Source organism: Antechinus flavipes, chromosome 2 (genome assembly GCF_016432865.1).
Source record: "Antechinus flavipes isolate AdamAnt ecotype Samford, QLD, Australia chromosome 2, AdamAnt_v2, whole genome shotgun sequence".
NCBI lineage: Eukaryota > Metazoa > Chordata > Mammalia > Dasyuromorphia > Dasyuridae > Antechinus > Antechinus flavipes.
Genome location: NC_067399.1, coordinates 343502341 through 343646519, shown reverse-complemented (window position 1 = coordinate 343646519; position 144179 = coordinate 343502341). Strand labels below are relative to the sequence as shown.

The window sequence follows — 144179 nt, the reverse complement described above, 5'->3', positions numbered from 1 at the left end:
TGTTTTCTTTTGGAAAATTAGGTTGCTTTATTGAAACAAGATCTGTTTCATTGATTTAACTACATCTTATTTACCTAAATATACATAACAAAAACTAAAGTGGTTAAGATTTTTACTAATATTAATATAGCATAATTAAATTACTGTGGTTTTCCTTAATCACCAACACCTACTTCATTAGTTTTAATCTTTTTTCAAATAAAATTTTTCTCAATTTCTCATCTATAAAATAAGGAGGTTGCACTAAATGATATCTAAGGTCCTTTCCAATTCTAAATCTATGCCCTTTGCCCCCTTTTAATAATTTGTTTCTATTCCAAAACTGATATTATTCCTAACTTAAAATTAAATTTTACTTTTAAAATTGACCCAGTGTTTTATTTATTACCTTTTCAAAGAACTTGGGCCATTCACTATTGTGAATGTTTCTTAAATTTCCTCTGTCTTCGATCTTGTAGTGTCTAATCTTTTGATCTTCAAGCCAAACAATAAAGTTTCTAAATTCTGTTTCATCTGTAGCAAAAATTTTAGAAAAATCAGAATACAAGATTTTAGTTAAGTCAAAATAAAGGATGATAGCAAAATGTTCATATTCTTAAATGTAATTTTCTTCACACTTTAGTACAGACTCCTTTATTATGCAAACTTATTATTTCTAAGTTTATATATTTTTCCTGGATATCAAAAATAAACATGTATTACAAAACAATGAAAGGAAGAAAACATCTTAAAAATTAAATAAAACAAAAACTACTATAAAATTATCCAAAAAAAGGAAATAAAAGTATTACGAAGACATCAAAGGAATAAAAAAATAAATAAAATTAAATTTTAAAAGAGAATAAAAAAAGAGAAGAATAAAAATAAGAGAAGAGATTACTAGTAAGTCCCAATCAGTGTATTTTGCTTTGGGGAGAAAGATCCAGTTTATAAGAAGATCAGATAATATAAACTACAATAACATAATAGGGAATTAAATAAAGCAAATCCAAGAGTACCAAAAGAAATAATTAAATGATAAATAAAAACTTTCAAACAAAAGAATAAGACAGTATGAAGGTACGAAGACAGTAAGAAAAGTTCCTAATTAAAATTTATAAGGTTTCTGAAATATTCAAAGTATTTTACCACATATATAGGCCACTATAACAAACTTATTTAAAATATCACAAGTTTCAGTATATCAAAACACTGCTGATTATTTTAGAATAGCTAAAAAGTATGTAGCAACTCAAGATCATCAAAGAACTTTATGTCATTTCATAGTCACAACAACCCTGTAAGTATTATTATCTTCGTTTTACAGATGAAAGAAACTGAGACTCAAAAACATTGTTACAGGGAATGTTATATTAGGATTCTATTTCTTTATTAATCTACAATAAGTCAAAGAATATGTCTAGGTACTAGAATTTTTTCCTTTAATCTTTTATGCATTCTCCCTTCAACTTTGTGTATTTTAGGCACTCTGTAATCTGATTATAATGTACACTTTATTAAATGCTGCTTTGTTTTCTAGTTCTGTTCAAACTACAACAGTAAGGTGCCTTTGGCCTGCAATGCTAATCACTATCTCCCACAGCACTTACACCGGAACATCACAAGTTTACCTGGCATTCAATTAATAACAAATGATCGGTTTTTACACATAAAGACTTCCTTCGGCCATAATTAGGTGGCTTCCCCTCCTCCCCCTTTTCTTTAATATTAGAGGGAATAATAAGTGGACCCTCTTTGGTGATACTGAAAAAAAGAAATGACGGCGAACAGAATAGTATAGGGAAAGTGCTCGGCAGGGAGTTTGAGGGAACTAATGAAGAGCTCCAGAAATCAAATAGTAAAGGGATCGCACTAATAGGAAGGCAAAAACGTATAGAGAAAATGAGAAGGAAAGGCTAGTAAGAAGAAAGGTAGTAGCCGAAAGGATAGGGCCTAATTTCAGCAAGGCCTGAACCGAGCATCGCTCACCTCCCTCACCTTTGCAATTGAAACCGCAAGGATTATGATAGTCCAGGGCCGTCAGTTTGCGGCGAAACATGATACTGGCTCCTAGCTCGGTCGCCGTGGCACTTGAGAAGCAAGGAGCTTAAGCGGCAGCAAAAAAAGCAGCAACAGCAAGAAGGAAAAGGCAAAGCTAACTCCAGAAAGTCTTCCAAGTGACAAGCTCAAGAGCGAATCCCCAACTCAGAAACTCCCAGCATCCTACAGGAGGTCACCAATCACGGCGCAGCTTGAGAAGGTGGGGCTAGAAACGAGTTACATCACACTTACGTCACATTTAATAAACTTTATTGACAATGATTGAAATGAACAATAAACAAAGATGCAGAATTGGGGTAATTCTAATGTAGCTTTCCCCAAAAAATAATTAAACAGAGAAGTGGGCCGGAAAACTAAAAGAAAATTAGAAAAACAATACATTTAAAAACTCCAATTGTACATAAAAAATAGAAATTTGAAAAGAAGAGATTCTGTTCAATCATTTTTCAGTCATGTCCAACTTTTTGTGACCCCATTCAGAGTTTTCTTGGCACAAATACTAGATGGTTTGCCATTTCTTTATCAGACCGTTTTACAGAAGAAGAACTGCGGTGAGCAGGATTAAGTGCCCAGGGTTACCCATTTTGTAAGTGTCAGAAACCAGTTTTGAAATCAGGAAGAAGAGATTCAAAGCCTAGTGTTCAATTTTCTGTGCCAAGAAATTGCTCAAGAAAAAATTAACAAAATCAAAAGCACAAAAATGAATTAATAAAATAAAAATAAAAGTTGGACTCCTTGAAAAGTCTAATAAAATAGCATTAGCTAATTTTGAAGAAAGTTTTATGGATTTTTTATTAAAGCATACAAATTACCAATATAAAAAAATGAAAATTGAAAATTCACCTCAAATGAATGACATGAAGAAAATTACGAGAAACTATTTCGCAAAACTATATATCAAGAAAACTGATAACTTAAATGAAATAGATACAAAAATACACGATATCAATATTGACAAAACAAAAATAGAGAATTATAATCTAATGTCAGAAAAATAAATTGAATAAACAATAAACTATAATAATAATAAATCTACAATCAGAATTTTTGCAAGAAAATTCTATCACACATTTAAAAAACATTTCTAATATGACATAAGCTGTTTGCAAAAATAGAAAAAGAAAAGATTGTACCATATTCATTCTGAGATGAAAATATTTACTTGATTCTCAAACAAGAAAGATTCAAAAGTAAAGAAAGAAAACTATATACCAACATTCCTAATGAATATTGCCACAAAAATTTTTAGCAAAATATTAAGGAGATTACAATAATTTATTAAAAAGATTATATACTATGACCAGATTGGCTTTAAGCCAGGAATGAAGGATTACTTCAATATTAAACAAAATATCAATATAATAGATTACATTAATAACTAGAAAAAAATTAAATTATTTGAATAGATATACAGAAGGCATCTCACAAGATAAAACATCCATTTCTTTTAAAAACAGAAAACAAATGAACTTTCTTTTAAAATATTTTACTTTTTATTTAATTTTTGTTTTCAATTCCAAAATTTCTCTCCATGCTTTCCCCATCCCTTGAGAAGGTAAAATGACATTCATTATACATAAGAAGTCATGACGAACATATTTCCATATTAACATTAGAAAAAAACAATAAAAATTAAGTGAAAAAAAATCTTTGCACTCAAGAGTTCATCAGTTTTTTCTCTTCAACTCTTTCTTAATATGATAAGAAATATATATGTAAAACCAGGATTACACATCATAAGTAATGGAGATAAATAAGACTTTACAAGAAGATCAAGTATAAAGAAAGGTTGTGCAATATCACTTCTATTATTTCATATAATGCACAAAATGTTAATGAGACATGAAAAAGAAATCAAAGGGAACTTCATGGAGGGAAAAAAGAAATAAAATTATCATGTTTTACTAATAATGGGATCAATTACTAAGCAAAGTTGAGAGAATTAATTAAAAATTAATTGAAATAACTTCACCAGATTTTCATCAAATAAAATAAATCCATATAAATCATCATGATTTCAATATAATACAACAAAACCCAGCAGGAAAAGATAGAAATAACTTCAAAATACCTAAATACATGAGAATACTATCAAGACACATACAAAAACTATTGAAACACATCTACAAAACACCGTTTATGGAAATAAAGACAGACCCAATTGGGAAAATATTAGTTGCCCATGGATAGAATAAGCCAATATAAAAAAGAATGAAATGCCTAAATTGATTTCCTTATTCAGTGCCAAATCAATCAAACAATAAAAATATTATTTTATAAAGCTAGGGAAAAAATAAAATTAATCTGGAGGAACAAAAAGTCAAGTATCTCTAGAGGGAAAATGAAAAAAAAAAAATGGTGAAGGAAGAAGATTTAGCAGCATCAAAATCTTATACCACAATACAGGAATTCATCAAGTGATTTGTACTGGTTTTTAAAAAGTCAATGCAGCATATCAGGTACAACATTTAGGAGCAAATGAACCTAGAAATCAAAGATTCCAATTACTAGAGTAAAGATCCACTATTCAACAAAAACTGCTGAAAAGTGAAAATGAAATCTGGCAGAAATTAGGTACAGACCATATATCAAGATAAACTCTAAGTGGTACTATAAATTTATGCACTGAAATTGACTGATACCAGGTTTGCAACAGTTAATTTTCAGTGAAATTTTATGCATCAGATACTGACTAACACTATAAATCAGAATTTGATTTATTGTTTTGTTGATTGTCTAGACTCATGAAAGTGACGTTGAAAATGTTAACAATGGGGACAGCTAGATGGTGCAATGGATAGAGCACCAGCCCTGATCAGGAGATCCTAAGTTCAAATCTGATCTCAGACACTTAATGCTTCCTAGCTGTGTGACCCTGGGCAAGTCACTTAACTCCAATTGCCTCCCAAAAAAATGAAGAAAAGAAAATGTTGACAATGAAAACTGAAAAGCAGTACAGAAACTAGATAGAACAACATCTCACATCTTATACCAAGATAAGGTCAAAATGGGTACATGATTAAGAAATAAAGGATGATACTATGTGATTTAAACAAAAGGTGATATCATAAGCAAATTAGGAGAGCAAGGAATAATTTATCAGTCATATACTTTGACTAAGTGATATCACTACTAGGTCTAAACCTCAAAGAAAGAAGACAAGAAATTATATGTATAAGAATATTCAAATTCTTTTATAGTGTCAAAGAATTGGGATCTAAGGGAGAATGTCCATATATTGAAGAATAGATGAATAAATTATATCATATGAATTTAATGGAACATTGTTTTGTGCAAGAAATATAGAAGAAACCCAAGAAGGCCTGTAAAACTGGTGCAAAATGATGCAAGCAGAACCAGGAGAATAAATTATACATTAAAATTTGAAAAACTTACAAAAATATAATTTATATAATGATCAAACCGAATTTGAGGACTATGCTACACACTTCCTGTCAGAGAGATGATAGATTCAAGATGCAGAATAAGACACATTTTTGGACATAGCCAATATAAGAATTTGTTTTGTTTGGCTATCTATATTTGTTATAAGATTATTTTTTAATTATGTGATTACATTTAAAATATTACTTATATTGTTATCTTATTGTATCATAGTAAAATATAAGCAAATTCCATAAGAGCAAAAATTGTTTTTTGTTTTTGAATTTCAGATGCCTTGCATGTAGTAAGTGCACATAAATATTTATTGAGCCCAAATTAATTTGATAATGCCAAATAAATGTATCATTTAATCAAGAATTATAGTATGAGAAATAATGCATGATAAAATTCTTCCCTTTTTTTAAAAAAAAGGCTTTTCTCATGCTTTAAAAACCAGGCATGGTTTTCATTTATTCACCAAGCAAATACAATTCAATAATTAGTGGACTCCAGAAGTCATCATGAGATTATCCAAAAAAAGAAAAAAATATATGGTTCTCATCCCTGGAGACAGAGAGAAGAGATCCATGTAATCCATGCTATATATCTCCATTCCAATTGGGAATTCAATTTTCTTCATTCTAAGAGTATCTCCAAGGGATTGAAGTTTATCTGAAGCTCACTGATAGAAATTAGCCTTAATTAAATTTTAGAAAAATTCTCTGTACTTGCCAACGCAGTATGGTAAGAACAGTTGACATAAAAATATCACATTCCTTTTTCTCCCAAATTCTCTCTCTCTCTCTCATGGATGTATAGAGAGGAGAACAACTAGATGATACAGTGGATAGAGCAGCAGCCTTGGAATCAGGAGGACTCAAATTCAAATTTGATCTTAGACACTTAATATTTTCTGGATGTGTGATCTTGAGCAAGTCACTTAAGCCCAATAGCCACATTTAAAAAAAAAAAAAAAAAAGCACATAGAGAGAGCTCAAGCTTGGGGACAATCTACAGGCCCCGATTCCTAGAAGCCCTTCTCTTCCCTACACAATGTTCCTCCTAGACATAGTATGGTTTATTTGTTTGTTTGTTTGTTTGTTTGTTTGTTTTCCTGTCTTTGGGCTTCCTGTAGAATCTTGGTGTGCTGAGTGTACCTAGTCAGTCCTTGAATTTTGTTGCTATGACTATTAGTAACCACTGATGTTCTGGGAATATTGCCAGGAGGCACGGAGAGAGACACGAAGAGAGACTAGTTATGATGAGCTTTGAACACCAAATAGAGAATTTCATATTTGACCCTGAAAGTGAAAAGGAGCCACTGTCATATAATCAGTAAGGTGGACACAAAGTCAGAAATACAGCTTAGAAAAATCGTTTGAACATTAACTAGAGGATAGATGGGAGTGGGGAGAGACTTATGGTAGGGAGACCAACAGCAGGCTGTAATCTATATCAGACTGGTGGCAGTGTCAGAGAAAAGAAAAGGTATATTCAAGAAATGTTATGAAGATAAAACTGACAGGCCCTGGCAATAGATTGTAGGTCAGTGATGAGAGATAATGAAGAGATGAGGATAACTAGCTTGCAAATCTCGGGGACTAGAAGGATGGTGCTATACTTGACAGTAATTGTGTTTTCTCTTTTTGCTTCGGATCAGTAGTTTTTCTTATGAGAAGTCTCCCATTCTCTTTTTTTATTATTTATATATATTTTTTATTATTTCTTGATTTCATAACTTTGCTGGTTTCCCCTTGTCCAGTTCTAGTTTTCAAGGAGTAAATTTCTGCCTTAAGATTCTGGATCTCCTTTCATAATTATTTATTTATTTTTCTTATTTTTAAAAAGTTTTTCTTCAATTTTTCTCATTAAATTTTTAAAGCCTTTTTAAAATTCTTCTTTGAATTCTTTTTAGGCAAGTAGCCATTTAAACATTATTTTTTGGAGTAGGAAAAGCTTTTTTTTGCTTCACTATTCTCCTCTGAAGATGAACCCTAGTCTTTCCTATTTCCTTGGCAACTTTCCTTGGGTTTTTTTCCTTTACCTGCTCATTTTTAAAAATTTTATAACAGATTGTTAATGTAATCACCTCTCATCCTGGGGTATGGGAGATAATGCCTCTGGTCTCAGATCCTCATTCCATTCTCTCCTCTGACCTGGAACTTGAAACCAAGAACTCTGCTTTCTGTAAGTGCCCACAGCCAGCAACATCCCTTCCCCACTGCTTTTGCATTCATCCAATATGTGCTGGTTCCTCCTTATTCAGGACTGTTTCTCAGCAGTACAGCTGGGCCTGATGTCCATTATCATCAGAGGTTCTCTCAATCTTCTTCCACTCAGATGCCTGCTGGACCTCACTCATTGTCTAAGGGGTGAAAATGGCTGTTACTGGGATTGAAACTGCCTTCCAATCTAGCTAGTCCTAGGGCTTCTATGCCTTCCAACCCAGCTAGCTCTGGGCTTTCTGTTTCAGTGGATCTAGCCTGGTGGTGTTTACATTTCACACAGACTGAAACTCAGTCCTGGTATCTTTCTTCTGATCTCTGGTTAACTCAGGATGACTACTGTTCTGATCCAACTCTTATTTATTTTTCCTGCTCTATGTTGACTTGAGGCTTTATTTTTTGTGGGGAAAATCTCGAACACTTGTAATTTTCTGACCTAATCCATCTTTCTGGAATCCTCTCCCAAGATTTTTTTTTTCAAACAGTAGCTAATGTTAGTAAAAATAATGTGTAAAAATGATATTTTTTAGGAAAATTCCTTGAAGAATGAAATAGGGGGGGTACTCCTTAATGAGTCACAGATGATTAAAAACCAAGCAATTAGATTTTGTGATATCTAGTTTAAAGCAGAAAAAGAAAAAATAACAATAGGAAAAAAAGAGAAGGAGCAAGCTATCATTTTTCCAAGTGAAAGCAGTTTTGCTTTCTTATAGACCATTTCAGAGGACCCCACACCGGAATTGTCATGGGACAATTTTAAAACATGTAAGTATTTTTACTATAAGAGGAAGGGCCATAGAGTGCAAAAAGAGACAAAGGAATCCTAGAAATAAAACAAGAAATAGTAATGGAGATTCCCAGGGAAACCGTTTCATGAACGTGTTGGGAAGGAGTAGGAGTTTGGATTTTGACAACTTTTTGTTTCCCCAGATCCTGATAGTCTAGCCTCAGTCATCCCAATTCATTCCTCTAACCAAAACAGTGAACCCCATAATATCTTTATGGTTAGGCTTACTGGAATCTCTAAATTAGTTCTAATAAAAAAGGCCCTCCCATCTATACCTCTATTAATATCTTTATATATTACTGGTGTTCTTAAAATGTCCCCTTGCATGCTTTCCCATTAGGGTACCTCTCTGTGGAACTTTTCATCCTGCTTAAAACCCTTGTAAAACTATTGAGACAAACTTAGAGAAGAAAAAAAAAAACAACTTCCTAATTCAAGAAAAAAAAAAAGACTATTACAGAAAAACAATATTAAAAATAACCTTACTCTCCTAATTTTTAATATGTACAGATAAGTATTGTTATATTCATTATATTGGCATGAACCACCCAACAGCACAAAATATTTGTTGTTTAAATTGTTTTTTGTTTCTTTAAGGAGTACTTAATTGGTTCTATGTAAATCTTTTGAAGATATTTTTGTAGGTACATCCCTAAATATTTTACGCAATTCATGCATTCCATTCAGAATGGGATTTCTTACCTATTATAGCCTCTTCTGTGTTATAAGTATTATATAGAAAAACTCTCTCACCTATTTCCTTAACAGGATCTTATTTACCTCTTTGTCAGGATTTCTCTGCTTGAGGATTTCTCTGCTAATATCTTTACTTCTCTGTCGGGACCTCGCCACTAAGGAAGTCAGCTAGCAAAAGCTGACTTTTCAGTTCTAATAATAAACTTCTTTTGCCAGTTTAACTTTTTGAGTTCATGAATTTATGAAGGACCTGCACCTACCAGAAGAGGGTTTCCACAACTCCTTGCCCTGCTCTGAAACTCATCACTAAGACAATTGAAATGGAAGGAATTAAGTTTCCAGCATGGTTCTGGTTTACTGTCCAGGTTTCACAGGCATACAACAAAAAGGTCAACACAATGACTCGTGGACCTTCAGTTTGGTAATTAGTCTAATATGTCTCCTCTCCCATACTTTCCCTTGGAGCCTCCCAAACAATGAGCACATTGTTTTTTTGTACACTTTTATGTACACATAAGTATTTACACACAGATATATAAACATTTCCCCACATTTTTCCTTCATATTCTTCATTACTTATCTTCTTTCCATGCTTTTATTATTTTATTCATGGCCCATAGTCCTTTTTTATTTTCTGTGTTTTCCATTGAATTAAAATTTTTTAAGTGCCTATTTTATAGGCACTCTTGTGAATAGTATTCTGTTGTCTGGAGGTACTTCATTCTTAGATTTATAAATCTGTGGGTTGATAGAGGAGATATTACTCTCCATGTTCAGTTCATTATAGACAGTACCCCCTCTCCTTGGTCATTTCCAATTTATCTCAAAATCCTTTCCCTTATTTTTGTTATTGTTCAGTTATTTCAATCATGTCCAACTTTTTTTTGCATCCCATTTGGGGTTTTCAGGGTTTCCTGACTTGCCAATTCTTTCTCTAGTCTCTGCAATGTTTACATTATATAAAGTTTGGACAAGGACATAAAGATATTTATCTGATTAACCTCACATAGGCCAGATGTAGTCTCCAAAGAAGGGTATTTTGAGATGTATCACAGCAGGTAAGGCAATCTAATTTGGGGAACTCAAAACAAGACCACAAAATAACAGTGGGTGAGATTTAAGCATTCCATATAGGCACCTGGCTTCCCTGGAATGTCTCTGAGATCATCCTGACCTCTACAGTAAGTTTTGGGGTTAGGCAATTTTCTAGCCACAGAAAGCTAGAATTCCAATCTAGACAATTTCTAGACAATAGACAATTTCTGAATTGTCTGCAGTGATATTTTTTTCTATAATGTCCAATTGCAAGGTCCCCATCTACCTTTATAGACTCTCTTTTTCCAATGGAGCAATCATCAAGGCTGAGATAAGATTTTAAAGCAGCAGTCAAAAATATCTGGCTGTAATAAAATTGAAAGAAAGATGAATGAAACAGACAAGACAAAGGTGATTCCGAAACAATAGAATTCAATAACCCATTATTTGACAAAGTAAAATATTCAAGTAACATAGGGAAAAACTCATCATTTGATTAGGAAAAAAAAACCCTGCTAGGAAAATTGGAAAGCACTCTGGACTCCACAATACATTCTAAAAAGATATATTAATATTGAATATCATAGTACTAAAAATACTATACTATTCTACAAAAAAAATTAGATAAACCAATTGCATATACCTCACAGCTATTGGTAGAGATGTATTCATAATTAAACAGTTCAATTGTTGTCCTTTGTTCTCAAAAAGGACTAAAATGACATCACTATGTTAGAGTCAAATTAGAGTGTCTGACTGGCACTGATTAGACCAACATGAGTTCAGAATGATTTGCCACATGTTGGGCACAAATAGTCTCTATGAAAATTTAAGGTGGATTCTCTAACTTTACATATTTCAACTTTCTTCTGGGCTAATTCAGTTCTGCTTTGCTCATGCAGCACAGCCCCTTATTTGATGAGAGCACACCATCCTGGGCAGTCTTTGCCATTGTCTCACATATCATGCAATTAATTTTGAAGTTCTTAAGAGAGACCTTGATATGTCTCTGTATCACTTTTTCTGACTACCAAGTGAGTGCTTTCCTGGTGTGAGTTCTCCATAAAACAGCCTTTCTGGTAAATGTACATTTGGCATTCAAACAATGGGCTGTCCAATGGAGTTATGCTCTCTGAAGTAGATGTTGAATGCTTCACAGTTCAAAAAAAGACCTCAGGGTCTTATTCTGCTTTTTAGCATGATGTTTTCAGCCATGATGTCAAACACCTTCAATGAGGACAAACATGGCATCAAAATCAGCTACAATATGGATGGTAAATTTCTCAACTTGAAAAAGCTGCAAACCAAAACTAAAATGGAAAGAGTGTTGGCACATAATTTTTGAGATGCCACAAAGTATGAATTGATTCTCTGCTGCTTATGCTAATTTTGGCCCAACAGTTAACACCAAGATAATACAGGTGCTCCATCAACTAGCAGCACACCATCCATATGTGGAACCACTGATTACAGCAAATGGAGAAATTTTGGATAAATTCACTTACTTTGGTAGGATAATAATGAGGTCGACACACACATTGTCAGAGCTAGCTCAGTGTTTAGGAGGCTCCAAGGAAAAGTGAGAGGTATTAAGGAGGAGAGGTATTAAGATTGACTACCAAACCGAAGGTCTACATAAGGTCATTGTCCTGACCTTATTCTCATATGCCTATGAAACTTGAATAGTGTATTAGCAACAAGACAGGAAACCAAATTGCATACATATCAAATAAGAGATAAGAGGCAATACAAAAGATAAAATAGATAACTTTAATTGAAATTAAAAACCTCTGCACAAAACACATTAGTGCATCTAGGATAAAAAGGGAAGTGGCTAACAGGAAAAATAAAACTTTACATTTCTCTCATAAGGGTTTGTCATCCAAACCCATTTATAAAAAATGTAAAATATTTTTTAAGAGACATTCGCAATAGATACATGGTCAAAAGATGTGGAAAAAAATAGTTCTCAAGAGAACTGCAAAGTATTCACATTTACATGAAACCATGTTCCAAATTATTAATTATAAGAGATACAAATCAAAACAACTCAGAAATTTCACCTCACATCTTATAAATCACAAAAAATTGCAACAGGCAATGTTGGAGGTAGGTAAGCACACTTACAAACTATTATGGAACTTTGAAATGGTACAACTATTTTTGGAAGGAATATGGAATAATGCAAACAAAGGTACTAAAATGATTCTCTGAATCAGAGATTTTATTACTGAGCTTATACCTGCCATAGATAAGAAAAAGGTCCTATAGCAGCACTTTTTGTGATAGCTAAAAATTGGAAGCAAAGTAGATGCCCTTCTATTGGAGAATAGTTATACAAATTGTGGATTAATGGAATATTATTCTGTTAGAAGAGATATTTCAGAGATGTGAACGATGAATACAGAGAAGAATGTTTTTCAGTCTCTTCATGACCCTATTTGGGGTTTTCTTTGCAAAGATACTGGAGTAGTTTGACATTTCCTTCTCCAATTCATTTTACAGATGAGGAAACTGAGGCAAATAGGGTGAAGTGACTTGCCCAAGATCACACAGCTAGTCTGTGTCCAAGGCCAGATGTGAAGTAAGGAAGATGAATTTTCTTGACTCCAGATCTGGAGCTATTTCCACTGAGCCAACTGGCTGCCCCCAGTAGAAATCTTCTTAAATTATGGCATCATTCATTCAAGTCCATGAATCAATCCTTTACCAATGAAAACAAAGCACACCTGGTTGATTATTATATCAGGTGTCTTAAATTGAAGTTAGCTTTTAAAACTAGAAAATTGCAGGCATGTCATGCATTTTTAAAACAATTTGTTATTAGCAAAAATTAGAAAGCCTTTATCTTTCATAAAGGATTTTTGTAGAGTTCTCCAGCTATGGAAATCCTCTCTTGGTCTAAATTCCATGGTATTATGAAAATCTGCATGGGCAAATCATAATGTTTCTCTCACTTTCGTTTCCGCAGCTCGGTGTTAATATAGTTAGTGTTCCATAAAGTTAATTGACTCAGTGGTTCTTCTCAGTAGCAACAGGTGTATCAATCCATCTTTTTGTCACTTGTTAGTTTTCTAGAACAGGGGATAGAAAGCTCCAAGCAGTAGCAAGTGTGTTGGTGGGTGATCCTGTCTGTGAATAATATTGTGCATCAAGCCCTAGAACATTAAATAGTTGTATAATTGAGGTCCAGAATCCATAATAATAATAATAATATTCAACCTAACTATCCACACAAGAAAAATTAAGCAGATAGAGAATGCAGACTCATCAAAAGAAGTGTTATTTCAAAACTTTTGTACAAACAAAATCAATGCAGACAAGATTAGAAGGGAAGCAATAAACTGGGAAAACATTTTTATAGCCAAGGTTCTGATAAAGGCCTCATTTCCAAAATATATAGAGAATTGACTCTATAAGAAATCAAACTGTTCTCCAATTGATAAATGGTCAAAGGATATGAACAGACAATTCTCAGATGAAGAAATTGAAACTATTTCCTAGCCATATGAAAAGATGCTCCAAGTCATTATTAATCAGAGAAATGCAAATTAAGACAACTCTGAGATACCACTATATACCTGTCAGACTGGCTAGAATGACAGGGAAAAATAATGCGGAATGTTGGAGGGGATGTGGGAAAACAGGGACACTAATACATTGTTGGTGGAATTGTGAATACATTCAACCATTCTGGAGCACAATTTGAAACTATGCTCAAAAAGTTATCAAGCTGGGCATACCCTTGATCCAGCAGTGTTTCTATTGGTTTATATCCCAAAGAGATCTTAAAGAAGGGAAAGGGACCTGTATGTGCACGAATGTTTGTGGCAGCCCTCTTTGTAGTGGCCAGAAACTGGAAACTGAGTAAATGCCCATCAATTGGAGAATGGCTGAATAAATTGTGGTATATGAATATTATGGAATATTATTGTTCTGTAAGAAATGACCAACAGGATGATTTCAGAAAGGCCTGGAGACACTTACACGAACTGATGCTGAGTGAAATGAGCAGGACCAGGAGATCATTATATACTTCCATGATGATCAATTCTGATGGACCTGGCCATCTTTGGCAATGAGATGAACCAAATCAGTTCTAATGGAGCAGTAATGAACTGAACTAGCTACACCCAGTGAAAGAACTCTGGGAGATGACTAAGAACCATTACATTGAATTCCCAATCTCTATATTTTTGTCCGCCAGCATTTTTTGATTTCCTTGGACATGTATACTTATCTTGTATTTCATTTATACTTTAATATATTTAACATGTATTGGTCATCCTGCCATCCAGGGGAGGAGGTGGGGGGAAGGAGGGGAAAAATTGGAACAAAAGGTTGGCAATTGTCAATGCTGTAAAATTGCCCATGCATATAAGTAGTAAATAAAAAGCTATTAATTTTTTAAGTGTTATTTCAGTACAGAATACAGTACATTGTTATATAGGAAAGGCCCTATAATTTCTTTAAAATGGCCCTATATTTCTCACTGGCAAAAGATCAATTTTCTAAATAGCAATATTTTTATGGTAATCAAATTACTACATAACTAGCAGAAAATGGTAAAAGGAGAAATTCCATTTAAAATAACAGCAGATAGCATAAAATACTTAGAAGTCTACCTTTACCTACCAACACACAGGAACTATATGAATATAATTACAAAGCATTCTTCATATAGACAGCGATGGAAATATACAATGTGGGAAATATTAATTATTCATGGATTGGCCAAGCTAAGTATAATAAAAAAAGTTATGACACTCAATTATTCAGTGCCATACCAAACTGCCCCAAAATTACTTTTGTTGTTGTTGTTGCTATTGTTCAATTGTTTCAGTCATGTCTGATTCTTCATGATTCCATTTGAGATCTTCTTGGCAATGACACTGGAGTGGTTTGCCATATCCTTCTCCAACTCATTTTACAGATGAAGAAACTGAAGGGAACAAGGTTAAGTGATTTGCCCAAGGACATCAGGGAGTATCTGAGGCCACTCAAGAAGACTAATTCTTTGTACCATCAAGCTGCTCCAAAGAATTACTTTAGAGCTAGGAAAAAACATATCAAAATTCATCTAGAAAAAGAAAAGGTCAAGAAAATCAAAGTAATCATTGGGGGAGGGGAGATATGCTAAGGAAATAGTACCAGATCTCAAACTATATTACAAAACTTTAGTCACCAAAATAATTTGGTCCTGGATAAGAAGTAGAGGATTGATCAATGGAACAGATTAGAAATACAATATACAGAAGCACAATGACTTAGTGCCCAGCTATTGGAATAAGAATTCATTATTTGACAAAAAACTGCTTGAAAAATTGGAAAGTACATTCCAATGTACTAGCATTGGAAACTGGCAGAAACTGAGCACAGACAAACATTTTATACTGAATACCAAGAGAAACTCAAAAGAAAATATCATAAGTAAAGGGAGAAATTACCTGTTAGATTTATGGAGATTTATAGAAGAGCTCATGAACTGGGACATGTAACCTGAGGACAATAAACATTCTACCTGTGTGACTCACTTTATTGTTAAACTAGTACTGTATGTGAAGGTGGCCTAGCTGTAACAGATCTAAAACTATATTATAAAGCAGCAGTTACCAAAACCATTTGGTATTGGCTAAGAAATAGATTAGTTGATCAGTGGAATAGGTTAGGTTCACAGGACAAAATAGTCAATAACTATAGCAATCTAGTGTTTGACAAGCCCAAAGATTCCAACTTTGGGGATAAGAATTTATTTTTTGACAAAAACTGCTGGGGAAACTGGAAATTAGTATGGCAGAAATTGGGCATGGACCCACACTTAACACTATATACCAAGATAAGGTCAAAATGGGTCCGTGGTTTAGGCATAAAGAACGAGATTATAAATAAATTAGAGGAACATAGGATAGTTTACCTCTCAGACTTGTGGAGGAGGAAGGAATTTGTGATCAAAGAAGAACTAGAGATCATTATTGATCCCAAAATGGAAAATTTTGATTATATCAAATTAAAAAGCCTTTGTACAAACAAAATTAATGCAAACAAGATTAGAAGGGAAGCAACGAATAGGGAAAACATTTTTACAGTTAAAGGTTTTGATAAAGGCCTCATTTCCAAAATATATAGAGAATTGACTCTAATTTATAAGAAATCAAGCCATTCTCCAATTGATAAATGGTCAAAGGATATGAACAGACAATTCTCAGAGGGTAAAATTGAAACTATTTCTACCCATATGAAAGAGTGTTCCAAATCTCTTTTGATCAGAGAAATGCAAATTAAGACAACTCTGAGATACCACTACACCCCTGTCAGATTGGCTAAGATGACAGGAAAAAATAATGATGAATGTTGGAGGGGATGGGGGAAAACTGGGACACTGATTCATTGTTGGTGTAGTTGTGAACGAATCCAACCATTCTAGCAAGCAATCTGGAATTATGTCCTTTGATCCAACAGTGTTACTACTGGGCTTATATCCCAAAGAGATATTAAAGAAGGGAAAGGGACCCAAAATGTTTGTGGCAGCCCTTTTTGTAGTGACTGCAAACTGGGAAATGAATGGATGCCCATTAATTGGAGAATGGTTGGGTAAATTGTGGTATATGAATGTTATGGAATATTATTGTTCTGTAAGAAATGACCAGCAGGATAAATACAGAGAGGCTTGGAGAGACTTACACAAACTGATGCTAAGTGAAATGAGCAGAACCAGGAGATCATTATACACTTCAACAATTTTTTTATGAGGATGTATTCTGATGGAAGTGGATCTCTTTGAGAAAAAGAAGATCTAATTCAATTCCAATTGATCTATGATGGACAGAATCAGCTACACTAGGAAATGAATGTGAATTGTTTGCATTTTTGTTTTTCTTCCCGGTTATTTTTACCTTCTGAATCCAATTCTTCTTGTGCAACAAGAGAATGTATGGTTCTGCACACATACATTGTATCTAGGATATACTATAACATGTTTAATGTTATAATATTTAATATAAGACTGCCTGCCATCTAGGGGAGGGGTTGGAGGGAGGGAAGGGAAAAGTTGTAACAGAAGTGAATGCAAGGGATAATATTGTAAAAAATTACCCCTGCATATGTTCTGTCAATAAAAAGTTATAATAATAAATAAAAAAACTAGTTTTGTATGACATTGCTTTTTTTTTTAATTAGTTTTCCTTTAGCTGACATTAACACTTTTAAAATTGTTCCTGGTGCCAAAATCAAAAAAAATTAAGTTATATATTTCATAAAGTACATTACGGAATAAATTAAAGGGATTCATGTAAACATTTCAATCATTTATCTACAGGTGCATTTCTTATTTTATTCTTAATTTTGCAGTCATTTTCCCTATGAAATACATTTTTAAAAATCAAGTCCATGTGTGAAAAGATCATGGCAAAGGTACCAATATAATAAATCTAAGTAACTGTCAAACTAAAAGAATATAAGATTGTGGGAGATAAAATGGATAATTTTGATTATATAAAATTTAAGTTTCTACCTAAACAAAACCAATGTAGCCAGAATTAGAAGAAAAATAGGAAATGGAAGAAATCTTTGCAGTAAATTTTTCTATAAAGATCTCATTTGCCCAAAATATAGAGAACTAAACCAAATTTATTAAAAATAAGAGCAATTTCCTAATTGATAAATGGTCAAGGGATATGAATAGCTAGTTTTCAGAGGAAGAAATCAAAGTTATCAATAAACCAATAATAATTAGAGAAATGCAAATCAAAACAACTTAGAAAAGGAAAATGTCAAATATGAGAGGGAATGCAGGAAAATAAGTGTCTAATGCATTGTTGATGGATTTATAAACTACTTTATACATTTTGGGAAACAATTTGGAACTAGGTCCAAAGAGTTATCAAACTGCATGATCTTTGACTTAGCAATACCACTACCAGATCTATATTACCAAGAAATTAAAGGAAAAGGAAAAGAATCTCTATGAAAAATAATTAAAAACAGTTCTTTTTGTGATGGCAAAGAATTGGAAACTGAGGAAATGCCCATCAATTGGGGAAAGAATGAACAAGTTTTCTTTCATTCTTTGCCCTTTACTGGGGTAAAGTCCCCAGGAAAATCAATTAAAGCTTAGGTTTCTCCCTGCTTAATAAACTTTATTGGTTTCAGATTACCTCCAGAATCAAAATAAAGTCCTCTGGTATTCTATTATCCTCCATACATCCTACAGTTTAATCATACTGACCTACTTGCTGTTTCTCGCACAAAAACTTCTTCAGACTCCAAACCTTTTGCTTTGGCGATTTCCCTTGCTTAGAATCCCCAGGCCCCTAATTCTAATTCCCCAACCCTGACCTAAACTACATATTTTTCAGGAAAGTCTTTCTTGGTTCCCCCAGTACTCATGACATCCTTCCAAGGTTATCTTCAATCTACTCTGTATTTTTCTGTCTATGTGTTGTTTTCCAACCTCAGAATTAAGTTCCTAGAGAATGGGGATTTTTTTCTTTCCTATCAACAGTGCCACTGTAGTTCCTTAAGAAATAGAGCAATTGCTCTGAGGATTCTAGTAATATCTTATGTGTTGCTCTTGTTTATCAATTTCTTTCTTGTTTATATTTCTTTTAGGTGTTTCTAGGATCGATAGGGCACATGGAAGGCTCTAAGAATTATTGTTTTACTGTTTCTCCTTGTTCCAAGGTTAGCATAACTTGTGTGTGTGTGTGTGTGTGTGTGTGTACATATAATTTCTCATAATTATATCATTAATTTGTTTCTTACTGGGTTATTTTCTTAATTCATTCATTTACCCTCCTCCATTTCATGGGTTATTATACTTCCCCCCCCCCCCTTAGGCAACTGGGGTTAAGTGACTTGTCCAGAGTCCCACAGCTAGGAAGTGTTAAGTATTTGAGGCCAAATTTGAACTCAGGTCCTCCTGAATTCAGGGCTGTTGCTCTATCCACTGCACCACCTAGTTGCCCCTTATTATACTCATTTCACATTTACCGTTACAATTGTTAGATCAGATTTTCCACTCATCATTTCCTATGTTTCCTTTCTTAACTCTCTTCCTTCTTGATGGATTAAAAAAAAATGATGGTAAAAGAAAGGAGTGAAATTAAAATCAATAATTTAGTTGAAATAGCCTGTTCCAGTCTTCTCTCTTCTCCCTTTTCATCAAAATCAGACCTATATCACTCTTTTAAATTATAACATAAAGTACTGATGATCAAAAGTATCAGAGAAGGGAAAAGTACAGGATGTTTTTTTACTGCATGTGATTTATCAGTAAGGATATATCACTTTCAGCTATTCAAAGTACCATCTTGTTTGAGCTTAAAAACAATCCTGAGATAAATCAATTTCCAATTTATAGATGAAGAAACTTAAGTACATAGAAATTAGAATCATCTGTGATCACACAGCTAGTTAGTAGGAGAGTTGGGATTTTTCTGACTTATTTTCAGAAAATATTAGGCTAGCTTGTCTGCAAAATCTTACTCATAGATTTATAATCAACTCAGTCAATAAGCATTTAAGTACTTACTACATGCCAGATTGTGTTAACTCCTAGGGATACAAAAAAGTAAAAATAGTCCCTAGACAACACTTAAATGATTAAGTATAATACCGAGTAGATAAAAAGCAATCTAGGAGGAGAAATTAGCAACTTTGAGGCTGGAAAATGGAGAAAGCGGTATAGGAAAGACCTCCTGGAAAAGGTAATGATTTCAGGCCAGTTTTGAAGAAAGTAAAAATAAAACTAGGAGGCAGCAATGCAGGATAAAGCATCCCAGGCATAGTGGTAGGCAGAGGAAAGGCATGGATGGCAAAAAAGAGTAGTGTCTTTTGAGTAACTCCAAGTAGGTGAATGTACTGGAGTGTGGGATGTTTGGAAAAGAGTCAAGTATGGCAAACAATAGGAAGCCATTGGAAGTTTAAGGAAGAAGGTGCCATGATCAGACCTATGAGTAGAAAAACAACCTTAGATGAATTTGAAGTTGAATCCAAGAGACCAATTAGAATGCTATTTGTAATACTCCAGCGTTAAGAAGTGATAAAGGTGTAAAGGGCTGAAACTCTGAGTAGGTGCACTGGAATCAGACAACCGAGCACTTAAGGCTAATTATTTATTGGACAATACTCTATTAGCATATGCTTGGAAAATGGCCCTTCCCACTATTCTGTGCTAGTTCTATCTTTTGGTGTATACAGAGAATTGTAGGAGGGATTAGGGGGTGGAGTAAGACAAGCTAATGTCACTTTTGTGGTGGACGAGGAGAAGGGAGGTAGTAGAGAGTTTATGTCCATTCCCTTTCCTCCCTCCCCCTCGCCCCCTAAACACCAAGAATAAAGACCCAGGACTTTTGCTTATCCTGATTCCAGCTGATTCAAGGCATCCAGGGTGCTAACCTGGACTTCACATTTGGTACCCAACGTGTGAACCAAGGACCCTAATTTCACTGAAGAAGTCCCTGGTGACCAGGAAATAGGGTGAGTATTTTTATAGACAAACAGGGAACTTACTTTGTTAAGGGCTAAACTAGTAATGTTTTCTAGCTGAAATGGGGCAGATATTAGGAAAAGATTCTCTCCCATCCCCAATGCCACCCCGAGGGGGCGTTATAGAAAGCATACTCAAGTTGATCAAGGGACAAGGCTTACTTGTAACTTGGGAGCAGATTGCTAGACTCTTGGGTACATTAGAACGCACATTTCCTTGGTTTTTAAAGGAAGAAGATACAGGGGCAGATAATTGGAAATTAGTAGGAGATCAACTATGTGAATACTACAATGATAAAGGTTCTGATTCAGTTTCCAAGGAAACATTCTATATATACAACATAATACAATTGGCCTTAAAGAATCCTACAAGTTATAGAAAAAAGAAAAGTTTTAAGAAAAGCCAGATGAGGAAGTATGAGGAAAAAGAGGAAGACAAAGGACAAATTAATGGCAATATCACCAGGGGGCATGAGAACTGAAGTGATGTTGAAGGGTGTGGTGATTCTCCCTCTCACAAAGCAGCTTCAACTCCACCTAAACCAGAGCAAGTTCTTGACACGCCCCCATCAACTTCACCTTCTGGAATGGAGGAGGAGTAGTGGGAGGAACAGTGATACCACCAGCACCTCCTCCCCAGCAATCACCCCCTCCTATGACGAGATTGCAAAAGGCACTACTTAAAGACTTAAAGCCACAGAAGAAGGGCAGAATATAGCTGATTTGAAAATAGGAATGTATCCTGTGATTCAACAGTTTAACTCTTTGGGTCAAGAAAGTAGAAGATACACTCCTTTTGATTTAGAAATCCTCAAAGACCTGCACTCTTTATGGGGCTACATCAGCTTATGTTAAGATGTTATTACAGAATTTGGCTTATGAAGTCTTAACCCCTAGGGACTGTAAATCTATAGCAAGGACATGCTTAGAACCTGGATAAAACTTGTTGTGGCTTTCTGAATATAGTGAGCTCTGTAGGATACAAGCCCAACAAAACAGTCAAAGTGGAGTTAATACTCCAATCACCTGTGACCAACTAACAGGTGTAGGTTCTTATGTAGACATTTCAGTACAGATTAATTACCCCATAGGAGCATATCAGCTAATTGCTGCTGATGCTATCAAAGCATGGGGTTTTCTCCCCAGTAAACATGACAAGGGTGAAGCCTTCACAAAAATAGTACAAGGACCAAATGAACCCTTTGCTGATTTTGTGGGAGGTTTGCAGATAGCTGTCATACGAACTAATGGTGAAAATGCAATAAAAGATATTATAATAAGGCAACTTGCTAAAGAAAATGCTAATGAGGTTTGTAGAAGAATTATACCAGGACTACACAAGATGCTCCTTAAGAGGAGATCATAAGACGCTGTGCCACAGTGGGCACAAATACCTTTATAGCCAGGTTATGATGCAGACTTCCCAAGATCCAAACATGGGAAGACAGATTCCCTTTTGGCAAGGGACATCCAAAGAGACTCGTCAATGCTTTCAATGTGGTAAAGTAGAGCATCTGAAAGCTCAATGTTGGCATAGAGACAGAGTGAGAAAACAGAATGGGAGAACAAGACTCAATACCCCATGTACAAAATGCAATATAAAGACTTACATTGGGCATCAGAATGTAGACAGATTCAGGGAAACGGGATGAGGGGCCCAGCCCCAGGGCCCAAGGCAAAAAATACTTGGGGCATGATGGCAGCCAATGCTACACCCAGAGAGCCTTTAGAAGTTCAATACCCAGACATGACCAATCAGCCAGGAAGCAATCTGATGGGAGAAAGGGATTACATAATCACTCAGCCAGGAAGGAACCTGATGGGGAAAAGGGATTACAATTGGGGAGAATAGAGTTGTATGCAGCTGGGACAACTGAGCTATCCCCTGGAGAGGTGAAATCTGTTCCTCTCCAGCCTATGGATCCCTTGCCTTCAGGCACAATAGGCTTGGCTATTTTACCTCCTGAGAGTACTTACAAAACAGTGTTCATTTATACACTGATGTGGGAAACTGGGGAATGTGTAGATGATATCCCAGTCACTAAAACAGGTAGACAATGTATGACTTAACCAGGAGAAGCAGTAGCATCAGGTTTCTGCTATAGACTCCTAATAAGCTATCTGGTGATAGTCACCCATATTCTGACTCCAAGCAACAAAATCCAGGAATATACTAGACAGCAGCTGTGACAGCTGACCGACCTATGCTCACTATCTATATAAATAGCATACCACTAGAAGGATTGGTAGACACTGGTGCAGATTGTACAGTTATTAGAGGTGCCAATTAGTCCAGTCACTGGGCAAAGATTAAGGCAGATACCTACATGTCTGGCATCGGAGGATCAATAGCAGCTGAAGTTAGTGCTACCCCTTTGAGATGGATAATTGAAGATGAAACAGGAGTTTTTACTCCTTTTATAGTTGAAAAAATCCCCATCAATCTGTGGGGAAGAGACATTTTACAACAATTAGGATTACAAATGAGTACTTCAGTTTTTTAGGATAAAGCTGCTGTTGAAGGCCTGCCAATACTTTCACATGTTCCTGTCCATGGAAAACTGATACACTGGTGTGGATAGAACTGTGGCCCTTAGCCAAAGACAAAATTCAGGCCTTATTAAGTATAATACAGGAGGAACTTGACCATGGACACTTACATCCTTCTCTAAGTTCTTGGAATTCCCTAGTATTTGTTGTAAGAAAGAAATCTGGAAAATGGAGGATGTTGACTGATTTAAGAATGGTAAATGAACAGGTGGAAACTATGGGAACTCTTTAGCCTGGACTTCCATCTCCTACTCAATTGCCTAGAGAATGGCCCCTTTGAGTTATAGACATTAAGGATTGTTTCTATTCTATCCCTCTAGATAAGGAGGATATGAAAGATTTGCCTTTTCAGTGCCCAGCATTAACTTAACTGAGTCTTATAAAAGATATGAATGGACAATTTTGCCACAGGGAATGAAAAACAGCCCTACTCTGTGTCAAATGTATGTTGTTGCTGCTCTTTCTCCACTAAGAAATGCATTTCTAAAAGTTATGTTATTACATTACATGGATGATATATTGGGATGTGCACCTGAGGAACAAATGTTAGAAGCATGTCTACAAAAGAACATAGAAACACTCAGGAACTACAAATTGCACATACCTCCAGAAAAAATTCAAAGACATGCTCCTTTTCAATATTGAGGATAATGAAGTATATCCTTAGGTGCTTACAGTACAAAAACTTTCTTTAAGAACAGAGAAGCTAAACACCTTAAATGACTTTCAGCAATTGATAGGAGAAATCCAATGGATGCGTCCAGTGTTAGGCTTGACTACCTATCAATTTTATGACATTTTAAGGGGAGACAGTGCTTTAAACTCACCATGCCAGTTTACAAAAGAAGCTCAAGAGGCTTTGAGAGAAGTTGAACTGGTTTTATCTAATGTGGTTGAAAGAGTCACTCAGGCTTGGAGAGACTTACATGAACTGATGCTAAGTGAAATGAGCAGAACCAGGAGATCATTATATACTTCAACAACGATACTGTATGAAGATGTATTCTGATGGAAGTGGATTTCTTTGACAAAGAGACCTAACTCAGTTTCAATTGATCAATGATGGACAGAAGCAGCTACACCCAAAGAAAGAACACTGGGAAATGAATGTAAACTATTTGTATTTTTGTTTTTCTTCCTGGGTTATTTTTTACCTTCTGAATCCAATTCTCCCTGTGCAACAAGGGAACTGTTTGGTTCTGCATACATATATTGTATCTAGGATATATTGCAACATAGTTAACATATATAGGACTGCTTGCCATCTAGGAGAGGAGGTGGAGGGAGGAAGGAGAAAAATCGGCACAGAAGTGAGTGCAAGGGATAATGTTGTAAAAAATTACCCTGGCATAGTTTCTGTCAATAAAGTTATTGTAAAATAAATAAATAAAAAAAGACAGAAAGAGTGAGTCACTCAAAAACCCTTGGAAATATGTCTTTGGTACAGAAGAGACACCCACAGCAGTCCTTCATCAAGGAGATAGTGTGATAGAGTGGATGAACTCCCAGCACAACCAGACCAAAGCCTTATTCCTTACCCAGTGCTTGTGGATAAAGTTTTATTAAAGACCATTAAGTGAGTAGTACAATTATTTGGGATAAGACCTGACAAGATATATGCCTTTTATACTAATGCACAAATTAATGTAGGTTGTGAAACCATCCCAGAGCAGCAAATTTTATTAGCCATGGCTCCAAATTTTGTCATTAAAGATAACCAGACTATTACATAATTGGCGATGGATTCTTGAAGAAAATGTTTCTAAAGTTCTTCTTAAAGGACCAACTATCTTTACAGATGCATCCAAACATAATATTTATGCTGTGTACTCTAGTGACTTAACTATAAAGAGAGTAGTCAATCATTATAGCTCTTACTTACTATCCAGGAGATTTAAATATAATATCTGATTTGGCTACATAGAATTGCCACAGCCCAAATAAAATTTGTAGCTTCTAATATATATCAGCTCTTTAAGGAACTTCAAGAGCAAGTAAGAAAGCATCCAGGTAAGAGTTATATCTTGTACATCCACTCTCATAGTGGACTTCCAGGTCTCATTTTTGATGGTAATTCAAAGGCAGATAGGTTTCTAACTATGTTGGCCAATACTCCTTCATTTCAAGAAGCCTAGGCATCTCATTCTACATATCATCAGGCTGCTCGAGCTTTATGTTTGCTATTAGGAATAACAAGAGAGGAAGCAAGGAGCATAGTAAAATCCTGTACAGCTTGCCTTCCTTTCCATGCTCCTACACTCCCTCTAGGGAAGAACCCTCGTGGTTTGAGACCCAGTGAAATTTGGCAAATGGATGTGACCCATTATAAATCTTTTGGTCGTCTGTCTTTTATCCATGTTGTGGTAGACACCTTTTCAGGCTTCACTTTTGCAATACCAGTAGCAAAAGAGACAGTCCGAGTGGTCACTGACTTCCTTATACAAGCATTTGCAATTATGAGTGTGCCACAAGCCATAAAAACAGATAATGGGCCTGCATATACTTCTAAACATTTTGCACACTTTTATGCACAATATAAGATTTTACACACTACTGGCATACCCTTAAGTCCCCAAGGACAGGCAATAGTAGAGAGAGAAAAGAGACATTAAGATGCTCCTCCAAAAACAAAAGAGGGGCAGACACAGGTGACCATAGAGAACTTCTAAATCTAGCTCTTTGTAATGGGCTGAGGCTCAGATTGATGCACTGAGGTCCCAAGCACATGAGGCTAAATAGTAATTGGACCATACTCTATTAATATATAAGCTTGGAGAAAGAATAGCCCCCGCCCACTCTTTGTGCAAGTCCTGATGTATTGTATAGGAAATGATGATTTTGGTGGGTAGAGGCAGGGGAGTGGAAAAGGAAGGGGAAGGAGAGACTGCTGGCTGGCGTTTTGACTCAGCTGCTCTCATTGCGATTGCGACGGCCTTTCAGCTCAGGTCTCTCTCTGCTAGCTGGCTTCCTGTCGCAGCTGACCATATTGCTATCGCAATCCTTCTTGCCCATATTGCTATTGCAATCCTTTTTCACCTCTTCACTTGAATAAAGATTGAAGATTTTTCCCTTAACATGAATTCCTGACTCCGGCTGATTTTAAATACACGGTCATCACATTTGGCACCCAACGTGGGGCTGTTTTTCATTCCCTGTGGCAAAACTGTCCATTCATATCTTTTATAAGGCTCAGCTAAGTTAACACTGGGCACTGAAAAGGCAAGTCTTTTCATATCCTCCTTATCCAGAGGGATAGAATAGAAATAATCCTTAATATCTATGACCCAAAGAGGCCACTCTCTAGGCAACTGAGTAGGAGATGGAAGTCCAGGCTGAAGAGTTCCCAGTTTCCATCTGTTCATTCACTTTTCTTAAATCAGTGAGCATCCTTCATTTTCCCGATTTCTTTTTTACAATGAACACTGGGGAATTCCAAGGACTTAGAGAAGGTGGTAAATGCCCTTGTTCAAGCTGCTCCTGTACTATATCTAATAAGGCTTGAATTTTATCACTACTTAAGGGCCACTGTTCTATCCACACTGGTGTACCAGTTTTCCATTGGATAGGAACAGGTGAAAGTGTTGGCAGGCCTTCAAAAGCAGCCCTGCTTAAAAAACCGAAGTACTCATTTTTAACCCTAATTATTGTAAAACATCTCTTCCCCACAGATTGATGGGGATTTTTTCAACTATAAAAGGAGTAAAAACTCCTGTTTTGCCTTCAAAAGTCCATCTCATAGGGGCAGCACTAACTTCAGCTGCTATTGATCCTCCTACTCCAGACATATAGGTGTCTGCTTTAATCTTTGGCCAGTGACTGGGCCAATTGGCACCTCTAATAACTGTACAATCTGCACTACAGATTGTGTCTACAATCCTTCTAATGGTAGGCCATTTATATAGATCATGAGCCTAGGTCGGTCAGCTGTCACAGCTGCTGTCCAGAATATACTGGATTTTGTGGTCTGGAGTCAGAATCTGGGTGACTATCACCAGGTTGCTTATTAGGATTCTGTATGAGTAAACCTGATGCTACTACTTCTCCTGGGTGATAAGTCACACATTGTCTACCTGTATTAGTGACTGGGATATTAGCTACACATTCCCCAGTTTCCCACATCAGTGAATGGATGGACACTGTTTTGTACGTATAAAAAGGTGAAATGGTCAAGCCTACTGTTCCTGGAGATAAGGGATCCATAGGCTGGAGAGGAACAGATTTCACCTCTCCAGGGGGTATCTCAGTTGTCCCAGATGCATACAGCTCTATTCTCCCCAATTGTAATTCCTTTCTCCCATCAGGTTCCTTCCTGGCTGGTTGACTGTGTAATCGCCTTCTCCCATCATATGGCTTTCTGGCTGGTCATGTCTGGGTACTGAACTTGTAGGCACTCTCTGGGTGCACCATTGGTTGCCATCATGCCTCAAGTGTTTTTTGCCTTGGGCCCTGGGGCTGGGCCCCTCATCCCATTTCCTTGAATCTGTCTACATTCTGAGGCCCAATGGAAGCCTCTGTTGCATTTTGGACATGGGGTAGTGGGTCTTGTTCTCCCACTTTGTTTTCCCATTCTATCTCTATACCAACATTGAGCTTTCAGATGCCCTGATTTTCCATACTGAAAGCATCTACGAGTCTCTCTGGAAGTCCCTTGCCAGGAGGGACTTTGTCTTCCCATATTTGGATTTTGGGGAGTCTGCATCATAGCCTGGTTATAAAAGGCATCTGTGCCCACTGTGGCACAGCGTCTTATGAGCTCCTCTAAAGCATCCTTGCGCAGTCCTAGTATAATTCTTCTGCAAACCTCATTAGCATTTTCCTTAGCAAGCTGCCTTATCAAAATGTCTGTTATTGCATTTTCTCCATTTGTTCTTGTGATAGCTGTTTGCAAACATCCCACAAAGTCAGCAAAGGGTTCGTTTGGCCCTTGGTGTACAATTCATGTTTGTTACACCACATCAAGTCTGCACTGACCGTGGGGAGGGTCATCACTAATAGCCTCTGCGTTGTTGCTATATGCTTGTGTAATACTTCCCATGCTGATGGGTTTGTGCATAATAAGACCCTTCAGCCCAGAAACCCACTAGCAACCCCCACTTCCCTTTGGTGCTTTTCATCTCCCTTCCTGAGATGTCAGGGAGGGCATAATTATCTCCTTTTTAGTGCTTTCACCTCCCTTCCTGAGAAGTCAGGGGGGTCGTGATCATCTCCTTTTCGGTGCTTTCACCTCCTTTCCTGAGAAGTCAGGGGGGTCGTGATCTCCCCTTGGGGGCTCTGACCTCCCTGAGGAATCAGGGATGGCATGACCACCTGTGTTCTAAAACAAAAGAAAGTGGGAGAGGTAATGGGCTGAGGCTCAAGTTGATGCACTGAGGTCCCAAGCATGTGAGGCTAAATAGTAATTGGACCATACTCTATTAATATATATGCTTGGAGAAAGAATGGCCCCGACCCACTCTTTGTGCAAGTCCTGATGTGTTGTATAGGAAATGATTTTGGTGGGTGGAGGCAGGGGAGTGGAAAAGGAAGGGGAAGGAGAGACTGCTGGCTGGCATTTTGACTCAGCTGCTCTCATGGACATTGCGATGGCCTTTCAGCTCAGGTCTCTCTTTCTGCTAGCTGGCTTCCTGTCGCAGCTACCCATATTGCTATCGCAATCCTTTTTCACCTCTTCACTTCAATAAAGATTGAAGATTTTTCCTTTAACCTGAATTCCTGACTCCAGCTGATTTTAAATACACGGTCATCACAGGTCTTTATACTATTAACTTCTTGATTTTTGACAAAGATGCACTGGCTCCGGCAGTCAGGTTTTATAACCCACCGAAAGGGAAGGGCAGTGTCCAGTGCGAGCAGCTCCACTATCTTTAGATAATCACCAGGTGATGTGGAGAGATCCAGAAACTGGTGAATGGAATGGACCAAATGGGATAACTGCTTGTGGGAGAGGGTTTGCTTGTATCTCTACAGGTGGAAAAGGAATCAGATGGGTGCCAACAAGCCGTATTTGCCTTGTCCATCAGAGAGAGACAGAGCAGACCCTTCAATCAAAGGAGAAGACCCAAGAAACATTGGGTAGTTCTGTTGCTGACTGTACCCACCACTGAAAGAGCAAGGCAGTTATGACATTTGACACATGGACATCAAAAATTGTTGGACTTCAAAATCCTCAGGAATCATTGGAATCCCTGAGACATGAAATGATTGTTGTAGGACTTCAAAATCCTCAGGAATCACTGAATTGTCTGAGAAATGATAAGACTGTTGCAGGACTTCAAAATCTTCCAAGGATCACTGGATTCCCTGACATGTGAAGCAATGGACAATAGATTGGTTTTGAACCACCTCTTGGCTGCTGAAGGAGGTGTATGTGTGATTGTTGTTTACATACCCTCCTTCTAGGACTTCTGGAAATCTTTTACAATACCATGTTGATTCATATTGTTTGTTTTATACTTGCATGTATAATTTCTGTTTGTTATACCACATCGAGCCTGCACCGATTGTGGGGAGAGTCATCACTAATAGCCTCTGCATTATTGCTATGTGCTTGTGTAATACCTCCCATGCTGATGGGTTTGTGCATACCTGTTTCTAGTAAGACCCTTCAGCCCAGAAACCTGCTAGCAATATCTGGCTTGACTCCCCACTTCCCTTTGGTTTTTTTCATCTCTCTTCCTGAGAAGTCAGGGAGGGCGTGATCATCTCCTTTTTAGGGCTTTCACCTCCCTTCCTGAGAAGTTGGGGAGAGGGTGATCACCTCCTTTTTGGGGATGGCATGACCACCTGTGTTCTAAAACAAAAGAAAGCAGGAGATATAAACTAGGTGCACTGGAATCAGACAACCAAGCACTTAAGGCTAATTACTTATTGGACAATATTTCTATTAGCATATGCTTGGAAAATGGCCCTTCCCACTTTTCTGTGATGGCTTGATCTTTTGGTGTATACAGAGAATTGTAGGAGGGATTAGGGGGTGAAGAAGACAAGCCAGGGTCACTTTTGCAGTGGATGAGGAGAATGGAAGTAGGAGAGCTTGTGTCCATTCCCTTCACTCCCCTTTCCCCCCGCCCCAAAGACCAAGAATAAAGACCAAGGACTTTTGCTCATCCTGACTCTGGCTGATTCTAAGGCATCCAGGGTATTAATCCGGACTTCATATGAGGGTATGAAACTAATACAATGATTACATGAGTACAGAGAAGTAGTTATGTGAAAAGTAAAAATATGGGTGTGAAGAATAAAAAGACAAAATTTGGCAGTGAATTACCCATGTGAGGTGAGTGAAAGTGAGGCACTGAAGAAAACACTGAGATTGTGAACTTGTGATGAATAGGACAATTGTGCCACTGGTGCGAATGGGGAATATGTGGGAGAAAATATTTTGAGTTCTGCTTTGAACATGTTGAATTTGAGATGTATAGGACACTAAGTTCAGGATTTTTGTTTAGGTTGGAGTACCTACATGAATTCTCTGGATTTGCCCCATTAATGAAATCTTTGATTGGAATTATTGATTTCAGTAGTCTACTATTTTAATCAGAATAAAAACTAAAAAGATCACTCTTATGGTTTCTTTTACAAAGAATGGTCAAAATAATTGCATAGAGTATTTTGGAGGCTCCTTGTTTAATTGTACTCTAGGAGAAAGAAATTTTAAATGCAAACATAATTTTTATTGAATTTCTAATAATATCATGAAAGGCACACAACAAACTTTTTACAAAATAATTCAATTATGGTATCATCTTGGTAAGATGATCCTTTCACAGAAAGGATTATTTGCAACTTGATTAGGTATAAAGTTCATTGTTTTCAACATATGCTGTCCATACAAAAAGGCAATATAAATCTAATCTGTATACTGACTAATTATGAGTTTGAGAAAAAATCAGATGCAGTATAAATAACAGTTTTATACTTTATAAATCACAATTTTCAAATGTAAAAAATACAGAATATTCAAGTTGGATTTTCTATATGCCATCTTTCTTTGTAACAGTGGTGTTTGCCAACAATGAAGAAATAACAAACAAAAGTTATTCTTTGTGTCATGATTACCATAAGCATAAGAAAACCACTTGTAAAGTCAATTGGAAAGCAGTTGAGCCAAATAAACAATGAAGTTGGAAACATATTTAAATACTTGATTTCAATCAAAGGTTAGATAATGCAAAGCATAAGCTACTCTTTTTATCACTAGTTATATTTTTTCCTACATGTTTGAACAAATATCAGATGTAAACTCTGGCTTTGCCATGTTTATTTCATAAGCCTTTTTTATGGAAAAATAAATTGTTTAATGACATATGAAAATTCATATTGCACACTGCCACTTGAGAACAGAAGATCAGATACTTTTACACATTTAGATATCTGAAACCAAAGGGTTAATTAATGCATTTGAATAAGAGCAAATATTTTCATGACTACAGAGTATATTCCACTTTTAAGCTGTCAATTAAAATAATCTGACAAGTATGCAAACTATATATAAATTGGCCACCTCTGTAAAACCTCAGGATCACAAATACATGAAGTAAACAATGCTGGAGTACTTCCAGATAATGTTCTGTAATACTGCTTCCCATGCATATCAAGTAAGTTTTGCTATCTTCCAAGTCTACTTTTCATCTTACATCATTTATATAAAAATATCACACTTCTATATAAAATTATATATTTGAATATAGATAAATGCATTTTTTAAAGAAAATATGCTTGATAGAAAAAAATGGCATATAAAAATATGGTAAAACAGGGCTGCAGAATATTAAGCTATTAATTTAAAAATATCTTGATAAAAAGGCATTGTGCTGTGAATGTCTTTGCCATTGTTTTGGCAATATATTCAACTTACTTGAAAAAGACAAGTTCATAACTGTATTGACTTGCTTTTACTTTCTCATGATAAGGCTTAGTGATAAGTTTTGAAATTTGCTCTGGGCTAATATGATAAGAATAATTATAGGTTTTTTCCATGGTAAGTTATTTAAAAAAATACATGAAAATAGCTTTCTATATGAAAAAGAATAACAAAAAAATTGTGCTTGTGCAACCTCATCATCCCAAACTGCCTAAGTTAGAGCTTAGAAAACTTATTGTTTCTAAGTAATAATACAAAAAAAGGCAAATGCTGAGTATATGTGCTAAGTGAAAAAAATCTGTAAGCTCCATGCACACATAAACACACACAAACCTATATATTTATATATGTATAACATATGCATATTTTAAAAATAATTTGAACAAACATTATGGCATCAGAATGACCTGTCATTGTTCATTTAACAAATAAGAAACATATATTTTAGATTTCCCCCCCAATTTTTTAAAACAGAAATTTGATTTGTAAACATCATAAACATGTTAGGATTTGAGCAAAAGTCTTATTTTTTGAATAAGTTCTTAAATCAGTTCTGGAATATTTTTGGAGAGCTATCATTATATATCTAATGCAATTTGTTTCATAAGACATAACTATATATCCCAAAGGCCACTAAATATTATTTAATTTGTGTCTTTTGGATACAAATATCTGTAATATTTACAGATCTTTGTCTTCTTAGAATCACTCCTGTGTTTAATAAAAAAGGCAGAGTTTCTTTCTAGCTGAGCGGTGCAAACTGCAAGGATCTCATGCATACTGCACAATTTTGTGGCTGCCATGAACTGTTGAGTGGGAAGTACTTAAAGTGCAATCTTTACAAAGTTTGATATGCATTTATATTATTAGGAAGAAAATTATATACAGTGGGAAAGAGTGGGGATGGGAGGGAATGTATGAGAAAGTAAGCAGGAGAAATATGGCCTAACAACACTTAAAACAAGAAGAATCAATTTGAATAATCTCTTTTGAAGCAGCATTTTTGCTGTATTCCTGTTGTTTTAAACCACAAATTCTGGTATTTCATCATGGGTGAGATCCAAAGAGAAATATTTGCTTGTTCTTTTGACTGGGAAAGTGTCTTGGATGTTAATACATTGCTGAGCCAAACAGTTATTACAATAGAGGTTGTCTTCATCTAATTCATGACCACATCCGAAAGTGTAACTCTGAGCAGTGTCCTGACACAGACCTGCTATCTGCAAAAAGTCTTTTTGGTAAAGTCTGATATCATCCAGACTCAAGCTATGTCGATCAGTAGAAGTCTTTGGTTTTCGACAGATAGCCTGCAAAAAACCCCACAGATTATAACAATTAATCCTCTTTACTTCCTAAAGACAAAACATTTTAGAAATAAAATGGATTCTCACAAAATAATGCCAAGTGTTAACACCAATAAACAACAATGGGGTCATCTCTCAAAACCTGAGAAAACTGTAATTAGAATAAAGATTATATCTAGCATATACTGACTGAATGATCTTACAAATTCCATTAATTTAAATCACAGTATAAGCAAATAAATACAATAAAACAAAAAACAAATTTTAAATGTTTTAGATAAATCCAGGAAAAGTAGAACTATAATAGGATTTCTAGGGAAAAATAGTTGTTTAGAAGACATACCCAAGATTTGCTATTTGATATAAAAAAGGACAACAAATATCAGAATATAAGGCAGTCCTTTATGCTTTTTCCAAAAGCAGAATTGTGGCCTGAGTAGACCAACCATTTGAACCAACAGTAAATTATTACCTCAAGTGTTTTACCAGGCAATTATCATAAGAAACAGGAATGTCAGTGCAGTTGGCCTAAAAAAAAAAATTAACTGGGCAAAAAAATTTAAGCACTGCAGATACATTTTCAAACAAGCCCTTGGATTTATTAATAAATTTTGTAATAATATTTATGTTAATTATTAATTTGTGATATTTATGTTAATTATAACACAATGAAGACTGGGATAGCTAATGTCATGATTATTAATATTCCATATGAGGATATACCTTATAGGTCCAAAGGTAGGTTTCCCTTTCTAAAATGAAATCTCTTTGAAAGGGAAATAGATATACATACATGTGTATATGTATAGTATATGTATATGTATATGTATATGTATATGTATATGTATATGTATATGTATATGTATATGTCTGTCTTTCTCTGTAATACAAAATCATGCCTAGGTTTTTTGTACAAGCCAGATTTTGAAGGGGAATCTTAGATGTAGAAAGATTCTAAAATCCTGGTATGTAAAAAATCAGGAATAGTTAGCATTATTCTTCAAATCACCCATAAAATACAGAATAATATCCTTAATCAGTTGTAGCTGAAAAGAGAATAGGGTCTCTTTAAAGGAGGAGCACTTAACTTGGAATTTGTCAACTTCTTTTTAAAAATGCTTTAATATATATTTTAATACAATTAATTTTCATTGCAGGATTTAAATGCATTTAAAAACATTAGTATGAAAAGGAGGATTTCCCAAACTGCCAAAAGAGACTTCCATAACATAAATGAAGGTCAAGAAGGTATGCTATATTAGATAGCAGTTGAATTTGAAATCATAAGTAGTAGAATATAAATTTTAATTTTCATGGTAACTAGCTAAGTTATTGATATAGAGATTGGTAGGAATCAAAACTTCTAGGAAAAAACAAAACAAAACTAGGTAAAGTTTAATGTGCAAAACAGCTGGTGATTGGGGGAAAAATACTCTTAAAAATGTTTTTACACCTAGATATGATTACATTCATTCCAGAGTATAAATTCAAAGTGAAAAGATAGGCACTATTTAAACTGTTATTTTTTTTTTTCCCCACATAACATATATAGTTAAAGGTACCTATTTCATTGTATGATCACTAATAAATAAAAACACAAGAGGTAGAATGCAATAGTGTAAGATTGGTGAGTAGCCTGGGCCTGAATCATAGCTCTAACACATATTATTTGGGTAATTTTGAAGAAGCCACAATTTCCTGGAGTCTATTTCCTCTTCTATGAAATGAAGTATAGTATGAGGAAAGCATTCCACAAATCTCAAAGTCCTAGATAATCATAATTTAAAAGGAATAATAAATTTCTTTTAACTTACTCATCTCTTTGGTGCACTTCAGACAAGCCCCAGATATATTTCATTTTATTTCCTATTTCCATCTCCTTCATATCCCCCCATAATGCATCCACCTCCATCTTCTCACTAGGATTTGTACTCTTTCCACTTAGTTCTTGGCTCATGATCAAATAACTTAATTTCCCTTTATCCCTTCTTGTTATCCTCCAAAATCCTTAATGGATACTTTATTCATCCTTTAACACATTGCTCTAAAACAATATTGTTCTTCTATGTAAGATTTAGAGAACCTTCTTTTCTCTTGAGGGCCACTGACCCAAAGAAACAGTTCAATTATGAGTCATATTTAATAAACAAATTAATATAGGTGTTTTCCTGTAATATTAAGGGAAAATAAAACAATTCTACAAGGACTTCACTGAAAAGTACAAAAATAAATTTTTAAAATTACATAGTATTATCAGACTGGCCAAAGGGGAAATCAAAAAATGTTGGAGAGAATATAGAAAAATTGGAACACTAATTCATAGTTCATGGACTGATTCATTTTGGAAAGCAATCTGGAATTATGCACTAAGAGTTATTAAACTACCTATACCTTTTGATTCAGTGATACCACTTTTTTAAAGTCTATTTCCAAAGATGACTAGAGAAAAAGGAAAAGAACTGGCAAGTTCTAAAATGTTTATAGCAGCTCTCTTTGTGGTAGCAAAGAACTGGAAGCTGCCCATCAATTGAGGAATGGCTGAACAAGTTGTGATAAGTGATAGTAATGGAATACTACTATGTTATAAGAAATAATGAGCTCAATTATCTTAGAAAAACATCTAAAGATTTGCATGAAATAATAGAGTGAAATCAGCAGAAACAAAAGAACATCATACAGTAACAATAATCTTTTAAGAATGAATGAGTGAATAAGTTACTTTGACTATTATAAATACCCAAATTAAACATAAAACGACATATAAAGATATTATCTGTATCCAGAGAAAAAACTGATAAGTATGTATGTATAGAGTAGTTCCACATACCACACATCCCTAACTATTTGTGTCTAATGATAGCCATCTCTGCAGTGAGGTGTGGAGAGGACGGGGGAAAGAAATTTACATGGTAATTTTGTTGTATATTTAAAAGGAACTTTGTTATGGAAATGGTTGTTTTATTACATAAAAAATGTATTAATGTTAAAAAAAAAGGGGGGAGGGAAATTACATAGTATTGTCAATTAATGAATTATGAAGAAAAAGGGACAAAAGAGGAAAAAGAATTCTGGATTTTAGACTATTATTGTCTGTTGCCTTCTGAAATCTTGATTACCTCATAAGTTACTATTTATAGTTCAAAACTCCAGAATAGCTTTCAGGGGTAATTCTCTAGGATGTGTCATTATTAACAACCACAAATATTATTATGGTTATATATATATTTTTGGATATATATATATATATATGTGTGTGTGTGTGTGTGTGTGTGTATATATATATATGTATATAAAATATTGACAAAGGAACCAGATATAAGTTGAGGACCTCAGACCATAGATTTCTTTTCTCTGATATGGGCAATATAATAATCAATGAAAATAAATAGGCATTTCACAATTGGAGAATGGCTGGGTAAATTGTGGTATATGAATGTTATGGAATATTATTGTTCTATAAGAAATGACCAACAGGATGAATACAGAGAGGACTGGCGAGACTTACATGAACTGATGCTAAGTGAAATGAGCAGAACCAGGAGATCATTATACACTTCGACAATGATATTGTATGAGGATGTATTTTAATGGAAGTGGATCTCTTTGATAAAGAGACCTAACTCAGTTTCAATTGATCAATGATGGACAGAAGCAGCTACACCCAAAGAAAGAACACTGGGAAACGAATGTGAACTATCTGCATTTTCCCGGGTTATTTTTACCTTCTGAATCCAATTCTCCCTATGCAACAAGAGAACTGTTCAGTTCTGCAAACATACATTGTATCTAGGATATACTGTACCATATCTAACATATATAGGACTGCTTGCCATCTAGGGGAGGGGGTGGAGGGAGGGAGGGGAAAAATCGGAACAGAAATGAGTGCAAGGGATAATGTTGTAAAAAAATTACCCTGGCATGGATTCTGTCGATATAAAGTTATTATTAAATAAAATAAAATAAAATATTAAAAAAAAAAAGAAAATAAATAGGCATTTCAAGTAAATTTTAAAAAAAAATCTCAAAGGAAATAATAGGAAATGAAACCATTCCAAATAGTAAGTGGTCTGGGATTTTTATTGTTGCTTTTTTTTGTAATTTCCTTAGTTGCTATACTTGGAAGCTTTATAACTTCAGCTTTATAACTATTAATTGATCTCATACCTGTGGGAGAGAATCGGTGCTTTGGCCATGCAGTTTCACTACTGTTTCTGAAGAGCTAGATGTGGAAGAATTGATTTCCTTTACAATTAGTCCTAAAAGAGAAAATACAAAGAACAATGAAGTTTTTCAGCTTACTCAAGAGGTATCTTCTTTGACAGAAATTACTATCCAAGAAGGACAAACTTACAAAATAGGTGAAAATCCTTTAAATAAGACAAGAATTGAACAAATAGAAGTCAATAACTTTATGAGAAATAAAGAAAAAAAAAATAAAATCAAAAGAATGAAAAGCTAAAAGATAATATAGAATATTCCTTGGAAAAACAACCTGAAAAATACATCCAGGAGAAACAATATAAAAATTATTGAACTATTTGAAAGCCATGATCAAAAAAAGAGTCTAGACATCATCTTTCAAGAAATCATCAAGGGAAATTGCCCTGATATTCTAGAACTAGAAGTTAAAATAGAAATAAATGGAAAGAATACACCAATCATACACTGAATGAGATCCCGAAATGAAAATGCTTATGAATATGATAGCCGAATCATTTGATAGTTCTCAACTCAAGGAGAAAACACTGCAAGCAAATAAAAAAATTCAAATATTGTGTTAAAATAAGACAAGATTTAGCAGTTTCTACATTAAAGGATCAGAGGGCTTGGAATATGATATTTCAGAGAGCTGGAGCTAGAAGTCTCAGGTAAGAGAGCTCGATTACAACCAAGAATCACCTATGTAGCAATACTGAATATAATTCTTCAGGAAAAAAAAAGGATATTCAATAAAATAGAGGATCTTCAAGCATTTTTGATGAAAAGACCACAGCTGAATAGAAAATCTGACTTTCAAATACAAAATGCAAGAGAAGCATAAAAAGGTAAAGAGGAAAGGGAAATCATAAGGGGCTTACAAAGATTAAACTTTTTATATTTCGACATGGGAATATGCTACTTAAGGAGTATATATAGACAGAGAGCAATAGGTATGAATTGAATATGAAGTAATGGTATCTTTAATAAGATTAAGGGATAAGACAGGAATGTACTGGGAGAAAGGGAAAGTTAGAATGGGGTAAATTATCTCACATAAAAGAAGCAAGAAAAAGCTTTTATGCAGAGGGGAAGGGGGGGGAATGTGAAGGAAAATGAGTAAATTTTACTCTAATTAGAATTGATTCAAAAAGGGAATAACATACACATGTCTACCTCACCATACAACAAAGTAGGAGGGAAAAGCAATCAGGGAAAGGGGAGAAGGGAAGGCATACTGGGAGAGGGACAGTAAGAAGTAAAACACTTGAGCAAGGACAGGGTGAAAGGGGAGAAAGAAGGAAAGTGGGGGGGAGAGAGAGAGAGAATAAATGAACTAGGGGGAATAAACTGGAGGGAAATACAGTTAGCAGTGGTAAATATGAAAAAAAAATATTTTTGAAGCAAGATTCCCTGACAAAAGGCTCATTTCTCAAACATAAAACTCAGACAAATTTACAAGAGCCATTCCCTAAAATTGATAAATAGTCAAAAGATATAAACATTTCGGATGAAGTAATCAGAGCTAACACAGTCATGTGAAAAAATGCTCTAATTCAATATTAACTGGAGAAATGCAAATTAAAATAATTCTGAGGTATTAACTTATACCTATTAAAACTGGCTAATAGGAAAGAAAAGGAAAATGACAAATGTTTGAAGGTGATATGGGAAAAATGAGACATGAATGGTGGAGTTACAAACTGATTCCACCATTATGCAGAGCAATCCCATAATGGGAATTAAAGTCTTAGTCACTTCTGCATTTTCTGTGATCCAGTGATATTCCACATTCTCAACAGGTCCTTCTATCTCCTGATTCTATGCATTTTTACCGGCTGTATCATGCTTATTATTTCTTCTTTGTTTCTACCTAGTTTCCTTCAAGCCTCAACTAAAATCCCACCTTCTGCAATAAATCTTTCCCCGTTCCCCTTAATGCTAGAGCCTTCTTTCTAAAATTGTCTTCAATTTATCTGACTGAGATATAGATATAGATAGATACATATACACACACATATACACATACATCCAGTTTATACATTGTTTGCATATTGTCCCTATCATTAGATTGTAAATTCCCAAAAGGCTATTAAAATGTGTATACCCTTTGATCCAGTAGTGTCTCTACTGGGTCTATATCACAAAGAGATCATAAAAAAGGGAAAAGGACCCACATATGCAAAAATGTTTGTTGCAATTCTTTTTATAGTCAAGAACTCGGATACCTATTAATTGGAGAATGGCTGAATAAGTTATGATATATGATTATAGTGGAATATTATTGTTCTTTTAAGAAATGATGAACAGGGTGATTTCAGAAAAGTCTGGAAAGACTTACAAGAATTGATGCTAACTGAAGTGAGTAGAACAAGAGAACATTGTACACAGCAACAAGAAGATTATGTGATGATCAACTGTGATGGACTTGGCTCTTTTCAGCAGTGTGGTGATTCAAGGCAATTCCAATAGACTTGGGATAGGAAAAGCTACCTGCATCCAGAAAGTTAATTTATGAAGACTGAATCAAAACATAGTGTTTTCACCTTTTGTTTTTGTTGTTTGTTTATTCCCAGAGAAGGAATTGATGGGGTATAAATACAGACTAAAGCATACTTTTTTTTTTTTTTTTTAACCTTCTTTATTTTTCTTGAGGATTTTTTTTGGGGGGAGAGGGTAGCTATTTTTTTTTCATAGCATGACTACTATGGAAATGTTTTACATGACTATACATATATAATCTATACCAAATTCTTGTCTTTTCAATGGGTGGGATAGGGAGGGAGGAAAGGAGAGAACTTGGAACTAAAAGTTTTTTAAATGAATGTTAAAAATTGTTTTTACAGGGAGCAACTAGGTGGCGCATTGGATAGAGCATCAGCCCTGAAGTCAGGGGACTTGAGTTCAAATTTGGTCTCAGACACTTAACATTTCCTAGCTGTGTGACCCTGGGCAAATCACTTAACCCTATTGCCTCAGGGGAAAAAAAAAAAAGTTTTTACATGTAACTGGAAAAAACTAAATACTAAGTAAATTATGGTTAAAAAAAAAAAAAAGACATTCAGAACATGGAAACCTTGCACGATGAAATTTTTAAAAAGGCAGAACATTATGCAAATTGATAAAATAACAGACAAAAATTATAATAGAAAGAGCCTAATTCTAATGAATGACAAATCTTGGTCTTGGACCACATGTCACATACATTCTTCTTCTTGGGGAAGGACTATAGATATAGAATGAAATATATGTCCTAGCACACTAAGTCACTCCATTGATGAGTTTTACTTAATTTAAAGCAGTTAAGATAGTGCAGTAGATAAAGCAACAGTCCTGAAGTCAGGAGGACTTGAGTTTGATCTCAGACACTTAACACTTACTAGCTGTGTGACCCTGGACAATTGCTTCAAAAACAAAACAAAACTTCGCTTAACTCTTTTTCCTTATTAAAAGGAGAATTGAATAATGATAGCTATGGGGATGGGAGTGGAAGTGGGAATTAGAAATGATGGATGTAGAAATAAAAGATATCAATTTTTTTAAATCACAAGTACCTCCCACAAAAAACAAACAACCTCAAACCCCAAACCAGTTTGGGGTCTTTGATATGTTTCCAATACCTCATCTCATATTCTAATAGGAATGGTTGATACATTCTAGATCATAACCACCTCCGACATGTGGTTCTAACTCAGGACAGGGCCTTTACCCTGTTAAGGAATTAAGAATTTACAATCTAATGGGTAGGGACAACATGCAAAAAATGTATGAACTGGACGTATGTGTATGTGTGTATATATATGTATCTATCTATATATCTCAATCAGATAAATTGAAGACAATTTTAGAAAGAAGGTTCTAGCATTAAGGGGAACAGGGAAAGATTTCTTACAGAAGGTGGGACTTTAGCTGAGACTTGAAGGAACCCAGGTAGATACAATAAAGAAATAATAAGCATGGTACAGCCAGTAAAAATGCATAGAACCAGGAGATAGAGAATGATCTGTTGAGAATGGATCACAGAAAATGCAGACTTTAAAAAAAAAAAAAGGAGATAAGACAGAAAAGGGCTAGATTATAAAGAACTTAAAAGTCAAGTGGAAGAATTAATATGTGATTCTAGAGATAACAGACTAGGGTAACATGTCATACATATCTCTGCTTTAGGAAGACTACTTTGACAAATGAATGAAAAATGTACTAGAGTAAGAAGAAACTTGAGTTAGGGAAACTAAGCAGGAAATTATGTCCAGACATAAGACATAAGAGGATTTATGTAAAAGTTAAAGCAGAAAATTATTATTTCCTACCATATATAAAAAGAGATTAAAGCAATCTCAGAGGAAGAGAACTAAGCAACAGATTTGATATAGGATTTAAAAGAATGAAGAGCCTTGGTTGACATGTAGGTTGTGAACCTCACTCGCTGGGAGGATCTAGGTGACTTCACCATTAACAGGGAAATCAGGAAGAGATAAAGGTTTTTAAGTAAAATTAAGTTTAATTTTGGATACATTGAATTTAAAATGTTTAAGGGACAACCACAATAGGCATTTGAAGAAATCTTAATGGAAAATAAGAATGGAGAGGGGTTTAAACTAGATAAGGAGGTCTAAGAATTATCTGCACAGAAATCATAATTGAATCTTGGGATCATGAGATCACCAAGATAACTGGTATAGAAGGAGACTAAAAGATGGTCCAGGAGAGCCTGGAGATCAAAAAAGAACAATTGAACAAGTAGCAATAAAATGATGTTAGCAATAGCTGGAAAACTTAGAGAGAAATAGAGTATCAAGAAGTGGGTGATTCAGTGTCAAAGTCTGTTGTGATGAAGGATAAAGGCAGAGAAAAAGAGATGATTTGTCATTGATCAATGGTCATTTTGGAATGAACTATTTCAATTAAATGACAAGGTAAGCAACCACACTAGAGAGTGTTATATGGTCTTCTCAAAGAATTTAGCCAGTAGAAGTAGAAGATATAGGATGGTATCCAGTATGGATGAATGGATTAATGAATGAGGGTTTTTTGAGGACAGAAGAGACATGGACATATTTGTATAAGGAAAGAAGCCAAGACAGAGGGAGAGATTGAAGATAGGAAATGGATATGATTTGCTATTTGCTAGAAAAGATGGAATGGAAATTGATCACTTGTGCATATAGAAATATTTGTTTTTGCAAAAAGGGCCACTTTATTATGTGAGATGGGGAGAAGGAAGAGATAGTTACCAGAAGGTATCTGGGACATGTGAGTTGAGAAAGCAGGGAAAGGATTCTTTTGGCAAATGGCCTCAATTTTTTCTAAGCTGAGAGAAAAGGAGGAAGAAAAACTATGGGAAGTTTGAGGAGGAATTTAAAGGTTTGGAAAAATAACTGTGCTGAGTGGGACAATGAGTTAATTAGGGAGGATTCCTTGGCTGCAGTGAGGGGTCAGATGAAATTACGTAACAAATGTATAGTGGATCCAGGCACCATGAGTTACATTTTTTTTCTCTAGTATTTTTGAACCACATATGTATAAGTAGAAGGGAAGGCAGAGGATGGTGGGAATAATGCAGAGATGAGGTTTGGCAAAACCAAAACAAAACAAAACTCAGTAACAGAATAAGGAAGCATGAAATTCAAGAGAAGAGGGGAGTGTCTAAGTAAATGCAAAAAGATGGAAAGAAAAGGGAAGTTTTAAGATGAAAACAAGTTTCTTCCTATGAATTAAGCATTAAGGGAACATAGTGGAAGGGGTGTTAGCTGTGGGGGATAAGAGAAGAGTAGTTGGAATTCAGAACAATTGAAATCGATTAGGGACATGATGGGCTGAGAAAGTGTGAATCTTTGAGTGATGAATTCAGGTAGGTTATCTTTTTCCCTGGGGTTCAGTCTCAAGGTAGAATTCTTTTAGTGTTAGGCAGCAATGAGTAAGGACTAAGTAATGAAAAGTAAAAGGGAATGAGGAAATTATCTTTGAAGGGGAAGGCTCAGGTAAGATCAGTTCAATGAACTCAATAATTCAATTCCAAAATCTTTAATTAAACATCTATTATGGTTCTGAGCTGGAAATAACACAAAGGCAAAAAAACAGTCCTTCTGACCTGGAGAAACTTAGTATAATGGAGCAAGTAAGTTGTTTTCCATTTTCTTTGACAGGCAGGTTCAACTGACTGGTGGAGAGATTATAATGAAATCACAATTTCCCCTTCTCTCCTCCTCTTTGGACGCAATTTTGCTTTTTAAGGAGTTGTTTTCTTCACTTAATTGTTGTGCCTATTTTAGCCTCTTTTAGATTAATTTTGTTTTTTTAAGATTTTTTTTCAGTGTTTTTTGTGCCTCTCTAACCAAGCTATTTTTATTTGTTTGCCTTTTTGTTTTCATTTACTTAATATTTTACATTTCTCTGGTTACATATAAAAATGATTTTTAACATTCATTTTTAAAACTATGAATTCCAGATTCTCTCACTTTCGCTTTTCTCTCTCCCTCCACTGAGAAGACAAGTAATTCAATATAAGTTATATAAGTACAGTCATGCAAAACATTTCTATAATAGTCATGCTACAAAAGAAAACCGACAAAAAAAGGGAAAAAAACTCAAGAAAAATTAAGAAAGTTCAAAAAGTATGTTTCAATCAGTATTCAGATATCATCAGTGCTTTCTTAGAAGATCATTCACAGTTGATCATCTTAAAATATTGCTGTTACTTTGTACACAGTGCATTTCACTTTTCATCAGTTCATGGAAGTCATTCCAGTTGTTTTTTTTTTTTTTTTCTTTCCCTGAGAGCATCCTGCTCATCATTTCTTATAGCTTATAAGGACATATGAATATAGCATTCCATCATAATCACATACCACAATTTATTCAGCCATTTCCTAATTTGTGAACATCCTCTCAATTTCTAATTCTTTGAAACCAGAAAAGAACAGCTATAAATATTTTTGGAAATAGAGGTCCTTTTTTTGCTTTTTTGTTTTTTTAAATCTTTTTGGGGGATACTGACCTAGAAGTTGTATTGATAGGCCAAAGGGTATACATGGTTTTATAGTCCTTTAGGCACAGTTCAAAAATGTTCTGTATAATGAATGAATCAGTTCACGACTTAACCAACAATCCCTTCATGTCTCCTTTTCTCCACATCACCTTCAACATTTGTCATTTTCTTTTTATATATTAGCCAATCTAATAGGTGTATGGTAGTACTTCAGAATTGTTTTAATTTGTATTTCATAGAACATTTCTTCATATAGCTATAGATATTTATGATTACTTCATTTGAAAACTGTTTCTATCTTTTGATTGTTCATCAATTGAGGGAAAGTTCTTATTTGACTCAGTTCTCTTGTGTACTTGAGAAATGAAGGCTTTACAAGAGAAACTTGCTTTAATTTTTTTTTTCACAATTACTATTGCTAAGGCAATTTCAATAGACTTGTGATGGAAAGTGTCTAGAAAGAGAACTATGGAGACTGTGGATCAAAGCACATTTTCATAATTTTTGTGAATTAGAATTAGAAATTTTTCTAATTGTTGTTGCTTTTTTTCCTTTTCTCTTATCTTTTTGTCTTGCATTACAAATGTGGAAATATATTTAGAAGAATTGCACATGATTTAATTTATATCATATTGCCTACTATCTTCGGGAGGGAGAAAAATTTGGAACACAAGATTTTACAAAGATGAATACTGAAAACTATCTTTGCATGTATTTTGAAAAGTAAAATACTATTAAAATGTTTTAGAAAAAGAAAGAAATGGACTTAGATTCAGGAAAAAAAAAAACAACAAAAAAGCAATTACTATTGCTAACTTTATTACTCCCTCTCCCCTCCTTCCCACCGACATTGTTTTATTCTCTCCCTTCACCCTGTCTCACAACAGCATTTTGCTTTTGACTATCCCTTCCTGGATTCTGTCCTCCCTTCTATCACCCCTTTCCCTTCCCTGATACTCTTTTTCTCCTACCTTCCTGTAGGGTAAAATAAATTTCTATACCCACTGAGTATGCATGTTATTTTCTCTTTGAACCAATTCAGTGAGGATAAAGTTCACTACCTGTCCCTTATCTCCCTCCTCTTCCTCTCCACTATAAAAGCTTTTTCTTATATCTTATGTGAGATAATTTCACCCATTATAACTCTTGTTTTCCCTTTTCTCCCAGCACATTCCTCTCTCACCCCTTAGTTTAATTTTTTAAGGTATCATTCCTTCATATTCAACTCATACCTATCCACTCGCTTGCTCTGTTTCTGTCTCTCTCTACACACACACACACTCCTTCTAACTACTCTAAAAATGAGAAAGTTCTTTTGAGTTACAACTATCATCTTCCCATTCAGGAATATAAACAGTTTAACCTTATTATGTCTTTTATGAATTTCTTTTCCTCTTTGTCTTTTTTATGCTTCTTTCGAGCCTTATATTTGAAAATCAAATTTTCTATTTAGCTCAAGGAAGCTTGAAAGTTCTTAATTCCACTAAATATCTACTTTTTCCTCTGAAGGTTATAGTGTTTTGCTTGATAGGTTGATTCTTAGCTGTAATCTTAGCTTCTTTGCCCTCTGAAATATCATATTTCAGACTATCTAATCCTTTAATATAAAAACTACTAAATCTTTCATTTTGACTATGGCTCCATAATACTTTCTTTCTTGCTGCTTGCAATATATATTTTTTCTTTAGCTGGAAACTCTAGAATTTAGTTATAGTATTCCTGGGAATTTTCATTCTGTGATCTCTTTCGGGAGGTGATTGGTGGGATTCTTTCAATTTTTATTTTATCCCCTGGTTCTAGAATATCAGGACAGTTCTTCTATCTCAAAAAGTCATTATCTTCCATTTGTTCAAGTCTAATTTTTTAAGGAATTATTTTCATACTTCTTTTTCTACCTGGCCAATTTACTTTTTAAGCAGTTTTATTCTTCAATTTTCATTCCTCTTTCCATTTGGCCAATTCTCCTTTTTAAATGTGTGTACATGTTCTTTATCAAGCTTTTGACTCATTTTTCATGGTTTTTTTACATCATTCTCATTTCTCTTCCTAATTTTTCCTTTTTATCTCTCTTACTCTATTTTCAAAATTTTTTTTGAGCTCTTCCATGGCCTGAGACCAATTCATATTTTTCTTGGAAGCTTTAGATATATAAGTTTTAACTTAGTTTAACTTAGATATATAAGTTTTAACTGAGTGTGTGTTTTGATCTTCCTCATCACTATAGTAACTTTCTAGGGTGAGAATTTTTTTTCTTTTGCTTGCTCATTTTTCCAGCCAGTTACCTGACTTTTAACTCTCTTTTAAAGTTATCATAGTGCACTAGTGCATACTGCATACATAGTGCATACTGCACTGCCCCAAGCTTCAGGAGTTTTGTGCAGCTGTTTTAAAAGATGTTCCTAGAAACCTGTAAATTTTCAGTTCTTCCAAGGCAGCACGATCTAAGGCAACATGTGGTTACTATTCTTCTGGCCTGAGTTCTGATCCATGAGTGACTACAAGCACTCTTTACCGGCCAGAAACTGTAAGAAGGGTCCCTGATTCACTGTAGCTACAAGTTTTGGTATGCTAGTGTTCCTCCTTGCTCTGGAAGTGCCACATAGGACTGTGACTGAGATCTGCATATGGGCAAAGTAATATAACCTATAGTTATATATATAATCTTCTTCTGACCAACTGTTCACTTCATCCTTTGTCAGTTCTGCTATTCTAGAATTTGTTTAGAATCATTATTTATTTGAAGCAGAAGTTAAATGAATCTGCGCCCTTACTCCACTATCTAGGCCCCATTCTTCTAATTCTCTTTTCATAATTTTCTTACATCACTCTAGTTTCTTTTCTCAGTTTTTCTGCCACTAGTCTTATTTCTTTCCTTAAGGAATTCTTGCTAGTGTTGAGTCCAATTTAACATTTTTCTTTGAGGCTTTATTTGGAGCTGTTTCTACACTGTTTTCTTCTGAGTCCTTCCCCTGTCTTTATCTTCCCTGCCACTGTAATAACGTTTTATGGTCAAATTTTTTTTTTTTTGTTATTTGCTCATTTTTCTTTTTCTTAGTCTATTCCTTAGTATTGAACTTTGTTAAAGTTGATATCCACTCACCTGAGGGGAGGTACTGTCCAAAGATGCTGGTTTTATTGCGTACCTTCAGAGCTTGTTCTCTGGAGGTCTGCAAGATTTTGGAGCCAGGGAAAGGTATAATCATTACTCTCCTAGCCTTTGCTCTAGTCTTTACGCAGAAAGGGTCCATGACCATCCCCGATAGCCACAAGTGCCAGTATTCCTCTTTGACCTGGTGCTTTGACCCAGAACTATACATATATTTGTTGAATATCAGCACCAGCTGCATGCGTGTCAGCAAAGAGTCCTTTGTAATCTCTTTCTGAACATCTTTCAGTAGAGTTGGGAAAGTTTAGCTTGGTTGCCTTCTCTATTTTGCCATCTTAGCCATCAGTTTATTTTCAAAAATTATTGTCTATCATTAAAATTATTAAATTTAACCACTATGTATCTTGGAGTTTGAAGTACAGATGATTTTTGGTTTTTTCCTGGTGGTAATTTATGTATATTCTTTCTACGTATGCTTTGAGTGAAATTCAGAAATTCTAAAGAATTTTCTTATAATATATCCTGAATTATGTGATTAAAGATTTTTGATCTGTTCTTTGATCTGACCTTTTGGAAGACCTATGGCTCCTAATATTATCTCAGAACACTTCCTTCGAAGTCAATCGCTTTGGCTCATATATAGAATTCATGTGTTCTTTTAAAGTTTGTTTGTTTGTTTTTTGCCTCTGTTCAAGTTTTACTTCAGTATTTTGGGGTTTCAATTAAATTTTAAAATTCTACATTGAAAACTCTTAATTCTCACTTATATTCATTTCCAAAACCTTCTATCTCACACTCCAAGATTAGCCTACAAGCCCCTTTTAATTGGTTTAGGTCCCTATTCTAAGTAAATCCTGAGGACCGGGATGACTCTAAGATGAGTTTTAGACCCTCTGTCATCAGGCTGGATTCAGCTGGATAAGCTTTTCCTGATGTTCTCCTGTTTTCCTTTACTTTGTATGGCTAGAGAGAGTATTTGCTGTTCCTTGTGTATTGAGGGGAGGGTGGAAGATACCTTTCTGGAAGTTACTGCAGCAACAGAGAGTTCTTTTTTAAGACAGGTCCTGGCTCAAATTTGAAAGTTAGCTTGTATGCTTGCTATGGATGAACTGAGAATGGTAGAAAAAGAGCTGTGGATATTCTAAGTACTGGAGTTCTCCAGTGGTAATTAATAAAATAGTTTACCTGTCTTTTGCAGACTTCTGTGAATCTGGCTAGCTAAAATTATTCTAAATTTGCTGCATAATTACTTTCTGAAAAGGCTGAAAGTTAAAGAAACTTGGAGAAAGATATTAATTCCCTATCTCCCTAGTCACATGACCTCAAATGTAAGTTTTAAAGAAAGATACATTTTAATTCTGACTACAGAATCTTGTTAATATGGTCTTTATTCAAAGGAAATAATGTCTCTTTAGAAATGTTTTTCATTTCTCATTACCCAACACTTGTAAACGATTAACAAGTACAGAATGTTTAAGAAGCTTGTGTTCAGAAACAGAAATACCTAACTCCTGTATTTCTACAACAATTATTTTTACAGAGAGTGAAGCATAAGAAACCATGTCCAAACGTATACTTGCATTCTATAAGAAAGTAGAACTTTGATTATATCTTCATGGATTCACATGTGTGATTTACCACAGTCTCAGACTAGGGCTCTAGGAAATACATTAGTAACTGTTTGAAAAAAAAAAAAAAAAAACTAAGAAAAGTTACAATAAATTCAAATACAGGAGGGAAAAAAGTGCTACAAAAGTGCTACTGTTTCAGCAATAATTGCACTTTCAAAATATTCCTTTAAAAATTGAATGTAATATTAAGTTGAACTATAATTCTATAGTTTAGTACAAAAATTAAAATTGACTTAGATAAATAGTTCGATGTTTCTCCGTTAGTCAAATCTAGTGATTTCTAATAATAAATATTTCCTAATTGCTCTTTATAAACCATGATGACCCAGTTCTGTTTTGTTAGCCAAGTAAAAAAGCATCACGTCAAGGGTATCACTGTTACAGTCTTGCAAAATTCTGAAATATAGCTATGTAGACAATAAAAGAGGTTTTTTTGTCATTTTGGGAGATACGTATCATAACAACAAATTCCAGTTCAACAGAGCTTTTTCCAAACAAATATATCTTGAAATTCCAGAAAATTACTGTTGAGATTCAAATAATTTAATATTGCTTGTTAAGAAGAAAAATATATACCCATAATTTTTGGGTCTGAGAGCATGTTTGCAGAAAAGGAAGATAAAATGATTCTGTTCCAAAGCATATGTATGGCTAAAAATGACCCTTATTTCCACTATTTTCTTCTAAGTCACTTGCTTCTGTAACCAAAGTAAGTAGATGCTTCAGCTGAGAACAATATGAATTTTCCCAAATAGTTACCTGAATAACCATTAAGCTTCTGTGACATCAGCATGTCTTCAGTGATATAGATACACATATCTGGGTTGACATCTACAGCCTCTTCATTTATTTGTTCTAAGTCTCTGGGGTCATCAACTAGCATTTCTATTTCTGATAGAAAAGAGGAAAAATAACATTTACTTACATTTGACAGAAAAAAAATGAAAGTACAAAAATTTTAGATAACTCCTCTAATTGTAGCAAACTGCTAAACTAATAGTTGCTCAGTTCTTAAGTCTAATACCACTACTTACCTAAAAGTCCTCTTTCACTTTTTTCATTAATAGAAAGCAAGATTAATTAAGCAATTAATTAATTAAGCAAGATTTGCCCTAGCTAACATGGGGCTATTTGTAAGGATTATCTTTTTTAAAACACTTTCTGCATTCTAAGAGGTCATGTTAAAAAAAAGTCAGTGATGTCTAGGTATGATTAGCTGGATGTGTGAAAATGCTTTGTAAATTATAAAGCCCTATACAAATATAAAATTATCAATCATCATTTTTCCTCATATGTGGAATACTCCAAATATGCACAGTTATAGCTAGAAGGAAGTTGCAGCTATATGATGTAGGGAGGGTGAATCACTACATACGGAGTCTATTTGGTATGTCCACAAACATCTATCAGGTAGAACCAATTATAGAGCAAAATCAGGAAAAACAAAGTAGAAAGATAGTGAAAATAAAAGTAATGTTAGTTAACCGGTCCATTAAATTACCATCATCCTGTGAGTCTTCCTCCAGCCTGTCCTTCCCACCACTTTCCACCCCAGAGGTGTGGGAACTGTCATGACTGATCATGGAGCTGCAGGTTTTTAGTCTGTAATAGATAGCACTGCCTAAGAAGCTGTCTTCTGGCCCTGTGTCCCTAATTTTAGTGTCAGTCTCAATGCCCGATGTTTGGGAGCTGTTGTGGCTGGTGGCGGAATGGTGAGAGAAGCGCTTATGCTTCATGCTGCCAGTACTGCTCCCGCTTGCCTGGGATCTTTTCTCCAAGTGATCCATGTCGAGGTCTAAGTTGTCACTGATGTATGACTCTCGATACTGCTTCTTTTCTATAAGGTAAGTAACATATCTTTGTCATTATCCTTAATTAAAACATGAATGGAACTTGTCTATAAATATTACAAGAATTCAGTAATAGAATCTGTAATAACTTCAATACCAGGTTGGATCAGGGAAACAGGTGGAAGTCTGCAGACAGTGGGGATATTAGGTCTAGCTAGGAGGGTACCAATTGGAATCTTACAACAGAAAGACACTGAATGGGAGCCTGAGGTTGTGTACTAGGTAAAATAGAAGTTATAAATCTAGCACAGAGGTGCCTGACATAGTGAAGGGGACAGGAACAGGTACCAATAGGCAGCTCCCTTGTCTGAGAGAAAGGCTGCAGATCTAGGACAGATTTAAGAGAATTATGCCTAGCAGTGGTAGAACATGGCAAGAAACTTAGTAGTCTAACTTTGGAGAGGAGTCTCAAATCCAGGTCCTGGACTTGTCTGAAGGCTGTAGTTGAATAACCAAAGCAGGAAGCATAACTTTCCAACTAGCTAACAGTATTTGAGGCCTGCAGTAGTCTGCTGGAGCTCCAACCAAGGGCAAGCTCAGAATTGTGTTGCCAAGATTTAAAATTAAAACAAAGTTTGCAAAGATCAGATTAGGAGGACAGCAATCAGACCTTCACCCTGGAACAACCAATTCTGGCTGTATTGAAAGTTTCTAAGACCTTAGCCTGAGAAGCTTCTATCTTGAAGAACTCAAAAATCAATATCAAGAATGGAGAAGCAGTACCCTAGAGAATATAGAACATATCTAAGTAGGGACCTGATATTCTCTCAAGGAGATATCTCAATTTAAAAAGTAACATAAGAACAATGAGCAAAAACAAACCATACCACAAAGAGATATTATGGTGACAAGAATGCTCAAGACACAAACCCAGAAGAAGACAATGACTCCACAATGTCCACAAGACAAAGTCTCAAAGAAAAACACATTGTTGGGCACAAGTTCAAAATGATTTTCTAACTAAAAAGAAAGCACTGGAGGAAATATTTGTAAAATAAATGAGAACTATGGAAGCCATAGAATTAAGAGAAAAGAGAATTAAAAATTATAAAACCTTATCCAAATAACAAACTTTCTGAAAATTATAATATATCAATCAGAAGTAAATGACTCCATGCATCAAGAAATATTAAAGCAAAAATAAAAAAAGTGAAAAAAGAAATATAAATTTTATTTTATTATAAACCTAAGGATTCTAACTAGTTTACTCCAACTTCCAAAATGATATTGCATTTGCATATTCACTCACAAATTTACATGCTTATTTCCCTTTAGTACAAGGTAAATTCTTTGAGCCTAGAAGTTGTTTTCTTTGTATCTTCTTCAATACCTATTTATCTGGCACACAGTTGGCACTGAGTTGCATTACACTGAACAGAGTTTACAGTTTTACCTTTGTAATACCTACAAAGTAGAAAAAAGTTTATTTTGTAAATTGTAGAAACTAGATTTTAGGGAGAATGTTTAAAAGGAGCATTCACACTAAAGAAATTGAACTGATGTGCACATTCCTTACAGGAACAAACTTTTGAAACAGCCGTAAGTACCAGAGGAAAAAAACAGTTACACTAAATTAATATGCTTATTATCTAATATTATCATCTAATCAACATATTTAATATAAGATAAGGATCTGTATTTTCAAAGGTATATTTCTACCATTATACCAATGGTACAATTCTACCAATGCAGGAGATCATTTCCTCTGTAACTCTCAGTATAGAGTTACTTCTGTTCCTGAAAATGTAAATGACCTGCCCTGAGTCACATAGCCATGATATGTCAGAATCCACAATGGAATAGAGCTTTTCTTGATTTTGAGGTCAACTTTGTATCCACTACATTGGTAAGATTTTCTCTCTTCTGTTCACAGTGATTTATTTTCTTTTGAACCATGGGCTCATTTTTTAGCCTTGAGCTCGTTTCCCTGAATGTGGTGCTTCTCTGGGACCATTGTCAGCTAGTTACTGGTTGTTTTTTTGAGTTGTTGTGGTCTGGAAAGAAGTTTGCTTCTGGTTTTTTTTTTTTTTTAATTTTCATCATTTTTCAACTTGAATCCTTTTCAGAGATTTTCTAGAAATGCATGTGGTATAGCTAACAGATTTAGCATAGCTATTATCATCTTCATCAGAATTCTTCTCTCCAATTGATAATGGTCAAAGGATATGAACAGACAATTTTCAGATGATGAAATTGAAACTATTTCCATTCATATGAAAGAGTGTTCCAAATCATTATTGATCAGAGAAATGCAAATTAAGACAACTCTGAGATACCACTACCCACCTGTCAGATTGGCTAAGATGACAGGAAAAAATAATGATGAATGTTGGAGGGGATGCGGGAAAACTGCAACACTGATGCATTGTTGGTGGAGTTATGAATGAATCCAACATTCTGGAGAGCAATCGGGAATTATGCCCCAAAAGTTACCAAACTGTGCATACCCTTTGATCCAGCAGTGCTACTACTGGGCTTATATCCCAAAGAGATACTAAAGAAGAGAAAGGGACCTGTATGTGCTGTGTGGCAGCCCTATTTGTAGTGGCTAGAAGCTGGAAAATGAATGGATGTCCATCAATTGGAGAATGGTTGGGTAAACTGTGGTATATGAATGTTATGGAATATTATTGTTCTGTAAGAAATGACCAGCAGGATGAATACAGAGAGGACTGGCGAGACTTACACGAACTGATGCAAGTGAAATGAGCAGAACCAGGAGATCATTATATACCTAGTACCTCCTTTAGTGATCAAGGATGCTATTAAATTTTTAAAAAATGGGAAAGTATAAATTTTTTAAAAGTGGCAATTGCTGTCCTAGGTACAATTATAACCTTATATAATATATTTGTCATAGTCAGCTATTGAAAGATGGAAGTGATCTGAAAAGTCATCTTTCCAAGCACTATTATTTGAAAGCTGGAAAAACTAATACCTAGAGAGAAATAATTTGCCAATTTTTCAAAGACAATAAAAAGTTACAATTTTTTTTTTGGTTACACCAAATTCCCTTTCGATTTTCTGACTAGCTACCAAGCATATCCATGAATGTCTTCAAGAAACAGATAATGATCACTGTTATCATTTTAGTCATTCAATCCTAAGACTAGCATCAAAAGAATATTCTCTAGTCACTGAGTATGTAGATCTTCTAAACACTCAGGAGCTGAAGCCTCAAATTCTCTGATCTTTCACATATATAGATTTTGGAACTCAGATTATAGAAACCTTTGCTTTTAGAATCAGGCACATCAAATATTATAAATCTTTAAATACCTTCATTCTCTTCAAGCTTCCTAATATGACGGAGAACAGGTTGTAGGTTCATGTAGAGACGATGACTATTGCTGAGTAACTCTAAGAGGTGTCTGGAACGCATGGGGCATCCAGTATAGTATATGAGCTTTCTGGCTGATGGCAATCCATCTGGCAAAATCTCAAATTTCTTACCCTATGTTAAGCAAAAAACAAGAACAAAACCAGAAATTAAGCATATGAATGTATATGCACTTTAAATAATAAGTGAATTCCTGTTTACCCTCACCTTGCACCCAGTACTCTCATAGATAATATTCATATCCATAAGTATATATATATATATATATATATATATATATATACATACACACATATATATACATGTTACTATTTTTACATATAATTCTTGATTGTAAGTCTTTATTCTTTTATTTCTCGAATGTTATAAGATTTTTTCTTTATAATAGCTATAACAGTTCTATATGATCCTGATTCTAATTCCTTGATATTTTAATATCTTTTTTTCAGTATTTTTTAACTTGAAATCTCAAGATTTGACTTATGGTAGTAATGCCTCCTTAATATTAAATGAAAGCACACTAAGTTGGCCATTCTACCCAAGAATGGTTTTTTAATATAATTACCATATAAGATTAAACAATGTTAAGAAAAATTTACTTTGACATCATAAAATATTTACTGTAAAAATTGCTAGCAACTTTTGAAGCAAAATTAGATAGTAGTAACAATTTTAGCTATGAGTAGAGTTAGCATTTGGAACACATAATCTTTTCATTGTCTTACTACTTGTTCTATATACATGAAAATTATTCCATTAGAAGTAACAACTTCTTGTAAGGTTGTTTCACCTGATGTGCTTAAAGACACCGGGTAGGATAAGAAAATTTAACAACTGTGTCCTGGGATGGAATTACAGAAAATACAGACCTATCAATCTAATGATCTTGAACTTACAACAAATACTAGTTTTCCAACATTTGTCCAAGGGAAGTCATAAAGTAACTGTTTTTCCTCATTGATATTCTGTAGAAAGAATTATATAACAGAAGGTTAACTAGGAAAAACTAAAAACATTTTAAAATACCTTTCAAACTCACAAAACAAAACATAGCAATCAAAATTTGAAAGAGATAATTAAATGTCTTTGAAGAAATTCTTATTCAAATAATTCCTGATATAATTTACTTAGTTCAGATTGGAAATGACTTTAAAAATCTATTTATTTTAAACTTAAGTACAAAAGAAGAAAAGAAGAAAAAACATTGCCATGTGCACAGCACAGCATGTGAAAAGATCCAAATATAAGATAATTTCCATTTCAAGAAAGCCTATAAAATAAATATTATGCATTATATTCAGAGCAATTCATTTTTTTCTTTACTTCCCTGTAAGTTTAATTTTGTATTCTGCAGTGCTTTTTTTGCTTTATGTATTTATTCCCATCTCCCGTGCTTTCCCTCTACCCCCAAAAGGCTACAATTAAATATATATATATAGGGGTATGCACATATATATGCATATAAGACCATACTATACTTCTTTCCACTTGTCCTCTACTTCTCTGAAAGTGGATAACTCCTTCCTTCACAATCTAAGTCTTCTCATATTTTTCTAAATCTACCAGCTTATTATTTCCTATACCACAGCAATATTCCAATCTTATTCTGTCTAGTTATTTTAAAAATCTAAAACAATACTGATTAATACAGATGACATACAATGGTTTCCCTATTTTTCTCTTGTGAGTAAATTTTTTACTTTGTCTAAGATCATAATTACTATCTCAGCTTCTTTTTTTAAAAAAAATATTTATTTGTTCAAAATTTAAATAGAAAATAGAAAAAAATTAGAAAAAGGGGAGGGGGAGGAATTGTCATGTGCACAGCAGATCATAAGACAGGATTCCAAATATGTAACAGTAAATTTTCATTTCAAGAAAGTTTATATAACAATAGAACGCATTTGTATTCAGAACTGTCCATCTTTTTTTTTTTTTTTTTTTTGGCTTCCTTGCAGGTTTTCTTTTATTCTCTGTTGTGCTTTTTACTTTATTCCTTTTTTTTCTCCTTTCCTTCCCCACACTTCTCCGAAGCAGGCTATAGTTAAATATGCATATATTTATACACACACACACCCTATATAATTCACATACATATATATGCATATATACATATAGATACCTGTAATCACATATATATATATATATATATATATATATATACACACACACACACATATCCCTACATGCATTCACATACATTTATGTAAGTTTGCACAATGCTTATTTGCCTTCCTATCTCTTATTTTAAAAAATAAATTCTACTCCTGGTATTTATTTTATGTTTGTGTTTATCTCTCATTTTTATAACATTTCCTAAACGTAATAAGTTATTGAGTTTTCATTTTTAATCTATTATCTGTTATGGGTGAATTCATCCAACTCACATTCTAAACTGTATTTGTTATTTGTTTTTTCTTTTTCTATTTTCCTTACTAGCCTTCTCATCCTATTCCTATCCTTTCTCATTTCTCTGCTTTAATTCCACCCACTATTTTACCTTCTTATTTCTAATAATACCCACCTTTTCAAGAAATTATCCCTGATCTTCTCCCCCACTTTATTCCTGCCCCCTCTTGTTTTTATTTGAATTCAGAAGTTCCATCTTTATCCCATTACCATTAATCTACACATAGAAGAGTTTTATTCCCTTCTAAATGTGTTCATTCTCTCTTTAATTCAGATCTGATATGAGTAGGATTCCCTCTAAAAACACCTCCCTTATTCTCTCCCCCTCCCTAACCCAGTGTTCTTATTTCTTTCTAAATTTAGAAAACTTCTATGCCCTTCTAGATCTCTCTCTTTCTCTCACATACACACACAGACACACACACCCACTCCGCTCCCACACTGTTCCCTCTTTAATTCATTCCCAATGAGATTTCGCTTCCAGAACTACCAGTCTTCCTCTCTCATCTTATTTGTATGAGATACCTCTTTTTTATCTTTTCCTACATAGTTCTGCTTTTGAGAATAACATCATACTCAACTCTATCGCAGTCTTTCTTTCAAACTACCCAATTACTATGGACAGTCTTAGACATACAATTTACATTTCCACATATAAATGTAAACCTTTAGCCTTGCCTCAGTAAGCTTTTACTTTTGTAATTACCTTTGCAATTAGTCTTTGAGGTTTAGCTTATATTTCATTTGCTCTTTATCTGTCAAAATTTCTATGAAGTTCAGGGTTTTTGCAACAAAATTCTGAAAATCTAACAATTCATTGAATATTCAATTTTTTCCTTCAATATTATGCTTAACTTTAATATATTTTTGGCACCACTCCAGTTATTCTGCTCTTCAATATATAGACCAACATCTGTGGTCTTTTTATGTGATTGCTTCAAAGTCTTGTCTATTTCTAATTGTAGTTCTTTTTTTTTTCTTTTGTTCTTGCTGTTCATGATTTTTTTCCTTAACCTGGGGGTTTCATAATTTGGCTATGACATTTGGCTAAGGCTTTCCTTGGAGGATCTCTTTTTTTTCCTTCTATTTCTAATTTCTCCTCTTGTTCTAACACTTTAGGACAATTTTCTTTAATTATTTCTTGCATTATTGTATTAACTCTTTTTGATCATAGCTTTTTATATTTTCTCTTCTTGAGCTGTTCTTTAGATCAGCTATTTTTCTTGAGATGCCTCGTATTCTCTTCCATTTTTTTTCATTCTTTATGTTTTGTTTTATTATTTCTTGGTCTTTTATAATTTTACTATTTTCTCCTTGCCCAATTCTATTTTTCAGGGAGTCATTTTTTTCTCTTGATGTTATTCTGGATTTCCTTTTCCAATTGACTTCATAATTTTCTTGATTTTCTTGGACTGTTCTTGTGTGTGTATGTTTTTTTTTTTTTTAATTTTCCTCCATCTCTCTCAGTTAATTTTGTGAAAGTCTTTTTTGAGTTTTTCTGTGAATTCTTTTGGGGTAGGTAATCATTTGATGTTACTCTTTGGGGTTGAAGCTTTTTTTGCTTCAGTATTCTGTGAAGATGAACCCTTCTCTTCTCTATTCCCATAATAACTTTCTCCTTTGCTGGCTCATTAAAAATAATTTTATTGCAGTTTGTTAGTATGATCATTTCTAGTCCTGGGATGTGAGGAGATGGTGCTCGTAGTTACAAGTCCTTCTTATTGTTATTTTTTGAGCTCTGTCTTAAACCCAATCTCTATACTCCTTTCTTCTTCTATGTCATAGGTAGCGCCCCCTGGCACACTATGATGGAAATACCCTTGCTCATTGAGAACCCTCCAATGGCTAAAATCTTCTTTTTAGACCTCCAGCCTGGAATGGAAACTAAAAATTCTGCTCTCCTGTTAAGTGCTTATAGCCAAAAGCATCCCTGCCCCACTGCTTCTGCAGTTCCTAGGAATGTGCTAGTTTCTTCTTGCCCAAGGCAAGCAGCATAACTGGTTCTGATGTCCCTTCAATTTTACCAAACTTAGAAACCAAAACTCTCCAGACTGTCTGGAAGTTGAAAATTCCTGTGGCTGAGGCCAAAGCTATCTCCCAAACCCAGCTAACCCAAGGATTCCTCACTGGTTCTTTCATAGGAACTAGCCTGGAGGTTTTCACATTTCATACTGGCGAAACTTTTATCCAGGGAGCTTTCTTCAGAACTTCTTCCTTTGTCTCCAGAAGACCACTGTTCTTGCTCCCCTGAGGCACTGTTTTGTCTTGTTTGTGAAGAAAATCTGGAGAGCTTGGAATTTTCTGACCTATTCAGTCATTTTTCCAGAATTCTCTCCCCAAAATGACTTAAAAAATGAAGAAGCAATACTTTCTTTACTGTATCATCCTGTTTTGATACAAACTTGGAAAGATTTTAAGTTCCAAAATGTGTTGCTGCTAAGATTCATGATTTAGAGTTCTTGCTCTCTGAATTCCCTAAAACAAGTCTTGAAAATCGAGTGGAGCTACCAAATTGATAGCCAAAGCCCTGAACAAAAACTGAGGAGAATTGGCTAAAAGGAACTCAAACTCAAAATAGATACAAATATGATGAGACAGAGGACAGAAAGAAAATGCAACAAGCAAATTTTATTACGGGAAGATAACTTACATAGAATAAGGGTGATCAGGGGAAGATGCAGTCAGATGGAAAGAGTTAAAAGTGTCCAATGTGGGGGAAATGGTATGTTTTTAGTTTTAACTGAAATTTATCCTATTAATCCCACTTTACAAAACCAATTTCAAGCAATCAAGAATATCAAACACCATTTCTCATTTTGAAAGCATGTAAATGAAGATTTACAGCTGGAATTCAAAGGGAATTATATGTAATAATATTGTTAATTATTCTCTTCTTTATTTGTTATGTGGTACACCTCCTTAACTCTTAATTATCAATGTCTTAAAGCTTTTTTTTAATATATCAAAAGTTTTATAAGAAGATAATGCAATATTTAAAAAAATGAAAAATTTCCCTTTTTCTATAATGTTGCAAAATGGAAGAACATTAGACAAATATTATATTTGTCATCCTGTTTAATGTAAGAGTTTAATTTAACATTCTGAAATAACAAAAGTATCATTTGGCTCACTATGAGTTATTATGCCTAATAATGTTCTAAATGGACTTGAGCAGCCTGTAGTTCTCTAACACAATTTATCTTCTTAAGAGAATTGAGGTCACATTAAAGAAACACTACACTGCTATGAGGAGTTTATAAAGATTCTTATGTATAATAATTAAAAAATATTTCATAGGCCAAACAAGAACAAGTATCAAAAGATCAGAGGATCAAAGATTTAGAGCTGAGAGGTTTATCAGAGGTTTATCAACTGGCTTATTAGATAAGAAATCTGACATTTTGACATTTGAATACAATTTTAATGTACAAAATGCACTTTATTCACAACATGCTATTGTTTTACAAGGGAGAACTTTAAGGCTCAGTCTTATGGTTTCCTCCAGGGTCACAGAATAAATTAGTGGCAAAGCTGAACTAGTCTTCTGACCCCTACATAGTTCAAAGCTTTTCAGCCCCACTTTAAAACATTTTAATCATGAAGATCACATGGAAAAGTCTGTCAAGCTTTCATTCTCTCTGTATGATTTTTCTAATGTTCTCACTCACAAATGCCTTTATCAGACTTGTATCATAAGCCTCCAAATCAGTGTTTTATAATGTATTTGTGGACATTGACTGACATATTTCCTGTAGTTAAAATATAGCTCTCTGGAGGGAAAAGGAAGGAGGAGAATAATCATAATGACTGGCAAGAACTATTTCAAGGCCTACATCATCTTCTGACTTACACAAGTGTGGAAAAAAATATCTAGTTAAACTCAGGGAAACCGGCATTGTGGCAAATAAAATATGCATACATTATCCAAGAAAAAAATAGCCCATTCCATATGATAACGATTTTCCATTTACCTACCTGAAAGATCTGTATTCCTCGTGTGGTTAGCCCAAGAGTTAATGACGCTTCAATTTCCCGTTTATCCTATGGGAACAAAACATCTTTTGAAGAAAAATACAAATTTTAATCCACAGCACATAGAAAAAAGTTGAAAGAAAAAAGAAGAAAGTTAAGAGCAATATCAAAAATCAATGGGATAAATAGTCTCATCATTCTTCATTTTTTTGGTTATGATTTTAACATCATGATTGAACAATGTGATTGAATATGATCAATTCAATATATAAAAATATAAATGTTGTACATAAACCTATTATAGGCAGTTTTTTTTAATTTAACATGATAGTAACTAAACCATGTCTCTTTTTTCTGAACTTGGTTCTGTTCTCTTTTCACATATTTCAAAAATGTTTCAATGATTATTTCTGTCTGTTCCTCTGTTTTTATTTGGTCATATGAGAAAATGTGTCTTATTTTGGACCTGTAGTTCAACCACTCTGCCAGGAGTTGTGTACCGCTTGTTCTGGGCCTAGTAGCTCCAACTCCCATCTCGTATGGAAAATTTGCATCCTCAGAACTAAGTTGCTAGAACTCCAGCACCAAGAAGGGCAGAGGAGTATTAGTGAGTTAGATTTAATTAGAAAGGAGTATTTACTAAAGGAGTATTAAGAACAGTTGATATAAAGCATTTCCATTCCCAAAGTCTGTGACATACTATCCCATACATACAAGAAGTCCAGGGAGAAGTAGATAAAAGCTTAAAGAACAACAAATACTTTACATAACCTATATCGAACCCTCATTGGGGAAAAGCAATCCTTTTTCTCTTCTTTAATTAACTCCCTATCCTATTCACAGTGGCTCTTTGAAACCTTTTTCTTCATCCTCAAACCTTTCATGGCTTCTTTTCTTTCATACTTTTAGCTGTGAACCTTGCCTTCATATTTTATTGAAAATTTTGAGGTTATTAAATGATTGCTCCCTCTTCTTACTTCCAGATACCTTCTGTCACTCTTTTCTCTTACCTATGTCTCACATGAAGACCTCCTAGCCAAGAAAAACCCCTTTCTACATGGACAAGTGACCTCGATTCATCTTGTCTTCTTTAGGAAATCTCCCAAGAAATGTCTTTCTGTTATCCCCACTCTCTATCTTCAATCTTTTTCATTATTCTGGCTGATTCTCTAATAGCTAAAAACACCTCCATGCCATGTAACTTGTGACAAGTCCATGACTTCAGGCTTCAGCTGTAGGTCTCTCTTACTAAATAGATGTAGGCTAATTAACTGGTGGAATTTGATTTAAAAAAAAAAAAAGGACAATTCGGGCTTCAACAAATACTATTTTAGGTATAAACACACAATTCAGAAATGGGGGAAAGTTAAAGTTTACCATCCTAATAGATGGGCAGAAGGCAAAGACAATTTATCCTGGAGAAAATTGTGAAAATGGCTACCATTGTAAGGGAATGATTAAAGATGCATTTGAAGGTGAATAGATGGAATAGCTAATAAATCTATATGGGGAAATTCAGTACCAGGGCAAAAGGAGCCCTTCAGTTCAACCTTTTGATTTCTAAGGCTTCCCCCAAAGGCTTGCACTATTTGGATAATTGAAGGGAAGCTTTCAAAGACAAACAATGGAGAGAAAGTATCATGGTTTCTTCAGAGTTAGTACCTGTGCAGGCTCTTTCAGTAGCTTCTGAACAGAGTCAAGGGTAAGGAAATCCTTAGAGATGCCTAAACTGTCCAGTATCTATAACACCCAACAATAGTATTTCAGCTAAGGGGGTGAAAGATAATTTTTCCTCAATGATGGAAAGGAAAGAAACTAAAGTAATTTGTAATATCGGCTTCTTGTATAACAATGTGAGAAGGCAGATGGCCTGGGGTCTAATGGTATGTAGTTATTGACTTCAATGATGCTTTTTTCTCTATTCCTGTCATGTTAAAAATCATACTTGAAGGAAACACTCAAGTTTGTAAGGACACTATTTTAGGGTATAAAAGTTTCCTAGTTTCACTTCAAACAATTTAAAAATTATCTAATAAAATATCAGAATGACTAAATAATTTTCTAATGACACTCTTAGAGGTAAATTTTATTATGGTCAGGGGAACTATTAATAGATTCGTGGGGCATTATAAAATATTTTATCTGTTTGACAAACCATTCAAAAATATTCATTATCCCATTTCTATCTTTATTTTTAATATTATATAAAAGTCATATTATACAAACTATATCCTTTTATCTTATACAACATATTTTATGTTAAAACAATATATTATGTATTATACATATAATAAAATTATACTATATAAAAATTATATCCTGCCCCATAAGTTAAAAAAGTTAAGTTAAAAAGACTGATTCACAGTAACCAAATAGAAATTCAAATATAATTGTTTAAAATGTGCTATAAATACAATGAAATGTCTGTGATATGCATATATGTTTTGTTTGGAAATGAATGCCCCTTTCAAAACTAAAAGTATCTCTTGACTGAAGCTGCAAAACTGATTTTACTCCATTACCTTATACAATCTGTAGTAATGAACAGCGATGTCATCAAGTCGGATAGCCTCTTTAATATATTTAAGATGTGCCTCAGAGGCAGTTAGTGCAAACTGATCTTTGTGCATGTTTGGAATGTGTTTTAGGATGTAATCCTTCCCTCGCTTTGTAATAACCTGTTGGAATAAAACAGAGTTCAATATCTATTTGGAGAAATGGAAAGACATACAAACTGTTTCTTTGTTCTTTCCTATTTGCACTTTTAAATTAAGATATTTTACTTGTGTTTCCTCATTTGTTTTTTCCAGAAATGGGAAAATTAAGAACTATTTCACCTTTTTAATAGTAGTGTCTGTCCTTTCAAAAGATGAAAAATTCCAATAAACAAAAGTACAAATGAAAATTCTAGCCAATAAAATGTCAAGAAAAAGAATACTAATAATGTCAATATTTTTTCAGCACCCCCTAAAGCAGACTTTATCAACAGACATTATATAGAACTACTACTATTTTCTATTATTCTTATAAGTCTTAAAGTTTGTATTTTCTAGTAGTTCTGCATTTTTGCCTTAAAAAAAGAAAAAAATGATAAGAAATAACAGCAGCAATGAGAACTGGTGGAAAAATATTCTTTAAAATTTTAAAACAGTACCTACCCAAGATGGGAAATAAGCCTCTGGCTCAAAATATTTCCCACAGTGTTTATTCCTTTTGAAGTTTCCAAGATCAGCCTGCAATGCAAAAGCAGCCAGCAAGAAGTAGGCCTCCTCTTGAAGCATACAGTGGGAGTGAAGAACTTGTTTTCTCAAGTGCCAATAATAATAATATCTTGCTATTCTATCACTTGGAAAAAAAGTAAAAACAGAACTTGGATATTGATGATCTGGCATGTAAAAACACACACACACACACACACGAAATTTTTACATTTTATGTTTTTTACATTTACTAACAGGCTTTTGTTTTTTGTGAATGTCTATTTTCCTCATTGAATAGAAGGTATATTGCAACAAGCACTTGATTAATGAAAAAAGCACAGCAGAGCAAGAGTTTAAAAAAATATTCTAGGTCAAAAAGTGCTTACTTTTAAAAGAAATTCATTTCATTTGGAGGAAGGGTTAAGGGGAGAGCAAATAAATTTTCTGAGTAAAACTGAGGGGAAATCTAGGGGAAGAGGTGGAAGGAAAAAGGGGAAAAGTTGAAACAGAAGTTTTTGCAAGGGTCAATATTGAAAAATTACCCATGCTACCTTCTGAATCCAATTCTCCCTGTGCAACAAGAGAACTGTTCAGTTCTGCATACATATATTGTATCTAGGATATACTACAACATATTTAACATATATAGGACTGCTTGCCATCCAGGGGAGGGAGTAGAGGGAGGGAGGGGAAAAATCAGAACAGAAGTGAGTGCAAGGGATAATGTTGTAAAAAATTACCCTGGCATGGGTTCTGTCAATAAAAAGTTATTATAAAATAAAAAAGGAAAAAAAGAAAAATTACCCATGCATATGCTTTGCATATAGAAAGCTATAATTTTTTTAAAAATCTAAAAAAAAAAAAAAAACTGAGGGAAAGAAGCAGGTGCAGTAAGAGACTCAAGGAGAAAAGAAAGAATTTAGAACAAGTATTTGTTTGATAAAACTACAAACTCAGTTATGGAAGAGTAAAAGGACTGCACTGCTGCAATGAAGGTTCAGTTTAGATAAGATATATAAAGAGATTCAAGATATATAAAGAGGTTCCACTCAAATTGATTACATGCTTTTCTCCAGCTCTGGTTAGCAGCATTTGAGCAGAAGTGGAAGAGGCATCTTGTAAGAATAAAGCAGGATTAATAGGATCAATGGTAGGAAAAGGGACCTGGGGGGGGAGGAGGGTTCAAGAATAGAGGATATATGTGTAGGGTTGAACTAGTTTACTAGAGTATCAGAACTAAGAAGGGAAAACAGTGTAATCGGAGTAAGACTGATGTCCTGAAAAAAGTACTAAGACAGAAAGGTTATAGGTATTAATAATGAAGAAGAATAGGTTTAAGAGGAGTAAAGTATTAAGAGTAAATCAGAAATACATAACATTCCTATTAAATTAATTCAATATTGGGATTTTGAGAAAATATTGGAGATTTGTTGAGAAAACCAAATCACAATAAGAATTTATACTTTAAGAAAATTTTGTGTTGTTGTTAATGCATAGAAATTTGGACCCTCTTTCCTCCCTTTTTAACTTTTATCTCTATTTTCTTAGTGATACAACTCATGAGACTTATCTCATGCTACTTGGGTGATAATGTTAGTGGATTTTCAATAAAGCTAGAGGGTAAAAGTTATTAAATTGTATGAACATTTTGATTTAATAGGCTCACTACTAGGTCTATGCTCAAAAAAAGTAAAGACGAAGAGAACATACAGGTACAAAAATATTTATAGCAGTTCTTTCTATGGTGGCAAACAGCTGGAAACTAATATCCCTTTAGTTCTATTGGGATATATGGCATAAGAATGCCATAAAAATAATAAAGGGAATGGTGAACATGAAGATGATTTTTATCAACTTGCAAACAAAGAGAGCAATCTATACGATAATTCAAACAACTTTTAAAGACTTAAAAACTCTGATTAACTGAATTATTAAACATGCTTCTGAAGAGATATGAATGAAGACTGAGTCATATTCTTAATACATGGTCAATATGGATATTTGTTTTGCTTGATATCATATATGTTATAAGGGCTTTATTTTTCTTTATTTTTCACTAAAGGAGGTAGTGGGAGAGAATAGAAATTTTATTTTTAAAAGTTAAATTAAAAAAAGAGACAGTGAATGATTCTGGGGAAAAGTCAAGCTTAACTATGTAGTACTCAAAATAAAGTGTTTATATATGTTTCTTTTCTTCCTTTCCTCCCCAACCCCCTGTAGGTAAAAAAAACTTAAAGAGATTTAAAAAAAAAACTGGCTACATGGTGTTTTGATTTGTATTAACCACTTACAAGCCCTAGACAATTAATGAGTAGATAAATAATGCACTTTCCTTTTTTTCATAACCAATTATATTAAATCACAAGAATTCATAAGAATTTTTGCCATTAAAGAGGAAAGAAGACTTCACATTTTTCTTTGATTTATTTTTATCTAAGGGGATAGAGATAATGATAATGATTAGATCTATTATTTCACTGGATTAAAGAAAAAGAAATGGGGAGCACCCAGCTAAGAAAACTTACTCTGCAATGAAGGGAGTGGCACTTTTTCTGAAACTAAGTCATAGAAAATGACTTTTCCAAGATCACACAGCTAACAGAACATGAATGCATGTTTTCTTGATTCTACTATTCAAAGCTACAAATGGCATAGCATAAAAGCAAATCTTATTGTCTGTAATTATTCAGCTAAATTCACTTTTCTCATTTTACATGTTTCTTGGGGCATAAAAACAAACAAGTCAAACATGTGACTTAGTACATTTAGGGGATTATTTTTTAAGGGAAATTTTAAGGAAAAACTTTATTTTAAATCATCAATTTCTATGAATTATTTAGTATTTAAGTTATTTACATAATAAAATCCACTAGAAGTAAATTTTTTATAGATGCCCTCCAAATTTAATGCAACCAGTTTAATGTACTGCCTTTACTTATTTGTTCTTCTTTATGACCAACTTGATCCTCAAATTGCCACACAAGGGAATTTATACTCTCATTTTGTTAGGTTATAATGGCAAGTTCTCATGAAGTTTTCCAATGAAAAAATCAAAACAATTTATCATCATATTCAAAAAGACTATCAATCATTATTGATAAGAGAAATGCAAATTAAAACAATCTTGAAGTATTATTTAATATGTACCAGATTGGATAAAATGGTTGAAGGGCAAAGTAACAAATGTTGGAGAGAATGGAGAAAAAAATAGGACTCTGATTCACTGTTGATGAACAGTCTTGGTAGAACAATCAGGAATCATCCCCCAACTATGTATACCTTTTGATCCACCAATACCACTATTAAGTTTCTTTTCAAAGAACCGATAGTTCTAAAATATGGCAGCATTCTTTGTGGTGGCAAAGAATCAGAAATGCAGGGATACCTATCAAATATTACTGTGTTATAAGAAACAACTGAGCTCAATGATCTTAGAAAAACATAAACTTACACAAACCACAATCTTGTTTTAAGAACAACTTTAACTAGTATTTTTGACTATTATAAACACCCAAATTACTAATTATAAAGGATCTATGAAGGAAGTTGCTGTGTCCAGAAAAAGAATTAATAAAGAAAAACATGTACAAAATTATTTTACACATACATATATATACACATATATATGTGTACATATATACATACACAAATGTATATAAACACGCACGCCCATATCTGGGAGTCATCTCTAGGGTGAGTTAGAAGGAAAAGGGAAGAAAAAAAAGAAAGTTACATGATAACGTTATTATATATTTTAAAGGAATAGAAAATTATGCATAGCAAATTGGCAGTTTCATGTGCATTTTTTTCTATTCGATTGTTATGGAAATGCTTGTTTTATTTCTCAAGGTCAAAATAAAATAAAATAAAAAATTTTAAATGTAAGGAAACAGATCAAAAGAATGTGATTTGTCCAGTGTCACAGAGGTGGAATAAGCAGCCGGTATTTGAAACCAGGTCTTCTAATTTCAAATCTAGTACTACTTCCCCTGCATCATACTGCTTCAGATGATCTGTCTTCATCATTTTCTTTACAGAAATACATGAAAAAAAACAAAACTATTATTTCCTCAGTAATACCTGATGCAACAAATTATCCACAGAGCCATAGCCACCAAAGCAGATCATGATCTACAATTTAGTGGTTAAGTCCCAGGGAACTGACTGAGGCAATATGAATTAAATGACTTATCTAGGATCACACAAGTATCATAAATTGGATTGAAGCCAATTTTTGGTTGTTTTTGCTTTTTTCAAATTCCAAGCTCTTATTTACTCCAGGAGAAAAAAATTTTCAATAGGGAGGAAGTTCAATGTAACAGAATGTGCATTAGGTTTGGAATGAAAAGATGCATTTATGTTAATGTTCTGCTATTTACTAATTATATGGCTTTAATTCATTGAGAAATGAAGTGACTGGCTCAATTTCCTTATCTGTAAAATGAGGATATGATTCAAGTCATTAGGCACCTTCTGTGTATCAGATACTATGCTAGGGATACAAAAGCAAAAAACATATAGTACTCTCTCTGAAAGAGTTTACATTCTACTAGTGTATTATACAAAATATAAAATCAAATATAAAATAATTAGGGAAACAAATTTACTAACAACTGGTTAACAGTGAGGAGGTTCAGAAATCAGCAAAAATGTTATTCAGGAGGTGGTATTTGTTCTGAACTCTGAATGGTAAGAAGGAAAAGCACTCCAATCCTCCTGCATTAAGGAAGGAGATAAAATATCATTTATATGGAATAGTAAATGGTAGAAGATGAATGATAAAGGTTACCAATAGCTAGTATATTTTTATCAGCTATCTCAAAGGACTACTTCAAGATCTTGGCATTTATTCAACATTACAATCATAATGGGAAGAGCAATTTTCTTCTTATGGCAAAAGCACATATTTTGCCTTTCCTCTCAACAACTCACAAATAGTAGCTACTACTACTTTTTTTTTTTGCTAAAATGATTTTTTTAAATGGATCAAATGAGAATATACATTAAATGCTTTATAAATTTTGAAAGAAAAACATAAAAATCATAAAGTATTAATCCACAATGATAGGTTATAGGTAAATTTTTTTGCTAAGTAACATTTTAAAGGATCAAATAAAAATAGATAGATGTGCTTTGTAAACCTGTAAAGCAAAATGATAAATAATAATTATTCCAGTCTATAGTTCATGCATTTCATCTTCAGTGTAACATGAAGTTATACTTCAAAAGTTCTATCTTTCAAATGGCTGACTTGTTATTGAAAACTGGAATATACAAATTATAATAAATTACAAATCTAAATTATAATTATTACAAATTCATTAGCTTATCAGAGTTAAAATTTTGAAAATTTTATGTGTTTTTTAAACAAGACAGAAACAAAGAAATGAGCTACTTTTTCCATACCTTATTAACCTGCCATTTTCCACATAATATTGTACCCGAAAGTGAATGATCATTGGAGGACCAAACTGGTCAATCCCCTAAAATAAACAGACATATCATTTGGGTATATACAAAGTGAAATGAGATGAGCTTCAAAATAAGAAGCTTCAGAAACTGAAAAGATCAAAAAAATCACCTTGATTATCTTAAGAGTTGATGATGACAGAATGAAGTCAATTATTATTTATGATTTTCAAACAGTCAAAAAAATACATTACCATTCCTAACATATCACAACTCTAAAGTTAAAATTCGCAGTGATTTTTTTATGGCAAGAGTTAAAATACAATGTCTCTCAATGATAAGTTTACAAGTTATTTTTTGTTAAAGTGATATAATCTCACTCAACTGATTTCTTATGATCATACCTTGCTGGCTTCCTTCTTCCATTCTTTTGGACAATATTTATAAAGTTTCTGTGATAACTCCATGTAAATATGTTCATTATCTGTATCAAAAAATAAGGGAGAAAGAAGGTAAAAAAAAGTATAATTTTTTAAAATTAATATACAAAAAATTGAAAACTAACTTTAGGCACATTAACATGTATCATACTTTTTTTTTTTTTTTTAACAGTGACTGCTTCTTTATTGGGGATGTAAAAGCATGACTATTATTTGTACATCCAAACTCCTTGCCAGCCAAGACCACTTTGTGAACCCTGACATATTCCAGGCAAGAAACTAGGGCATACTATTCTAAAATTTTGTAAAAGATATCTTAAGATAATATCATCAATGAAGATGTTTGGATTTCTATTTTATAAAGGAGGACATGTTGCTATTTTAGAAACACTAATATAATTTGCAGAAACTTTTGAATTCTCCCTACTTTTCTTTTATGTAAGTAAAATAGATATATCAGTAATTAAGGTGAGTTTTAAAAATACATTTTATTAATATCTCTGCTTCTTTTTGTAGCTTTTTATTTTCAAAATATATGTAAAGATAGCTATCAATATTTACTCCTGGAAAAACCTTGTGTTCCAAATTTTTTTCCTTCCCTCCTCCCCAAACAGTGAGCAATCCAATATTTGTTAAAAATATACAATTACATATTTAATCAGCCCATTATTGAAAAGAGACACAACCATCAAAATTAATCATTGCATAATCTTGTTGCTGTACACAATGTTCTCTTGGTTCTACTCATTTCATTTAGCATCAGCTCATGTAAGTCTCTCCAGGTCTTTCTGAAATCATTCTGTTAATCGTTTCTTATAGAACAATAATATTCCATAACATTCATATACCATAGTTTAGTCAGCCATTCCCCAACTGATAGGCATCCACTCAGGTTCCAGTTTTTTGCCAGGACAAAAAGCGCTGCTACAAACATTTTTATCCATGTGGGTCCTTTTCCCTTTTTTAAAATTATCTTTTTAGGATACAGGGCTATCAAACTGTGCATTACTTTTGATCCAACAGTGTTTCTACTGGGCCTGTATTTCAAAAGAAATGCTTTTCTTTCTCCATCTTTTTTTCATCATTTCTCTTGACAGTCTAGATCTGTTTTCCCAAATGAATTTTGTAATTATTAGCATTAAAATCATAAACTCATTTTGGTAGCATTGTCATTTCAAATTAATATAGTCCACTCATGGGAACAAAATATTCTTTCAACTATTTAAGTTGTTCGTTCTATCTTTAAGAAACACTATTTGAATTTATATAATTCTTTTGTGTGCCTGAATACCTCCATCCCAAAATATTTTTATGCATTTTTGTAGTTATTAGGAATGAAAATTTCCTTTTTTTCATTACTTCTTCTGTGGTTTTGTTATTACTACATAGAAATGTTGATTTTTGAGAATTTATTTTGGAGCCTTGTGCTAAAGCTATTGTCTCAATAAGTATTTTATGATTCCCTAGGATTTTCCAAGTAAACAGTCATTTCAGCAAAAAAACAAACAAACAAACAAACAAAAAAACCCTCTTTTTTTAAAAAAAAAAAACCTTTAATTTCCATCTCTTATCTTACTGATATTGCTATTGCTTACTGATATTTCCAGAACTATATTAAATAATAGTAAAAAGAAACAGAGGGCAGCACCCTTGATTTAATTGTTCTACTTGATGAAAAAAATTTGAATTAGGAAAAATCTTCATTCCACATGAAGTCTATTTTTTATGTTAGATATTTATATTTTATATTTAAAAATATACCTCTCTATTTAAACATTGTAGGGTTTTTAGCATAAAAGAGTAGTTAGTATATTTTGTCGAAGACTTTTTAAACTTCTAATAAGATGATCAAATGATTTTGGATATTTTGGTCTTTAATGATTAATGGTATTCATTGCTTAACTAATGTTGAACCATCCTTGCAGCTCTGGCATAAATGACACTTGGTGATAATGATTTCTTGGCTAGATGTAATCTATTTGAAAAGATTCTATTTAACATCTGAATTAATGTTCATTAATGATACTGGTTGATAACTTTCTGTGTTCTGTCTTTCCATTTAGGTATGAAGGACTATATTTATCTCATAAAAGAATTTTGGTACTTCTTCCTTTCTTAATTTTTAAGAATAATTTGGGAAGTATGCTCTTTCATTGTTCTTTAAAAGTTTGATAGTATTTTCCTATGAATTTATAAGGATAATTTTTTTTTTTTAATGTCCTCCTCTCCACATTGGTGGTTCCTTTATAGTTAGATCTATTTCCTTTTCAGAGATTGGATTAAGATTTTTATCTGGTCTTCTGAATTTAAACATTTTATATTTTAAAAGAAACGTTCAGTTATGTGTTCAGTTTCCTTAGCACATATTTTATTCTTTTTACTTCTTTGAGCTTTGATATGATTTTACCCTGCTCATTTGTTATTTTATTTTACTTATTCCTTCTTTTTAATTAGATGATATGTTTGTCTGTTTTATTAGTTTTTTAAAAACAAGCAGCTTTTAATTTTATGATTATTTATGATTTCCTTAGGATTTGTTAGAAACTTTACAAAGTATTAACTCATTAGAGTAGATAGAAACAATAATTATCTAATTTAGCATGGTTCAGTATGATTGATCTGATCTTACAAGGAGATGTTATGGGCCAGAACTTGAAACAAGGTACTAAGTGGAACTGAGAAACAATGCTTGTGTTCACACCTTTAGAGAGCTCATATAAGCAAGAAGCTCTTAGGGTCAGAGAGCACTCTGGGACAGACACAGAGCACTCTGGGAGGAAGCCCACAAGCCCACTCTCAGAGGTGGAGTGAGATTCATTCCATCTTCCACCTTTGTGCTGGCTAGAGGCTGAAGGACAAACCTTTGGATTTGGAGACATTCGGAAGGAGCTCTTGGAACCAAGCAGAGAGACAAGCCACCAAGAAAACTAACCCGGCTACTTTGAAGGAAGCAATAAAAGATCTGAACTTTTAACACCTGGCTGCATTTGGAGTAATTATTACTCTGAACCGAAACTAAGGCTGCCTCCAATCTCCCCAAGAAACCTGCTCCCACAGAAGAACACCACAAGGATTTATTTCAATTTTATCTTGATTTTAAATATTTTTTGTGCTTGTTTCAGGTTTATTCATTGTTAAACCTCTCTTTTTCTATTTTGTTAATATATATTTATAAGGATATTATTTTCCCCCCCACGAACTACTTTATCTTTATCATGGAAATTTTGGTATTTTGGTTACCTATTATAATTTACTTTCTTTTATATAATTATCAAATGTTTCTGTGATTTGTTCTTTGATCCGCAAATTATTCAGGATTTCACTGTTGCCTGTATTTGAATTTGTATCTTTTATTTGAGGACCCTTGGCAAATTATTATTATTTTTTTATTGTATAGGTAAAGGATGTATTAACTTTCTATGCCTTTTGACATTTGTTTGTAGTATCTCTGTTTTCTAGTTATAGAGTTAATTGTTTTAAAAAGTTATATGTGGTGCTAAGATTTATATATATTCTTCTACTGTCTTAGTTAGAAGATTCCAGGTCTGTTAATTCTAGTTTCTCTAGCAATTTTTTCAGTCCCATATTTTCCCTTTTGTTTTTCTTTTAGGACTATTCCAAAATACAAAGAAGGCTATTAAGTGCATCCTGTCAAGAGACTCCAATATTATTACTACTTTTTTTTAATAGCTCAGATGTTTCCTTGATGAATTTGGATAAATTTAATGTAGCTTCCTTGGTAATCCCTTTTTATGTTCTAATTGTTTGTTTCTGCTTTTTCAAGATAACATGATCACAACTTCTAGTTTGTTTTTTGATGGAATGTAAGTTGTATAAAAAAAAAAAAAATTCGATCTCCTCAGTTTTATTTTGTATAATATAGGGTCTTTGTTTTTTAAATGTGATTCTTAAGCAACAATGTATTTTTATATTACACTGACTGATTCATATTTAAAGTTATGATATTTAGGTTTATATTTTCTGCCATCTTTCTCTATTAAAATTCATAAGGTGCCAGATCCCTTCAGGAGTTCCAACTTTCCCCTTCCCAAGGTAGGAGGAATATACTTTCTGAGTAGCAAATCACCTAGGCCATATTAAGCATAAGGTCCTTATTGACCTTCATCTCTCCTCACCCATAAGAACATTCATCAGTGGAATTCACTCCTTAACGCAAAAGTTTTCTTTCTTTTTCCTTCACTGTCAGTATTTGCCCTTTCTCATTGCCTATTTCTCTTATAGGATCTTTTCTTTCTCAAAGTTCAGTAGACACACACACACACACACACACACACACACACACACACACACACCTCACAGGGGTTGCATTCCCCTCATTCAAATCTTCTTTGATTTGAACATGGCATATCATATAACCATCTCTATTCTACTACCAGGTTCTCTACAAAATGCGCTATGTTTTGCCTCTTCACTATTACCTCCACTATATTTCTGTCTCCATCCCTCCTTGTGTTTTCTGAAAGTCAGATGGCAAAGTAAACACAGGCACTCACCCCAACTTTCTCCAAATCCCCTTTAAACAACTTTAAAGCAAAATTCTGAAGCAACAAAGCTAAAAGGATAGAGTGAAACAATTTTCCAGTTCAAGAAACCTTAGAAGGTCCTATTGGGGTGAAAAAAGATCATAGTCCAACACAGGCTGCACAAAGGCAAGCCAGGCTTTGGGGTGAATGAACAGGCAGAGGCAGTTTCCAAAGATCTTAATCCACAGACAGTAAGAAGGCCAGAAGGAGATTATAGGGGATCCTTTGCAGGCACTGCAATGTCTACATGCAGTTCTAAGTTGCAGTTTCAGAGTGTGTGTGTGGGGGGGGGGGGGGAGGGGGAGGGGGAGGAAGGAGAGGGAGGAAGAGCACTAGCACACTAGAGTGTGCAGCCACAGGAGTGTAAGGATCCTGGTCACAGTTCCAGGGCAGAAAAGAGTGCTTTATAGTTACTCACAAATCAGAACACAGTCCAGGAAAGCACCACATCTTTCATCATTCTATCTTGAAAGCACTAAAAACCTATAGACCTCCAAAACTAACTATGAAAACAGAAGGAAAAATCTGAAGCTAAAGACAATGCCCTTTTTATCCAAGAAAGAATCCAATTTTAACATACAGTTAAAAGTCAAGAAATGGGCTGGGAAAATGATCAAAACAACAACAAAATTTGACCATAAAATGTTATAATGGTGACAAAAGAAGATCAAAACACAAACTCAAAGAATACAACAAAATTGAAATTGTTACTTAAAAAAAAAAATTTCATCTCAGATCTCACAAAAATTCCCAGAAAAGTTCCAAAGGATTTTAGAAATAAAATAAAAGAGGCAAAGAAAAGATTAGGGAAGAGGAAGGAAATCAGAATGATGACAAAATAATGAAAAAGAGTCAACAACTTGTTAAAGGAGGCACAAAAAATAATACTTATTGACAATATAAGTCAAATGGTATGAGACATAAAAATCTATTGAAGAAAACTGTTTAAAATGAAAAATTGACCAAATTAGAAGAGGTACTTATTGAAGGGATTACTTTAATCCCATAAAAAGCAAAAGTGGGTAAGTGGAAACTAATGACTCAACGACATATTAAACAAAATAAAATCAAAAGAATGAAAAAATAGAAAATATGAAGTATCTCAATGAACAAATAATTGATATGGAAAGTAGATACAAGAAATATAACTAAGAATTGCTGGAAAGCCATGCCTGAAAACTCATAATAATAATTTTTTAAAAGTGGCCTAGACATCATCTTTCAAGAAATTACTAAGGAAAACTGTTCTGATATCCTAGAGCCAGAGGGTAAAATAGAAACTGAAAGAAGAATCTACCAATTACTTCCTGAAAGAGATTTTAACATGAAAATGGGGGTGGGGGGAGAGAGTTAGAAAAATGAAAAATGAAAAAAAAATTATAGCCAAATTCCAGAATTCTCAAATCACAGAGAAAATAGTACAAGCAGCCAGAAAGAAACAATTCAAATATTGTTAAGTAACAGTCAGTATAACACAAGATTTAGCAATTTTTACCTTAAAGGATTACAGAGAGTGAGAAATATTGTGGAGAACAAAGAAATAGGATTATAAATAAGAAACATCTACTCAGAAAAACTGAGTATAATCCTTAAAGGAAAAAAAAAGAATTTTCAATGAAAGAGAGAATTTTAAAAGGCATTACTCATGAAAAGACAGACTCAATAGAAAGTGTGACTTTCAAATACGAGATTCAAAAAATACATAAAAAGATAAATAGAAGAGGGAAATCATGGAAAGACAATTCTTCTAATCTCTAAGAGCATTATCATTATTAGGGAAGCTAGAAGAGGTATATACAAGGACAGAAGACATGGGTGTAAATTAAATATAACAGGATGATTATCTTTTTTTAAAAATTAAAGGAATAAGAAAGAGGGATGGAATGGAAGAAATGGGGAAGAGAATAGATAAATATTTTACACAAACGAGGTTAAAAAGAGCTTATATATTAGAAAAGGATGAGATGATGCATAACACTTGAACCTCAGACTCATCAGAACTCAGAAAGGATACCATACACATTCAGTTCAATATAAAATTCTATGTACCTATCTTGCTACAGTCCCTACAACAGCTTGTCATTTTCTTCTTTTATTATCTGTGCCAATATGGTAGATAACTGTTGTTGATCAAAAGATTATTTTTCCAGATCTTTATTTATATCATACCTGACTGGATAATTCATAAAGCTCTGCTGGATCTCCTCTCTTTCCTCTACTATCTTACTTAGTATCTCATAAACATTCATGGGTTCAAATACCACTTTTATGCAGATTCTTAGACCTATACATCTAGCTCTAATAATTCTTCTGAGATCCAGTCCTATAAAATTCAATTGCCTATTGAACATCTTGAATTACAGGTCCTATAGACTTCTCAAATTCAACATGTCTACAAAAGCATCTCTCAACTTTTCTTTCTTTCTTCCTTTTTTTTTTCCCCCTGAGGCAATTGGGATTAAGTGACTAAGTGTCTGAGACCAGATTTGAAACAGGTCCTCCTGACTTCAGGGTTGGTGCTCTATCCACTGCGCCATCTAGCTGCCCCTCAACTTTTTTTTATGGATAGATTTACATCCATCCCAGTCATCAAAATCCTGATGTCATTCTTTACTGCTGACTCACACTTACCACCCCATATTAATCCGTGTGAAGTCTTGAAATTTTCAGTTTCATATTTTACAGTCTCATTGCTATCTACTACCTTGGTGCAGGCCCTCATCATCTCATGCCTTGATTCATGTTGATTTTACTGCCTCAGATCACTTTGAGCTATCTAATTACAAACCACTTTGTGCTAGCAAAGTGCTTTTCCTAAAGCATAAGGTTCCAAAGTTCCTTAATCAATACTGCAGTGGTTCATAATTAACTCTAAAATAAAATTTTTAAATTTTGTTTGGCTTTAAAAGTCCTTCCCTTTTCAAATCTTTTTACCCTCTGCTCCCTTCCAACCATCCTCCCATCTCTATGTACTCTATGATGCAGCTACACAGGCCTCCTTTGTTTCTCAAACAGGACACATTTCTGACTGCTCTTCCTTCCCTCCCAAGGCAATCAAGGTTAAGTGATTTACCTAGGATTACACAGCTAGTAAATATCTAAGTTTCTGAGGCTAGATTTGAACTCAGATTTTCCTGATTCTAGGGCCAGTGCTCAAATTCACTGCACCTGATTATGCCTTTTTTTTAGTAATTATACTTGGAATGCATTCCCTTCCTCTTCATCTCTTTCTTTTGATTTCAATGACATCCTTCAAGACTTGGTTCAAATCCCTCCATTAGAATATAAATTCCTTAAGAGCTGGGACATTTTTAGCTTTTTTTTTTTGGATTCCCAAAACATAGCATAAGTGCTTAATAAATAATCGTTAAGCAAGTGTAAACTTAGAGTGGTTTCCCATTTCTTTTATTAGTGATTTGGAGCATTGTTTTTCATAGTGTTGATGTTTTAAAGTGTTAATTTTTTTTTAAATAATTGCTTATTTATATTCTATGACCACTTACTAACCAAAGAATGGCTTCTAAACATGACTGCTATATGTAGTCTTTTGTCCCATAACAAATTTTAGAAGAAAAGACTACTCTGTTGGAAACCTTGAATAAAACTGCTCATAGTGAGTTTTCACTTCATAAGGATAGAGATCACAACTTGTTCTATGCACTCCTCAAAGTATGTATTTAAAGATATTTTAACTAACAGGGGTCCTTCTGGTACAATCCAAGAAGATTTAAGACTGGGAATTAATCAGTGTGAAATGCAAACATCTCCAAGCTAGCTCCACAGAAACAAACACCAAGTATGAACCCCTAGGACTAGCTGGATTAGAATGGAGCCTCAGCAGAAAACACAGGAACTTTGACCAACCCAAACTGCATGTAATGTTGGGGGTCTGAATGCGGGAAGACTGAGTGAACCTTGGCTGATGGAACAGCTGAGCAGGAAGGAACCAGCACATCTGGTGAGTGCAGAAACAATGGGACAGGGACCTTACTAGCTGCCAGCACTTGCAAGAGGGTTAGAGCTCTTGGTTTGTAATTTTGGGTCAAAGAGAGCTGAAGTGAAACTAGAGGTACTATCCTCTCACACCACCATTATAGGTGCTTAAACTAATACTTTTCATTGAAAAAAAAAATGCAAAGAAGAAAGAACCCAACCACAGAAAGTTACTATGGGAAAAAGGAAGACCAGGGTTTATCTTCAGAGGAGAACACTAAAGTAAAAAAAGCTTCTTTTACCCCAAAGAGTAATGTTAACTGGCTCTCTGCCTAGAGAGTATTTATAAAACTCAAAAAAGAATTTAAAAATCAAATGAGAGACATTGAGAAAAAACTAAAATTAAAAAAAGAGCAATCCAAGAAAAAGAAGATTATGGAAAAAAGTTAACCAACTAGAAAAGGAGATGAAACCAACTAGAAAAGATGAAAATAACTCTTTGAAAATTAGAATTGGCCAAGGGGAAGCCAGTGAAATTATAAAAGACCAAGAAATAACCAAATAGAAAATAAAAGATGAAAAAATAGAATGTGAAACACCTTATAAGAAAAACAACAGATCTGGAGAACAGATCAGAAGAGAAAGTGTAAGAATACTGGATTACCTGAAAGCTGTAACTAAAAAAAAGAACCTTGACACAATAAACAATCCAGGAAAACTGTCCTGGAATGATAGAACAGGAAGGGAAAATAAAAATAGAAAAAACCCACCTATCACTATCAAAGAGATCCTTTGTAGAAAACACATGAAAATATTATTGCCAAATTCTGAAGCCCCCAGATCAAAGAGAAATTTTGCAAGAAACAAGAAACAAGAAAATGCTGGACCCTCAATTTGAATTGTACAGTACTTATGAGTAGCTATAATAAAATATCACAGATCTTGGAATCATATATAGTGGCAATCAAATGAACTAGGCCTGTGAATAAAAATAATATGTTAAGCAAAATTATCCTAAATGTTGAATGAAAAAAATAGACATTAAAGGTGATAACTGCCCTAGGTTTGTAAGGAACTTTTAGAACTACCATTTGAGTTGAACCTTTGTTAAAAATCTAATTGATACCCTACAGACAGGCTATTAATGAGAGATATTTGTGAAGGCCTGTAGGCCGCAGTTAGCCAAAGGAAATCTGAAGCAGCAAGCATTCTTTGGGCTTCAAACCATGAATAGTCCCAATTTGGGATAATATACCAAAATGGACAGCAACTTTACAGTGATCAGTATAAGAACAATGGTTTCTTCCCACTCATTAAAAGCATATAAGAAAACTGAGATTCACAGTGCTTAGATTAATATAATCACACACATGTAAAATCTTGAAGGTTCCTCATATTTTATCTACCCAATCCAATATCCTCATTTCATTAAAAAAACAAAAACAAAAATAAGCTACAAAACTAAGTCCAGAGAGTTAATTTAGTTATTTGTCTCACATCATGTTGGAGACAAGATACATACATCAAAACTATTGAATCAAGCATATTTACTCTTATTTTTATCCATATGAAATGTTCTTTTTAAAAAAATCTAGCTATGCTGATGGAACTAATAAGTATGAATTAGCAAAACTTTTTCAAAGTGATTTCAAAATTGAAAGTCAATTGGTACTAACTCTAGAAAAGGACTGAGAATAAGAAACACCCCTGGAGAAATATATGAAAAGAGGGCTGACCCTTCTGCTCAACTCTCACAAACATATGCAACAAATTCTAGTTGAATACTCCAAATGACAATATCCTCTACATAAATTATAAATAAAAAATTTGTCCTATATATATTTCCAAAGTATGTCAGTACTGTCCAGCTGAGGAAAAAGCCTAAAATTTTTATAAAATGATATAATTTATAACAATAAAATGGTTAAAAAAAAAAAAAACAAATTTCAGAGAATAAAGAAATCTAGATTCTCATGAGTATTTTTGAAATGAAAATAAAGTTAAACGATAAAAATTTTGTATTTACAATTATTTAGTTATTTTCGGTTGTTTCTTATTCTTCATGATCCCACTTGGGATTTCCTGGGTAAACATATTAGAGTGGTTTGCCATTTTTTTCTCCAGCTCAGAAAGTGAGACAGTTAAGTGACTTGCCCAGGATCAAACAGCTAGTAAGTAGCCTGAGGCCAGATCTAAACCAAGCAATATGAGTCTTCCTAACTCCTGGCTGACCTTCTATTCAATGCATCATTTAGCTGCCCATTTCCACATATGACTCAAAAGCAAAATGACTATTAAAAATAAAATATACGGAAATCAGTTCATACATTTATCTAGTAATCAACTTTTATTTTCAGACTAATAGTTAGTCTCTGCTCCTTATACATATCTCCCAAGAAATTCAAAGTCATTAGAGATCAAAACTTGTATAAGATTTCTGTACTGGTAATTATTTATCAAATCCAATACTGACATTCTAAATATAGTTTTTATTCTAAAATACAATTTTATAACAGTAAACTAGATTTAAAAAGTAAAATTATAAGTGATCAATAGATCTACTGTGACAATGTAGGAATGGAAACTTACTCTGTATGACACTGAGTCCAAAGAGATGGCAATCTTTTAGCCTTAACAAATCACACACCTGGACAAGTAACTGATGACACAGTACTTTAACCTATAAGAAAAAAATGAAAATCTAAGATTAAAAAATGATTCAAATTCATAGAGTGAATCCTAACTATACTTATAAGTCAAACTGATAATAGCAAAACTTCTGTTTTTCTACAGAAGTGACATAATTAACTATTTTAATGAAGATTATTTGGAAAATAATTTTTTGTTCAGTTGTTTTGGATTCACCCTATTTGTGGTTTTCTTGGAAAAGGTATTGTATTTGTTTGCCATTTTCTTCTCCAGCTTATTTGTTGTAATAAGCCAGAACTCTGTACTTGAAACAAAGATTCTTACAAGGTACTAACTCAGTGGAATTGATAAGATGATGGTTATCTAGTTTAGCATGGTGATTAATACTTCTCTACTTCAGTATGACTGAATTAATCTTACAACAAATAATGTTTCCCTAGTGATATAACGTTGGCTTATACTCAATATGATGAATGGATTTAACTGTAATAGAGCATATAAACTGGGACAAACTCAGCCAGAGAGAAACTCAGAGAAGACGGAGGACTGGAGGCTGGAGCTCAAGGTCTTGGAGCCAAGGAGAGACATTCATTCCATCTCATACCATTGTAGTGGCTCTCCTCCTTCGCTTCTCCACTGAAAACAAGACTCCGAGGAACTAGAACAGATTCAGAGAAGACAGAGGACTGGAAGCTAGAGCACAAGCTCCCGGACTCAGGGAGACTTCAAGACAGAGACCATCGTGGTTGTCCTCCTGCCTCCCCCACAGAAACCAAGATACATTTTGGAGAATCTCCAGAAAGCTCGCCCAGGCCCCAGGCAAAGAAACAGACTAAGGAGACAATAAAGATTTTTGGACTTTAATACCTGGCTATTCTCATGGTGATTACTCTGCTGAAATGAAGGCTAGTCTAAAGACCTCCAGAAAACTAACCAGAACATTACAATTTTACACATAAGGAAACTGAAGCAAAGAAGGTATCTGAGGTCACATTTGAAGTCAAGAAGGTAAGTTTTCCTTACTATAGGTACAGTACTCTATCTACTGCTACTACCTAGCTGCCCCACAAAAAAGATAATAACAGCATATTAAAATGAAGACTTATTAAAGTTCTTACTCAAAATTAATAAATAGTGTGACATAGGGCAAAAAAACTTATTTGCAAATAATATCGCATAATGCCTTTTTGAGATGCTTCAAAATATCTACCCTTATTATTATGAATATAAACAAAATATTCTTTTGGGCAAAGACAGCCTCTAAAATACAATCACCATATGTTAAAAATAGAAACAGCCACTATAAAAATAATGAAATACTTCAGGGCAATGCAAATTATGAATAAAATAGCACAGAAGAAATACAAGTTACTTTAAAAAGTTCTAAAACATATTTTAACTCTTCAGATATATTTTAAGATAAAAGTAAGGCTTAAATATACACACTTAAAAACATTATTAAAAAATATCCATTTCTGATTTCAGATGGAATGCTTTCAAAAATCAGGCTTATAGTACTGAAACAGTAATGACAAACCACAAAAAATAAATTGAAAATATAATGGCACCCAAAAGTTCCAAGTACAGATCAAACCAGATTAAAATGTAATTGGAAAATATTTCATGAAATAAATTAAAAACACAGTACAAAACAAATAATCTTATTTTATGGTTTTCTAAGTTAATATACATCCAATCAGGATTTCTATTTTAGCCTGAAACCACTGATGTACAAGATTCTACAAAATGATACATTCCATTTTTAAGATTCAATATGAATCAATATTCAATATGCAGGCAGACCATTTCCAGAAGCTCTGGGCTTCTCTATGGATTCCCTCTTCAAATGGAACCATATTGCCTTACTCAGTGCTTAGCTCATATCAATAACTTTAAAAATACTTTATTCATTTACTCTGTACCAGATTTCATCTATGATGGGAGAAACATGTTTAGAGAGCATATGTGTCCCTGTTTTTTGTTTACTTAATGTTTAGAATTTGTGTGTTGTTAAGGCTTTCTGTATTGTGGTATCTTTTTAAGAATTACGTATATTATTTCAGTATATGCATAGGAGATGCCTTCTGAAATACAGACTTCATGGAAGCATTTTGCTCTACTGAATTTTTTTTTTTACAGTCAACAAACAAGCACAGTGGAATGCAGCACTCTTTATATTCTCTATAGTTATTTTTTTTATGGTAAAAATATAATCTGATGTAGAATATATACTTTAAAAAGTATGGCTGTGGGGCAGCTAGGTGATGCAGTGGATAGAGCAAAAGCCCTGAAGTCAAGAGGAACTGAGTTCAAATCTGGTCTCAGACACGTAATAATTCCTAGGTGTGTGACCCTGGGCAACTCACTTAACCCCAATTGCATCAGGGAAAAAAAAAAAAAGTGTGGCTGCTTCCTACACAATAAGAACACCCAGGATGGATTCTCAAAAAAACTATATCCAACAAACTTTTAGAAAAAGTCTAAACAAACATTTGTTTGAGATGAGCATAGAAAGGTCATAGCAAAGCCCAAGTTTTCAAGTTCCAGTGTGGCTTCAAAAAATTAAAGCAAGATATTTTTAAATAATAAGTAAAATTGTAATTCATAAGTAAAAAAAAAAAATTGGAAAAAGAATAGTTGAGAAAAGAAGATAGAGAATTTTAGGCAAGTAAAGATTTCCTGAAAAAAATAATAGAGCAAACAAAATTCAATGACTTAATGAGAAAAAAATAGAACAAACACAAAGAATGGAAAAGAAACAAAATTATCTGCTATTTAAACAAATAACTTGAAAAAGCAGGGAAGGCAGACAATTAGTTTTCCTGAAAACCACAGTTAAAGAAAAAAATTTATACACTATAATTCAAAAAATCACAAAAGACCACTATTAAGGACAGAAAAAAAAGTTAAAATAAAATCTACCAATTACCTCCAGAAACCATCCAGAAACCATCCAAAAATTCTTCTATACTACTATACAGAACATAAAGCCTTGGAATATTTTCTAAAAGGTAAAAGATAAAAGGTTAAAACTAACAGTAACTTATTACTGGAAAAACTGCCTACAGAGGAGAAAATGCAACTTTAATAGAATAGAGGACTTTCATGCATTTTCAATGAAAAATATGATAGCTAAGTAGAATATCTGAAGTACAAACACAAGACTGAAAAGAAACATGAAAAGGTACATTTATTTGAGTAATGGGAAAGGGTTAATTAATCAAAGATAAATTCAAATAGATAATAAATCATTTTAATAGCAGTGTAGTAAAATTGAATGAACTCTAGAATTGGCGTCAAAGGGTCTAAATTCAAATCCCATTTCTGAAAACTTCTGAAAAATTCAACAAGTTGCTGAAGTTGGGTGTGAGTATTAGCAGTCCAGAAATGCTTCTGACACTCAGTTTCCTCATCTGTAAAATGAGAAGTTTGGGTGACAATCTTTAAATTTGTAATCCTGCAATCTAACAAAAGGGGGAAAAAGAGAAATGTCTTTTAAGACACTTCAAAGTCAGCATCACAGGAATTAAATAAAAGACTATGTTCTCAGTTTTGTTGGTTTATAAGAATACAGAAAAAGAAGGGGAAAAGGGAATCTAGAAAGAAATGAAGGAGAAGAAATAAAAGTGGTGGGTGCCAGCAAAGGACTTAGGTTCAAATCATAGAAGCATAAGAACTTTGAGAATATGATAGCAAAAAGAACTTTCACTCCATGAAAACAATTTCAAGTTTCTATCATGAAATGAAAGTCCAGGAAAGAAATTTTATGAAATTCCATGAATCTTCCTATATATATATGACCAAGGAGATAGGTTCTTAATCTTTATTTGGGATGGGACTCCTTTGGCAGAATTAAAAAACTTCTGGATCTCTTCTTAGAATTCATATAATGGGAAAAATATTAATTATAAGGATAAGTATCAGAATAAATTTTTAAAAATGTTACAAAGTCATTATCAAAGCAATGTAGGTCCTTGCTCTTCAGAATTGTCATTGCTTATATATTGCAATATGCTAATAATGCAGATTATAAAGTTTCTTTTTTTTAAGCTGATCAGTGGAACATATTGGACAAAGAAAATCCAAAAGAAACCACAGTAGAACATTCATTCAATAAAAGAAAATAAATTCTGTGGCAAATATGATTTCAAAAAATCTGCTCTGAAAATTAGGCCCCAATTAATCAAGCAAGTAATCAAGTGTCTTTCAACAATTACACCTTTAAATTTTACTTAGGATCAAGAAGTTTTTGTGATTACTGTTTGAGATCTGGTACTACCAGACTTCCTCATTTTCCACCTTTAAAAAATTATTTACTTGGAAATATTCAAATTTTTGTTTCTACAGATAAAATTTTATTATTTTTCTAGCTCTACAGATTAACCTTTTGATAGTTTGGCATAGCAAGGAATATATAACTTGATATAGCTAGTCTTTTTTTTTGTTATATTAGCATAAGCAGTTATATTTGAGCAATTAACAGTTATTCAAATATCTAGTTGTTTGTAAAATGTTTTATTTGGATAGATTTTGTATATATCTTGGAAAGTAGGCTCTCAAATATTTTATTCATTCTGTAGTTCTAAAGCTTTGTCTTTCTATATTTTTCTTTTGAGTGTTGTGATGTAGAGAAAAACTGATCATTTTTGTGTGTTAAATTTATATGCCGTTACTTTGCTGAAATTATTGTCTGAATAAGTTAAAGGCAGCATTGATGCCACTAAAATAAATAATAGTGGCAGTAAATGAATCATTATTTAATCCTATTATTATTTAAAAGGTTTCTAGCTTTCACCATTCATATAATTCCAGCCCTACATTATAAATAAAAAAGCTATCATTTACCATATGGAAGAGAGATCCATTTATCTCTGTGCTTTTTAATATTTAATGGATGTGGATTTTGTATTTTCTCAAAAGCATCTATTGTCTCTACTGGATCTGTATCCCAAAGAGATCATAAAACAGGGAAAAGGGGTCCACATATGCAAAAATGTTTGTAGCAATCCTTTTTATAGTGGCAAGGAAGTGGAAATTGAATGGATGCCCATCAGTTGGAAAATGAATAAGTTACTGTATACTAATACAATGGAACAATATTATTCTATAAGAAATGATGAGCAGATTGATTTCAGAAAAGCCTGGAAAGACTTACATGAAGAGGATGCTAAATAAAGTGAGAATATATCCAAGGGAATATTGTACACAGTAACAAGATTATGTGATGATCAACTGTGATGGACTTGGTTCTTTTCAACAATGAGGTGATTTCAAGGCAATTCTGTTAGAATCTTAGTGTTAACTCAATATAATTGATACAATGCTTATTGGCTCACACATTAGAGCAAATCCTCACAAGGTGTTAAGTCACTAGTACTTATAGAAACAATGCTTAAGTTAACACCTTTGAGAATTCATACATTGCTCACACATTGGAGTTCACAAGTACAGGAGAAACAGTTAACTTTGTAACTTTGTGAATTTATACCTCCTATAACCCACTCTCAGAGGAGGAGTCAACCTTTGAGTTCACACCTCTTAAAGAACATAAAAAGAGCTTCAGTCAGTCAGTCAGTCAGTCAGTTCGGAACATTGCCAGGAGTCGGAGTTGAGCTAGAGCCAGAAGTCATTTTGGAAGATTGACAGAGTGAGAGTTCAGTTCGGGAGATTGAGAAGCTAATCTGCAGTGGGGCAGAACCAAGATTCAGAGAGAGGCTGAAGCTAGCAACAAGAGCTCTCGGAACTAAAGAAAGCTAACTGGGCTATTTTGGAAGAAACAATAAACTACTTTAGCACCTGGCTTCATTTGAGGTGACTATTATTTTGAACTGAAACTAAGGCTGCTTCCAGAAAACCTCCCCAAGAAAACCTGCTCTCAGAGAGAACCATCTTATATTATACAAAAGAAGAGAACACCAGACAATTCCAACAGATTTGTGATAGAAAGTGCCACATGTATCCAGAGAGAAAATTATGGAGACTGAATGTGGATCAAAGCACAATATTTTCACTTTTCTGTTATTGTTTGTTTGCTTGTTTTTTTCCCCACTTTTAATCTGATTTTGCTTGTGCAACATGATGAATATGGAAATATGTTTGGAAGAACTACATGTTTATCCTTTATCAGATTGCTTGCTTTCTTGGGGAAGGAGGAGAAGGCAGAGAGGGAGAAAAATGTGGAACACAAGATGGTTCAAAGGTGAATGCTGAAAAGCATCTTTGCATGTATTTGGAAAAATAAATGCTAAAAAAAAAAAAAAAGATGTAGTCATGTAATTTGATTACTAGAGTTATTAAAGTGTTATTGTATTATTAGTTGTTACTGTTATTATTTATTAGTTAGCAGTCACTTATTAAACCCTGGGAAGACCAAGAAAAGCAAAAAAAAAGTGCTCTAAAGATCACAATCTAATAGGGGAGACAACATGCAAACAGCTATGTACAAACAAAATATATACAGAATAAACAAGAGAGCCTCAACTGAGGTACTAACATAAATGAAGATCTGAGCTTTAGCATTTTATCTGAACTTGAAGGAAGCCAGAGAAGATGAGCGAAAGAGATAAAATGGGAGAGGATTCCAGGAATGAGAAACAGCTAATGAAGATGCCTGAAGTTGGAGTATCTTGTGTGAGAAACAGAAATTATGTCATTGTCATTGAATCACCTGGCAGCCTATGACAGTAAAATATAAAAAGAATGGAAGTCAGGTTATTATTTAGGGCTTTTTAAAATCAAAGGAATTTATATTTGATTTTACAAGTAGTAGAGATCCACTGGACTTTACTGAATAAGGATGTCGGAATTACCTCCTCACTTTTATGATATGGTCAGTCCTCTACTAAAAGATTAACTGACAGCTAAAGGAAAGAATGGAGTGATGAGAAACTTGAAGTGGAGAAAGCAAAGAACAAGCTATTATCCAGCTATGAAGAGATGAAGGTTTGAACCAAGGTGGAAAGAGACTCAAAGGAGAAAAAGTATCTATACAAATGTTATTATAAAAGTACAATTGACAGAACTTGACATCAGATTAGATAAAAGAGGATGAGAGCGTGTAAGGATTCCAGATAACAAAGACTAAGTGAATAGAAAAATACTGTGCTTCTGACAACAAATAAGCACATTTAAAAAGTGGATAGGGTTTTGGGGAAATGAATTACGTTTTGGACACGATGCGCTTAAGATATCTATAGGATTTTTAGTTCAAGATATCCAAAAGACAATTGAAAATTACAATTCTGGAGTTCATGAGAGGTAAAATGAGATAATTAGATATGAGAATCACCTACATAGAGAGGCTAATAGAATCCACAGATGTTGATGAGATTATCCATTGAAATAATATAGAGGGAAAAGAGAAGTCAAAGAACAAATCAAGAATCCTAAGGGGCAACCATCATTGGCAGGTATGACCAAGGATATCATTGTTTATGTTTTAGTCTCCAGATGTTAGGACAAGAACTGGGGAAGAAAGACTGTAAGCAAGGCACTGAAATGATAAGTATCTTGGGAGATCAGTAAACAACAGCAATCAGAATTTTGATTGGGTTCATGGATATGGGTTGAGCAATTTTCAAAGGAAATGTTACTAAGGTATGGTGCAAGGAAAATTCTAAATTTTCTATCTCAATCAACAAATTTGAGTAAATGAAGCAAAGTGCTAGAAAGAGAAACCTGGGAAGAATGTCATCAGGAAGAAGCCAGAAACTGGACAGAGGGGAAGAGTAAAAGATTTAAGATGAAAGCAAGTTTGTTGCCAAAAAAAACAGGCACTATATAGAAAAGAAAATTGTAGGAAACCTCAGAGTGGTACATTGGAAAGGCATTAGGTTGAAAACAGGAAAGCGAGTGTTAGAATACAGAGAACAGGATTTTAGAATGACTGAGATGAAAAAGACATGAGATTAGAATTGTTAATCTTTTGAAAAATGAATTCTGTTAAGTGTTGAACATCCTATGAGGTCTGGCCCCAGAGTAATGTCTTTTTAGGGATTCAGGCAACTCAGATGAAAGGGATCAAAAATGCAAGTGGGAAAGAGATGATGTAATGACCTTTCTTTCCTTCCTAGAGAGACAGAAAAAGACTGGATGAGGAGATCATCACAGATAGAATGGAATTTCTTTCTTCTCTCTGAAAGATAGACAAAGCAGGGCAGTTTTCCTTGTATTGAAAAGCAGAACTATACATTCCTGTATAATATATAATCTTTCTTAATGTTACAGACTCAGTGTTAATATTTAGTATTTTTACATTGAAATTCATTAAGGATAATGATGTGTAGATAGATTTGCTATTGCTTTGTTTAGATATTGACAAGATTTTTTATGAAAAGAGCTTAGTAAGATCTCTTTTCCTATTTTTAAAAATAATTTTGCATAGTTATTCTCAGTTTATTACATGAATGAATCACACTGATCCAATGCAAAACAGAAAAGTCCAGATGATTATGTTATATAAGCTACGTAGGAGGTCTTTTAACTTGGGAAAAGGGTCAAAAAGGAATTTTTCTTTTTGTTGTAAGAAAATTCTCACTTAGGCTTCTCTAAGCACTCTCAGTGTTCTGGTTAGCTTTCTGGAGGTCTCAAGACTGGTCTTCATTTCAGCTGAGTAATCACCATGAGAATAGCCAGAGATAAAGTCCAAAAGTCTTTACTGTCTCCTTCACAGTCTGACTCCTTGCCTAGGGCTCGGCTAGCTTTCTGGAGGCCCTTCAGACAGGCATTGGTCTCAGTGGGGGAAACAGGAGGATAGGCCAGCCATCATGAGACTGATGAAGATGGAATGTCTATCTGAATCCAAGGGCTTGAGCTCCAGCCAATCCTCTGTCTTCTCCAAGTCTAATTCTGAGTCTCTCTCTAGGTCTGACTCTGACCTCTTAAATTGTCTATTACAATTAAATCCATTCATCATACTGAGTATAAGTCAATCATTATATCACTAGGGAACCATTATTTGTTGTAAGATTAATTCAACTAGAGAACTATTAATCACTATGCTAAACTAGATAACTAGATAATCCATTGTTTTATCAATTCCACTGAGTTAATACCTTATTGTAAGAATCCTTGTTTCAAAGACCTTTCTCCAGAGTTCTGGCCCATTACATCTCCTGCTTTCTTTTGTTTTAGAACATAGAAGGTCACACATAACCTGTAAATAAAAGGCTATTAAAATAAAAAAAAAATTAAATTAAAAAAAAAAAATAGAGCATAGACGGTCACACCCTGACTTCTTACGGAGGTGAGAATCCCAAAAAGGAGGTGATCATGTCCCCCCTGACTTCTCAGAAAGGGAGGTGAAAACACCAAAAAAGAGGTGATCACACCTTCCCTAATGTCTCAGGAAGGGAGATGAAAACACCAAAGGACAATGGGGAGTGAAATTAGATTAGTGGGTTTCTGAAGGGTCTGATTTTGATACAGGTATACATAAATCCATCAACATAGGAGGTATTACACAAACACATAATAATATAACACAGGCTAGTAGTGATGTAACAAACAACATGAATCAACATGAGGAATTATACATGTCCATAAGTCCTAGAAATAGTCCAAAATCAATCTATTGTCCATTACTTCATGTGTCAGGGATTCCTGTTGGTTTTGAAATTCTGTAACAGTTTTATTATCAGCCATGCTCTTTCAGTGTCAGAGGCCTTCTCCTTTGTTTCGAAGTTTTTTTCTCTTTTTCTGTCTTTCTCTGATGGACAAGGCAAATATGGCTCATTTGCACCCATCTGATCCCTTCTCCATCTATAGAGATACAAGCAAATTCTCCCCCCAACCAGTGATTATATTGGAGCGGCTTGCCCTGGACACTGCCCTTAAGGTGGGTATAAAACCTGTATTCTACCCAATTGTAATCCCTTCTTCCCATCTGATTACTTGTCTACTGACTGATCATATCAGAATATTGAACTTCTAAAGATTCTCTGGGTGTAACCTTGGCAGCCATCATGCCCCACCTGTTTTTTGTTGGTGGCCCTGGAGCTGGGACTCGCCTCTCATTTCCTTGAGTCAATCTATATTCTGAGGCCCAATGGAAGCCTCTGTTGCATTGTGGACATGGGATTTTGGGTTTTGGGATTTTGGATAGGATTTTGGATTTTGGTTCTCTCTATCTCTATGCCAACATTAAGCTTTCAGATGCCGTACTTTACCACATTGAAAACACTGATGAGTCTTTCTGGAAGTCCCTTGCCAAGAGGGACCCTGTCTTCCCATGCTCTGCATCACAGCCTGGGTATAAAAGGCATTTGTGCCCACTGTGGCACAGCATCTTATGATCTCCTCTAATGGAGCATCTTTGTGTGATCCTAGTATAATCCTTCTATAAACCTAATTAGCATTTTCTTTAGCAAGTTGTTTTATCATTATTCCTGTTGCTGCATTTTCACCAGTAGTTTGTTTGACAGCTGTCTGCAGACATCCCACGAAATCAGCAAATGGTTCATTTGGATCGTTCTTTACTTTCATGAAGGCTTCCCCTTTATCTTGTTTTCCTGGGAGGATGTCCCATGCTCTGACAGCAGCAGCAACAATTCAATCATACGCTATCAAATGGTAATTTATCTGTGCTAAAACATTAGCGTACTTACCTTTACCTGCTAGTTGATCAAAGGTGATTTGTATATTAATTCCAGTTTGCCTATTTGATTGGTCTTGGATTCTACATAGTTCACTATACTCCGAAAGCCACAACAAGTTTTGTCCAGGTTCTGAACATATCTTGATGTATATTTCCAATCACTAGGGGTTAAAATTTCATAAGCCAAATTCTCTAATATCATCTTAATATAAGACAATGTAGCCCCATAAAGAGTGCAAGCCTTTTTCAGATCTTTGATAATTTCCAGATCAAAAAGAATATATCTTCTCCTTTCTTGATCTGAAGAATCAAACTCTTAAATAACAGAGTATGCTTCTATTCACTATTAAAGCTAAAAAAGGACAGAATGTATCTGATTTAACTAGTGCCTTTTGTAATCTTGTCATAGGAGGTGGACAAAGCTCTGCATAGATGGTGCTAATGGTATCACTGTCCTTCACCCTCCTCCTTCTCCCTCCACCCATGAAGGGTTAATTGAGGGGGGTGTAGGTCAGGGGTTGGAAAATGCCCTAATGGCCTCTGCTGTGAAGCACCACATTCCTTAATTTCATCAGCATTGTACTTAACTCCTTTCTTGTCTAATTCTCATGTTTTTCAACTATTTTATCAGTACCCTCTTCCTCCTTTCTTCTTTTTCCTTATTCTAATACTTAGTAATTCCTTAAAGCCAATTGTATTAAGTTAAATGTATAGAATGTTTCTTTAGGAATTGAATTAGGACCATTATTACTGTAATATTCAATTAGTTGCTCTCCTATTAGTTTCTACTCGTCTGGTTCTAATTCTTCTTCCTTAAAGAACCAAGGAGATGTATATTTTAATGTTTCGAAGAGTTCAATGATCTGCTTCCAAGTTATAATCAAACTTTGGTTTTTTATTAGTTTAACTATGCTTTCTACACACTTTCTTGGGGTAGAGAAGGCTCTTTTCTAAGCATTTATCCCATTTCAGCTGAAACATTAGTTTAGCCCTCAACAAAGTTTTGTACTCACCCTAATTTCTGGGTTACGGAGACTTTTCCACTGAATTCAGGATTGTGACAGTCTGGATTTCTGAGTGTAAATCCTTAGTTCCACATTCGGGCGCCAAAATGTAATGTTCTGGTTAGCTTTTTGGAGGTGTCAGGACTGGTCTTTGTTTCAGCTGAGTAATCACCATGAGAATAGCCAGAGATAAAGTCCAAAAGTCTTTATTGTCTCCTTCACAGTCTGTCTCCTTGCCTAGGGCTCGGCTAGCTTTTTGGAGGCCCTTTAGACAGGCCTTGGTCTCAGTGGGGGAAACAGGAGGATAGGCCAGCCATCATGAGACTGATGAAGATGGAATGTCTATCTGAGTCCGGAGGCTTGAGCTCCAGCCTCCAGTCCTCTGTCTTCTTCCAGTCTGTTTCCGAGTCTCTCTCTAGGTCTCACTTTGACCTCTTAAATACACTATTACAATTAAATCCATTCATCATAATGAATATAAGCCAATCATTATATCAGTAAGGAACCATTATTTGTTGTAAGATTAATTCAATCATACTGAACTAGAGAACTATTAATCACCATGCTAAACTAGATAACCATTGTATTATCAATTCCACTGAGTTAACAACTTCCTTGTTTCAAGTACATTTCACCAGAGTTCTGGCCCATTACAAAAAAATATAAGCTTCAACTGGTTATCATCCTTACTCGGTTCAAGCTTGATAAACTGTCAAATATTAGTCACATGATAGCTGAATTACTTCTTCATATTCCAGATGCTTAATTACAGCAAGCAAATTTCTTCTTGAATGCCTTCACTAATTTCTATCATAATCATTAATACACTACTAGATAGGAGTTGAGAACCTTCTTGCCATTTCTGTTGAATTACCTGCACTAGCAGAGATGCCGAAAATAATGAAGGTTTTAGATAGTAGATCTATGACGTGGTTCCTTTTCTTCAGTGCAAATGATAAACAAAATGATGGTAAAAGAAGGGTCAGGGTGGGGAGTGCCAGAAAGTGAGGAAGGTCAAGGTACCATACTTGGAGACTGGAACCCTTTTTCCATTATTAAAAAATTTGAATATTTTCCCCCAGCTATATTCGCAATTTTTTTTTTACATTTGTTTTAAAATGTTTTGAGTTCTAGGTTCTCTCCCCTATCCTCACCCACAATTAAAAAACCACACATCAAGTTATGCAAAACATTTCTATAAGTCAAGTTGTGAAAGAAAACACAGAACTCCCACCCTAATGAAAATAAAAACCCTCAAGAAAAATTAAACTAAAAAGAAAGAGAGAGAAAAAAATACTTCAATCTATGCTCAGATATAATCAGTTCCTTCTCTGAGTATGGATAGGATTTTCCATCATACATAAGTCCTTCAGAGAATAGCAAAGTCACTTACTTTGTTCTGTCATCCCAGAACATTGCTATTACTTTGTATACAATATATTTAACTTTGCTTAAGTTCACAGAGCATTTTCCAAGTGGTGGTGGTTGTTTTTCTTAAGAATTTCTTGCTCAAATTTGGAATTGTGCTCAAAAAGTTATCAAACTGTGCATACCCTTTGATCCAGCAGTGTTTCTACTGGGCTTATACCTCAAAGAGATACTAAAGAAGAGAAAGGGACCTGCATATGCCAAAATGTTTGTGGCAGCCCTGTTTGTAGTGACTAGAAGCTGGAAAATGAATGGATGCCCATCAATTGGAGAATGGTTGAGTAAATTGTGGTATATGAACGTTATGGAATATTATTGTTCTGTAAGAAATGATCAGCAGGATGAATACAGAGAGGACTGGCGAGATTTACATGAACTGATGCTAAGTGAAATAAGCAGAACCAGGAGATCATGATATACCTCAACAATGATACTGTATGAGGATGCATTCCGATGGAAATGGATCTCTTCGATAAAGAGAGCCTTAATTGATCAAAGATGGACAGAAGCAGCTATACCCCAAGAAAGAACACTGGGAAATGAATATAAACTACTTGCATTTTTGTTTTTCTTCCCGGGTTATTTATACCTTCTGAATCCAATTTTACCTGTGCAACAAGAGAACTGTTTGGTTCTGCACACATATATTGTATCTAGGATATACTGTAACCTATTTAACATGTAAAGGACTGCTTGCCATCTGGGAGATGGGGTGGAGGGAGGGGAAAAATCGGAACAGAAGTGAGTGCAAGGGATAATGTTGTAAAAAATTACCCTGGCATGGATTCTGTCAATAAAAAGTTATTAAAAAAAAAAAAGAATTTCTTGCTCATAATTTCCCACAGAATAATAATATTCCATCACAAGCACATACCAGTTTATTGCGCCATTCCCCAATTGATGGACATCCCCTCAATTTCCAATTTCTTTTGCCCTAAGAAAGCTACTATGAACATTTTTTGCACATAGAGGTCATTTTCACTTTTTTGTCTTTATGTTTTGAATATCTTTTGGTATTCATGCTGTTGTTAGGTCAAAGGATAGACACGAATTTATAGACCTGGGCACAGATCATATCTTTTGATCATTTATCAACTGGGGCAAAGCTCTTTATATATATAAATATGACTCAATTCCTCTTTGTCTGAGAAACACGCTTTGAAAATTTTTTTTACAATTACTATTGTAACTATCTCCCCTTCTTTATTCCCTCTCTTCTTTTACTCTGTCCCTCCTCAAAAGAGTTTCAGTACTGATCACTCCCTCACCCAATATTCCCTCTCTTTTATCACCCTCCTCCCTTCCAATGTCACATTTCCCTCCTATTTTCCTGCAGGGTAAGATGGATTTCTATACACCCTATTTGTGGTGATTTTCTTCTTTTAAAATAATATAATCGTTCTCTCTGGAAGATAGGGCAGGTTTCTCGGGGAGGTTTTCTGGAGGCAGTCTTAGTTGCAATTGAAAGTAACAATCATCTCAAAATGCAGCCAGGTTTTAAAAGTTCAGATCTTCTATTGTCTCCAATATAGCCTGGTTAGCTTAGAGGCCTCTCTCTCTGCTTGGTTTCAAGAGCTCTTGCAGCTTTGTCCTTTGCTTCTGTCTCTGCTTTCTTCAGCCTCCAGCCAGCGCCAAGTTGAATCTGTCTTGCCTCTGAGAGAGGGCTTCTGGCTCTCAATCTCCCAGAGTGTTCCTTTCCGACCCCAATCAATGTTCGAAGTAAAACTCCTCACTTAAGAGAGAGCTTCTGGCTGAACTCCCTTGACGCTCCCCTCTCAATCTAAATTCACCTCAATTCTCGACTCGTAGCTTCTTCACTCTGAAAAACTTCCTTGACTGGCCCATTGAAGCTCTATTTATGCTCCTTTAAGAGAGGGATTGTGGGATGCGAGAGAGAGGGATTATGAGTTTCTCCCATAGTGCTCTCTGGGCCTAAGAGCTTCAAGGGAGGTGTGAATTCGGATATCTCATACTAAACCCTGAAATCTCCCAAATATATGAACTCCAGTGAGTAAAGGTGTGAAAACAAGCATTATATCAATTAGTTCTACTTAGTACCTTGTTTTTTTTGGCCCATAACATCTCCTTATAGGATTAGATCAATCATACTGAACCATGCTAAATTAGATAATTATTGTCTCTATCAGCTCTAATGACTTAACAGTTTGTAAAGATTCCAATACCTATTGAATATATATGTGATTTTTTCTCTTTCAGCCAATTCTGAAAAGAGTAAGACTCACTCACCCTCTCTCCCCTCCCCCCCTCCCTGCTTTCCTCTCCACTGTAAAAACTTTTTTTTGCCTTTTTTTATAGCAGATAGTTTGCAACATTTCACTTCTCCCTTTCCCTTTCTTCCAGTACATTCTCTCACCCTTAATTTCATCATTTTAAAAAAGCTATTATCCCTTCATATTCAACTCACACCTGTGCCCTCTACATATGCTACTTCTAACTGCCATAATATCAAGAAAGTTCTAAGTTACTAGTAACTAAGTCACTAAGAAAGTTACAAGTATCATTATCCCATGTAGGAATATAAAGAGATAAACTTTATTAACAGTCCTTTATGATATCACTTTCCTGATTACCTCCTTATACTTCTCCAGAGTCCTGTATTTGAAAATCAAATTTTCTATTCAGGTCTGGTTTTTTCATCATGAATGCTTGAAAATCCTCTATTTCACTGAATGATCACCTTTTCCTCTGAAGAGTTTTTGAATTACTCAGAGTTACTCAGTTTTGCTGAATACATGATTCTTTATTGTAATCCTAGCTCCATTGTTCTCCAGAATCATATTCAAAGCCCTCTGCTTCTTTAATAGAGAAGTTGCTAAATCTTGTATTATCCTGCTTGTGGGTTCCACTATACTTGAATTGTTTCTTTCTATATGCTTGCAATATTTTGTCCCTGATCTGGGAGTTACAGAATTTGGCTGATATTCCTAGGAGCTTTCATTTTGGGATATCTTTCCGGAGGTAGGTGATCAGTGGATTCTTTCAATTTCTATTCTGCACTCTGGTTCTAGAATATCAGGGCAATTTTCCTTGATAATTTCTTGAAAGATGAGGTCAGGCTCTTTTTTTAATTATGATTTTCAGGTAGAGCAATAATTTAAAATCTTCTGGATCTACTTTCAGGTCAGTTCTTTTTCCAATTTTTTTTTCAGTTTTGCTTTATTTTATCTTGATTTCTCATAAAGTCATTAACTTCCATTTGTTCAATTCTAATTTTTTTTGGGGGGTTGATGCAATTGGGGTTAAGTGATTTGCCCAGGGTCATATAACTAGGAAGTATTAAATGTCTGAGACCAGATTTGAACTCAGGTTCTCCTGACTTCAGGGGTGGTGCTCTATCCACTGTGCCACCTAGCTGTCCCCACTCAATTATAATTTTTAAGTATTTTCCTTAGTGAGCTTTTGTGCCTTCTTTCTCAATTTGGCAACTTTGCTGTTTAAGGCATTCTCCTTATTAGCTTTTTGTATTTCCTTTTGTAGCACTCTCAAATTTTTTCCCTAATTTTTCCTCTATCTCTTTTACTTGATTTTCAAAATTCCTTTTGAGTTCTTCCATAGTCTGAGTTCAATTCTTATTTATCGTGGAGACTTTGGATGTAAGATCTTTGACTTTGTCATCATCATCTGGTTATGTGTTTTGATCTTCCTTGACACCAAAATAACTTTCTATGGTCACAAATTTTTTTTGTTGTCTGCTCATTTTATTCGGCTTTTAACTCTTTTTTGAAATAGGGCTTTGTTTCCAGGGTGAAGGTTGCACTGGTCCAAGCTTCAGGGATTTTGTGCAGCTGTTTTCAGAGATCCTTCAAGGAACTTGACCACAAGTCCTGGAGCTGTGAGGAATGTTTCCACCCTACTGTAGCTGTAAGAGCTAATGTGCTAAAGCAACAGAGTCCTTTGCTCTGCTGAGGCTGGGGCCACAGGAGCTGGGGCTGGGGCTGCGCCAGCAGACCAGACTCCTGCCCCCATTGCCACAGACCTCTTCCTTGACCTTCCAAGTCCTCCCTAGGTATCCCTGAAGGCTCTAGCTTGGTCCAGAAGCCTCCAGCACTACTGCTGACTAAAAGGTCCCTCATTGACTCTGATGGTTGTGCCAGCATGCTGGGATTGTGTGCTAGGTTCCTAACCTGGCTGCACAGACTTTTTCAGCTGATGTTCCAAGTCCAGTTTGGTATCTCTGGGCTGGAGCCAGGGCCAGGTCCGGGGCTGTGCTGGCACAGCCTGTACTGGGACTGCAAACACTGGATTCCCATCCTGGTGTCACAGACCTTTTCTACTGACCTTATAAGTTTTCTTCAGCTAGAAAATGTTCTACTCTTTCAGGGTGTTCTGATGCTCTAAAATTTGTTTAGAGCATTATTTAAAGGAATTTGGAGCAATTTAGGGGAGAGAGGGTTGGGAGAGTTCCTGCCTTTATTCATGTCACCTTGGTTCCTCATCCTCTTTTTCTATTTTTGCAAAGAATTTAAATAATGAGGATTTTTGTTTGATTATTGATAAAATTCACTTATAAAAATCCATCTGATCCTGTGACAGTTTCCTTTGGTAGTTCATTTATGATTTATTCAAATTAGGATTCTGATGTCTTATATCTTATTCTATTAATTTGGGAGTTTTATATTTTTGGATATTCATCTACTTCAATTAAAATAATTGCCGAGTTTGTTGGCATATAATCAGGGAAAATTTTTTTTAATAATTCCATTTATTACAATTTCTCTCTCTCTGGAAATTGATGATCTGGTTTTCTACTCTCTTTAATTAGTTTAGTTCTTTGATCTCTGATTTACTCTTTACCTCTTACCCCACCCCATCCCCGCCAAACTAAATAGCTCCTAGTTGCATCTCTCATTTCAATAGATTTTGCTCTCATTTTTGTTAATATCCTTTTTGACTTTCAGAATTTTTATTACGGTATTTTTGATATGTTGCTTTGCACCTCCTTCATGTAGCAGTTGGTGTGTGTGTGTGTGTGTGTGTGTGTGTGTGTGTGTATGACTGATTATTTCCACTTGTCCTCTATTTCTCTGAAAGTAGATTGCATCTTCCTTCATAAGTCCATTTCTTTTCATAATTTTCTAAATATACCAGCTCATCATTTCCTACACCAACCATATAGTGTCTAGTTATTTTAAATAGTCTAAAATATCTAATATAAATATCTAAAATATTTATATTATAACATAAAATAAAATATCTAAAAGTCTAATATGGCTGAAACAAGTTTCCCTGTTTTTCTCTTTTGAATCATTTATTTTAACTTTAAATTTGTCTGGTATCATAATTACTACCCCTGCTTTTTTTAACATAATAAATTTTAATCCTGATCTTTATTTTATATTTGTATATATCTCTTATTTTTATAACATTTTATAACATTTCCTGAAAGCAACATATTGTTGAGTTCAAATTTTTCATCTACTATTTCCATTTTATGGGTGAATTCATCCAGTTCATAATCTTAAATTATAATTAATTCATTTGTTTTCTTCACTATCCTCATGCTATTCCTAATCCTCTTTACTCTTTTGCTTTGCTTCTACCCCTTACTTCATTCCAATCCTTTCCAACTCCTTTCCTTTATTTCTGCTCATTTACCTTATTGTCCTATTCCCTTCTATATGCCGTCCCAACTTCATTCACTTGCTCTCATTTTTTCTAAATCTAGAAGACATTTTATACTTTTCTGATATATATGCATATCCCCACAGTACCTATCTGTAGTTGAGTTCTTTCTCCTTTGCTTGATCAATTTTTAAAAATTTTTTCTTAGCAGCTATTGATATGATCAAGTTCTATTCCCAAGGCATAAAGAATTTTGTACCAAACCTTAGATCCTTCTAACATTTATTTTCAGAGGTCTGTCCCAGGGTTCAAACGTGGGCTCTCCTCTTCACTCCCAATCCATGGCTACTGTCCCAAATCATGGTGTCCCTCAAAATATCTTATTTCATGTCATCTCTCCAGTAGCTGAAAACTACAGTTGTTCTTTCTTCTTTGGGACAGAGAAGACTCTGCTCATGTGCAAGTGCCCACAGCCAGCAAGGTCCCTGCCCCTCTGCTGCTGCATTCACTGGATATATGCCAGCACTTTCCCTACAGCAAGAGTCCAGCAGGGGATAAATCTGGTCATCTGTGCTTGGCATCTCGAAACAGTGGAAGATCCTTCAACTTCCTCCTATTCAGTCATCAGGACTCTCCCTATCCCCCCATAGTTTCTGAGATGAGTGTTTTCTAAGACTGAAGCTACTTCCCAATTCCAACTCTCCCCAGGGCTTCTTGTTTGTTCGTTCTGCAGAATGGGCCAGAGGAGTTGAAACTTCACTAAAGCTTAATTTCTGCCCTAGTGGTCAAGTCTTTCATAGGGGCTTCTTAGGTTGTTTTAGGAGAACAAGTGTTTTAGCTTGACTTCTGTTTATTTCCACTACTCTACATTCCATTTAAGTTCTGTCTTTTTTCTGGAGGAAATTTGGAGAGCAGAAATTTTCTGACCATCTTTTCAGAATCCTCTCTCCCTTCTTACCCTCTCCTCCCTCCTTAATTTCTAATTTTTCCTGCTAAATTAGAACTTTTTTGTCAGGATCAGCCTCTCACAGCTCTGGCATATTGGATAAGATGACAGATTCCTATTCTGTACTAATTTGTATTGTGTTGACTCCTACCTCTCTGCCATTGTCACCCACTCCCACTAAATACCTCTACATAAAGAGCACTTAAGGTCACTGAGATGGCTCATATCAGCTCTTCTGTTTGTCAATCAGTTCACAAGATTTACTAAGTATTTATTATGTGCCAGAACACAGTGCTAAGAATAAAGGGATAGAAAAAGAGGTTTAAAAAAAGCCCCAGTCTTATATGAATGTATATTCTAACTGGAGAAATAACATGTTAAAAAATATATACCTATAGGACAGTGAGGGATCAAAAGGCTTAACAGACAAGTGAAAGACCTTCCACTGTGGAGGTATATCAAGCACATTTGTGCTTGACCAGACACATCCCGGACTGAGGCTACTGAAGAACCTTGCTTGTTGTGGGCACTTGAAAGAAAGTAGAGGACAACTATAGTTTGCAGCCACCTAAGGGACTGAGAATATTGGTGGAACAGTGTGACTGGGAGCCCTCACTGTGGCTTAGGAAGGGAAAGCCTAAGGTTGAGCCCCAAGACATACCTCAAAAAATAACAGTAAGAAGGTTGTGAGACTTGGGACATCATTCCCCATGCTTCAGAACTGCAACTTGATTATAATTAATAGCTGCTCAAAACAAAAAAGAAAAGAAAAAAGAGTAAACGAAGGAGAAAAAACCCAACTACTAATAGTTAGTATGGAGATAGAAAAGATCTGGGTTCACATTCAGAGGGAGATAATGAAACTAAAAAATCTACTCCTTTTTCAATGAGAAATGTCAAATAGTCCCAGCAAAAAGAGTTCTTGGAAGAACTCCAAAAGGACTTTAAAAATCAGCAACAACAAAAACAATTCAACTATGATGGAACTACAATAAGAAATGCACAGGATTTAATAAATTCTGTAATAAAGGCTATAATAAAAATCCAGATTCTGCAATATTATATAATAACAATCAAAATAAATAGAGCTGAGCCTAAAAATACCATATGCAGCAAAATTAAAGACAATGTTGAATGGGAAAAAAACCAACATTCAATGAACTACTAGATTTTCAGGATTTTGTCTCAAACAAATCTGAATTCAAAAGAAAATTTAACATATAAAAGACAAAAATTTCAAGGGATTCAATAAGGACAAACTGTTTATGTTTTATGTGTGGAAATGTAAGTGATATATCCAAGATGTCAATAGTCCAGCTGAGGATGATGTGACTTAAAACAGCAAAATTCTCTAGGAAAAGGTAAAAACAGTAATTATGCAATATAAATGAGGTGCAGAAGAAGACCTAACACAGAAACATTAGATAGTGGAGGGCTGGTAGTTCTGAAAAGTACTCATACTGGGAATGGGTTAAGGGGGGAGCAATACATACATAAAGCAAGAAAAGGTACAGCACCCTGCAAAATCTATAAAGAAATAATCAACATGGGATATAAAAGAACAAGGCAGAGTTACAAGGTATGTAAATTAATGGGGAAAATACAAAGAGGGAAGGAAAGCACAGCACAGGTAGGATAAGGTGTGATTTAGAAGAGTGTTTAGATTAATGGGAGTGTGGAATAGGGTGTTAAATTAATAAGAATGGGAATAGAGAGGGAGAAAAAGGGTGAGAAAGAGAAAATAAGAGAGAGATCCATGAGAGGTAGGGAGGGTAAACAGCAGGGAGGTTAAGTTCACAGGTAGAAGTAAAGTAAAAGAATTAGCAGGGATGAAAAATAAGAGACATACACAAACAATATAACAACCACCAGAAGGAGAATTTACTAAGAAAAAAAAGTCAGAGTAGTAATCATTGATCTTAGACAAAGTCAAAGTTTTAAAAGATTCAATCAAAAGAAATCTACATTATATATCAGCCATATCAATAGTGCTTTAGATGTATATGTATGTGTGTTTTTATGCGTATGAAGCTGTAGATGTACATTTATAAATGTGTATGTATGTATGGGTATGTACAAATATAATTCATGTAATTTGTTTTTTCTGTCATGATAATCATGCGCAGCATGGCAGCGATTACAACTATATGGAAAATTCCCCAAAATATTTTTAAACCTTGGGACCAATCACTAATGTCTAATGGGAACAGATTATCATCTTGACTACTTAGACCACTCAATATGTGATAGCTTATAACATTTCCTCCTGCCCAACCTAAGAAGTTTGTCCAACTTATGTGGAAATATCCCTTATTTCATCTAACTTGTAACCCGGATGATATATTATTTTGTTTATTTTAATTTACATGTCACATTTCAATCAATGGAATTATTCTGTATTTGATATAGTTGTTCTTGAATGACTGGATATCTAGCCCTATAAAAAATAGGGCCCTGAAAAGAGGAGGCATTTCAGATTGTTTTTTATTGAATATGGTTTTATGTTATACTATGGACAGGTCATCAAAGTGTGGGTCTCGAAGTGGACATTTGCCTGTAAGGCTATTGCCTGAAAAGGGATGGGGTTAGAAATGAGGAGGGAGACGAGCTGAGGTGGAGCAAAGTCTCAGTTTATTGAATGAAGAGGGTCTAGTTTTATATGATTTCTGGGTGGGGGGGTTGCAATGTAAAGAATGTCAGACCATAGGTGTGGCTGACATCCTGGGGCATACTCATTATCTAGTTCCTGGGCGGGTAGGGCCAATTTCCTGGGACACACATTATCTTGTCTCAGGAATTTAGGATGTATTGTTTGTTCACTATAAGGTCTTAGCTAACCGTATCAGAGTTTACGCACAGGTAGTCACGTTCTTCTTGGCTCTTTGTTTCCTGTCTCCAACAATTTGATATAGTTGTTCTTGAATGACTGGATATCTAGCCCTATAAAAAATAGGGCCCTGAAAAGAGGAGGCATTTCAGATTGTTTTTTATTGAATATGGTTTTATGTTATACTATGGACATGGAAATGTTCTTTTTTTCTTTTTCATTCTGTATTTAAGTTTAAAATAAATAAAAAATTTACAAAAATAAAACAAATTGAATCACCAAAGATCTAACATATTAATGGAAAAAAATTTTAAAAGTTAGGAAGAAAGAATTGAATATTTGGAATTCTAATTATATTTTTAAAGCAGCAATCATCACACATCTGGCATTATTTAAAAAACTGAGTAGTAGGTCAATGAAACAGACCAACAAAGGACAACCAGCAACAATGCATTTCTATATCCTATGTTTGATATCTTATTTTTAAAAAAATCTTTGGGATAATTACATAATGAACAAAATTTAACAAAAATGTAGATCAAGGTATGTACTTTCTGAGCAAGATAATATTTATTAATAGTAATTGTATGTGTATAGCTGTCAATAGCTCTCCTCAGTTTATGCCAAAATAAATATGTAACTCATTTTTATAAACAAAGAACAGAACAGAAAATAAATGATTCATTATGGAACTGGCAAATCAGAGGATCAAGGGATTATGGTTGGACACATTAAAAAAAGTGGGTTTACACATTCATATGAGGAAGACCATCATTCTGTCTCTAAGGAATGTTTTTGTGAATTATGTATATAATTATATAACATTCTAATACCTGTATGCATATACATGTGTATATTGGTATTATTTAGTCATGTCTGACACACCTATATCTATATACATATATAATTATATAATACACCAATACTTGAATGAATGTATGTGTGTATATGTTATTATTGTGTCTGATTCTTTGTGGACCCTGCATGTCAATCTTGGCAAATACACTGGAGTACTTCACCATTTCCTTCTCAGTGGATTAAGGCAAACAGAACTTATGTGACTTGCCCAGGGTAACAGCAAATAAGTATCTGATGCTGGATTTGAATTAGATTTTCCTAACTCCAAGCCTAATCTTGTATAAGGGGGATTAGAATAATCTGTAAAGGGATTAATACCAGAAGCAATGCATTGAAGTTGGAAAGAGGAAAATTTATAATTAATGTCAGCAAAAACTTTCTAACAGTATAACTATCCCAAAGTAAAATGGATTGCCTTGAGACAGTGGTTAGATTATTCTTGGTTATAGCTTGGACTAGATGACAGCTTAGTTTCCTTCCAACCTTCAAGTTCTGTGGTTATTATATTGCACACAAAATACATTTTTTACTAGCTGTTTCTCATTTAATACATTCTATATTCCATCCCTTTGACTTTACATAACCTTGCTTACATGCCCGGAATGTATTCCCAATTTATCCCTGCCTTTTAGAATCATAGATCATGGAATCATAAATATATAGCTGTCAGGGAATTCAAGGTAGCTCAACTCTCTTATGTTAATAGATAAGGAGATTATGTGATTTGCTCAAGGTCTTGGTAAGGATTAGAAGTAGTCATGAGATAGCATTTTTCCTCAGATGCCAGAGTTTTACGTTCTTTCCTCCAACCCATAGTGTCTTTCTTCAGACTTAATTCTTGAAATTATTTTGTATATATTTATGTGTATACATGTTGTTTTATGAACTCTTTAAAGGCAGACGCAGTTTTATTATTTTTTATTCTGTATTTTTACATACTTATAGTAAGTACTTCATTAGTACATGTGTATATGTATACATATATGTATAATATACATATCATAAGTAGATACTGAATATTCTTTTGACTTGAACTAAATTACATAAGAAATGTAGAAAAAAGGATAATATTTGCATAAATATATTTTCCTCTAAAAAATTGTGCAATATGAATATCATTTTTTTAGATGGAAACTATTGTTTCATCATGGTAGGGAAAGCCTGGTCAAGAATATCCTCTACCTGCAAAATAACATCTCTGCAACGAAAAAAGTAAAGAGTTGCCAAAAATTAATAGTTTTTTTAAATGTTTGAGCAGAAATAGTGTTTAGGAATAAAATATTTTTTGTCATCAATATTATAATTTTAACAAACTGATCAGATTTGATGCTAAGAAGGAAACTATAATTTAACAAATTCCATGAAATTATAGGGATTGTGTAAAGAAAAAGACAATTTTCCTAATTATATCTGTTATAAAAGCCATATTTTTTAATTAAAGAAATATCAGCTTCCCAGAAGGCTTTCTCTTGTTATATTCTTTTAAATAAATCTACAAAACATAGTATAGAAGTAGTAGAAAAATACAAAGTGATACCAAATGGCTTTTTTTCTCTTAATCTTCAATTTCCAAAGTATATGTAGAGAGAATATTAAGCACATGTGATCCTATAATGTTACTATATTAATAAATAGTTATCTTTATATACAAACAAAATTTTTTTATCAGGAGCTGTGGATGGAAAATAAGACATTCATGAATTTCTAAAGTATTAAGTTTACTCACATTTATGATGATATTCAGAGATTTATCATTGGGTAGAAAAATGCAAACACTTCTGCGGTCTTGCATGACTCTATTATTATGGAAGTTCAATTTGTTCATTGTATTCCGGGCTTACTTTGCTAGCTTAGAATTGTGCTCTGAGACCTTGTAGATTTCACAGGTTCAGAGCACACAGAGGCCAAATATTACTTCTGATCACATACTTCATAGGACAGGAAAGATGGCATCTGTCTCCACAAACGTCACAGCTGAAAAGGAAATGAAGGTACTGGTATAAAATTAAGTTTCACAGTATGGAATGGAAAGAATTTGAACATAATAATCAATATTGTTAACATTTCACAATCACATGATAAAAAGACAGATGTCAAGTGTTTCACTAATTCAGAGTATGCATTCTAATCATCTTGTACTCATATCTACTATATGCAAGACATTGTAGTGAATACTAAGACATATAAGATGATCCCTATTTTCAAGGAACTTAAAATCTAATTGAGTTGTAAATTCAATAGAGAAGCTCAGGAAAGAACTTATCATAGGCTGTTTTCTAAGGCAGAAAAGGCAAGATTTGAATTACACTTTGTAGCATGGATAAGAATTAGGTTGAAAGGAAAAGAGAAGGTATTCTAGGCAAAGTGAACAGTATAAACATATGTATAGAAGAACAATACACAAAGTACTATTAAAAATGCATGCTCAATCATCTGAATCCCTTTCCCCTTTTGGTTTCAATCAGAGATAAGCCCCCCAAAAGTCAAGTTGACTCAACTGAAGAGACAAGTTTATGATTTTTAACAGGGTATAGTATCTTTGATTCAAAACTGGCAAAAGGGAGCATCAAGGTTACATCATTAGCAAGATGACACAATAGTTATTTTTTAAAACTGTTCCCCCCCCCAAAAAAAAAAACAGAAAATAGTGTCAAATCTAGAATAATCTAAGCTAAGCCTTTAAGATAAGAACACAGAAACCGCACAAGGTTTTTAAAAATACATGAGATAACATTGGGAAAACTTGAGGTTTTCATTCTGTGTTCCCAACTCAGATATTTATTACTTGTGAAACATAGCCAACACAAGTAACTTGAAAGGATTATGCTTCAGGACAGAGGGACTTCCTCACACCCCTAAGGACTTGCCTCAAGCAGAAACAAATCCATATCTCACAAAAAGACACTGACTCAGTCTATCCATGTAAAGGAAAAGAAATATAATTGATATAAAGAGTAGGAGAAACAGTGAAAAATCAGTTAGAGGGAAAACTATAGGGATTTCCATCCTTGAGGGAAAATGAATTAGAACTCTAGGTGGGATCAGTCTCTCCAAAAAGTTCATTCTGGAAAAGGATACAAAGTTTGGGTTCTATCCTGTGCCATATTACTTTCTAAAAAGGCTGAGAGGATAGGTCCTTATGATTTGAGATACAGAATTACTTCTACCAACTTCATAACTTCTTCATAAAGAAATATTTCTAAAATCGTGACACTACAAAGGGAAGTCCATCTAAAACAAATTTTAAAACTCAAATCAAATTAACACACAAAATTGTCAAAATTGACAAAAATTTTAAATTTATAATTGTTGGAAGGGCTTCAGGAGTACATTGGAATGCTATTGGGAGAACTGTAGAGTACAAACATTCTGGAAAATAATTTGGAAATACACTCCCAAAGTCACTAAACTTAGTATAACCACTGACCCAGTGTTACTATCATTAGGCTTATACAACAAAATAATAAAAGAAATATGTGTGAAAAATCACTTATAACAGAACTTTTTGCTTTAGCAACAAACTAGAAAAATGGGTGTCCAACAAATTACTTTTCCCCATCTTGACCCTATGCTGAACTGGTTAGATTCTAGTTGAAAAAGACTTTCATTAAGTCCCTTGACCCATAATCCTATTACTGATATTGCTCAACCACATCTCAAACCTATACTATTTTCATCATTCATTGTAATTTACCTTACTCATGCATCTGCATAAAAGCGATGCTGACTGGGTTCACTCCAAATTGAACTGAGCAGCCCCTAGAGCAAAGTAATCCCTTTACATTTCCCTACTGCTTCCCGTTGCTCGTACTTCCCTTATTCCATGAGCCAAAAACCTTTCCTCATATTTTTAGTGAAAAAAATTGAGGACATTTCCTATTACATGTAATTTTTGTTCCACCATGATCTGTAAAGGATGCATTTAATATTTCTGCCTTTATGTATTTAATCGTAAGATTTTTATGCCTTGATCCATGTCAATTTTTGTGTTAAATGCCATGTATTACTGAGGGAAAAAAAAGTATATTCCTTTCTATCCCTATTCATTTTTTTCCCCCCAGAGGTCTATCATATCTAATTTTTCTAAAATTCTAGTCACCTTTCTTAAGTTCTTGTTTATTTTGTGGTTAGATTATCTAATTCTGAGAGAGAGAGAGTTTGAAGCTGCCCAGTAGCATAATTTAGCTCTCTATCTTGTCCTGTAACTCACTTAATTTCTCCTCTAACAATTTGAATGCTACACCACTTGGTGCATATGTTTAGTATTGACATTACTTCACTGTCTATGGTATTCTTTAGCAAGATGTAGGTCTATTTTTATCTCCTTTAATTAGATTTATTTTTGCTTTTGCTTTGTCTGTTATCAGGATTGCTACCCCAGCTTTTTCTTAACTTCAGCTGAAGCATAATATATTCTTCTTCAGCCCTTTATCTTTATTCTGTGTATATCTCTCTGGTTCATATATGTTTCCTGCAAACAACATACTATAGGGTTCTGGTTTTGAATTGATTCTGCTATTTGCTTCCATTTTATAGGAGAATTCATCCCATCTATATTCATAGTTATGATTACCAAGTATTCCCTCCATCCTATTTTTTCTTCTTTCACCCTGTACTCCTTCATCAGAGTTTTGCTTCTGACCCCAACCTCCCTTAAATCTTCCCTCTTATCACTCCACCTTACCATATTCTTTTCCCTTCCCTTTTCCCCTCTTACTTCTTCTGCCCTTTCTTCTATCTACTGTGTATCCTTTCTTTCCCCTTTCACTTCATTTCTCTAGGGGCCTGCTTACTTGTTTTGAGCCCTCGGGCCTCTGATGATGGCAGCTTGCTCACTGCACTGGGGTAGCCCAGCTAGTCATGTCTGCTGTCATCTGGTTTCTGGAAATGCCAATCTACTGATGGCCTCCTATGTCATTAGCATGATTACCCAGGACAAAGGGTTCTTGATTGCTGATGTGTGCTGTGGCTAACAGCCTCCCACTAGCTTATCTATGTATGATCTACACTGGGCTGGGTTCCCCTTTTACTCAAATTAGACAGATCTTTCCTGAAATCTAAGTTATCTCAAGCTGGAAAATTATTTCATCCCAATTTTTTTTTTTGATAAGTTCAGTTGTTCCAGAATCTGTTTAGTGGCTTGATTTAATATTGTTCCCAAGGTAAATGGGGAAAGCTCATGTAACTTCCCAGCCTCTCTCTCTTATTTTAGCTCTGCCTCAAGGCCATTCTCTAAGAGTTACCTTCTATCCTCATATAACCCAGATGCCTTCTGACATTATCGCCTTCACTCCTATCTTACATAAAGAAATGATTCTTCTATATGTATAAGTGATCCCATTCTATTCCATCTTTCACATCAAATTATCCTATATATCACTCCTACTTCCTCACTAATCTTCAATCTCTGTCTTATTTCCTGATTACCTATAAACACGCCCATATATACATGTCTCATTTCCATTCATCCTGATCTATATCTTTTCATTGGACTCAGAAGGTTCTGGAGGAGAAAGTAAAGCTGGTGACTTGACCAGCCCTCACTTTCTTAAATCCAATTCACTTGCATGACACAGCATACCTCCCTGATGTGATTATCTTCTTCAAGAACAAACAACAAACAACAAAACACCTGCTTATCTGTCCCTCTCCCTAAAAAAACAAAAGCCTCCTCTCATTTATCTGATCCCACTAGTAATTATCCTATATGTCTCTTTTGTGGCTAAAATCTTTGAGACCATCATTTTCCCATGTCCTTTCCTTAATTCCCAAGCAGGACTCTGCCTACTAAGGAGCTGTCTTCTTAGTGTAAATAAATCCCCTTTTGCCAAGCAAAAGTTTGTGATTGCAAGGGATCTGCAACATCAACCAGAGGGGATTTCTTACCCTCAATTCTTGCACCTCTACAATTCTAACAAACTAAATTGCCATTCCAGAAGAAGTATTTGGAGTCAAAGATTTGAACCTTGACTCAGATTACTAGTTATGAGACCTTAATTATGTTACTCCCCCTTAATGGGCTTCAATCAAATAGGGGCTTGTCACCAAGGTTTTCTAAGATTCCTTTTATTTCTAAACTGTACAATAAGAACACATTAATTTTATATACTCCATAACCTATAATATAAGGGGTCAGTGCTAGGTTACTTTCATTATCCTGTGTCAAATGGAATTCCTAATCTCCTCTAATATTGATGAGATGCTTCCAGAAGTTTTGAATTTCACTCAGAGAAAGTTGACAGTATCTGTAAAGAGATGAGAGGAATCAGAACCAAAAAGAGGAAACTACCAGGGGGATGAAAAACAACTAACACTGAATTTCATTTAACAATAGACCAGTGATTTTTTAACATTTATGCAATTGGGGTTCCAAGAATACATATCAATTATCATTATTCTATTGATCTTCTAGGATACCTCAATTCAAACCTATATTATAAGCTAGTGGTTTTATTCTTTAAAATCACTTTTAAATAATTTGTTTATTCCATTTCAACATAAACATCAATTTTTAAATTTAAAGGTTCTTTGTAATTCAATGATAAGTACACTGTTTCTATTTTACTAATACAATAATTCTCCCAGTACCTACATATATTCACAGACTCAGACCTGAAAGGGCAGAACAGAAGAAGCATCAATGGATTTTAGTTAATTAAAGATTTGTAAGAGAGTCTCAAAACAGCAGAGATCAGCCCATGTAGTTTGGACTGGACTGATGGATGGATTATTCCAGGGAGACCAGGGGAATTCAACAGTTTGAGATAGTGAAAAAGAAAAAAGAAGCAATTGCAGAAAAAGACAACCAAGATGGCAGACATTTTTAATGGGGACTAGGATAAGCAATGAATACCTTTTTGCACACTGCTCTTCTGTTCACAAGAAAATGCTATTTTCTAGTGAAGGATTGGCCTTTCAAAATCAAAGAAATCCAAGAAGCTAATAACTCATGTTCTTACTTTTCCTCCTCTTGTTCCTTTTCTAAGGAGACAAATGTTTAAATACCACACATTATTTTTTATTACATTCTTTTGGTTTATTAGTATTACTATAACTAATAATAGCTAGCATTTATATAATGTCAACTGTGTATTAGGTACTAAGCCTTACAAACACTATCTTGCCTAATAAGGTGCTCTTATCTCCATTTTATAAGTGAGATAACAAAGGCCAAATTTGAACTTCGGACTTTTTGATCTAGCTCTCCATCCCACCAAATGCTGTAGTTTTCTCTATAAAAAAAAGACTGCCACTCTTTTATTTTATTTTTATTTTTTGCTGAGGCAACTGGGGTTAAGTGACTTGCCCAGGGTTATACAGGTAGGAAGTGTTAAGTGTCTGAGACCAGATTTGAACTCAGGTCCTCCTGATTTCAGAGCTGGTGCTCTATCCACTGAGCCACCTAGCTGCCCCCGACAGCCACTCTTAACTGTTTTTATATTTATTTATACATCAAGTATACTCACAGTGATTATTTGAATACACACTTTATCTGTCTGGAATCTTTATCTCTGACCTGAGGTCATTTTGGTCTTAGAATTCCCCACATGTTTTATTTTTTTTTTAAATTTATTTGTTTGTTTTAAAACAATGATCTGTAAATTGCTAAATGTGCAAAGAATTGCAAGTGGTCTTCCTAAAACAATCTGAGAAAACTGGAGGGGAATGGGAGGTTAGATAGTGTGAAGGTCTGATGGCTGAATAAATGAAGATTGAAGGACTTTCAACTATTGAGGGTGCCAGGCACAGCCATGCTAACCAAACATATCCCAGGCTGTGGCTATGGAAAAAAGGGGCTACTATACAAGTAGTATAATAGTGAGAGGTGGGGAGACCTCCAGCTGTTAGCACTTGCTGGAGAGCAGACTCTGACTTCAGTTCCAGGGCAGGATTACAATTTGTTTATATTAATAACTGTTAAAAATATGAAATAAAACACACGCAAAAAACAAATAAAAATGAGTAAGCTAAGGAGAAAGAACCCAATCATACATAGTTACTATGGATATGGAGAAGATCTGGGTTAATATTCAGAGGAAGATAATGGTTCTGGTCTCCATAACAAAAAGAGTTCATGGAAGAATTAAAAAATGATTTAAAAAATTAATAAGAGAGACAGGAAAAATTAGGGAGAAAAAAAGCAATGCAAGAAAGTCAAGAAATTTTTGAAAAGGAAGTCAACCAATAGGAAATAGAGAATCAAAAATTTAAGGAAGAAAGTAATTCCTTGTATGTGGGGCAAGCAAGAAGACTTGACCTTGAAGAAATGAAACTTTTTATGTAGTTACCTCTAATCAGCCCATTATCACCCCACTTGCCATATAAAAGAAAAGTAACCATAAGAGCCAATATAAACTAAAAGCTTTGCATAAAGGGATTTTTGAGAGGGTTTGGGTAGTGCTTGATTTAACTGAGCTCTCTGCTTCTGTAATCCAGCCTCCTCCTTCTGGACTTCCCAGACTACCCTCTACTCATGAAATTCTAATGAAAACTTTCTACCTTCACTTTGAAAGATCTCCAAGTAGTTAATTTGGGTTGGGGTCTCTGTACCACACACACTTGAAAACTAAAATTGGGAACAGGAAAGCTAATGATGTTCTAAGTTATCAAGAAATCATAAAACAATATCAAAAGAATAAAAAAATAGAAGAGAAAATGAAAAATTTCATCAGAAAAACAAATGATCTGGGAACATATCAAGGAAAAATAGCATAAGAATAGTTGGACTACCTGAAAAATATGATTAGTGAACTTTGATAGGGATCCAAGATGGCAGAGAGTAGACAGATCTTTGCCTGAGCTTTTTCTGGTTCCCCTCCAAATCAACACCAGATCAAGCCTCTGAACAGGTTTTGGAGTGACAGAATCCACAAATACTTAGAGTGTAAAAAATTTCCAGGAGAAGATATCTTGGAAGGATTTCAGGAAAAGTCTGTCTCAACTAGGCAGGGGGGAACATGGCCCAGCAGAGGTGCAGGCCCAGAATGGAGAGTCAACATGTGAGGAGTCTAGGGGTTTGGCTCTTAGCCAAAATACAATAGCAATGGTTACTCTGTCCTGGTTCAAAAGCCAATGGATCAGTAGACTAGCGAGGAAACCTCCAAGGCAAATCCAGAAAACAAATAGTGAACTCCTGAACTCTAGAATAACAAGTGGGATCAAGCCTACCCTGTTGTGATCTAGTTCAGATGGATCTGAATCGGTCCCTGTTCGGGTGCCAAAATATGGTGAGCTTTTTCTTCTCAAAATGCAGCCAGGTGATAAAAGTTCAGATCTTTTATTATCTCCAATATAGCCCGGTTAGCTTAGAGGCCTATCTCTCTGCTTGGTTCCAAGAGCTCTCTCCGAATGTCGCCAAATCCTAAGGTCTGGTCCTTCAGCCTCTGCCTCTGCTTTCTTCAGCCTCCAGCCAGCTCCACTCTTCATGTCATTCGGGTGAAATCTCGACTTGTAGCTTCTTCACTCTGAGGAACTTCTTCTGCCACCAGCCAGCCAACTGGAAAATATTCTGCCTTGCCTCGGAGAGAGGGCTTCTGGCGTAACTCCGCTGAAATCTCGACTTGTAGCTTCTTCACTCTGAAGAACTTCTTTGACTAGCCCATTGAAGCTCTATTTATGCTCCTTCAAGAGAGGGATTGTGGGTTTTCTCCCATAGTGCTCTCTGGCCCAAAGAGCTTCAAGGGAGGTGTGAACTTATGGAACTCCAATGAGTAAAGGTGTGAACACAAACCTTGTATTAATTAGTTCTACTTAGTACCTTGTTTCAGGGTCTGCCCAAAACATCTTCTTGTAAGATTAGATCAACTCTAATTAGTTAGCAGTTAGTAAAGATTCCAACACTACTCTGCTTGGGTACAGCCCTAGGGTGGCGTAAAATCCCTGTCTCTGTCATCCAGTAGGAGAAGCAATTTTCCCTTTGCTCTAAGAGCTGACCTTAACCTTCAAAAATGAGCAAAAAAGCAAAAAGATCTTTGACCATAGATATCTACTATGGAGATTAAGTGAAGAACAGACCTCAAACCCTGAGGACATTAAAGGGCATTTCACTCCCAGATGAAGTTTCAAAGGGTAATAAGAGTTGGTTTCCAACTCAACAGACTCTCTTGGAAAAATTCAAAAAGGACTTTGAAAAAGGAGTTAGGAGAAAAATGGAAAAAGAAAGCTCTAGAAAAGGAAACACAGAAATTGTCTGAAGAAAACAACTCTTCTAAAAATAAAATTTGGCAAAATGGAAAAAGAAAACAATTTGAAAAAGATAACTGAGAATGGAAAAAGAGAACAACTCCCTAAAAAACAATTGGTGAAATGGAAAAAAAAAATTCAATTAAAAAACCAACTCATTTAAAAGTTCAATTGACCAAATTCAAAAGGAGGTTTAAAAAGTTAATTGAAGAAAATAATTCACTAAAAATTAGAATTGAATAAATGGAAGTGAATGAGAGATATAGAACCAGTCAAACAACAACCCCTCCCCCCCAAAAAAAAATGAAAAAGAGAGAGAGAGAGAGAGAGAGAGAGAGAGAGAGAGAGAGAGAGAGAGAAAAGAAATTGTTAAATTCCTCATCAGAAAAATATTTGACCTGGAAAAAAAATCCAGGAGAGAAATTTAAAAATTATTTGGACTACCTGAAAACCATGATGAAAAAAAAAAAAAAAAAAAAAAAAAGAGTCTAGATACCATCTTTCAAGAAATCATCAAGGAAAACTGCCCTGATATACTAGAACCAGAGGGTAAAATAGTCATTGAAAGAATCCACCAGGGGCAAGTAGTTGGTGTAGTAGATAGAGTACCAGCCCTGAAGTCAGGAAGACCCGAGTTCAAATCTGGCCTCAGACACTTAACATTTCCTGGCTGTGTGACCCTGAGTATGTCACTTAACTCCAAGTGACATTTTTTTTTTTGCTTTAGCAAAAAAAAAAGAAAGAATCTACTGATCACCTCCTGAAAGAAACCCCAAAATGAAAACTCCAAAGAATATTGTAGCTAAATTCCAGAATTATCAGATCAAGGAGAAAATATTGCAAGCCCAGAAAGAAACAATTCAAATATAAAGGAGTCACAGTCAAAATTACCCAGGTCCTGGCAACTTTTACTTTAAATGATTGAAGGCCCTGGAATATGATATTCTGGAGGCCAAAGGAGCTTGGACTGCATCCAAGAATCAACTATCCATTCTAAGCATTATCTTTCGGAGGAAAAGGACATTTAATGAAATAGGAGATTTTCCATTATTTCTGATTGAAAAAACCAGAACTGAACAAAAAAATCTGGTCTTCAAATACAGAACTCAGGAAAAGGTAAAAAGGGAAGGAAAGGTTAAAATGTTTATATCCCTACCTGGGAAGATATGTGTAACTCTTGAGAACTGTATCTTTGTTAGAGCTATTCTTAGAGGGTATAGGTATAATTTGACTTCATTGTGATGATATAAAAAAGAAACTAGTGGTAGAAAAGGAATTGTACTGGAAGAGGAAGAAAGGGGAGGTAAAATGGGATGGAATTATATCACATGAAAAGGTAAAAAAGACTTATTACAATTGAGGGAAAGAAGGAAGGTGGATGAGCGTTATTTGATGCTTAATCTCACTGGATTTGGCTCAAAGAGAGAATATTTAGTTTGAGATAGAGACTTGTCTTACCCTATAGGGAAGTAGGAGAGGAAATAGAACAGAAATAGAAGGGGAAAGAAGGAAGGACAGATTGAGGGAAGTGGTAGTCAGAAGCAAAACATTGGTGAATAGAGAAAGAGGGAAAGGAAAGAGAAAAGTATAACTTGAGAAAAATAGAATGGCAGGAAATATATGGTTAGAAATTTTAACTCTGAATGTGAATGGGATGAATTCTCCCATAAAAAAGAAGCGGATTACCTACAGAATCCTACAGTATGTAGTTTACAAGAAACATATTTAAAGCAGAGAAGCACATATAGAGTAAAAGTAAAAAGCTGGAGCAAATGTATTATGCTTCAACTGAAATTAAAAAAAAAATCTCAGATCAAGCAAAAGCAAAAATAGATCTAATTAAAAGAGAGAAAGAAGGAAACTACACCTTGCTAAAGGCTACCACAGATAATGAAGTAATATCAACACTAAACATATATGCACCAAATAGTATAGCATCCAAATTCCTAGAGAAGTTAAGAGAATTGCAAGAAGAAACAGAGCAAAACTATACTAGTCTGGGATCTCAATCTCCTTCTCTCAGAACTACATAAACCTAACCACAAAATAAACAAGAAGTTAAGTAGGTAAACAAAATTTAAAAAAACTTTAGTACTGGAGAAAATTGAATGGAAAAAAATGGAATGTACTTATTTTCCTTGGTGATACATGGAACCTACACAAAACTTGGTCATGTATTAGAACACAAAACTTCAAAATCAAATGCAGAAAGAAATAGTAAAATACATTTTTTCAGATTATGATGCAATAAAAATTACATGTAATAAAGGGACAGGAAAAAAGACCCAATATTAATTGGAAACTAAATAATCTAATCCTAAAAAATGAGTGAGTGAAATAACAAATCATAGAAACAATTGATCATTTCATTCAAGAGAATGACAATAATGAGACAACATACCAAAATTTATGGGATGTAGCCAAAGCTGTTCTTAAAAGAAATTTTGTCTCTTTAGATGATTACTGGGGAAAAAATAGCAAAAGAGAAGATTAATGAATTGGACATGCAACCAAAAAAGATAGAAAAAGAATAAATTTTTAAATGACAATTAACTATCAAGCAAATTTATTGAAATCAAAAAATTTATTGAAAAATAAAAGATTAATAAAATTTAAAGTAAGAAAACACTGAACTAATAAACACTAAGAGGTGGTTTTATTTTTTTTATGTGTATACATATGTATTCAATTACAACCATATCATATTCATTTTTACATCTGTAATCATCTGTAATATTATGCAGTCAAAGTTGTGTTTGGTAAATGTTTAACAACAAGATCTCAGGATTGGAGGGGAAATTCTATCTACAACAGTTTTCATTTTATTATAATTGCATTCACTTTCTAAAATCTAGACAATTAGCAAAACAATAGATTAAGTCCTGATTTACATCCTTTGCTAATTTCTCAAGAGTGAATGTTCCATGAAAAATTTAACAATTAGCTTTGAAGAGATAGTTCAAGCTGGCTCCAGCATCACCCAAAGACAATGGAAAGAATACTGGAATTAAAGTCAGGGTCCAATCTCAGCTCTGCTACTTACTATCTGATGTTACAAAAATTGTTCCACCTTCTTATTTCTTGGTTTCCTTATCAGTGAAACATGAGGCTTAATCTATCTCTCTCTCTCTCTCTCTCTCTTTTTTTTTTTTTGTGATAGCCTATTTATCCCCCTCCCATTTTTTATTATTATTATAGCTTTTTATTTACAAAACATATACATGGTTATTTTTCAACAATGACCCTTGCAAAAGCTTCTGTTCCAAATTTTTTCCTTCTTCCCCCCACCCTCTCCCCTAGATGGCAGTTAGTCATTAGACTATGGTTAGAAATTTTAACTCTGAATGTGAATAAGATGAATTCTCCCATAAAAAAGAAGCGGATTACCTACAGAATCCTACAGTATGTAGTTTACAAGAAACATATTTAAAGCAGAGAGACACATATAGAGTAAAAGTAAAAAGCTGGAGCAAATGTATTATGCTTCAACTGAAATTAAAAAAAAAAATCTCAGATCAATTATATATGTTAAATATGTTAAAGTATATGTTAAATTCAATATATGTATACATGTTAACTAAGGCAGGTAGAATGAAAACAGAGAAATTAAATTATAGACCAATTTCCCTAATGTTCATTAGGGAATGAACATTGATGTAAAATCTTAAATAAAATATCAGCAAAGAAATTATAGAAAGTCATGCCAGGATAATACTCCAAGTAGGATTTATACCAGGAATGAAGGGCTGGTTCAGTGTTAGGAAAACCATTAGCATAATTGGACTATATCAATATAGTATAGACTATAACCAAATTAACAGAAATCATATGATTATTTCAATAGATGCAGAAAATGTATTTGACAAAATCCCAATACCCACTGCTAATAAAAATATTAAGAGAGCATATGAATAAATGGAGTCTTCCTTAAAATAATCAGTTACATCTGTCTAAAAACTATCAGCAAATATCATATGTAATGGCGATAAACTAGAACCAATTCCCAATAAGATCGGGGTGAAACAAGGTTGCCCAATATCACCATTGCTATTCAATGTTATATTAGAAATGTTATCTTTAGCAATAAGAGAACAACAAAAAAAAAAAAAGATCTAAGGAATTAGAATAGGCAATTAGCATAGGTAATAAGGACACAAAATTATCACTCTCTAGAGATGATATGATGAGAATCCTAGAGAACCAATTTAAAAACTATTAGAAACAATTAACAACTGTTTCAGAGTTGTAGGATATAAAATAAATTCACATAAATCATCAGCATTTCTATATGTTATCAACAAAGTCCAACAGGAAAAGACAAAAAGAGAAATTCCATTTAAAGTAACTGTAACTAATATAAAATATCTGGGAATCTGTTTGCCAAGTCAGGAACTATATGGACACAATAACAAAACACTTTTTTTTTTTGACTGAGGAAACTGGGGTTAAGTGACTTGCCCAGGGTCACACAGCTAGGAAGTGTTAAGTGTCTGAGACCAGATTTGAACTCAGGTCCTCCTGACTTCAGGACTAGTGCTCTATCCACTTACAAAACACTTTTCACACAAATAAAGTTAGATCTAAACAACTGGAAAAATATCAAATGCTCATGGGTAGGCATAGCTAGCAAAAATGACAATTTTACCTAAATTAACCTATATATTCAGTGTCAGAACCAAACTACCAAGAAATTACAGTTAGAAAAAATAATAAATTGCATCTGGAAGAACAGATCAAGAATTTCAAAGGAATCAATGAAAAAACAGTATTTAGGCAGAAAGTAGGCACTAACATCAAACATCCTATACCAAGATAAGGTCAAAAGGTCATGATTAGATATAAATGATGATACCAGAGGTCAGTTAGGAGAACAAGGAATAGTTTACCTCTCATATATGTGGAGAAGGAAGGAATTTATGGCCAAAAAAGGACTAGAGAACATTATGAAATGCAACATAGATAATTTTGATCATATTAAATAAAAAAGTTTTTGTGCAAACAAAACTAATACAGCCAAGATTAGAAGGGAAATAGAAAACTGGCAGGAAAATCTTTATATCCAAGAGTTCTGAAAAAGGCCTCATTTCTAAAATATATAGAGAATTGACTCAAATTTATAAGAATCCAAAGCCATTCAGACAATTTTCAGATAAAAAAATTAAAAACATTTCTAGTCATATTAAAAACAACTGATTAGAGAAATTCAAATTAAGACAACTTACCACTTCATACCTCTCAAACTGGCTAAGATGATAGGAAAAGATATTGATAAATGTTGGCGATGTGGGAAAACTGGGACACTAATACATTGTTGGTGGAGTTGTGAATTGATCCAACAATTCAGAAGAGCAATTTGGAACTATATCCAAAGGGCTATCAAACTGTGCATACCCTATGATCCAGCAGTGTCTCTACTGGATCTGTATCCCAGAGATCATAAAAAAGGAAAAAGGACCCATATGTGCAAAAATGTTTGTAGCAACCTTTTTTGTAGTATCAAGGATCTGGAAACTGAGTGGATATACAACAGTTGAGGAATGGCTATAAGTTTGGTATAGGAATGTTATGGAATATTATTGTTCTATAAGAAATGATCAGTAGAATGATTTTAGAAATGGTGCCTGGAGAAATTTACATGAACTGATGTTAAATGAAGTGAGAACTAAGAGAATATTGTTCACAGTAATAAGAAGATTATGAGATGATCAACTGTGATAGACATAGCTCTTTTTAGACTTATAATAGAGACAGCTATCTGCATCCAAAAAGAGAACTGTGAGAACTGAATGTGGTTTACAACATAGAATTTTTATCTTTTTCTATTGTTGTTTGCTTGCTTTTTGTTTTCTCATTTTTTTCTTTTTTGATCTGATAAATGAGGAAATATGTATAGAAAAACTGCTTGTGTTTTACATATATTGGATTAGTTGCTGTCTAGGGGAAGGGATGGAAGAAGGATGGGAGGAAAATCTAGAACACAAGGTTTTGCAAAGATGAATGTTGAAAACTATCTATGCATGCATTTTGAAAATAAGAAGCTATTATTTTAAAAAAAGAATAAAGAGGTTAAAGGGAGCTGCAGATATGAAAATTTTATGCACTGTTTGATGAGGTCACTATTGTTACTTATGTTTAATCTAGCTTTACTTTATTACTAGGGACCTTTCAATATGAAAATGTGATAGAAAAATAAAACACATTAATAATACTTAAAAAATAAATTAAGAAAGATATTATGCAATGTGTGAGGATGACTAAGTTCTCTCAGAGTTAAAAAGATATTTATGCTAGGCAACTATCTCTCATTTTGAAAGGCTCAAGAATGTCCTGTATCTTGTCTTGTAAATCATTGTTTTTGACAGCTAAATTACATCCTGACCACAAAACCATACTTCCTCTAGCCAGAACTAAAAAGGTATAAAAACCTCCAGACTAGAAGGAAAGGGGGTCGTCATCTCATCATCTGGTGAGACATATTATTTAAAAAACATTGTTTTCTTTGCTTTTGTGCTGGGGTGAATAGATTGTGTTCCGTAAATAGATTGTACCTTCTGAGGACCCAGAAAATGGGTCAAAGGGGAAGAAGGGAGGAAGGGGTTTATATAATTTACTGTGCTGAACACACACATGCACACACTTCTCTGTTAATACCACTTTTGTTGTTCAGAGTGTTTTTTCTTGAGAAAGATAATAAACTTTCCTTTTTATTATACTTATCTTGAGGCTCTGGAATTATTGATAACGGTCTGCAAGTCCCATACAGATGGGGGCCCATCTAGGAATTGAACTCCTTTCTTGGGAGGTTCCCTAGCCTGAACTCAAAAGCAGGTACCATACTAGAAATCCTAGAGAACCAATTTAAAAACTACTAGAAACAATTAACAACTTTATCAGAGTTGCAGGATATAAAACAAATTCACACAAATCAGCATTTCTATATGCTACCAACAAAGTCCAGCAGAAAGAGATAAAAAGAGAAATTCCATTTAAAGTAACTTTGGATGGCTAAGTGTATTGGTCTTTGATCATGGTAAGGTAATTTGGGAGTTAATTCTGGGCTCCTTAGGGATTAGATTCGTGCAAGGAAAGAGAATCTTTTTCTCTTTCTCTCCCTCTGCCTTTGCTGACTCCAGGAGTTCTGCTGAGAAGACAGAGAGAAGGGGAAAATATATTTAATACAGTGAAAATGTGTAAAAGCAAGTAGAATAAGGAAGGCAGAGTGATAAAGAAATGAGATATACAGTTTTAAATAGAAATGTAAAGGAGAAAGTGTTAGCATGTAGGAAAGAGGATTAGAATTTAAGAACTTTTGAAAAATGGAAAAGCACTGTGCTGTTACTTTAAAAAAAATCTTGCAAGCAAGGAGCCTGTAAGTTTGTTATCAGTACTCGGTTTTTGGAACCCCGTCAGGAAAAAAATCTCAAGGTAAAAACCCATATGAAGTAAAAATTGGCATTTAACTCTTTCCTTACCTCCAAAAGAGAAGAGATTTGTGTGAATTGGGAAAACAACTAAAAGGTAATTTTGCTTTAATGGATTGTAGATTTTAGAGAATACAGACCACTCGTTAATTTTAAAATAACTTTAAATTGGTATGTATGTTAAAATTGGAAACTTAATTAATTGTGATAGATTCTGTTCTACCTGACTTGATATGCAATGGATTCTTTCTGAGATTGTAGAACCCAGATTTAGTTTGTTACCTAGTACGCTGAATGTTATTAGAATATAAATTGAAACACTAACAAGAAGTGGAAAATTTGTTAAATAATCTGTTATTATCATCCTTGCTAACTCAATAAATGGAATTTAGGAGATGGCTATTTCCAAACCTTTGCTTGTGAGTTAAGAGAAAATTATAGCAATGACCATTTGGCTGTTACTTAGAAAATTCTAAAATTATTCATTATGTTAAAATCTACAATTGTTAATTACTGTGTGTGTAGAACAAGGAGAAGATTTAGTGGTTACTGAAATGATGAGATCCTCACTGTAAATTAATCAGGAACTTCAGAAATCGTTAATAGATGAAAGTAAAGGAAAAGATTTCTGTGTACCCATTATAAAAGTTACTTTTGTATATGGGAAAAATTAAAGGATAGATGTAAATATGAATTTATTTGTTAATAATTTGTTAGGTAGAAATTGGGTTAATCAATCGCCTTGGAATTAAAGGTGTTGAACCATCAAATGGAATTAAAATGCACCTTCATATGGTAGAATATAAACGGCAGAAATAGGAGAGGTTTAAAAATTCTCCACTTAAAATCAATCTGAAAAATCCAGAGGATATAGTGTGTGTGTCAAACAATACCCTATATCATTCAAAGGAAAAATAAGATTGCAATCAGTAACAAAGGGGCTTTGTATGTCCCCTTTCAATACCCCAATTTTGCTCCTTAAGCAATCAGATGAGACTTAAGGAATTGAAATACAACTTTGGGGCAGTAAATAATTCAGTGACATGTTAGAGATCATCAGAAGAGAAGCTTTGAGATAGTAGAGAATTGTTTAATTGGAATATTTAAATGTTTAAAGGAAGCAACTTTTTAGAGAGAGGAGTGGGGAATAGATGTTTGTACTTATCCCCACTTTGTCTAAAATAGAGGCAGCTACAATATGTTCTAAAGGGGAGGAGAAAGGTTGGAAAATACTGGAGCAATATAAATCTCCTGAAAAATATTGGCAATTACCTGGTGAGAGGAAAATGTTAAATAAGGCCATATAATTAGGGAACTTTTAACTGTATTGTATTAAGGAAGCCATTGCTGTGCTCAAGCAATGTGTGATGTATTTTTAAGAAAATTTGGCTATCTATATAAGGATATGTTCAATTGCAAAACAAATATCTAAAATGTATGTAATGTCTAAAGAAAAATAAGAAGGTATTGAAGGAGGTATCCCTACAGAAGGAGGGAGCCTGGCTCCAAAATATATAAGTTGGATTTTATAAAATGACACTAGTAGGAAAACTGAAGTATTTATCGATTATAGTGGACGATTTGATAGGATGGGTGGACATTTTCTCCTGAGCTGTGCTATTTCAAGAGGGGTTAGTAAAATAATATTGGAACAAATTATAACTAGGTGATTGCTAAGGCCTATTGAATTCTGATAATGGCATATACTTTAATTCTAAAGTTTTATAAGAAATTGAGTGCGTTTGCCCTCATCAGGGAAAGTAAAAAGAATGAATGAGATTCTTAAGAGATTATTAAACTGATGTTAGATATTAAATTGCTTTGGAACAAATGTTTGTCTATTGCTTTGTTAAAGAATTAGAACTGTCCCCAGAAGAGATCTGGGGCTTTCCTCATATTGTTTGGTTGGTTTATTAGACATATTAGACATAAAACATCCAGGAGAGACATAAGGTAAATATTAAAGATCAATTATAAGAGACTCAATTCAATAAGATCAAATTGTTTACTTCTTATATGTGAAAATACTAGCAATACTTTTATGATTGCTATTTTTCTTTGAAAGAAAGGCTTGGGTTGAGCTAAGTATAGGGTGATTCTAAAAAAAATCAACTAGAGGGAGAGATAAAAAGGAGTACTTGTACAAAAAAAGCATAAAAGGAAAAACTGATACAAAAGAAGATGGGGGAGGGCAGGTATTCTCATAAGAAATAGGTTATAGAGAGGCAAATATACATATACACATATAATATACATATACACATATATTACCTATGTATCTGCATATCTGTACAAAAATCTTGTAAATTCAGAAAGAAATAAGAGGGCAAGGACAAAGACAGGATGAGGGGAGGTGATAAAGGAAGGGAATTTTAATGGGATGGGTAAATTAAGCAATAGGAGGATAAAGTAGTAGGGAGAAGTAAAGAAGAAATGTGAAGTGAGATAAGGTAAATAAGGTGAGGATAGTAAGGAAAAATAGGATGGAAGAAAATAACATATGTCATATAATATATATATATATATGATTCCAGAAAAGCCTGGAAAGACTTACATGAACCCATGCTGAGTGAAGCAAGCAGAACCAGAACACTATATACATCAACAGCAAAATTATGTGATTATCAATTGTAATGGATTTGGCTCTTTTTAACAATGAAGTGATTTAAGGCAATTCTAATAGACTTGTGATGGAGAGAATCACTGACATTCAGAGAGAACTATAAAGACTGAATGTGAATCAAAGCAAAGCATAGTATTTTCACCATATTTTGTTGCTGATTGTTTGCTTTCTTTTCTTTCTCATGTTTTTTTTTTCCTCTTTTGATTTGATTTTTCTGGTTGCAGCATGATGAATGCAGAAATATTTAAAGGAATTGGATTGCTATTTGGGAGAGGCAGGATGAAAAGAGGGAAGGAGAAAAATATGAAACACAAGTTTTTATAAAAGTGAATGTTGAAAACTATCTGCATGTATTTGGAAAAATAAAAAATTATTTTAAAAAATAAAATGAAATACTAGACAGTATGAAATACCTAAGCATATACCTGCTAAAACAGACTTTATGAATAAAAACATAAACTATTTTTATACAAACTGAAGCAATATTATTTATGGGTAAGGAAAACAAATATTTGTAAATGACAATTTTAGCTAATCTATTTATTCACTGTTATCTCCAATGTTGGAGAGGATTGAGAAAATTAGAACTATTGGTGGAGTTGTGAACCGATCCAACCATTCTGGAGAGCAATTTAGAACTATGCCTAAAGGGTTATAAAACTTTTTATCCTTTTATTGAGCAACACCACTATTAGGTCTATATCCCCCCTAAAAAAAGTCTTTATATGAAAGTCCAGCAGCAAGAGATAGAAATAAATATTCCATTCAAAATTAGTGTAGGCAATAGAAAATGTCTGGGAGACTACCTGTCAAGAAAAATCCAGGAATCATATGAAAACAATTACAAAATACTGTATAAAGCAGTAATCGTCAAAAAAGAATGGTGGATCAGTGGAATAGACTTGGTACAAATGACACAGTAATCAATGACCATAGTAACCTATTATTTGATATATGCCTAGATCCCAGTTTTTGCTGGGAAAACTGGATAACAACTAGTCATACACCAACACCTCACACCACATACCAAGATAAAGTCAAAACAGATGCATGACTTAGATATAAGGGGTGATACCAGAAGCAAACTAGAAGAGCAAGGAGAAGTCATATTAGTGGAAATGGAAAGAATTCATGACCAAATGAGATAGAGAGCATTACAACATGCAAAATAGATCATTTTAATTAGGTTAAACTAAAAAACTTTGTACAAATAAAACCAATACAACCAAGATTAAAATGAAAGCAAAAATCTGACAAACAAGTTTTACAGCTTGTGTCTCTGAAAAATGCTTCATTTCTCAAATACATAGAGAACTGAGCCAAATTCATAAGAATATAAATCATTATCCAAATGATAGAGGATATGACCAGACAGCTTTCAAATGAAGAAATCATAGATATATGAACAAATGTTCTACATCATTTTTGATTAGAGAAATACAAATTAAAAACAAGTGAGATACCACCTCATACCTATCAGATTGGCCAATATGACAAAAAAAAGGAAACTGATAAATGTTGGAGAGGATTGAGAAAATTAGAACTATTGGTGGAGTTGTGAAACAATCCAACCATTCTGGAGAGCAATTTAGAACTATGCCTAAAGGGTTATAAAACTTTTTATCCTTTTATTGAGCAACACCACTATTAGGTCTATATCCCCCCCCAAAAAAAATCATAAAAAAGGGACAAGTATTTATTTACATGTGCAAAAGCAATAGCAACCCTTTTCGTAGTAGCAAAGAATCAGAAATTGAAGGAATGCCTATTAACTAGAGAATGGTTGAACAAGCTTGTGCTTTATGTAATAGAAGACTATTGTGCAATAAGAAATGATGAATAAATAGATTTCAGAAAATCTGTAAAGAATTGTATGAACTGATATAAACTAAAATGATAAAAGCACAAAAACATTGTATAAAACATCAACAATAATTATGTGAAGACCAACTATGACTGAGTGGCTCGGCCCTTCTCCACCATACAATGACCCAAGACAAGTACAAAAGACTCAGGAAAGAAAATGATATCTATAATCCAGATAAAAATCTGATCAAAATGCAGATCAAAGAATAATTTTTTTCACTTTATTCTTTCTTGTGTTTTTTCTTCCTTTTGATCTCCTTCTTCTTTCATAACTGTGACTAATATGGAAATATATTTTACATGATAGCACATGTATAAACTATATCAAACTGCCTATCATCTTGGAAAGAGGGGAGGGGAAGAAGGGAGAAAAACAGGGAACTCAAAATCTTATAAAAATGAAATGCTGAAAATTTTTTTGACATGTAACTGAAGGGGATTTAAATAAACTAAAAAAATTTCTAAATAATTATTTTACTGAGATATAAAAAATAATAAAGTTCATTTGGAAAAGCAAAAGATCAGAAACTTCAAAGAAACAAGAATAAGTGGTATAAAGTGAGGAAATTCAGCAGTATCAGACCTTAAACTATATTATAAGGGAGAAAGTATTGTTGAAGTATAGAAAAGATAATTTTGATTATTTTAAAATAAATTTATCTAGTATAAATAAAACCCATATAGCCAAGAAGAGAAAAAAAAATACAAAAAATTGGGGGAGAGGGGAGACACACAGAGAGAAGATCATAGACAATCTCTCAGACAGAATGTGATTGGGTTGAAATATTCTGGTACGTAGGAAATGATGAGGAAATGATTAATTTTTAAAAACATGGAAAGACTTGGACCTATAAAAGACAATGTTATCCACCTTCAAAGAAACAGATGATAGGTAAAAACAAGCATAGAATGTATGAGTATAGAAGTATATATATCATAAGTATGTGTGTGTGTATATTATGGATATTTAAGTATAAGTATATGTATGTATATGTGTGTGTATTTAACTGTTGCCTTCCTGGAAGGAGGAGAGGAGTAGGAAAGAAAAGTAGAGTGCTAGCAGAGAACCAAAAAAAGAAAAAAAAAATCAAGGAACTTTTAAGCTGGGCAGCTTTAAAACAATATATGTAATATTAATTATATAGGTTTTCTTAAAATGTAAATGTATTGTTTTATATTGAATTCTCTCCTATGGTCTGCTATGTATATGTCAATTTTTTTTCTCATTTTATATTTAAGTTTAAAATTTTAAAAGTATTAAAAAATTTTAATTTTTTAAAAAGACTTGCAAAGGATTTTATTTATATTCTCATTTGATAGAATGTAACAGGGACAAAAAAAAAAGAACAAATAAACAAAATAATCTAGGAAAATAAAGGGAAGAAGACCAGGAAAGATTTCATAGAGGAGGTGGTACCTGTATGCTGAAATAAAGGAATTTAAAGAGACAGAAACAAGATCTGTGCACTTTCAGAAGATGGTACAATAAATTCAAATTTTGCTAGAATAATATAGAATGAATTGGAAAGATCATCAGGATTCAGGTTGTGAAGGGCTTTAAAAGACAGCTTAAGTATTTTATATTTCTCTTAAGGACATAGTTTAACCACAGAAGCCAATACTATTTTTCTCATTTGAGCTTTAAACAAAATATATTTTAAATTAAAAAAAAAAAAGTTAAAACTTTAAAAGCTCCTATACTTTAACATCTCGTTTTTTCATATGCTAAATTCAAAGACATGTGGACAAAATTGAATTTTGTCCATAGTCTTCAATAAGCAGCACCTCATTTATGTTAGGGGTGAGAGAGGAACAGTTCAAAAATTCATGTTAAATTGAAAGTTTTTTAAAAATAGGAATAAAAGATTTAATTCATTTGTTATACCAAAGCTCTACTATAATTTTATAATTACAAACTTCACTTTCAAATCTGTCTTTTAAAAAGTAAAACCAAAAAATTGATACAAAAATAAATGTCAAGTTGTGTTGCCTCTAACCACTACTAGTTTACTTTTTCTGTCTCAGTAGAAATAATTCTACATAATATTAGCACTTAATGGACTTATTCCAAGTAACTGTCTAAAAAAAACACAACCCATTTCAACAGAAAAAAAGAACATGTAATGATCTTAAACAGCATCATTATATACATACATATATATGTATGTATGTATGTATGTATGTTCTTTACAGAAATACAACATGAAACCTAGCTACCAATTTGAGGTTTTTGAGAAATTATATGTCCCTCTAAATATCCCATCTGGGGACCAAGTATCATTTACAAAGAGAAATATCGTTGAGATCATTCAAATCTCAGGGTCATATACATTTTACAACCTGGTATGAGTTAATCTCCTGTTGGTATTAGATTTCATGTAGTAAAATAATTGCTTGCAGATTTTATACAAAAATTCCTTTAGATACAAAAATGTCACCTTCTAAGTCCAAAATTACTTTGCCCCCAAAACAAAAAAACCTGATTAATCTGAAATCTTTCATTTATAGCATCATTCATATCTCAAATCCAAAAACTTTAGGACCACTGTAAAGGAAAACTAGAAACCATGTTCCACAAACTAAAAAAACTAAAGTATAACTGACTTAAAATATTTTACAAGAAAATCCATTATTTCATTTTAAAAGAATTTTTTCAATTTTAAAGAATTCAATTAAAGAATTTAATTTAGTTTTAAAGAATTCTAAGACAAATCTACAGGCAGAAAATCCAAATTATACCAGCATTAAACTTTGAAAAAAATCATGTTTTCATTTCTATTATTTTATTCATTTTCCATTCTCCTCAAAAGCTCCTATGTCCTGAGCAATCCAACAGTATCTCAGCCATGCAAATTCAGTATATCCAAAAAAAGAAAGAGGAGAAACAAATATTTCCTGCACCCAGAAACTTTTTTTTAACATTCCAGTGGTCAATAATTTGAAGATCTTAATCATCCCCTCCCCCTCAATCCCACCAAAAAAAAGTCCAGTTCCTATCACAAGCATTCTGCTCTGCCAGAGGCAGTTGAGGGGTGGAGGGCTGCCCCCCCTACTTCCCCTCCCAGTGGATAGAACTGCTACCACACAGGGTTAGAGCACATAGTGGGAGCTATATAAAAGCTTACTCTCTTTGGATAAGATAACATGAATTAATAAATTTTCTAAAGGTTTGTATTTATGTGAAATATGAATTTAACATCTGTAAATATACTAAAGTCATCCAAATATCATTTATTACATATTTATAATATTCTGCTCTGGACTTTGTTCTCCAAACCACAAAAGATTAAAGTTCTAGCAAATTTTACATATGGAAACAGGCCAGAGTCAAATCATCAGCTCTTTTTTTCTGTTCTTTTCCCTGCCTCCTCTTTTATGGAGGCTTTAGAATAGGATGTTTATAGGACTCGGCTGTTTAAATTATTTTCTTTAAAATTCTCAAAAGTCCTATTTTGAAAAACTCCACACTGCTCACAGTGGACCACTGAAGGTAAATGTATGCTCCTATTTTAAAACAAACAAGTAACAAACATATATCTCAAAATAACCATGTTTTCTGGAAGGGGAAATGTTTCCGCCTAGAAGTTTTGAGGCAGTAAAATATCAACTCGCTGAAATCACTGAAAGGAAATGACTAACATTCTTTGAAAATGAAGCCACTGGCAGCTTTCTCCAACATAATCTTTAAAACTGTACCCTGTGGCAAAAGAATATTCTGTTCATAAATAAATAAATTTAGATAGACCCTTTCAAAGCCAATAAATGAAATATTTAGGGTTTAGTATTATATGTAATGCAGGGGAAACCCCAAGAAGACATGACATTTACTGTACATTCCAAAATCAGATTCAAAACCATCAGAGGAAGGAACATAAAATGACAAGTTTTCGATGGTTTATTATGGTTTCTTTTAACACTCTATTGGACTCCAAAAGAAAAAGGACTTTGTCATATGTTATTAATCCAAACACTTGGGGGGGAGGAGGACAAAAACAAAGAGAGAAGTTCAGAGACTAGAGTCTATGGAGACCATATCACAAATGAGTAACTTGGAAAAATTGTTGCTCTTCATTACAGAAACAAAATATGATTTGGGGTGCAGGGTTTTTTGGTTTTTTTTTTTTTTTTAATGAATCCATAGTTCCAAAAAAATAAATAAATAACATTTTCCATTCCAGATATTAAACTCTTACCATCTAAGAAAAAACATGTTAAATGGACTGTTTTATCTTGCAATACAATTATTCACAAGGGAAAAAACTGTTTTCTTCCTGAGCTCTAATTCCTGACATCTCGATTTCAAAGAGCATCCATCTATAAGGAACTACAGGGTCCTCAAGCTCCACACGTGCTGTCCTGCTGACTCGGCTGATCCTGGGTCTCTCAAGCATCAGCTTCTTAGGGTACGAGCTACTCTGAGGAAGTCCCAGCACCCACTTCTAGGTCCCCAAAATAGGCAGAACAGCTTTCAGGAAGGGCAAAAGCTGGTTGTTCAGATCCATTAAAGAGGTGATCCCAGAGCAGGCCATTGACCATTCCCTCATGCCTCTCACCCTGGGAATACGAAGGCAGGTGACAGCTTTGGGTTCCTCCCGCACCACCCTCTTCCAGTTCTGGGATAGTAATCGATATAAACTAAGCTGTCGGAGCAGCAAGCAATACATGGTCAATTGTTTTGTGAGCCTAGAGAAACTGAGGAGTGCTGGAAGAAGGCAAGGAGGAGGGAAGGAAAAGCGGGGGCGAGAACGGAGAAACGGAGAGTTGAAAGGCAGCAGCAACAAGCTACAGAGCCTCATTTCTTTAAGGTAGTTAACAAGTCACCAGCTCTGCCTGCCTCAAGCAATCTCACCCCACTCCTAGGACTCCACAAGCCACAAGGTTATTGCATCCTCCAGTTCGAGGGATTTGCTGGGTGAATTTGTAAACATATAAAACGACACTAAAAACTAAGGAAGGAAAAACGAGATGCAGGAGAAAAAGAGACAAGATATTTCTTCCTGAGGCCCGCCAGCTTTTTCCACTTTGAAGCACCCCATCCCCCCCTTTCCCAACCCTCAAAGCCCTGCTCTACCGCGTCTGCCAGGGAAGCCAAAACAGAAACTGTGTGGGGCCCATAAAGGCTCGCAATGAAACACCATCGGACTCTTCCCCACCCCCTCTTTTGGGGTACAGCCTTCCACCTCCCGTACCTTTAATAAATTTGAAGTTAGGAGGCATCAGAAATTCCTTTCGCTTCTCTCTCCCTAGGGCTTTCTCTACCTCCTTGCAGTTTCAGCCTCCTCTCCCTTTAGCTTGAGTTGCAATCGCCCCGCTTCCGTCCCGCCCCTAGTCCCTCCTCTTCCACATCTCCTCCCTCATTCCGTCACTAGGTGGCCGCCGAGCTACATCTGAACTCCTACGGGGAGCAACATAGACCTTCCAGCCAGACCCGCCCCAGGGACGATTCCAAATTCCTCCTAAGGAGGAAAACTTGAAATGCAGAAAAATGGAGGAATGAGACAAGCCTCTAAGCTTTAGCAAACGATGAAGGATCAATTTTAAATGTAATCTTAAATTTTAGACTTTTCATAAATATGCAAAATTTGCAAATATCTCTCCCTTTAACAGAAAAATCCTTGGTATCGCCCCTCTTCTACTAGATATATAACCTCCCCAGGCTCTGCACTCTAAATATGAATTGGACTTTGGAGGTTTATTTGTCTGTTAAATACTTAACAGTTTCTCCCTTTTGGTGATATTAGGGCTACAAACTCAAGAAGCAGCAAAAGGGGACTCTGTGCTTTCTTTTCCCAACCAGTTATTCTTTGTCCACTATTAAAACTCAACAACCTTTTTCCACAAAGTAGACAATTTTGGCTTGGGATGAGGATGATGGTGGATGGATATTTAGAATTACTCCATCCATTTCTTCCCCTCGAATATGATCATTCAACATGGCTCTAACCACTTATTGTTATATCTTCCTAGCTCTTGTTCCTTTCTTTTTATTCCGAATTTGACCTTCAAGTCCTTGCTCTAGTGGACCGGTGCACAATGGAAGTCGAAAGTACTCAAATTGAGTCAATGGCGGTGATTATAAGAATCAAGACAAGAATTCAAAGATTAAAAAATACTGTCAAATGGGAACCAATTTTTAAAAAATTGAAACTTAGAAGACAAGTGGATGAGGTGGGGAAAGTATATAGGAGGGATTCTTGGATGGGGTAGGTTAAATAATAGGAGGGCAAGGTAGCAGACAGAAACAAAGCAGAGGAGTAATGTGAAATAGAAATAGGATCAGAAAAACAGGGAGGAAAATAGGAGAAAAATAAACAATAAGGAATTATATCTTAGAATGTGAATTGGATAAATTCACCCATAAAATGGAAACAGTAAATTAAAAACTCAATAATATGTTGCTCTTGGGAAATGTTATAAGATTGAGAGATACATAGACTAAATATAAAGATGAGAAATAGAATTTATTATGTAAAAAAAGCAAGGATAATAATCATTATCTCAGACAAAATTAAATCTAAAATAGATTTAATGGAGGGAAAAATAGAAAAACTATACTATATGTCAGCCATTTAGAGTAATATTGTTAAAGAGTTTTTTAAATTACTAAATAGTACAATATTGAAATATTGCTGTGGTATAGGAAATGATGAGCTAGTAAATTTAGCAAAATATGGAAAGACTTAGACATCTTCCTTCAAAGAAACAGTACAATTAAGCATAGTATGATGTTTATATGTATGAAGATATATGAGTATATATGTGCATGATTATAAATATCTGTGTGTGTATGTGTAAATCTTCATGCTTAGTTTGTAATCTTTTGGGGGGAGAAGGAAGAAGGGGGAAAATAAATCTCTCCTTTAATATTCAGAATTTTTAATTTAGTATTTAATTGGGAATTTTTAACTTGTTCTTTTCCTAGCTTTTTTTATTTGCATGGCAAATTTGCATTGATCTCTTTATTTTTATTCACGTAAGCATCTAGAGATATAAAATTTTCCTTCAGAATTACTCGGACTACATCCCAAAAATTTGGGTATGTTGTCTCATTATTGTAATTCTCCTTGATGAAATTGTTTCTATAAATTGTTGTTGGCCCAATCGTTTTTTAGAATTAAATTTCCAACTAATTTTTACTCTATCTTTTCATGACTCTTGCTTATATGTAATTTTCATTCCATCATGATATGAAAAGGATGCATTTAATATTTGTCTTTCTTCATCCAATTATAAAGTATTTATGCTCTAACACATGGTCATTTTTGTGTAGGTGCTATATACTGTTGAGAAAAAGATATTCCATTCAGTTTTCTCCAGAGGTTCACCATATCTAACCTTTCTAAAATTCTATTCAACTCCTTAACTTCTTTCCTGTTTATTTTATGGTTGGATTTATCTGTTTTGGAGAGAAGTTGAGGTCCCCCACTAGTATAGTTTTGTTGTCTATTTCTTCTTGTAACTCACTTAACTTCTCTAAAAATTTGGATGCTATACCACTTGGTGCATAAATGTTTAGTATTAATATTACTTTATTATCAGTGGTACTTTTTGGCAAAATGTAGTTTCCTTCTTTGTCTCTCTTAATTAGATCTATTTTTTGCATTTGCCTGGTCTGAAATCAGGATTGCTATTCTTTTTTTTTTTTTTAAACTTCAGTGAAAGTATATATTCTGCTCCAGTCTTTTATCTTTATTCTTTATCACTCTAATTCACATATTTTTCTTGTAAACAGAATATTATAGGATTCTGATTTTGAATTCACTTGGCTATCCACTTTCATTTTATGGGAGAGTTCAAGCCTTCTATATTCACAATTTTGATTATCAAGTGTGTATTTCTTTATTTTCTCTTCCATTTGTATGTTTTCCTCTCTTTTCACTCTGTCCTTTTTCCACTAGTGTTTTGCTTCTGAGCACCACCTCTCTCAATCTGCCCTCCCTTCTATTCATACCCAATTGAATGTGTATAATTCCTTCTTTGAGCCAAATCAAATGAGATTAAGGGTCAAACAACTTCCCCCACCCTCTTTCCCTCTACTGTAATAGGTCTTTTGTGATCTAATTTATCCCATTTTACCTCCACTTTCATCTTCTCCAATACAATTATTTTTCTACCTCTTAATTTCTTTTTGTATAAGATCAAATCAAAGTCAACTCATATCCACACTTTCTATATATATATATACCTTCTAAATCCCTTATAAAGACATATTTTTCAAGAGTAAAAAGTATCATCTTCTGTGTAGGGCTATAAATATTTTAACCTTTCAATAACATGAGTTTTTTTTTTTTCTTTCCTGTTTACCTTTTTAATTTTTTTTGTTTTGAATTTGAAGATCAAATTTTCTGAATAGAAAATAGAAGTGAATACTTCTGATCTTTTTACCAAAAATGATTAAAAGTCCCCTATGTCATTAAATGTCCATCTTTTCCCCTGAAAAATTAGGCTCAATTTTTCTTGGTAGTTGATTTTGGGTTATAATTCAAGTTCCTCTCCCTTTTGTAATATATTCCAGCCCTCCAGTTATTAAAGTGAAAACTTCTTAGTCCTGTATAATCCTGACTATGGCTCCACAATTTTTTAATTGTTTCTTTCTGACTACTTGCAGTATTTTCTCTTTGACATGATCATTCTGGAATTTAACTATAATATTCCTTGGAGTTTTCATTTTGGGGTCTCTTTCTGGAGGTGATTGGTGAATTTTTTCAATGACTATTTTACCTTCTGGTTCTAGGATATCAGAGGTAGTTTTCTTTGATAATTTTTTGAAAGATAATATCCAGGTTCTTATTCTGATCATGGCTTTCAGGTACTCCAATAATTATTAAATTATCTCTTCTGGATTAACAACGTTAGCAAAGCTGAAGGCTATAAAATAAGCTCACATAAATCAGCATCCTTATGTTATCAACAAAACACAGCAGCAAGAGATAGAAAGAGAAATTCCACTTAAAATACCTGTAACTAATATAAAATATTTGGGAATCTGTCTGCCAAGAAAAACCCTAAGAACTAAATTAACACAATTACAAAGCACTTTTCACACAAAGAAAGTCAAAGCTAAACAGTTGAAAAAGTATAAATTGCTCATGGTAATATAATAAAAATGACAATTCTACCTAAATTAGTTTACTTGTTCATTGCCATACTTACTAAATATATATATATATATAATATATATATATATATATTTTTTTTAATTACAAAATTCATCTAGAAAAAGAAAAAAAAAGGATATTCTTATCAAGGGAATTAATTGGCATTAGAGGTAAACAACAAAAGAAGTTGGCCTATCAGTACCAAACATAAAACTATGATAAAGCATCAGTCATCAAAACTATTGGGTTCTGACTAAGAAATAGAATGATGGATCAGTGGAATAGGTTAAGTACACAAGACACAATAATCAATGACTAGAGAAATCTACTGTTGGATAAACCCAAAGACTCCAGCTTCTGAAATCAGAATTCATTAATTAACAAAAATTGCTAAGAACACTGGAAAAAATGTCAGAAACTAGACATAGGCCAATATTTCACACTCTATACCAACATAAGATTTAGGTATAAAAGGTAATACTATAAGCAAATTAGGAGAGCATAAGGATAGTCTTCCTGTTGGATCTTTGGAAAAGGGAGGAATTTATGGCTAAAGAGGAAATAGAGAACATTATGAAATGCAAAATGGACATTTTAATTACACTAAATTTAAAAGTTTTTGCACAAACAAAACTAGTACAGTCAAAATTAGAAAAGAAGTAGAAATTTGAGATATAACTTTTGCAGCCAGTGTTTCTGATAAAGCCCTCATTTCTAAAATATATAGAGAACTGAGTTAAATTTGTAGCAATATAAATCATTCCCCAATTGATAAATGGTCCAAAGATATGAATAAACAATTTTCAGATAAAGAAATTAAAGCCATTTATATTCATATGAAAAAATGTTCTAAATCACCATTGATTAAAGAAATGTAAATAAAAATAACTGAAGAACCATCTCATACCTATAAAATTGGCTGTTGAGAGGAAAAGACAATAATAAATGTTGGAGGGGATGTGAAAAAACTGGGACACCAATTCATGAGGTTGTGAACTGATGTAACCATTCTGGAGAGCAATTTGGAACAAAAGGCTATCAAACTGTGCATATGCTTTGATATAGCCATGCCACTTTTGGGTCTGTATTCTAAAGATACAGAAAACAAGGAAAAGGATCCACATGTGCAAGGACCCACAGTGCTTTGCCACTGACCTATTAAGCCAGATCATATGGGCCTTGGTTGTTGATCTGTGCTGTGGCTAAGAACTCCTGCTGGTTTACCCAGATACCATCAGTACTGGGATGGGCTCTCCTTTTACTCAAGTGAACAGACTTTTCCTGAAGTCCTTCTAAGTTATTGTAAGCTGGAGAGTTGTTTCACTCCATCTTTTTGTAGGTTCTCTTGCCCCAGAATCTGTTTAGAGACTTTATTTAGCATTGTTTCTGAGGGAAACTGGGGAGAGGTTAGGCAACTTCTTGGATCCTCTCTGCCATCTTGGCCCCCTATTTGATTCTACTGGGAGACACAATATCTTCAATGAATCACTATCTGATAGACAATATCTTCATCAAGAGTTGGTTGGTTGGTTTATTTGTTTTAACAATGGTACTTATGATGGGAAATAATGTGAGGGGGGAAAAGAAAAGAAATTGGTTGATGTGTTGACATGATCCATTGGTGGCAGTTTCCTTTGGGAAACAAACCTTATAGATAAAAGGTACATATAAAAAAAAAAGCAAATAGTCAAAATAAAGAAATAAAGTTGTCCATTTAATAGGTCTATCACATCATAATAAGGCTCAAAAGATGTCTAATCTCATGTAGCTGTCTGGTTCTATTGACACATCTCCTGATGCAGCCTTGTGGTCTAGGTGTGATCTCAGAGTAATTTCCAACTGAGTGGCATCTCTGGTTCAAATCTGTTGTAGAAATTCTCTTCCTGCTAAAAATCTTTTAACAAAATTAGGGAAAACCCTTAGGGTTTCTGGTCAAAACAGAAAGAATTGACATTTATTCTGTGTGTATATAACTAGTAACAAATGACAAAGGCTAAATTTTTAATTTTTTAAGGCTAAATGCCAAGAACCAAATCAAATAGTGAAAGTTATCTTATACCTTACATTTCTCTTATTAGAAAATCAAATTGAGAAACTTTTAGACCAGTGATTTTACATTTTTAAGTTGATACATCCAAGAAACTATTAAATACAACAAAAAATTAGAAATCTCTGAACCTAATTTTAATACTTCTCATTGTGCAATTCCCATTAGAAAGATGAAATTCTGATAAATAACTAATAACAGCTCTTTATAAGAAGATGAATGCTAATAAATTGTCTTGAAAGTTGCCTTGTTAACTATTAATGTTTTGAGGTGGATAAACACAAATTGTGAGATATTAAAAAATCTTATCTTACACAGCAATGTATAAATGTTAATTGTTTTTGCTTGCTTTTTTCTCAAAAAGGAACAATGACTCCAGGAAGCTAATATTTTGACTTGCAAGTGAATTCAATTTAAGTGAGGGAGGGCTGTACAAAGTCACCAATCTCACTCTCTCTTCCAGATTCATCTAGATTTAGTGACAAAATATGGATTGGGACAACTAGAGATGATCCCCAAATACACTGAGAGACCTTGGCCTTTTAAAGCTAAAATTTTTCTCAGGTCTCAGTTTTTCTGAGATGGCACCCATTCAGTGATCAAGGGTGGATAAGACATAAGGCAAAAAAAGTGGTCTCTTTTACCTAGTCAAAAAAAAAAATCAATCTGGGAGAGGAAAATTCTCAGGGTTTCTGGCCAAAACAGAAAGAATTGACATTTTCATTGTGTATATATAACTAGTAATAGATGATAAGGCTCAGTACACATTTACTTAGCTGTCCAGAATATAGAAAGAACTGAAATTCTAAACTAAATACCTCAAATCTTATCCTTGTCTCTTATAATATTATAATAAAGTACATCACATGTGATGCAGTATTAGTCTAAAAAATAAAGATCTAATATTGGAGAATCAGGGATATAACTATAGAAAGGGAATAATGTTTCCCTAACTTCATGTCAGTCCTAGGAAAGAGTAATACAGATAAGCAATTGCATTAGCCAGACCCAAGTGATAAGATATTTTCTATTTAAAAGGAAATGCTATCGTGGGGAAATTGAATCAGGCAATCCTGTGTAAGCCCATGCCAAGAATCATTCTCCCAGTGTTTCCCATGAGAACCCTACTGGTGGTTCATGGAAGTCAACTTCATGGGATTGCTGGCATTATGGATCATTGACTTAATAGTCTTTGATGATCAGACCTAGAGTCATATTCAGAAGAATAATAGTTATAGTCCCAGAAGGTTTAAAACATCAAGTTTCAATCATACCTTTGGGTAGATTCAGTTATTAAGAATCATATATATCCTTGATAACAAGTATTGACTATAATCTTACTTTGGTAATAGAGATTCATCATGAAAATCACAACTTGTTTGGTCTTAGTTAGAAATATTGCTATTAGAATAGGGAACAGCAATGTAAATATCCTACACTAATATAATAATATTATCATTTATAATACTTTGCTTTTAGAAGCAAAGTTCAAGACTCAATAAGTGAGTAGCCAAATATATGGAACCAGATGGACAGATGCTTTGAATGGGAAAAGAATTAAAAGAATCCAACCTTAGCCTTCCCAAGGTCACCTTCCAATCTTATTCCCAAGGTCAGATACCCACTAGTCTTAGGTTTCAAATATAACTCCCATCATGCTGCTGCCTGCTGATGTTTTTTCTTGAAGCTCTCATTTAATATTGGCCCAATGACACAACAGACCTAAGAATGAAACTCAAAAAAAGAGCCTCAAAAAGATTTCACCACACAGTTAAGTCTCACTTAGAACTAGACATCATTGTTACCAATATCAAGTTATTGCAATAAATTAGCTAACAAATAAAAGATAGCAAGACTTCTAAGAATCACAAAAAGATTTTTACTTAAACATGATATCAATATCTGTATCACTTAATAAAAAATATTTATCAGCTTTCAATTCCTCTGTCCTGGGCATAAAGTTTCTTATTATAGTTATGTATTTATTTTTACAGTAATAATATTAGGAAATAGGTATGAAGTTTTGCCAGTTTGAATTTATCTCTGATCATCAGGTTAGCTTAAAATGTGTTGGGCTCAAATATTACAAGATTGAATTTGAATTTACTCCTAATCTTCAGGTTAGGTTAAAGTATCCTGTGCTCAAATATTATAAAATTCCACTTGAATAGCTTATTTTGTCCCAAACGAAAAAAGGAGGCTTAATTTGATCTAATCCTGGCAGGATATGGTCCAATTTCCCCCAGCAGAAACTTTCCACTTTTCACAGAAAAAGTTTATTTAATAATTCTCAATTTGAATACAAGGAAACATTTAAGATTCTTTATAAGTCATAGATCAAGATTACCAATATGTTTATCATATCCAATATTTATATATCATTTTATAATGTAGGCTTTCTCCAGATTATCCGTGCATGGGCATAATTAATCAGATTTGACCAATGCTGTTGGAATTCTTTTTTAATAAGAATAAGAACCTTTTCTTTTGCAATTTCTAGTTCTTAACTAAAATCAAATCACTATATTTTATTCTAAGCATGGGACTTGATCCTGAAATTAGAAAATTTTGACATGGTAAATCAGTAATCAATCTGCCACAAAAGGAAGCACTTAATGTTACTTTAAGCTGTGTAAGATTTTAGGACTCTTCCTTTTAGAGATTATGCCACTTCAAGTGGTTACTTGTCAAGCCAACTTCATAGAAAACCATGATGACCATCATCTATATTTCTAAGAAATATTTTTCTTTTTTTTTAATTATAAAGAAATTTATTTTAAAACAGTCTTTGGTATATAATTTTACTATTTATTAAAGATGAAAGCAAAATTTCATACTAATGAGATGGATTGCTTGTTTATTTTTACATAAAGAATCTTGGTGGAATATTTGATATCTTTTACCGTTGCCAATTTTTTGTGACCCCACCATGTCAGTTAGTTACACAACCCGAAGTTTAAGCTTTGATCCAATCTAACCATCTTACTTCATAGGAGGATCACAGTTCTGGATCTGAAAGGGACCTTAGAGATCACCATTTTTATTTTACAAATAAAGAAACTGAGGCACAGAGATTTAAAAAAAAATAGTTTTGAACAAGGTCACATAGGTAATATCCAAATCAGGATTTGAAACAGAGTTCTCTGATTGAATACCTAGTGCTCTTTTCCTTCTACTAACACTGCCTCATAACAAAGACAGTAGGGGTTAGAGTTGGGGTTGGGAATGCACATCCTAAAATCAAGGGCCCTAGCTTTGGATCCTGGCTCTGATACTCACTGGGTTTGTGACTATAACAAGAAAATGGATATCTCTGACTCTCCACTATTTCTCTCTCTCTCTCTCTCTCTCTTTTTTTGAATTGTAACTTTTTATTGACAGAACATATGCCTGGGTAATTTTTTTTACATTATCCCTTGCACTCACTTCTGTTCCGACTTTTCCCTTCCCTCCCACCACCCCCTCTCCTAGATGGCAAGCAGTCTTATACACATTAAATATGTTATGGTATGTCCTAGATACAATATATGTGTGCAGAACCGAACAGTTCTCTTGTTGCATGGGAAGAATTGGATTCAGAAGGTAAAAATAATCTGGGAAGAAAAACAAAAATACAAACAATTTACACTCATTTCCCAGTGTTTTTTCTTTGGGTGTAGCTGCTTCTGTCCATTATTGATCAACTGGAACTGAGTTAGATCTTCTCTTTGTCAAAGAAATCCACTTCCATCAGAATACATCCTCATACAGTATTGTTGTTGAAGTATATAATGATCTCCTGGTTCTGCTCATTTCACTTATCATCAGTTCGTGTAAGTCTCTCTAAGCCTCTCTGTATTCATCCTGCTGGTCATGTCTTACAGAACGATAATATTCCATAACATTCATGTACCACAGTTTACCCAACCAATGGGCATCCATTCATTTTCCAGTTTCTAGCCACTCCAAACAAGGCTGCCACAAACATTTTAGCACATGCAGGTCTCTTTACCTTTTTTAGTAAATTTCTATAATATTACAATTAAATCTATAATCCAAAAGAATGAAAGAGTAGACTTTTCTAACAATTGTTTCTAATACAATGAACCATCATTACATATTATATAAGTGAGGTAACGACTTAAAAATTACACAGTTAAAAGTTTTCTGATCCATATAGAATAATAATAATGATAATGATGAATTTCATTTAATTTATAGACTAGAATAAGTTCAATTACAACCAAATATCATATAAAACCTCACTTGATAAATTATTTAGTATATTTTATGCATGAGTTATTTATTTCAAGCATTTCATATTATGAAATTCGCTATTTTCAACTAATTCACTGCTAAAGATTTTAAATGTGACAGTATATGAGACTTTAATTATCACATTTAAGGAACTTTACATATCAAATTTTTCTCCTAAACCTCTATATTGATAGAGGTCTGTATTGATTTTTACCCATTACAAAAAATTCCATTTTTCAATCAAAGGGACACATGGTTGCCTAGAACACCTATTCAAGATCAAGACGGGATTGGAGCATATGGCCTTGCTACTGCTTATGTCCTCCACTTGCTCCCAAGGCTTATCTGCTTTCCATATTTTTCCTCCAGCCTTTATTTCTTTTTCCAAATCTTTCAAGCTATCTTAGTTTCCTTTACATTTCAACCATATCTGACTGCACATTACTGTTGTTAAACCTTTCCAGGCTATAGTTAATTTCAACTCAGGTACGTCTCTTCATTAATTTAACTACCAAAATTATAATCTGTTGCTTAATTAACTGCATCTCTTTCCCAGAATGTATACAGTGATAATGAGGTTGATGTATGCATTGCCAGAATTAACTCAGTGTTTGAGAGGCTTTGAAGGAAAGTATGGGAAAGAGTAGGAAAGACCAAACTAAAGGTCTACATTGCTGTTGTGCTGATCTCATTATTGTATACCTATCAAACCTGAACAGTATACCTAGACAGGACATCAATGCCATGTCAGGAAACTGAATTGCTTCCATTTGAATTGTCTTTGGAAGATTCTGAAGATCACCAGAAGAAGATGCCAGACACTGAGTTCCTTTTTTGAATTAAACTACCAAGCATTCAAACTCTCCCACAGAGAACACATCTCCATTGAGCTGGCCACATTGTTTGAATTCCAGATTTATGCTTGCCAAAGAAGTTATTTTATGAAGAATACACACAAAGTAAGTACTCATATGGTAGTCAGAAAAAGTGATATAAGGACACTCTCAAAGTTTATCTTAAGAACTTTAGAACTGATGGCATTATATATATATTTGTGCCCATCATGAAGTGCCTTCATCAGAGAAGACTCTATATTCTATAAGCAAAGCAGAATTGAAGTAGTTCAAAAGAAATGAAATATGTACAAAATTAGAGAATTCACCCCAAATGTTAATTTGGACTCTTTGTGCCCTGTAATGTTCTGGCTAGCTTTCTGGAGGTCTCAAGACCAGCCTTGGTTTCAGCAGAATAATCACCATGAGAATAGTCAGGAATAAAGTCCAAAGTCTTTATTGTCTCCTTCGTTTGGGGCCTGCTAGCTTTCTGGAGGTCCTCCAGAATGGGTCTTGGTTTCAGTGCAGGAGGCAGGAGAGCCACCATGAGGCTGATCAAAGATGAAATTTCTGTGGCTGACTTTGTGCTCAGTATAAATACTCTATTACAAGTACATCATCATAAGTGTTAACTTGTAGAACTGTACTAAGTACTAAGCACATGTAAACTACAGAATCGTTATCTTAATTCTACTGAGTTAACATCTTGTTTTAGGATTAAATCAATCATACTGAACTAGAGATCTATTAATCACCATGCTAAACTAGATATCCATTGTCTTATCAATTCCATTGAGTTAATCGCCTTGTTGTAGGATTAAATCAGTCATACTGAGCCTTAAGTATATTTTTCCAGAGTTCCTGCCCTTTACAATACCCAACTTGTGGTAGAGTATTCCAAACTCTTATTGATCTGATCAGCCATAGTTGTATAATTTGACTCTAATAGAGTCATGTTGGTCTTCTTCAAGAAGGAAAGATAACAATCAAGTTTCACTTTAGATGTTATCTACCAGATCAAAACACCCCAGAAATTTGTGGAACAAATCTCTCTTTTAAAAAAATCCCTTAAGATCTGTTTAGTAAGTACAAAAAACAAAAACTTTTAGGAGACTTGTTGAAGCCCAGAAGTGTGGTTCTTCCAACCTGTTAACAGCATAAAAAAGGCTTGACTGCCCAATTAACAATAGAAATCTCTTATGTTGCCTACAAAACACTTTTCCAAATTAAAAAAAAAAAAAAAAAAAAACCTTTCTTTTCTTTTCTGGTACTCTTCACTTTCCGGAATTGGAGTTAATACTCAATAATTCATGAATCAAGAGAGTTGTATTCTCACAATTTTTACCTACAACTTTTACAATACATTTTACAATACATTTTAAACATAATTTGTTTAAATTCTAAAATTATTGTATTTAAGGATATAATATAAAAACCTGGATCAAGGTGTTTTAAAAGACAAAAATTTATTTTGCAATATTATACATATTTTCCTGATATCAGATGTATTTGTAAGGCAAAGACAGTTCCTTAGATTAAATCTACAAACTTTGGTTTGGGGATCCAATTAAACTTGAATTCATAAACTTTTGATAT

At 34.0% G+C, this 144179-nt stretch overlaps 2 protein-coding genes across 4 annotated transcripts in view; both read right to left on the bottom strand.

The window, feature by feature from the left end:
* RTRAF (RNA transcription, translation and transport factor) overlaps window positions 1–2202 on the bottom strand; it is a 24607-nt gene extending 22405 nt beyond the window's left edge. Inside the window, exons 1-2 of one of the 3 annotated variants that reach the window (XM_051977950.1) lie at window positions 1969–2202; window positions 389–513 (exon numbers count right to left, since the gene is read on the bottom strand). In XM_051977950.1, the coding sequence (XP_051833910.1) occupies window positions 389–513; window positions 1969–2038 (195 nt within the window). In that variant the 5' untranslated portion in view covers window positions 2039–2202. The remainder of the gene's footprint in view (window positions 1–388; window positions 514–1968) is intronic. The other 2 variants (XM_051977948.1, XM_051977949.1) reach the window with 2 other exon arrangements.
* Window positions 2203–30853: 28651 nt separating this feature from the next.
* Window positions 30854–131682, bottom strand: FRMD6 (FERM domain containing 6). The gene is made up of 14 exons (XM_051977940.1): window positions 131559–131682; window positions 106004–106251; window positions 80978–81068; window positions 69876–69955; window positions 69469–69545; window positions 64021–64207; window positions 63385–63540; window positions 60866–60931; window positions 55378–55446; window positions 54421–54595; window positions 50793–51128; window positions 50051–50182; window positions 37534–37625; window positions 30854–33372 (listed from the first exon to the last, which is right to left on the bottom strand). The coding sequence occupies exons 2-14, from the start codon at window positions 106100–106102 to the stop codon at window positions 33088–33090; spliced, it is 1845 nt and encodes a 614-aa protein (XP_051833900.1). The 5' UTR covers window positions 106103–106251; window positions 131559–131682; the 3' UTR covers window positions 30854–33087.
* Window positions 131683–144179: the final 12497 nt, after the last annotated feature.

Bases quoted from the DNA above. Each gene is read 5' to 3' on its own strand.
- FRMD6 (XM_051977940.1), bottom strand. From the start codon at position 106,102: ATGAACAAATTGAACTTCCATAATAATAGAGTCATGCAAGACCGCAGA. The intron at 69,546-69,875 runs GTATGATCATAA...TGTTTATTTTAG, and splicing joins GGAAGAAGGAAGCCAGCAAG to GGGATTGACCAGTTTGGTCC. The intron at 63,541-64,020 runs GTAGGTACTGTT...TTATTCCAACAG, and splicing joins AGGCTTATTTCCCATCTTGG to GTTATTACAAAGCGAGGGAA.